Source organism: Lathyrus oleraceus, chromosome 6 (assembly GCF_024323335.1).
Source record: "Lathyrus oleraceus cultivar Zhongwan6 chromosome 6, CAAS_Psat_ZW6_1.0, whole genome shotgun sequence".
NCBI classification, from domain to species: Eukaryota; Viridiplantae; Streptophyta; class Magnoliopsida; order Fabales; family Fabaceae; genus Lathyrus; species Lathyrus oleraceus.
In genome coordinates, this window is record NC_066584.1 from 573,671 (window position 1) to 717,849 (window position 144,179).

Here is a 144,179-nt window from a genome sequence, read left to right on the forward strand (position 1 = left end):
CCACCAAATGGTCATTGATGCCTATTAGGAAGGTCTTCAAAGGGACATTTATTGTTGCTGGAGGTTACGATCGGACTGAAGGAAACCGCGCTATAGAATCTGGTGCTGCTGATTTGGTGGCTTATGGACGACTCTTTTTGGCAAATCCAGATCTCCCTAAAAGATTTGAGTTGAATGTGGATGAATACAACCACCCTGATCCAACCACATTTTATTCACACGACCCTGTGCTTGGATATACTGATTATCCATTTCTACAAAATACTCCTTGTACTTCTGTTTGAGACAGGCAAACGAGTTTAATTTAATAAAGCTACCAATGCTAATCTCTTGTTGTTGAGTATTTGTGCAAGGAACAAGTTTTAACCTATATTCTTGATTAGGTTAGATTGTTGGATTATTTGAGTGTTGTAACTCCGTTTTGGACGCTGACGGATGCGTTAGAATGATAACATAAAAGACTATTATGCTTGTACCATGTTATAGTAAATTATGAATGCTATGAATTATATTATGATGTATGTTATAAATTGTTAATGTGTTTCTTATGTGATGCATTTCATAACCTATGCATGAATTGTTGTTGCGTTGATTATAATATGACTAAAATTTATGAGTGAGGTAAACCTACGAGAATGCTAGGTAAATGACTCAGAAAGATATCTTAAGTCATGAAATGGTTTAGATAGTGATGCTTGGACTAATCGAACCGTGGTGTGTACAACGAACAAGCAATCACGGGAATGATACATTAACAAGCTTTGTATGAAACATGTGTGATTTATATAATGAGATTGGATCATGTTATGATGCCATGAGAATTGATATGATATCATGAGAATTTGTTGACATTTTTGGTGAGGAATCTTTGTTCCAAAAGTTATATTTTTGGTGAGGAACCTTTGTTCCAAAAGTCATATTTGTTGAGAACTAATCACGTATTCAGAATTATTTGTGAATGTGCACATACCATTTGAGAGGCTTATGTAAAACAGAAAATGGGGATGTGGCACCAATGTTTCGTGCCTTAATTGGGTTTGAGTCCCAACCATGACGAACATGGGGGGAAGGTGGACACCTAAGTGGGTTAGAGTCTCATACGGTGAAAGATACCCTAAGTGGGTTAGAGTCCCATACGGGTTACGATCGCTTGAACTCGAGATTAAGCCTCATAGAGGATCCGATATCCACCGTGAAAGTCGAATCATACGAGAATGCATGAGCCGAGTCTGGCTTAGACGTAGGCCCGTTCGGGGATTGATGTTTCGTGAATTCGAATTGTGATTTATTGAGTTATGTGAACTCAAGTGCCATGTTTCCATACATTGCGATTATCCCTTAGTTGCTCAAGTCCTAGTTACATTGTGTGAGTGATGCACAAGTAACAGAAGGTGAATAATTGAGTTAGAATTAGGTAGCAACTTTGTAGAGCCGAGTTGACCCATATGATAGGAGTCATTGGCGGAACTGAGGGGGACGTGGGAAGGCCACGACCACCCCTCAATTTTTTATTTATTTTTAATTCATATAAATTAAATTACTAAAACATCCTTATTTTAATTTAAAATTATTTTTTATTTTTTATTTTTCATTCAATGTTAGGTTAAAATACAGATAAGATAAAAAGCTCCTACATTTCCTTTCTTTCTCATATGGGTTTGCTACCGGCACCGGAATCGGAACAGATTAAAGTGATCGACATCTAACAGGTAAAAAACTTTATTCATTCTTCTTTTATAAAAGGTAACAAATTAAAGTGATTGCTTGATTTGTGTTTTTGAGATTTTTAGGTTCTTCTTTCTTGATGTGTTAAAATAATCTATATGAGGTTTATTAAGCCAATTCATAACACTGTAATTTACAAATATAGTTATACACTGTAATAAGGTTTATTTAATCATTGTTGCTGCTAATTTCTAATAGTGAAGTTACCGGTATTTGAAAACGGATTAAAGTTGATTAATTAAGTTTATTAATTTTTTTCTCTTTTAATTTTTATGTTCTCTAAATTGATTTTTGGATCTTATATGATATTATAGGAAGAGTAAAGATGAATAATAGGAAAATTGATTCTTTTTTCAAAAGGAAAGCATGTGAAACTGAAAGAGAAGAGAGAGATGAAGAAATTATAATCCCGACATCCGAATTTGAAACAGTTCTTGAGAATCCAACAATTGAAGAGCATCATGGTTTTGAAAATTCTTTGGAACGCGATCCTGGAAAGCGTCCTCCGATTTGGCAATATCCACCAAATCAAGTGGATGCAATACGAAGAGCTTATCTAAAATGGGATCCATATCAAATTCATTTAGAAAACTATCCTTTGTCCGGTAACGAGGATCATCCGAGAAGGTTTCAACATACTTGGTTTAGCATATTTCCATCATGGTTAGAATATTCACCATCTGAAGATGTCGCATATTGCTTACCATGTTACCTTTTTAGCAAAAAACTAAGTGGACGTCCCGGATCACTTGTCTTTATTTCTATGGGTTTTAGAAATTGGAAGAAAGTTAGGAATGGAAAACATTGTTCCTTTCTTAAACACATAGGGAAAGATCCTTGCTCACCACACAACAATGCAATGAAAGCTTGTCAAGACTTGTTGAATCAAGATGGTCATATTAGAAATGTTACTCAAGTGCAAAGTTCAAGTCAAAGAATGAATAATCGGTTACGACTCAAGACTTCAATTGACACTGTTCGTTGGTTAACACTACAAGCTTGTGCTTTTAGGGGTCACAACGAAAGTAGCAAATCAAGAAATCAAGGTAACTTTCTTGAGTTATTGAAACTTTTAGCATCCTACAATTATGAAGTTGCAAAAGTTGTGTTGGAAAATGCTCCACAAAATTGCAAGTATACTTCACATCAAATTCAAAAAGAGCTCTTGCAAATTCTTTCTAGTAGGATGAAAAAGAGTATTCGTGAGGAAATTGGTGATTCCAAATTTTGTATCGTTGTTGATGAAGCTCGTGATGAGTCAAAAAAGGAACAAATGGCTCTTGTATTAAGATTTGTTGATAAAGTTGGTTTAATACAAGAGAGATTTTTTGATGTGGCACATGTTAAAGACACCACATCTTTAACTCTTAAGGAAGCAATATGTGATATACTTTCTCAACATAACCTTGATGTTTCTAACATTCGTGGCCAAGGGTATGATGGTGCTAGAAATATGAGAGGAGAATGGAATGGTTTACAAGCCCTCTTTATGAAGGATTGTCCTTATGCATACTATGTTCATTGTTTTGCTCATCGACTGCAACTTGCATTAGTTACATCATCAAGAGAAGTCAAACCTGTTCATAATTTTTTTGAGAAACTGATCTTTGTTGTGAATGTTGTTTGTTCTTCTACAAAGTGTCATGATGAGTTACAAGCTGCCCAATTAGAAGAAATTGTTTATTTGTTAGAGATTGATGAGATTGTAACTGGTAAAGGTGCAAATCAAGTTGGTACATTAAAACGAGCTGGAGATACTCGTTGGGGATCACATTACGATTCAATTTATAGCTTGATAAACATGTATGAAGCAACTTGTTTAGTTTTAAAAAAAATTGCAAAAGATAGAGGGAGTTATGCTACACGTGGGGATGCAGATAGTTGTTACAATTACTTGAAGGCATTTGATTTTATATTTATTTTGCACTTGATGAAAGAAATCATGGGAATAACAGATATGCTTTGTCAAGCCTTACAAAAAAATAATCAAGATGTAGTTAATGCTATGAACTTGGTTCGTTCAACAAAACATCTTATTCAAGGTTTGAGAGAAAATGGTTGGGATATATTGTTTACTAAAATGGTATCTTTTTGTGAAAAACATGGTATTGAGATTCCCGATCTTAATGATGTTCATTCAACAACAAGATTTGGACGCTCCCGTCTTGAAGAGAATCAAGTCACAATTCAACATTACTTTAAAGTTGAAATCTTTTTCACTACCATCGACAAACAGTTACAAGAGTTGAATAGTAGATTCAGTGAGCAAACAATGAATTTGTTAACTCTTTCTTGTTCTTTATCTCCTAAGGATGGATATAAAGCTTTTAGCATTGATACTATTTGTTCTTTAGTTGAAAAATATTATCCTATGAATTTTAGTGATCAAGAGAAGAATAATTTGCAATTTCAACTCCAACATTTTCTATTTGTTGCTCGTCAAGCATCAAACTTGAATAATTTATCAACTATTCAAAAACTATGTTCATGTTTGGTTGCATCTGGACAGGCTGAAACTTACTTCTTGATTGATAAACTACTTCATCTTATCATGACTCTTCCCGCTTCTACGGCCACAACTAAGAGGTCTTTTTCAGCAATGAAAATTATTAAGACTAAGTTGAGAAACAAGATGGATGATGGGTTTCTTGGAGATAGCACGACAGTATATATTGAAAGGGAGATTAGTGTAAGCATTAGTTCAGAGTCAATTATTGACGATTTCAAGTCACTCGGAACGCGTAAAGCATTACTTTAAGGTAGTTTTAAGTCATGTAATTTAAATTTTTAGTAATTAACTTTGTATTTATTTTAACTTTAATGTTTTATTTAAAATACTATTTACATTTTATTTATAATCTTTATTTTACGTTAGCGGTCATCCCAAATTTTTTTATCTGACTCCGTCACTGGTGTAAGGTCATAGAGTGCTTTGTGTAGCTACCATGTCAAATACTTATCATAGTTTTATCGGAGAAATTTCCAAAATATTTAAATAAAAAATAATAATGATTAAATTGATTTTATGAATCATTTTAATCATAATTTGCTATGTGGTATAGTGGTGGGAAAATTTGTTATTGGCTAAAAGGTCACATGTTCAAACCTTTATGTGAATATTTTTGTATTTATTTATTAAATTAACAAAATAAATGGCCAAAAGTTGTGTCTTGTCAGAATCAAAGTTTGTTTTTCTTCACCAATTGGCATGGATTTCTCTATAAATAGAGATAATTTGTAGACTTGAATATACACGAAAATTATATGTTTCAAGTGTCAAAAATTATATCTAACTCTTTTTTTACTTTTCTAGTGCACGAGAACAAATAAGGGAACTTTTTTCCGTAAAATATCGTTGATCGATATGTTTAACGTGAATATGTGATTCATGTTAAAGTTTCCAAAGTATCTTGAAGGGGATTTGTCGGGTTACCCATTTTCATTTAATTTGCCTAAATTGGTGGAAAATCTAAAGCTTAGTATAAACACACACTTTGAAATTTATTTTGTGTAACTTTCATCATACCATTTTCATCTTCTTCTTGTTCATATTTTACACTAAACCCCCAATATAAGATCTAACAATCTTTAGGTTCAATTTTCGATTTCGATTTTGATCCATACTTTCTATAATTAATATTAAAGTATCCAACTTTAAAGAAGATGATAACAATTTTTAATGATGGTGAAAGATACATAATTAATTCATATAATTTTAAAATTATGGAATTTTAATTTATGATTTTTTGTGATTAATTTGTGGTTGAAACTTTGATGGAGAGATACACATACATCTTTGTTTATTCATACTCATGGTAAAAGGTACATAATTATTTTAAATAAATGTATCTTATATGATGTTCTAAATCTTTTTAAAATATGTTGAAAATAATATTCATTTATGATAAGTTTAACATATGCAATAAATTTATATATGCATGATTTGTAAATTATTCAAGTAAGTGAATTTGAATAATTAAGAATATATTTGGTTTATGGTGTATACTTTAATGTAAAATACATGTTAAGTATTATTCTTTGGTATAAGTAATTTATTTTAATTAATAATACATTATTTTTGGATAAAATTATTTGGTATAAAATTAAATAAATAAAAAATCATGAATTTGAACTAATGATGCATATATTGGTAACATAAATTGATGCAACTAAAATGTTAAAAATGGAAATGACATGTCTAAGTTGTATTTTAATTTGTGGAAGAATTTATTAAATTTAAAATGATTTATCTCATATTACATGTGTATTATAATATGAAAATATTATTTCTTATTCGTCTTGATATTAAAAGTAATTTTGGTATATTTTAGATTATTGTAATTTTTCAATTATTTATGGAGAAAAGTTATAGAAATATTAATGATGTGAATTCATTGTTTAATCTGTATTGTGATTTTTATTTGAATATACCATAGAATATTGTTAAATATAACACATGAATTTATCAAAGAATTTGTTATACATATGTTAGTTATGCAAGGAAATTGTTTATTTAAAAATAATAGAAACAAGTTGTATGTTGTTGTATTTATATGGAGCTTAAGAATTACATGTTTGAACTCACTTTATGATATAAATATTAGTCATGACAAATTTGTATGATCATGATTGTTGATTGCTATAAATGTTTAATGCATTAAGTATATCTTAAATATATTTCAATGGAAATAAAACTTCAAACTAAAAAGGTTAGCAAAAGAATAATTACATAAAATTTGTGTATATGATAAAATAATGACAAAATTGCCAAGATGATAGTATGTCAAAATTATCAAGAACATATATTTATTTTGTATATGATACTTGTATTAAATGACAAAAATGTCATTGATTAATGGTAGTTGGTAAATACTATCAAGAGAATATAAAGTTATCATATGCATGACTAGTTGAAAGATTGAATATTCAAAGATTATTAAAGATGAAAATCTTGCAATTATTTGACGAAAGAATTGACAAAGATATGATGTCTTTGGATATAATTAGAGACAATGAAGACATCATTAGGGATGTGAAACATGCTCATATCTAATTAATCATCGATAGTAGAAACTCAACTCACACTTGATTAACATTAAGTCTTGAGTTCAATGATGAAAGTACACTATTAGAGTGATTGAAGTATTTGACAATAGATACATCCCAAAGGGTAAAAGTACTTGGACCATAAAAATAAATATGGTAGGATGAGGTTTTCCTCTTAATAGACATATAGCATATATTTGCTGAAATGTATAATTATGGGTGCATTTCTGATATAATCTACCTATATGAGAATGAAGTGGTGCCGCTTCAAAGAGTTCAGAGGTTTGACTCTTAAATTCTCATGAAAAAGATATGAGATACAATGTCTTATTTAATGTGTCATATTGATAATTCAATCAATGATATCGAGATTTCATGTATGAGTTATGCGTGCTTATTCTAATGAATAATTGATTCTAAACTTATCTACCAATCTATTCAGGGATGAGTGAAAATTTAACTTACTAAGTATTGGTTCAAATCGTAAGATACCTTTATCTAAAACCATGAAATTTCATGAATAATGGATTTAGATATATTTTGAAAATAGTGGGAGATTGTTGGAGAAATATCCAAAATATTTCATTGAAAAATAATAATGATTAAATTGATTTTATGAATAATTTCAATCATAAGTTGCTATGTGGTGTAGTGGTTGAAATTTTTTAAATTGTCTCAGTAATTCAAAGGTTGCTTTTCTTCACCAATTGGCATGGATTTCTCTGTAAATAGAGATAATTTGTAGATCTGAATATATACGAAAATTACATGTTTCAAGTGTCAAAAATTATATCTAAGTCATTTTTTTCCAGTGCACGAGAATAAATAAGGGAACTTTATTCTGTAAAATATTGTTGATCGATATGTTTGAAGGAGTGTACCTTGATAGGAATTTCGACTTAGGTCTAATTTTGTAGTATTAGCATAATTAGATATTTTGGGTCTTGCTTGAGGAGCAAACAGGCCTAAAATCTATAAATAGGGAGTAACCTCTATCATTGTAATATAACACATATTTGCAGTTGCAGAAGAATAAAAATTTCAGTTTGAGGGCAGAGAGTTACTCTGCAAATTTTTTTATTCTTCTTCCTTATTCGAAAACCATAATCTCTCTTACTTTCCCAATTCAATTTTGTTTCTTTTAATTACCATTGTGCATTGAAATCTTACAATCAATGTTGATTGATTCACTCGAATAAAGAGTGAATAATAAGAGGAGTAATCAATCAGAAAGATTGATTCTTGCTCATCAAGATTCGTTTTGAAATTCTCTATAGGTTTTGGTGAATTTCTTGAAGGGAAATTGGTGAATTTCCAACAAAATACTTTCATATTAAGATTTACAAAGTATCCTGAAGGGGAATCGCGAGATTACCCATTTGCATTCAATTTGCCTGAATTGATGGGGAACCTAAAGTTTAGTATAAATACATGTTTTGCAATTTATTTTGTGCAACTTTCATCATACCATTATCATCATCTTCTTGTTCATGTTTTACATTAAATCTCCAACACAAGATCTAACAATCTTTAGGTTTATTATTTATAATTATTTATGGAGAAAATTTATAGGAATATTAATGATGTGAATTCATTGTTTACTTTGTATTGTGATTTTCATTTGGATATACCATAGAATATTAATGATTTTCATTTGAATTTATCACAAAAAATTTGTTACACATATGTTAGTTATGTAAGGAAATTGTTTATTTTAAAAGAATAGAAATAAGTTCTATGTTGTTGTATTTATTATGGAATTTTAATTAATGATTTTTTTGTGATTAATTTTTGGTTGGAACTTTGATGGAGAGATAAACATATATCTTTGTTTATTCATACCTATGGTAAAAGGTAGCGCTGGACAGAATAAAGAAACCCAGCCCAAACCGACCAAACCATGTGGCCCCTTAGACACCGGTTCGGGTGAGTCGGTTTTTCGGTTTGACGGTTTGAATAATCTTGGGTTCACATGGGTTAAACCGGTCGGTTTAGGTTTGAATTTATGGACCCGATGATATCCTAAACCGACCGGTTCAGTAGAAATTATGTTATAGACCATAAATTCCTAAATCAATCGGCCGGCCCAACCAAAACCAAGACTCTCTCTCAGTCTCAAATCTCAATTCATTAGTTCCACTTCTTCGTGAGATTCATACGCACAAACAACAACGTTACTCCGCTAGGGTTCATCATTCTCTCAGGTAATCGGTTGATTCTAGGGTTCATCCTTTCAATTTCCAGTTCGTGGTTTCATCGTTTAAGAACTAACTCTTTCTACCTTCCAATTTTTCGGTTGATGCTAGTTCGTGGTTTCATCGTTTAACGAAGAACCGTCGCCGTCCATTATTCAACCACAAATCACCACCGATGTAAGTTACTCCTTATCTTTCTTTCTCTCTTTCCCTCTCTTTCTCTCTGACTATGGTTGAAATGTTAAGTTTGGTTGAACTATTTCTGATGGGTTTGACTTTGTTTTGTTTTAACTCCGATTCTAAAACTGCTTCTTCAGATTGATTTTGTGAAGGTGTTGTCGGTAAATATTGTTCCTACTCAGCTCGCCGACAACTTCCGGAATAAGAAGCCTGAGGTTTTACTCTTGGCCGTTATAAACTTCATGTTATCTATAGCTACTAATAACTAGCTGCTCAAATAAAAAGTGATTTTTAAAGCTATAACTACTGCTATGAAGAATCATTAGTTACTGCTATGAAGAAATAATCATTTTCTTACACAAGTTTGAAATCACTTTTTTCAAGCATTAACAAATAGGCTCTTTATCATGCTAGTCTTGCATCTGACAGAAATAAGTTTAAGTTGTTATAGAGGAATATTTGTTTTTAGAATTAGTTATTTGTGATTGGGGCAAGTATTTTTGAACTACTGTTTTTGCAGCCTCATTGTTTCTGTTTTATTTTCTATTTATTTTGTACTTTCTTGATATTTCAATATGATTATAAAACTATTTCATTGTTCAGTTGTTTGGGTTGTGTAGCATTATTAGTTTTGAGTAAGCTAAGCTATACTTGATGGTTTGAGTTTTGTGGTATGGTTCACATTAGTTCTGGTTTTGTTTTGAATAGCTTTTATACTGATTATTATGGCTTGTTTGAATATTATGAGAATGGTTGGACATATCAAGATATTACGATGCTTAGGTGTTGGATCATAAGTCACACTTCATTTTAATAGTTGTTGCTTTTAATCCTAGGATTTAAACCTTTTAATTATAAATTTGAATTGAGGAATTCAATTTTTATATCTTCTCCGTTAGAGAATTCTTACTTCCCCCAATGTTGAAAACTTTGTTAGTTCATGTAAAGTTTATTATTCTCTTTTCTCATTTCATCTATTTGTATAGATATATAAATATAGATGATATACTTAAATTTTTACCTTAGTTGCATATTGAAATGTTTTTTTTGTCAATGTCTGAACCTCATCAGTCTTTTTGATTACGTTATCTAGTAATTTATATGCTGTTTCTGTCATCATATTTGGTTTATAGGGTGAAAGTATGTGCAAATCAGGCCTACACAGGCTGGGCCTGTTTAATTCTCGCGCTATATGTTTAACGTATGTTTAAACAACTTGTAGAGTTTCAAGTAGCTACTAGTGGAGCAGCTGCTCCTACACAGGCTGGGCCTGTTTAATTCTCGCCTAGGTATGAAAAATATAGTTCTGTTTTATGTCTTACATTGGTTTAACTATACTGATTTGATTTGATTTGCAGCTGTAAATTTTTGAATATTTTGGAGTCACTTTGTGATTCAATAAGACAAGCCTTTCTTTTTTGGAGTCATTTTTTGAAACTAAGGATGGAACCGTTTCAGTAGCTACTGCGTTTGCTGGTCATCAGGAAGGTAATGCCTCTGCATAATGTTCATGGATCATTTGTTATGTTTATTTATTTCAGATTGTTGTTATTTATGAGAATCATGTTTATTTATTTCAGATTGTTGTTATTTCATATTGCTGTTGTTATGAGAATCATGACTCAGAAACTTTTTGGGCAGACTTTTTGGGCAGCCACTGCTGCTAGTTTCATAACAATTCAGTGTTCGAAATGTTACATTTTTTTGGTATGCTTCTGTTTTAATCTCATTCGCTTATGTGCTATTTTTTAATCTGAAATATGACTGGTTTTTTTCACTCTTACAGACTTGGGGATTAACAAATCTATATTCATTAAGCCCAAGACATTTCACCTTACAGTACTAATGCTTAAGCTGTGGAATAAAGACAGAGTGGGGTATACTATACTATATGTTAGGTTTGATTATGATTATGATAATTGATTGGTTAAGCATCATTAATCTGTACCCTTAATCATCAATAATACAATTCAATTTTTTTTCCTGTTTTGGATTTGAATGAACTCTTACTCAACCATTTTTCTATATACTTTTTTTATGCATAATGTTGATGAGATTCAAATTTTTTTGTTTTGCAGGCATATCAAGAGGAGACTGAATAGCTCAAGCTTCTTGCTGAATGGAAGAGAAAGAAAGGTGGATTCAGAGCTACCATGTTTGTTTTTGGTGAGTACAAGACCATTGTTCTCAAAGTTTACCTACTGAAAAGAGGTTTCTATCAGTGGTAGCAAACCCTGTTAACCTTGTTTCTGTTATAGGAAACTTGGTGGCGGCTCAAGTTGCGACAGAAATCGGTTGGAGCGAGTTTGCGATTTCAATGTTTTCACTAGGAATGGTACATTATTTGCAGGCCAGGACTGTTCAAGAAAACTATAAAAAGGTTAAACATTACATGGTGGATCTACTCATTCCCTTTAACATTCCTTGGTCTAGCTTGTGCTGAATATGCTCATGAAGTGAAAACAAGCATGGCCTCTGGTTTAATGCTGCTGATATGTATTGTGTCTGTTTTGGTTTTTGTTTTTCTCATGCTAACTAATGTTGAATATGATAATGCTGAAGTTCTATCTAATTACACAGAAAGCTGCAATAAAGAAGATGGACATGAAAGCATCAAAAGAATTTTTTGCCGAGCTTAAGGTGTTAACGCATGTTCATCACTTGAACTTGGTAATAGCTTATGAAAAGAATTTGATTTGATTTTATCTTTTGTTATAGAAATTGTTATGCACTAGCTCTTATATATACGATTGTTGATTGATGATCATCTATAGGTAAGGTTGATTGGATATTGCATTGAAGGTTGATTGGATATTGCATTGCCGGAATGGACTTGTCTCTTACAATATTGAAAAATGCACACACTGCTAGAGAACTAAAATGCACGCCAAAATTGGACTATACTTTTGAATTAGTAACTCCTGCAACTGCACAGCCTTGGTTTTTCACAAGTCTCACCGATGTATTGGACGTTGATTCACATGTAATCTTTTCCATCGATCTTTTGTATTTACTTTAATCCACTTAATCTATTTTTCACACTTTTTTGGCCCCATTGCAATTTCCTGTATTATATACAGTATGAAAACAAAAGATTCAAAGCTCAAAACAAAACTTCCAATTACGAAAATAATTTCAAGCATCTTGCTTCTGCAAATAAACCTTTTCTGAGACCAGTATCAGACATAATAACATATCATCTCTCTTACTATTACTATCCATGCATAATTTGTTGCTCTACATCCCCATTCATCACAGAACTGTGATGATGAACCATATACCACCGTCCATTATGGAACTCAAAGACATTTGTTACATTGAACGGCCCTGTATCCATGTCAGCAAGATAGATATAATATGAGTAGAAATTTAGAATACAAATGTTAACAATGATTGTTCAATCCATTTCCGAAAAATGCAGCAATTTCATAAGTTTTAAGATATATTGTTTTATTTTTTTGTTCATAAGTAAACTAAAAGTTTAAAGACTAGTATAAAATTGTGCTATTTAAATCCTAGATAAAATCCACTTGTGTTGGGTTTATTTTGGAATGAGCTCAATTATTTTTAAAACCGAATAAACCGCATTATGAAACCGAACCGAACAAAACCGAAACCGAAAATAACCGAATTGCAAACCGGTCGGTTTTGGTTATGTTTTTTCCAACCGATGGTTAGGTCGGATTGGGAATTTGGGCCCGAAAACCGATCCAACCCAACCGATGTCCACCCCTAGTAAAAGGTACATAATTATTTTAAATAAATATATGTTACTTGATGTTCTAAATTTTTTTTAAATATGTTGAAAATAATAGTCATTTACGTTAAGTTTAATATGTGCAATAAATTTATATATGCATGATTTATAAATTATTCAAGTATTTAAATTTAAATGATTAAGAATATATTGGGTTTATGGTGTATACTTGAATGTAAATCAAATGTTAAATATTATTCTTTGGTATAAGTAATTTATTTTAATTAATACTATATTATTTATGGGTGAAATGATTTGGTATAAAATTAAATAAATAAAAAATCATGAATTTGAAGTAATGGTGCATATATTGGTAACATAAAATCATGTAAATAAAATATTAAAAATATCAATAACATGTTTAAGATGTATTTTAATTTGTGCAAGAATTTATTAAATTTAAAATGATTTATCTCATATTATATGTGTATTATAATATGAAAATATTATTTCTTGTTCGTCTTGATATTAAAAATAATTTTGGTAAATTTTAGATTATTGTAATTTTACAATTATTTATGGAGAAAAGTTATAGAAATATTAATGATGTGAATTCATTGTTTACTTTGTATTGTGATTTTTATTTGGATATACCATAGAATATTATTAAATATGAAACATGATTTTATCACAAAAAATTTGTTACACATATGTTAGTTATGCAAGGAAATTGTTTATTTTAAAAGAATAGAAATAAGTTTTATGTTGTTGTATTTATATGGAGTTTATGAATTACATGTTTGAACCCACTTCAATAAATAAATGTTAGTCATGACAAATTTGTATGATCATGATTGTTCGTTGCTATAAATGTTTAATGCATTAAATATATCTTAGATATATTTTAGTGGAAGTAAAAATTCAAACTAAAAAGGTTAGCAAAGGAATAATGACATAAAATTTGTGTATATGATAAAATGAATGACAAAAGCGTCATGGTGATAGTTTGTCAAAGCTATCAAGAACATATATTTATTTTGTATATGATACTTGTATTAAATGACAAAAATGCCATGGGTTGATGGTAGATGGTAAATACTATCAAGAGTATATAAAGTTATCATATGCATGACTAGTTGAAAGATTGAATATTCAAAGATTATTAAAGATGGAAAATCTTGTAATTCTTTGACGAAAGAATTGACAAAGATATGATGTCTTTGGATATAATTAAAGACAATGAAGACATCATTAGTGATGTGGAATATGCCATATTGAATTAATCATCGACAGTGAAAACTCAACTCACACTTGATTAACACTAAGTCTTGAGTTCAATGATGAAAGTACAATATTAGAGTGATTGAAGTACTTAAAAATAGATACATCCCAATGGGTAAAAGTACTTACACCATAAGAATAAATATGGTAGGATGGAGTTTTCCTCATAATAGACATATAACATTGGTTTGCTGGAATGCATAATTATGGGTGCATTTCTGATATAGTCTACCTATATAAAAATGAAGTGTTGCCGCTTCATAGAGTTCAGGGGTTTGACTCTTAAATTCTCATGAAAAAATATGAGATACAAGACCTTATTTAATGTGTCATATTCATAATTCGATCAATGATACCGAGATTTCACGTGTGAGTTATGCATGTTTGTTCTAATGAATAATTGGTTCAACGCTTGTCTACCAATCTATTCGGGGATGAGTGAAAACTTAACTTACTAAGTATTGGTTCAAATTGTAAGATACCTTTATCTGAAACCATAGAATTTCTTGAATAAAGAATTTAGATTTTTTTGAAAATGGTGGGGGTTGTTGCAAAAATTTCCAAAGTATTTAATAAAAAAATCAGAATGATTAAATTGATTTTATGAATCATTTCAATCATAAGTTTTTATGTGGTGTAGTGGTCGAAAATTTTAATATTGGATTTATTTGTTAAATTAACAAAACAAATGGCCAAAAGTTGTTTCTAGACTGAATCGAATCAGCAATTGGTATTAGATGGGGCACACATATTCAACTTGTTTACCACTAGACCATTGCAACTCTTTGGTATAAATATAAACGTAACATTATATATTGGTTCAAATATTTAGTAGTTCAAAGGTTGTTTTTCTTCACCAATTGACACAAATTTATCAATAAATAGAGATAATTTGTAGAAATGAATATGAAGGTGAGAAAAATATACACAAGAAGGGGGTTGAGTTATGTATAGGGAAATTTACTTATTTTTCTTAAACCTGTTTAGAATCTGAGATGTCAAGCTCAAATTTTGATCCAAGTAAGTGTCTGAATCAGATTAGAGTTTGACTTCCGAGTTTGTTGTACAGCGGAATATAAATCCAGAAGTAAATAAAGAGACACACAATATATCTTGGTTCCTTTTAAATCGAGAGTAGTTCATCCCCCTTATAGCACAAGAGATTTTCACTATAATTAATCAGATTACATGTAACAACCCGTATAATATATATCTAGAATAATATCATACAAGTGTTAAATTTTGGTACTGTCACAACATAAGTGCCTAATGGCATCAATATATATACATGTCCAAACTAAAAACATCAATGGAACATGTTATACAATAATGCCTAAACAATAAAATCTAAGAACTATGTGCAACATCTTCATTGCACACCACTCCACAGCGGAAGATCATAATGAACAACAACCCTTGAAACATCCATAACAGCTTCTCTTAGATTCAACCTGTAAAGAATTACCTGAAAAAAATAACAACAATGATGGGATGAGATAATAATCTCAGTGAGTTCTCCTATCCTATGGGTCCACTCGGCTCTACAGGGTATTCTAATCGATATTCAACTCATATCCAACTCAAGTCAACAAGGGAACGAAGACTTGAGCGATGGGGAACTATCTCGCAATTGTATGGCAACATGCATCTGAGTTCTCATAACTCAACAACGATCATTATTCAGATCACGAAACATCAATTCCCGAGCGGACTTACGTCTAAGCCAGGCCCGGTTCATTCATGCTCGTATGATTCGACTTTCGCGGTGGATATCGGGTCCTCTATGAGGCTTAATCCCCAGTTCAAGCGACCGTCACCCGTATGGGACTCTAACCCACCTAGGGTATCTTTCACCGTATGGGCCTCTAACCCACATAGGTGTCCACCTTTCCCCCATGTCCGCCATGGTTGGGGCTCAAACCCAATTGAGGCTCGAATCATTGGTCCCACATCCCAATGCTTACACGTCTAAGCATACCAATAGAGATGTGTACCATCACAGAAAACACACATTCTGAATACATGATCGGTTTCGCAAATCATTGGTTCCACGAACCATAACAAATTCATAAATCACAGGTGACTTCATTCACCATAATACACAAATAATAACATGGCATGTTCCATACAATGTGTCTCATTCTCAATCATGGCAACAATTCGTCCACGACCTCACATAAGCGTCGTACGAATGAATACCGTATTCTCATACATATATCACATATGTTCCATAACCTAGATCATATTTCTAAGTTATTAATCACATTATTCTCCTAGGTTTCCTCACTCATCTTTGTAAAGTTTTTAATCATATTACTTCACTTTCCACATAACAACAATATTTAATTTTCATCATGATAAAATTCATGGCATTTATAAATCACATAATATTTTATAACATGGAACAATAATAATAGCCATTTACGTTATCTTTCTAACGCATCCGGCCGTGTCCAAAACGGAGGTATAATACTCAATTAATTCATCAATCTATCTTAATCAAGATTTAGGTTAATATTTATTCATTGCATAAGCATTCAACAACTACCTCTCTAGCCTAGTGGTAAGGCATGTACAGTTTCAAGGAGGTCCTGGGTTGGAATCCCCTTGGTGACATATCCTTTTGTACAAACAGGAAATTAAATTATGTTTCAGTGTTAACCGGTTAACCACTCACGAATTTGCCCAGAAAGTAACTCCTTTCCTTAAATAACTCCTCTTTTATTTTCCTTTCCATATACCATTTTTACCTACTATTTTCACATAACTTGATTTTTCAACAACAACCAACATAATATCAACACATAGCATGGATAGGGCACAATTCACACAAACCCTAACCCCACAAATATAGATTATTTTCCCCCAATGCTAAAACTATCTAAGAACTCACCTAGTAGAAGAAGAAGATGAAGTTGGTGGTGATGAAGATGACATGATGGTGGTGGTGGCTCCTTCCTCTTCTTCCTCTTTTTCCTTTCCTCTTTCTTTCTCTTTCTCTTTTCCTCTTCTCTACTCTTCTCTTTCTTCTTTTCTTTCTTTCTGATAACTCTTTCTCTCTTTCTACCTACTCTTCTTATACTTTTCTTCTTCTTTCAATCTCTACCACACAATATATATATAATATATATAATATCAAGTAATAATAAAAATATCTCAATTGATATTTCATCTTCCAGCACCAATTGACAAATTATTAATGTTACCAAAAATGTCCTCTCTTGTACTTAGTAATATTGGTCTGTCTCTTATTAATAATTAATCCCTTTAGATTTCACTGGTTACTCTATTGGTCCCAATTGACAACATTTAGAGCACATAGGAACTCCAATTGTTACAAATGATAATAGATAATTTACATAGGAACTCAATTGATCTCAACTGACAACTAATTGAGCATTTAAGGGAATATGGGATATTACATTACAATTTGCTCAATCAAACTGGAAATAGACTTTTTTCTTAAACTTGTTCAGAACTTGAGATGTCAAGCTCAGATTCTGATCCAAGTAAGAGTCTGAATCAGATCAGAGTCTGACTTCAGAGTTTGTTGCACAGTGGAATATAAATGCATAATTAAATAAGAGACACACAATATATCCTGGTTCATTTTAAACCGAGAGTAGTCCAGTCCCATTGCAGCACACGATATGTTCACTATAATCAATCATATTACAATTTACTCAATCAAACTAGAAAGAGACTTCTGCTCAAGCCATCGAGAAAGATATTTCATTGCCTAAACAACCTGTTCAAGACTTCTTGCTCAATCCCACAGAAAGAGACTTCTGCTCAATCAAACCCTGAAATGGAGCTTTTGCTTTGCCCTCAAGCATGAGACTTTAATGCTCAATCTATCTAGAAATAGACGTTTTGCTCTGTCCGCAAGCATGAGACTTCAATGCTCAATCTATACAGAAAGAGATTTATTTGCTCAAGCACTCAACAAGTTACATTTTTTATCAAGCACTCAACAAGAGACTTCTTACATATTCTAAACAGCAGTTTAGGATAGTAATTACAAATGCACTTGATACTCTTACCAATGGTGCATAGTTACAACACAGATTCTGATATCTTTAAGATTTCTAATATTAACAATGATAAGAAATCTTAAGACCATATTATACAAGCTAACAAATATATAAGAGTGTTATTGCTTGTATCAGATCCTCTTTATTTTGTTTGGTTCTGTTGACGGCTTATTCAAAGACTTCCACAGTATTTGAACCTTGAGCATATTTAGAGTTTTCGACCAACGTCAACGAACCCACATTGATCAACTTGACAAATTATCTCCATCACCTTCTTCATATCCTTGAACTTCCTTTTATATGACTAGGAAAATAGTAGTTGGAGAATTTGACATAACGAGCAGGCTTGTTAAAGAAGTATGCTAAGAGAGTCATTGGAGATTAGCATTTGGTATGAAGCTTTTTCCATTGAATAATAGCAACGCTCTCAGTACCTTTCAAGGCACTAGATATCTATAAACAGGTAGAGCAGAGTGAAGATGTCATATCTTTATTTCTTGAGTCTTGCAAAATAAAACCCTAGTAAACTTTGTCTAGAAATCTGGGGCTTTGATAAGACAAGACTGCTTTGGTATAATGTACGGATCAGATGCTCTTTAGTCTTTCATAAGTTGAGTTGTTATCAGATGTTGGGTCGAGACCAGATCCTGAAGCCTTCAGATGCTGATGAACAACTACAAATTCTAATCAATTTGAATCTGAATCACTTCTTTATGGAATTGAGTCTTTTGGGGTGTTTGAAACCTTGATATAGTTTGACTTCAGAACCTTCACACTTGAACAACTATTAGCAAACCATATTGTTATTTAAATACATTATTATCATCACCTTTTAAGGGCATGAACAAAGTTTGTTCCAACAATATCCCTTTTTTTTATGATGACAAACAAATGTATTTAAGAATGATGATTGATGATTTAATTAACACAGTCCAACATCAGAGTCTGAGGTTTGTAATCTCTCCCTGAGTTAGACAGTCCATTAAGGTGAGGTTTGTAAGCTCCTCCTAAGTCTGATAGTTCATTAAGACGAGGATTGTAAGCTCCCTTAACTCCTTATCTATGTTAATTGAATCCTATAATTTTAATCAACAAATTCTAACATCAGGGTCTGAGGTTTGTAAGATCGCCCTGAGTTCGGCAGACCTTAGGTTGAGGTTTGTAAGCTCTTCCTTTAGTCTGACATTTTATTAATGTAAGGTTTGTAAGTTTTCCTTAAGTTCTATCTTTGTTAATAAAATTAGTCATTTAAGCTCAATAAGATAAATTACTCAAAAGTATAAATAACATAAAGCTTATAACCCAAAAGTTGTTTTGGCAGAAACGACTTTGTTCAAGTTTTGATGCTTTAATCTCTTCTTAAATACTTTATGCATTCTCTCCACATTTATCATTATCAAAAATATTTTAAAAGAAAGAGAAAAACAATACAATTGGAAGAAAAAAATAAGAGTTTAAATACACATAATTATGAAAGAGTTTAAAACACTAAAATATTTGAAACAATTTAAAGGATTAAAAACTTTTTTCAAAAGAAGAAGACAACTTAAAACAATTTAAATCTTTTCAAGAATCTGAAAGAAAAGACAATGAACTAAAGAAATTATTTACTTCTTATGGTAAATCACTATCGTCTCAGTTTTCAAGGAGTAATTATGATCCAGTATGGCATGCTTGATTGGCCTTGAAAAATGTTGGAACACAGGAATCATCAGTAAGGGTGTTGCAAAAATGAAATTAAAATGATACAAAAACATTAAAAGACCAATAACTATTACCTTTAGTAATGTGATATTGCCTGTGACTTGCTTCATCTTCCATTTATAATCCTCTGATAACTTCGAGTACAATTAAACCAAACAAGCGGTCCCCCGGTTATACTCATCGATCTACTCGAAGTCCTCGAAGTACTGTAGGTAGACAAAATATGTATAATTGGAACTCTTGTCCATAAAAACAGTAGTGCTAACAAAACATAGCAGGTACGCTCTCATTGCATACGCTCTATGGAGCCCCTCCTGTTCGCCATCGCCTCTAGTTGCCTTAGCTCTAAGAATCTCATTTATAAATACCTTTTTCAAGAATACAAACCTAGCATGGCATCATATAGACTTTTCGAACTCCCTCATGGCATCCTCTAGGTCAACTCCTAGATAGTCTACCATCATCTCGAGTGCCTTGTCTCTGCTAATCTTCCCATGATCTAGAAGTTTCCCCCTGATCGGAAGATGCAACAAACACGACACATTGTCGAGTGTGATAGACATCTCACCAAGCAGGAGATGAAATAACGAGGTCTCGGTGTGCCATCTCTCCACGAATTCATTAAGCATCATGTGGTTGACTGTAACATAACTTGTCATGTACAAGTCCTCCATCCCAGATAGGGACAAAGCATCTCGAAACCACTCCTCTTTCAACTGAGGCAAGCCAATAACCTTCTGCACATGGTTAATAAACTTCAACGGATCACAGTCCTGCAGAAAAATAAATATATGTCAGAAATTTGTAATATAATGAAAAAGTAATTTAAAAAGAATGAATTCAACTAACTTTACCTCTTTGTCCCAAATATGTCAACAGTATGGTCTAGGTACAGAGGTAGTCATTATAACACCCTAAATCCCTAAACTTATATATATAAAGGATTAGTCGATACTTAAGGTGTTATCAATGACAACCCTTCAACAAAACATAGACATTTTGAAAACATGCAGTGGAAAATTAAACAGCATACAACACATGTCATTGTATGTTCACCTTCACTTAGGGTATCATTGCAACGGAATCATATTAATCACGGTAATAAAACATATTAACTTCAAATTGGGTCTTATAGAGACTTAACTTTCACAAAATGATTCAAAATGAATTTCAATATCCAACTTTTAAAAAGTTTAAAACAACTCAACATAATAGTTATTAAACTTCAACGAAACAAGTAAGTCGACATCAAATATAATAAAGAAAACATTGTTAACCCCTAGTGTTACAGAATCAGATCATAGCGACTAAAAAAATATGATAACTAATGAAAATAACTCTAAGAGCTATTTCTCACTCACAATAGCAACTCTACTCCTGAGTATCTGCAAGATGTCCATGGTGTACAACATCAAAGCAAAGGGGGTGGGAATTCACAAGAATAATTTAACGGCATAAGCTGCAAGGTAGAATTCAAACATCTATACATTCAACAAAAATCACACAACATCATTCTCACACCCAATCCATCAGCATACTCAAAGGAATCACATATTCATCACTTAAATTGTGCAATGAAACTCGCAACCTCAACCAGACTCATATGCATGTGGTACCATATCATCATCAATTGGTTCACTCAGGAACTGGGTTCACCCTGCTCGAACCCTGAATCCACCCTGCTCGAATTTGGGACAAGTCACAAATCCATCATGTTTGTGTCACTTGCCTCTTTCATCAACAATAATGATATGATGAATGTGTGTCACAACACGTCAATGCGACTACAACATAATGTTTAAAATCCTCTCCCGATAATAAACAAAGCATGCATTGATCCAACGATAATAGTTCTCCTCCCAAACTATCATCCTACAACAACATACTAATAATTCAACAACATAATTCATGCCCCTACAATAACATATCATCATCACAGTTCGCGACAATTAACAAAGTGTTATCATCACGTGTGCACATACTCACCATTCATCAAATAATTCATAGATTCAATTAAAATCATGTTTAGTCGTTAAGGAATACCAAACATTATTTGTAGCTACAGGGCCTAACAGTACCCAAGACATCCACAAAAGTCAAAGAATTGAAATCTTCAACTTAATATCATCAAAACAAGCATTTACGCCAACTGCAGACTCATTACGGGTTACCCGTCACTGTCGTGGCGCTTGTCGCCGACCTTAACATTTCAGAACATCACCTATGTGATGAACGGCTTGGAAAACAAGCCTGGGTAGTGTGACGTGTTACCCGTCACCAATGTGACGCCCGTCAGCGCCCTAGAACCTCAAGAATCTGTCTTCTCTAATGGAGGGTTCAATGCAGAACTCCTAATTCTCAATCCAGGCATACAAAATCGATCCAAAACATTACACATGTGTTATATATTCATCAATAACAACTAATTTCATCAAATCAACATCTTTAATTCATGGTTTTCATAAAATCATATTATTTTCAAAATCTTTCAAAATAGCAATAATGGTGAATATATGTTAACTCATCAAAATAGAATGTATCATACATCATAACACACAAATTTCATCATCAATCATCATCACATACAACAATTCAATCATCAATAACAAAATTAGGTTAAAATCTCAATGCCCTATTAGAGGTTAATGATTCATCAATTTTACCCCTCGTGCATATACCTGTTATTGAGATAGTTCTCCCCCTTACCTGATTATCCTAGAAGCAGTGCAAAATTATGGTTTTTGATTCTATAATCCCTTTCAAGTTCTAAGCATTCTCTTGCACTTTCTCTAGCATACTCTCAATTCTCCAATTTTGGTTATACGTACTGATAAAAACTCCTTAGACTAGGTTATGCTTCTAATTTATATCATTAGGATAAATCTTATTATAATTTTAATTTTGATCCAAACTCTTATTCCCTTTTTACTCCTTTCTCTCTTCCATTCCTCATAAATCAGACTTTGACCCCAAACTTTCTATTTTCTATTAAATTAAATAAATTTAATAAAACTACTATTTTAATTATTAAACTAAACTCTTTAATCAAACTATTACTCTCCATACTCTCACCTCAATGTCACACACCCTTCCCACCCTTATTTATTTAATATTACTCAATAATCAAATAAATACACTAAGATCATAATAAATCAAATAACTTTGATAAATAAAAAACTAGGGTGTTACAGCAATGGCAACTCTATAGGGTCTCCTTTAAATGCATGAGGTTGCATTGGCTCATCATTCTCAGCAACCTGAGATGACTTTAGCTTAGCAGTCTCATCAGTCGGAGGTGGCACTGGGTCATTAGCATGAGGTCCTTCTGGTCCCTAGGATGACATTGGTGCATCAGGTACCACCGATTATTCGGGTATCTATGGTGTATGAATAAGTGATATTTGTCGCCTGCGGGAGGATGAAGGCGGTGATGCATCGGTTGGTGAAACTCATCTTCTATGGGAAGAAGAAGATGGGGAAACATGAGCCCTAGAAGTAGATGTCTTTGTATGGCTAGACTGAACAGGAGCCTCTAAAACCTGATTCTTCTCTCTCGGCATTGATACATGTTGTGCAATCCTCTTGTGCCTCAATTTATCGTCTCTATCAACCATAATGTCTATAAGTTAATCGAACAATCAATACAAGCAATCATACAATCAAGAAAAGCGCAAAAAAAACATACTGATAATTTACTTAGATGCATCCCCGAGTACTCTAGGAATCCAAAAGTTGAGAAATTTCGGAGATGCATCTCCGAAATTTTCTGCAACTCTTAAGGTCTGTCAATGGCAGTAAGTTAGATAACCAAACCACAAAAATAATGGTTTGATCACTATTTTTAACCATCAAACATGTTCTACATTATGTATAAACTATCATTCATGCAATTTCTACTCATTTATTACCTAAATCATCAACTTCTACACATTTATAAAAATTTATAATTATGTGATCTAACGAGCTTCCCAGTCTCATGCAATTGACACTAAAAGGAGCAGAATTCACTCAATTACCTGTATTAATTATTTGTAGGTTCATTATCATAAGTATATAATGAATAACAAACAGTGAACTATGTAACATTAATTATATGGTACAATTAAAAAATGGGCAATTATTGAAAATTAAATATTTTCGGGATTATTTTAAAAATGTGACATTATATAACGATAAAACTACTAAAATATGTTTAATTATACCCAAAAAACTACTAAAATATGCTACGTTAAATACAAATGTATTTCTGTCAAAAAAAATGAAAATGTATTAACCTTTTTTTCTATTAGAGGAAAAATGAAACTAAAAAAATATATATTAATTGGAACACACATAACGAATTAATCAGTATCAATCTGATTTTTATTTTACAATGAATTAGTTCTAGTTGGTCACTCGCAAATGGCTTGAATATAACTTACATGATTATCAAAACTTGTCCCAGGTATATAGTTGTTACAAAAATAGGACATTTGACCAACCTGGTTCTAACCACCATACAAGGGATAATTAGTGGTTATTATTTGTAAGTGTTACATGACACATAAGATTATTGCATTTTCTGTTAAACTTGTAGCTTAACCATATGCATTTTCCTTTTTGTAAATGCTTAACTCTTGAGCAGAGCTGGAGAAATGAAGAACTGTGATATTGTCTGCATAATGGGTTTTCCCTATAGTGAAAAACCCCCCAACCATTTCAGGGAACCTAACCCTTGATGACATAACCAGCTTATTGAACATTATAAAAAGCTCAATCCCCGAGAAAGAAGTTATCATTAAAACCATCAAGCAATTTATCTGCGCATCTCCATAAGACTCGGAGGCTCACAAGTCACAATTGCTCTCCTCTTCTGGAACCAGACGCTAGCCTCTTTAGGAATCGCGACTCAAGTCTTTTAGCCCATAGACTCTGGTCAGCTGACTCGCATATTGGAAACCCAATTATGGCACACCATCTTAAATTCAACAACCCTATTGCAACTTCATCTTCAGAATCGTCAAATAATTTAAATATGTGTGACTCAGAAGCCAAATCCTCATCAAGAATGAATTCGTCCACAAAACTTCTCCTCTCTTTGAGTATGTTGCCATCTTCAGACATCATACGCAAACTTAAAACCTGCAATGCTTCTATTGCTGTATTGTGAAAACTTGAGTTTACATATGCAGAGAAGACATAGTCACATGTTGTTGGATCAGGCTGAACTTTTTCTTGGTGCATAAACTCCACAATAAACTCAATTACATCGATCCTTCCCTAAGTCATGGAAAAAATTATATGAAAAACTTACTAGGATAGACATTCTAAATTTGCTTCATAAATAGAAGAAAGTTAATATGTGCGCAAATGGATTTTTCATTAGAAAAAGTACCCCCACTGTCAATACCAAGTCAAACATAAAATAGTTAACAATTGCAATTTCTTAGGAAAATACCAGATTAGACAGTTTTTTTATAGAACGGCCGGGCATTGTTACTAAACTCTTGGATGAATGAATGGTGCATGCCATTTTGAGTTATCCAAAAACCACTCTTTAAACACGGTAGACTTTGGCTGGCCTATATCAAACTTTTATGGCTGTATTGTAGCATTACACACTCCTGAACTATATACACAAATTTGAAAGGGTTTCCTTTCTTTCACCTTTTATCCCCCTCCTAAAAAAGTACTAGTATGAAAAAAGATGAAATACCTTGTAACATGCTTGGCGGAGAAACGTGTTAAACAGCAGTACATCAAATTGGATGCCATCCAATTTGATTCTTTCCAGAACATTCAGGGCTTCATTAAAATTCTCATCTTCCAACAAAATCTGATGTAAACAGGTTCAGTATAAAGTTGGATACAAAAAGTTCAAACAATAAATTTAGTAGATTTCATGGAAACATGAGAACAGTTATGACACAATATGGCAATATGCACAACTGACATTTTGCAACATTCAAAGCATGGATCAGTTATGACACAATTTGAAGGATAGCCCAAAGTCAGCAGCAAGGAGACACAGCCTTTAAAGCCAATGCTTTAGAGTTTAGACACCAACCATTAAATGAAACAATAGTAAGTTAATGAGTTCTTTACAAGCAGTTATGTTAGGAGGATGGGAAGTCAGTAGTTATGATTATGTATAAAACAACCCTTATCAGTTATCAGTAGTAGTTATGATTTCTTTATCTTGATAAGATTTGGTATAGTGAAATCCTTGTCTGTGGTAGCTTTATTTTTTATCCATTAGGATACATTTCTATCTGTAATCTTTTTTAAAAGGCAAGCTCGGATTGGAAGGAACAATCAGGATTTATTTCTCGGAAAAAGTTGAGTTTGAGAAAAGACTGTCAGAGATGAGTCTGCTTTTGCCTTCACCATAAGCCAAAAGAAAGATTCTGCCGCACCTAGACCTATGACTCAATCCCATGTGAGGAGGGTTCATAACACATTTAGTCGATTTTGTGTATTCCAACTCCATTCAGCTTTATCTCTAAAGTTATAACTTATAACATAAAATTCTTTAAATATCGGATGCTATGAGCATGAGGAATTTAACTCGGGAGGGAAAAAAACATATTACCATATTCTATTTATAAAAACCTCAAATTCTGCACAAATGGGGTAAATAATATGCAAATGATGTACCAGCATAAATATGCAATACTAAATGCATGAATTTGTCACTACAGGTAAGCTACTAGATTTGTAGAAGGGGATTAAGAAGTTCAAAAGTTATTATAAAATCTTAAATCTGCACTATTGACTCTCTTCATATAAATCAAGTAAACTGCAAAAAAACTGACAAACGCATGATAATTGAATGTACTATAAGAGGTTAAACGGGAAGAACCTTAATGAGAGCAGTATATGTACAAGCCACTGGACAAAACCCTTCCCGTATCATCGCTGAAATCAACAAAGAAGCAGATCTATAACTTCTTATGACGCTACAACAGTCAATCATTATATTGTATGTAGTGGAATCAGGGTGGCAGCCACACAACTTCATCTTCTTGAAAATTTGAATTGCCATGTGGCTCTATATATCAAGGGGAAAACGTTATATTCCAGACAGACATGCATAATAACATCATTTCACACAATAAGTCTCAATAGAGAAGTAATGATATACGAGCCACTTACTTCTTGGGCTTCAACAAGATAATGCAACACTATGTTGTACATATCTGTTCCCAATGAAGGATTACTATATATGAAAAGATTCTCTGCCACATGCAAATATTGGATCAGCTTTCTTATCATCCCCTCTTCTCCAAGGGATTTCAACTGAAAAGAAACCAAAGAACATAGCCAAGTGAGCTTTATGAGCACTCAAACATTCTATATTAGCATTTTAGTTGCCTCTCTCACTAGTGTGCTTTGACACAGCTGCGCGTTTGTGTAGTGTGTAGATGAAAATAAGCAATTAATTATCACCAACAGTGACAACAGCGACAACATTTTTTTTATACAGCATAAGGTTAGAAACATTGATCAAATGATGCACGTGATTGTGCTATACCAAAAAACCAAGTTTCCCAATCTTATTTTTCTTTTCTATCACCCATCCACGGAAATTTCTGTCAACCATTAATACAAAGCACTGCCGGTCCAACATTGATCAAATGATGCACGTGATTGTGCTCTAGCAAAAACCAAGTTATTAATTGTGTTGAATGGGGGGAAAGACTAGGCTCTCAAAATGAATAAATAAATAAACAGTTGTGGAACAGAGAGTAGTCTAACGAATCCACACTAGGGTAAAACATTTTTTCAAATCATTTGCATCCTGGAACATGTTATTGACTACTCAATTGGTACCCTCCTTTCAAGCACATATTTAAGTTCTTCATGGATTCTAGCAGAAGGAATTCCACATAAGATTGCATCATCCTTAAATAATGCACAAAAAATGGAAACATTACGGAACTTACTAAAACTTTCAATGAACGATGACTATGCAGAAAACCGTTATTTGCCATATCCCTTTCTATAGCATTTATTCTTTTGGCAGCATCCACCTGTGACGACATATTACTGTCTTCGTATGGGGCATTAACAATACCAAATAATGAAAACAGAAGCTCATATGTTCTCATATCAGGTAAAAGTTTTATTTTCCTCATCTTTGCAAACACACGCACAGCCCGCTCAGGTTGATTCTGCAAAAAAAATTAGATAAAAATATAAGCCAGTATAAGCACCGAAATACAAGAGGGGTTTTGGTAGAGATAGAGATAGTTCACTTTTAAATTCAGTTGCTCAGCCTAATAGGGGCTTTCGTATGCAGCCTATTGATGAAATGAATGAGAACTTAGCATGTCATTACAACAAATTCGAGCCAAACAAACAGTAACCAACATAATAGTAATAAACAGACATTCATTTGTTTGAGGGGTCCTAATTTATTATACTGCGCTAGAAAATTATCCAAAGTGCAGAAATTTATTGTAGAAATATGTATAGGAATACAATAGTTTGAGTTTCCTTGTTTCCTTTTTCTGTAACCTAATTGCTATTCTATTGTGCTTCACCTAGTACTACCAGATTCAATAATATAAGTAGTATCAGAAGACTCAAATATTTTAGGGTTTCTCTATGATCCTCTCTTGGCATGACATATCAAATATAGCTATTTTGATTCTTTAGGTAAAGTAATAAAAAGCAGGATTTTGTTTTGAAGTTTCATAATTGAGCTCACCAGTGCATCACATGATGCCAGCAAAGCATTATAAGGATGTGGATACAAGCAATCAGAAATCTGATTCAGCAAAGACTCGGCTAAGTCTAACTGTAGTTCTCTGCTGAAAGAAACTGAAAGTGTAGCTAGAGTTGAATCGTATAGCTTCAAATTCTCCTGCTGCATTTTTTTAAACTACAATAGAGAAGAAAATAGTATTAGTACAAGAAAAATACTCTATTAGAAAAAGGGGCATCAACAAATACAAGGTCGTAAATCTGTGTCACCGTATGTCTCAACCAAATTCCAATTCACTTGGTGTGGGGGTCTATTTTAATTAAAACTGAGTGGGTGGAATTTCTGGTGGAATCCCAACGGATAGCAGTCCACTCAAACAGTAAATTCAAAAAATAATAAAAGGTAGCAAAACCAAGTTAACACAACATTGTAATAGAACTCACCATTCTCATGGCATCCCCAAAACTTCTTTGAGAAACAACTGCTCTAATAATGCCGTCATATGTATGGCTGGATGGCTGCAAACCAAGATTTTGCATCTGAACAGAGAAGGGCCCTTCAATATGTTAGAATACAGAAATTTCATGTTGTTGTATATTAATGAAATTCCCTTATACTTCAACAAATGCATGAAATACACTTATACTGAAAAACATTAAGGAGAATATAATAAGCAACGGCTTCATTGATATTCATACATCATTTAGAATCAACCAACAGAAGCTTTCAATAATGAAAATCTTAGAGGTCTGATTTCTGAACATTTGAAATGTGATATAATGACAGTGTAGATGTAGAGAAACCTCTCTTGGTTACAATACTTAGACTATTGGAAGAGCAAATCATGAATTCTGCAGACCCAGTATAACACGGCATACAACAAATAACATTTAACAGCTTTGTCCAATGTCTACCTGTAATATAAGCTTCCAAGCAAGCATATAGTTTTTTTCTTTTGCACACCCATGTATTATATCATTAAAAGACCACCTAAGAACCTTCATAAGCAGTGAGTGATTTTGTCCATTCAGACCATTTATTTCAGTATTCTTAGCTTTTTCATCATCCATACAAATAAATTTCTGCTCCTTACTTGCAGAAATAGTGTCTGGTGAAAACAAACTAGGAGAGAGTATGCAAGAGTCATGTTGTTTGCTCTTCCTCAGGTCCAATATGGTTGAGCCTAGCCCGTCATTTGCAGGAACAGGGATGTCCAATCTAGTAGAATACAACTTCCCATAAACTGTTCTACCAATAGAAATGTTTCCCTTCATGGCTAATGCCACCAACTGTTGTAGTCTTCTATTGGCAGATTTTAGATCTCCCAACCTTGTAAATGACCAGATGAATTTACGCAGAGCAATGATACTCATACTATAAAGCTTAATATACTCCCGCCAAATTATATGGACCGCAGGCAAGTTTTTCTGTAAAACTGCAAGCTGAGAAACAGGGTAAGACAAATGATACTAGTCACATAAAAAGCATTAAAAAAAGACAACATATTCAAGCATAGAAACACATTATCACAAAATAGCTAATGCAATAAATTAATCGTGTGCTATTACTTGATTCCGTACCATTTAAGAGTCATAAAAATTGGCAATACAGAGTCTCATTTTCTGATTTCTTGTCTTAAATTCACTACAAGTAGACAAATGGATTGTTGGAATAAGAAGAAAAAATGAGATGGCAAAGATTGAAGTTGGCAATGCATAGTCTCATTCCCTTCTTCTCAATTTAAGACTAAGGAGAAAGGCAGAAAAACTGATGGGCGGTCCAGTCAGAGAATATAACAGTGATGTTTCCCCATCCTTCGAATAGATAATCATTTTATTTAATAAATTCCATGGTAATGAAAATTGGGTTTAAGAGCAAAGGAGGAAATAGCACATCCTGAAACTAGCACTCATAAGAACACGCATCTTGGTCCAGATCAAGTGCTTAGTAATTTCACATTGAATCGCATACTCAAACATGAAAGTTCTTTCAGAGACTTAATAAGGATCCGTTGGTTTTAGAATTTTTTTTATTGCTTTCAAAGTTTAGCTCAGAAAAAACAATGCAAACAAATTTTAATTTCACTTTCTCGTAGTCAGGTAGTTTTTGTAATTAAAATTGCAACAGTAAATAGAAACAAAAAAAATGAAAACCATAAAGACCCTAATCTGTTAAACATTAAATCGTCTAGGTATAAACAATAAGGATCTTGAGAAGTAATAATACTTTTTATATGCACACCTTCAGAAGTGCGGTATACGTAACTTCACTCTTTCCTATCATTTGCTTTTCCATCAAGTCCAAACATTTTCTTGCTTGAATTAAATTCTGGATTTTTGTGCAGGAGCTTAAAATACTATTGTACAGTGGAAGACCTGGATAGAAACGCCGATTTTCTCCAAGAAAATCCATGATACTAAAGGCCTGAAAAAAGTACAACAAGAAGACAAGAATAAAGTAAAACTCCCATAGCTGAAGTAAAGGTGTTCACTAATCACTGCCTCAGAAATATCGGTTTACATGCAATTCAATGCTACCACAAAAAATAGCAAAATGTGTAATAGTGTTTTCAGAAAAATCTACTAGTTTTTTTTCAAGGTATAATTTCCCTAAAAACATAATGGACCTATCCAATATCAACCATCCCTCAACCCTCCCCTTCTCTTCATTAAGAAAGCTAAAAGAAAAGAATGTAAAGGAACTATATGCTTAATTATACTATTACAGAAACGAGTAGTTTACCTCTCCCATGTAAGCCCCTTTACAAAGGGCCCGTGTCATAAGAGACGAGCTTGTGTTATTAATGTTAATGTCCTTTAACTCCATTAATCTCCAGATCTCCATAACAAACTGCATCAATTCAAAAGGAAAAATGAATGAAGTTCGCATGTGCAATAAAGTCTGCTGTAACTCAAGATCAAAGAATTACGAGAATAGCATTTATACTCATGCATAAAAGAAAAATTGAAATAATGTTGCATGCTTTCAAACCACACACAATGAGCATAGAGTTGCAGATTGTAACAGAGCAGTGTGGATATGTTTATGATCATAGTGGAGCTAGTAGATAACACATTGATAATTATCAACAAATACAATTCAGACGCCGGATAATCTACAAGAATTGTCAAGGTTCTAATTGAACAATTGCTAGAATGACCATTTCCTCCCAGAGGTTTCATAAATCCGTGCTCGAAACAAATTTTAACATATTAAATTTTGGTTACCGTCTCAATTGGCATACCATTGGATCAGGAGATTGTGCACAGTACTTAAAAATATCAACAAAATCATTGACGGATAATGAGTGGCTTCTGCGACCAAAATCTCGAAGTAAGTGGGAAGCCTTTTTTCTATCACCGGAGCGGAGTGCCTTGACAATTTGCAGTTGCATAGACGATCCTGCCACAGGTTCCATAAATCCAGGACCTGCAATATAATGTGCGTCATCATCCCCTATGTCAATAAGAATAATATGTAGAAACAAAATCATTGAAAAGATAAGAGTGTGCTCAATTACCTGTGGTTGAGGTGGTGTGGTTTCTATAAAACTTGATTTGAGGTTTCTGCAATGAAATGGAATAGAAGCGTTGGGAAAAGAAACAAGATGTAAAGAAAAAAGATAAGATAGATGAACATACATATTGGTAATGATGCCACTTTGATTTACAAGTGGAGATTGAACGCAGAGCAAGACTTGCTCTGAGTCCATGCTTATGCATACTTCCAGTTTCCCAGTGAAGACCGGACGGAGAACCTAGCAATAGCTGCAGATAATAAACAAACAAATAAATATCGAAAAGTCGAAGTGAAACATCACAGCATAGCTTATCAGAGTTAAAACTATCAGTTTTTTTATCAATTAACATTAACCCCAAACTCACAGAATGTACCGCAATTCACAATACCTTCAGTAGGAAGAAGGATTGGTTGCGGCGGCGTGCCGGCGTGCGTTACCGGATTGGCGAAGCAGAAACGAAAGCGATTGAGAAACAGAGAAAGGGCACGCGCGTGACGGGAAGTGGAGGTCTGGTACTACTTCAGCGGGTCATCCGACTGACAGGTTAAACCCGATCTATCCATTTACTCCGGTTTAACTGATAAACGGTTTTCAAAGCATGTTCGAACCTAAACCGGACCCGGTTCAATCGGACAACTCAAAGATTGTTATGGTTTTCTTAACGATATTTCGAAAATGAGTTTTCACTACGTGGCAAAATAGATGGATTGGATCGATATGGATTGGATAGTTAATGAATGGATCAAAATAATCCATTAGTCCATTAACAATCCATTAGTCCATTAACAATCCCCTAAAAGTTTTTTAAAAATATCAAATCCAATTCATCTATTAAGAATAAAATTCATTCAATCCATCTATTATCATATTTTTAATGGATGAATATCCATCCATCCGTTTTTTTTTCTTTGAAATTTTTTTATTCAAAAAAATCACTTATTCTTTTAAAAAATTTATTTTTTTCAAAAAGTTTTTTTATTTTTTTTAATAGATTAATATCAGTTTTTTTCGAGAAAAAATATTTTTTTTCAAAAAAAAATATATTTTTGTATTTTCGTAAAAAATAATTTAAAAATAATTTTTTTTTATTTTCGAAAAAAATAATTTTTTTATATTCGTAAAAAAATAATTTTTTTATATTCGTAAAAAAATAAAATTTTCAAAAATAAAATCAAATTTTGGTATTTTTCAAAAAAAATGATTTTTAAATTCTTGAAAAAAATCAATTTTTTGTATTTAAAAAAAAAACATTTTTTTTCGAAAAAAAAGATTGATTTTTTTTTCGAATTTTTTTTTTAATATTTGAAAAAATTTATTTTTTTAAAATTAGATAAAAAAATTCATTTGATCATTAAAATGTGTTGGATGGATTGGATCAATCCATGCTTATAAATGGATAGATTGGATCAATCCATTAACTTAATTTTTATGTAGTAGATGGATTGGATGGATTTTTTGATGGATGGATTGGATGAATTTTGTTTTAATGGATCCAATTGCCACCCCTAGTTTTCACAACATGACTTTTGACAATTTCACATCATTTATCATTTAAATAGGAGATTTCTTAATGCACTATATATGTATTTACACACCACACGAAAATATTAAAATATCTCTCAAATTCTGGAGATGCATATCCGAACACACCAACTTCTGATTAAACGTTAAAATATTCTGGAAATACATCTTCATAACAATTTAAAACGTTGAATCATGCATCATACTCAGAAGTCATTGTACAACTTTATTGTATCGGAGATGCATATCTGTTTATTTTACGGAGAATCTCTGTAATATATCAGAACAAAACTCTTCATGTTATGTTTTGTTTACGTGTATTCAGATGAAGATTTAAATCATACAAGCGATATGCAAAAAATGATGTACATAAGTCTAGATGGTCCAAAAATGCCATATATAAATAAAAGACCAACAAATGTAAAAAATAGTCGAGAACAACGATAAAGTAGCATGATGTCCAAATAAAATACAATTCATATTACTACTACTATATATCAATGCACTATTGTGTATGTCGGACTACATCGCTTATGTCTCCTCTGTCAACTTTGCCTCATCAGCCATCAACTCTCATATCCTCTAGCGATGTCTCTGATACATCCATACCTCATATGCCTTCGTTATAATGGCATCTAGGATCTGCCTCACATCAGACCCATTAGGGGAAGATACATTTGCCAATGCTTGCTTGCGCAATCTCTACAATACAACGACGTATAGGCAAGACATCCTCAACATGATCTAACTATGCTTGCTCCTCCCCTAGTATATCCTGATGCGCTTCCCTCAGCGAATCTCCTAGAGAAGCATGCACCATGTATGGATGTGAAACCTTGAAGAACCATCTGATATACCCTTCGACGTAGCTTTAGTCGCTCACGACTATGATATAAGTGTAGTCAAAGCAGGATGAGCATAGACAACATGATGTTTGAGAATGGTATGAGTGTAGTCAAACTGCCGCCTGATGCACTCGGGCAGATGAGGAACAGTGAGACACGATCTGCAGGCCAACCATTCAGAGTATAACATTATCTCGTCAAATGGTTGTGTTTCACGGTGATCGACATAGTTGTTGAAGTGTATGTCATCGGAAACCAAATGATCAAGATACACTCTTAAATACTCATTCACATGGTTCCCTCTAAGCGTGGGGAAAACAGTAGCATGCAGTATATCCTCAGTGTAACTCTCAACACTCACCCAATCGAAGATGTGCGGGAAGTGATGGAGGATCCAAGCCTAAAATGAAAAGTTTGGAACACACGAATTAACAATAATGGATTTACAAAGATGAAATGACAAATAAACATTAAAAGACCAATAAGTATTATCATCAGTTATGCGACAATGCATGTGACCTGTTTCATCTTCCATATACAACTATCTCTCAACTTCGAGTACAGTTAGACCAAACAAGCGGCCCCTCAATTGTACTCGTGGATCTCCTTGAAATCCTAGAAGTACCGTAGGTATACGACATTTGTATAAGTGGCACTCTTGTCCATAAAAACCATAGTGCCAACCAAATATAACAAGTATGTTCTTATAGTATGCGCTCTATAGAGCCCTACCTACTCGTCATCACTCATAGCCTGATGTGTTCTCTAGAGCTCTTCTATATATACGGGTTTTAGGTATTCAAATCTAGCATGAGCCCCCTAGTCATATCCAACTCCTCATTCACCTCCCATAGGTCAGCCCCCGGATAATCTAGCATCATATTGAGTTCCTTGTCTTTGATAATCCTCCCATGATCTAAGAGTCTCCCCTTGATCGAAAGATGTAACAAACACAAGATATCGTCGAATGTAATACACATCTCATCAAGCGGGGGATGAAATGACGAGGTCTCTGAGTGTTATCTCTCCATGAATACATTAAGCATCTCGTGGTTAACCATAGTATAATTGGTTATGCAGAAGTCCTTCAATCTAGATAAGGACAAAACTTCCTAAAACCAATCCTCATTTGACTGAGGCAAGACAATAATCTTTTGTCAGTGGTTAATAAACTTTTACGGATCACACTCCTAAAAAAAATAAAAAACAATGTTAGATATTTGTCAATTATAATTAATGTAAACAAAAAAGAATGAATACATCTAATGTTACCTCTTCGTCCCAAATATGTCTGACAGTATAGTCTGGGTTCAAAGGCAGTAATGACAAATATGAATGGCCTCTTCCAAATGTCTTAGGCTTAGTATTTATAGCAGTCTCACCCTCCGGAGATGGCACTGGATCAACAACATCAGCAATTGGAGGTGGCACGGACTCATAAGCATCTACAATAGGAGGTGACACTAGTGAATCGGGTACCTTAGGCGCCTGAATATGGGAAACCTGGCGCCTGCATGAGAATGGAAGGAATGATGCGTCATTAGGTGAATCTTGTCTCATACGGGAAGAAGAAGATTGAAAAGCATGAGGAGAAGCACAAGCCTCAGAAGTATATGGCTTTGCATGGCCAGAGGGACCAGGAGCCTTCGAAATATGCTGACTCTTCACCCGCTGCACTGATGCATGTTATGCAACTCTCTCGTGCCTCAGTTTATTGTGTATATCAGCCATTATGACTGTAAGTTAAAGTAAAACATATAATTAGTGCGGGAAAACAACACCACAAGCAAGAAAATAAAAATAATACTGAGAAAATTTCGGAGATGCATCTCCGAAATTTGGGAAACTAAAACATTGAGAAATTTTGGAGATGCATCTCCGGAATTTTTTGCAACTCAGCAGTTGCGTCAATGGTGTCAATGTACCCATGCAATCCCAAAAAAGATGCTTTAATTTCTACTCATTTACAAACACGTAATACACTATGTATAAATTATCATACATGCAATTTCTACTTATTTCTAACCTTAATCAACAATTTCCACTCATTTACACAAAAACTAAACAAACTTATCAAAAACTCAGAAAACTTACAAATTTCAACCTTCCTTCAGGGTTGGATGATGTTTCTGATGTTGATTGAAGTTTCCTTGAGCTTCGTTGATTGATGAGAAAAAATTTGAGAGAGTTGAATATGGTTTTGAGCAAAATGAGAAATGAAGAATGAGAAGGGTCTGACGCGATTTAACCTCCAAAATATTCCAGAGATGAATCTCCGAAATATTTTAACATCAAATGAGTCTTATGTGCGTCCAGAGATACATCTCCGGAATATGTGGGCAATTATGTATTTTCACGTGGTGGCTAAGAAACATATACAGTGCATTAAAAAATCTCTTTTAAATACGACGTTTTGTCTAGGGGTATACGTGAGTCGGTTTTTGTTGGGTTTAGCCAAACCCAATACCCAATCGATATAAAAAATTTCTGATTTTTATGAAATAAAATAGCCACATGTTACACTAATGGGTCGGTTTCGGCAAATCCACTCATTTTTTAGTTGAGTTGAGTTAGGTAGTAGGTTGCTCAGATAATTTTTCTGTTTTATTAATATTAAATGACTAAATGATGAGTCATCATATTATTTTTATAAAAATTACTCAATATTTTTATCTTCTTAAAAATATAGGTAATCTATTTTTACTATCTTTTAGCATCATAAAATAATAAACGACATCGTCAATTAATAAAAATTGTCATAAAATACTAGTAACAAACTAAAGTTGCATAATATAAAATTGTATTAGTATCAAAATAACTAAAGAGTGAAACATTTAATTAGTTAAAGTAATTGTTCACTAAAATAGTATGTTAAAATACTAAAATTAAGTTAATATTTGTCAAAATCATTAAAATTATAATAATAAATATTTGATTAGTGTGTCCGTGGTTTTTTTTTTGGGTATGGACTCGTTTTTACCCAAAACACAGTTTTTAATGGGTTTTTTTAGTTTTTAAAGTCATATTCACCTAATTATCCGACCCAACTCAACTTTTTTTATGGATTTTACCAAACTTTATGGGTTGACTCAACCCATGTACACCCTTAATTTTGACAAATTAACATCATGAGTTTTATTTCCATTATAACGCTCATACTTCATTCACTTTTGCGCTATACGAACTTAGACAAATTTCATCTCCTGCCTTCAAACTTCTTTTATTTACGAAACAATATTCATCCACTAAAACAAGCTTGGAAACATCATTTCTTCCATAAATGAAACTTAAATATTTATTTCATTAATGAATTTCGGAACTTCGTTATGTCTTCTCTGAATTGAACGAGGCATAAAAAGTATGGTTTCAACTTAGCAGCGTTATTTGTTGTTGTTGTGTTAGGTAAAATGTTATTATTTAATGATTTTATTTATTTATTTCGTTGTTGTTGTTGTTGTTTTTGTTGTTATTGTTTAACGATTTTATTTATTTATTTTGTTGTTCTTCTTCTTCGTTTCTTGCTCTTGTTGTTATTTTTGTTGTTCTTCTTCTTCTTTTTGTTGTTGTTGTTGTTGTTGCTATTATTTTTGTTTTTGTTGTTGTCCTTGTTTTTGTTATTGTTGTTGCTATTGTTCTTGTTAGTGTTCTTGTTGTTCTTAGTGTTCTTGTCGTTGTTATTATTCTTGTTGTTATTATTATTGTTCTTGTTGTTCTTGTTTGTTCTTGTGTTAAAAATATTTAATATTATACATTATGATGAAAGTTATCAATGTAGTTAGGCAAAACATGTTGCAAAAATAAAAAATGTTGATAGACATTTCACCAGGGGTATTTAAAACAACCGTTGTTATAGGTAACACGTTTTCCAGTTTTCTGCCGCAGACATTGGACTGTGGTTGTAAATAACTCACATACAATCACACCTTAACTAACAACGGTTGTTCATCGTTGTTTGTAACATCCTGGATTTTTATCCAAGATATTTCTTCAAAGTTTATTTATTAAAATTTTATAGTTTTTTTTTAAATAAAATATTTATAAAGTAGAATATTTACAATATTTTAAGAATAATAGTTAAAAAAATTATTTATTAAGTGTTAAAATAATTACTATAAAATAATAATAAAATAGTGTATCACAACTATTTATTTATTACATAAAATACTAAAAATTACAAAAATTATATATGTCCCCGTGCACGCTTCAAGAAACATATTCAATCATTCTTTTTTCATTCAGTACCTAAAATCTAATTGTAAAGAGTCAATTTCCTTTTCCATATTGAATCATACTCATCATAAGAAAATTGTCCTACAACAATAACAAAACTTCACCAATTCAAAATACAATTATTAATTCTTTTATCTAAAAGATGATTGTTGTATATATCATATGAAATGAAATGTGACCATAACAATTACATGAGACACAAATGATCCGGATAAACATTCAAATGAGAAAAATGACACACATGCTTCTGCCACAAAAGCTGAAAAACGTCAATATAAAACTCATTCCAATTGAAAAACTGTCACAAAAGCCGAAAGTCGTCAATATACTGCAAGAACACCAATACACACAGCAATAACTACAACACAATAATGGGTACGGTAATAACGTAGACACGTAAAACAAGAATGAAAACCCGTACAGAAATACCGATGATACATATTATAAGAACGAAGACTTTTACACTAAGAACGATAATATGATGACATGTACCACAAGTATCATGACACATAGAACTACACACTACAAGAACCGACAAGAGCGGTGTTGAACATTGATGAACATAAATATTAGAGTTGATGATGAACGAAAGAGAGAGACAAAGAAGATGAGCGACTGAAATAAACGATAATTTTTTTAAAGAGAGTATGAGAAGTTTTAAATTAATAAAATTTATATTTTAACGTTTATTTTTTAACGAAAACTTCATAAAATATAACAATAGGAATTATATGTGATGCTTGAAAAAAGAAGAAGTTGTTTTTGTTTTGATATAATTCATAGAAAGTTATTATAATTTCTTCTATATATTATTAACATTATTATTTATATAGAATAAGAAAAATAATTTAAAAACAATATACATAACATTAATTAAAAACACAATTGAAAAACAAATATATAAGGTGTGTTAAATTTGCTAAAAAATGAGGGACATGATAATTTCTTTTGCCCCACTGGGTGTTGTAGGAACTAATTATGGATCAGATCTTGAGAGTATACTCCTCTCACGATTTTAGCTTCAAATCTTGTTAAATGTAAATTATTAGAATTAGCAGGTTATTATTATGTACAACAGTCCCACATTAGCTTCCAATACTCTTTACTCTTGTATATATAAACAATTTGTATCTTATTATTGATCGATCAATGAAACAGTAATCTTTCTTCTTTCTTCTTCTTCTTGAATGCAACTGTTTTTCATCTTCTTCTCTTGTTGCATAACCAACTTCTTGGTGCATAACAACAAGCTCTTTCTCTCATTCATGATGAGTTTATGTACTGTTAATATGGTATCAGAGCTATCTCAGCTCTGGTAGCCATTGTTCTCCTTCTTCCTTTTCTTCTTCCTTCTTGTTTCTTTAACTCTGCAACAATGGCTGCTCAGAGTTTTACGGATTTCGCTACCAACTCTGCTAACCCTTACTACCTGCATCCGAACAAGAATCCGGCTCTTGTTCTCGTTTCTTCACCGCTCGATGACAAAAATTACCACACCTGGTCTCGCTCAATGCAAAATGCGTTGATCTCCAAAAATAAGGACAAATTCATCTACGACACTCTTCCAAAACCCTCTGTCTCAGACGTTCTCTATGCGTTGTGGATCCGTTGCAACACGGTGGTTCTTGCGTGGATACAACGTTCAATCTCTGCACCAATTGCGCGCTCAGTTCTATGGATTGACACAACTGCGAGCGTTTGGAAGAATCTGCAGATTCGAATTTCTCACAATGACATTTTCCGCATATCTGACATTCAAGAAGACCTCTACATGTTCCTCCAAGGTACCTTAGACGTATCCAACTATTTTACTCATTTGAAAGTTCTATGGGATGAATTGGAAACTTATCGTCCAATTCCATCTTGTTCATGTGCAATTCCCTGTTCTTATGATGCTTCAGAATCGATTCATTGATATAGGGATCAAGATTATGTAATTCGATTTCTTAAGGGTTTGAATGAGAAGTTTACTCATTCCAAGAGCCAAATTATGATGATGAATCCATTACCTGACATTGATAAAACCTTTTCTCTGGTAATTCAGCAAGAAAGAGAAATGAATCATGTTAACCTTGCAGTTATTCCAAGTGTTGGCAATAGTGAAGAGAGCATAGCCTTGAGTGTATCTCATGATGTTCAGCCAAACAAATTCAATTCATACAGAGGTAAATATCAGGGTACAGCTGGTTCAAGAGGCCAAAATCATGTCTGTACTCATTGTGGAAGAAATAACCACACCATTGATACTTGTTTCATCAAGCATGGGTATCCACTAGGATTCAAACACAAATCCAAAGGTAATGGCTTCAGTTCTCAGCAATCTGCAACAACTAATACTGCATCAGAGGTAACTGCATCAGGTTCAAGTTCCAACACTCCTCTTATGGCTTGACTCAAGAGCAATACAACAACATTTTGGCACTGCTTCAACATTCACAACCTGTTTCCACAGCCAATTAAGTGTCTACATCTCCTCTTGTGCTAAATTCCTTATCATCCAATGCCAATGGTAAGCCTCATTTCTTGTGGATCCTTGATACATGAGCTACATACCATATATCCTTTAATCTTTCAGCCTTTAATAGTTATCATAACATTGTTCCTATATCTGTCACTCTACCCAATGGTTCTCAATTGTCTGCTTCAATTTATGGTTATGTCAAACTTACACCATCTCTAACATTGCACAATGTTCTTTATATCCCTTCTTTCAATGTCAATCTTATCTCAGTAGCAAAATTGTCTCAAAGCAACAATTGTTTTGTTCAATTCAATGCTAACTCTTGCTCTATTATGCATAATCCTTCCATGGAAACGATTGGTATAGTTGATCTGCAAAATGGTTTATATGTCCTTCATTCCAATCTATCCCCTCCTTCCTGTAACCCTGTATCTACTGATGATGATATATGGCATATGAGGCTAGGCCATCCATCTCATAAAGGTTTACAAACCATAGCTAAGATTTTCCCTTTTGTTTCTTGTAATGACAATGTTTCCCCTTGTGATTCTTGTCACTTTGCCAAACAAAGAAAACTCCCATTTCCTGATAGTATTACTTGCACTAATGAGGTTTTTAACATTCTTCATGATGATTTATGGGGGCCCTTTTCTACTGTCTCTATGTTAGGCCACAAGTACTTTCTCACTCTAGTTGATGATCACTCTAGGTTCACATGGGTGATTTTCCTTAAAACCAAAGCTGAAACTAGAGATAGCTTTATGAACTTTGTAGCATGTGTTGAGAAACAATTTAATAAACATGTAAAATGCTTGAGATCTAATAATGGTGCAGAGTTTCTAGCCTTAAACAATTTCTTATTTGCTAAGGGCATTCTACATCAAAAATCCTGTGTTGAAACCCCTCAACAAAATGGAATTGTTGAGAGGAAACATCAACACATCCTTAATGTAGCTAGGGCCTTGCATTTCCAATCCAATGTGCCTTTAACCATGTGGAATTTTTGTGTGCAGCAAGCTATCCACATCATTAACAGACTCCCTACCCTTTTACTTAAACTAAAATGCCCATATGATATTCTATATCAGGAGCTTCCCTCCCTCATGCACCTTAAAGTGTTTGGCTGTTTATGCTATGTTACATCTCTTATGGCCCATAGAACCAAATTTGACCCTAGAGCACGCAAGGCTGTTTTCATAGGTTATAAAGAGGGCACTGAAGGCTACATCATGTATGACTTGACTCATCACAGTATTTTTGTCTCAAGACATGTGATATTTTATGAAAACACCTTTCCTTTCAAATCTCGAATTCATTCCCAAGATAGACAAAGCTCTGCTCCTAGTGACAGTACCAATCCTGCTTTTACTTTATGTGATGATACAGTCCATATTGTACCCTCAGACAATATCCTGCCTGAAATACAACCACCGGGCAATCACTCTCATGCATTGCAACCATCAGACAATCACCCTCCCGCACTGCAACCAACAGATAATACCCTACCTGCTCTGCAACCATCAAATAATATCTTGCCCAATTCAGGATCTCCTCATAATCTCCTCATTAATGATAATCCCAGTACAATCCCTCATGTCCAAAACTCTCCACCATCTCCCTTATCCATCAGTCCTATTCATCCTCATGTCAATCTTAATGATGATCATCCTTCTATAAGACACTCTACTAGAACCTCTAATCCTCCCTCATATCTTGCTGATTATCACTGTTTTTCTACTTCTGCCAATACTTCCTCTTCTAAAGTTAATTATCCTCTGTCTTCAGTTTTGCCCTACAACAATTGCTCCCCAGATTTCCATCATTTTTGTTGCTCGATTTCCTCAAATCATGAACCATCTAGTTTTCTACAGGCTAACAAATTTGAATGTTGGAAGCATGATATGAATGTTGAATTGCAGGCTCTTGATGATAACCATACTTGGACATTAGTGGATCTTCCACCTGGTAAGGTACCAATTGGATGCAAATGGGTCTATAAAGTGAAATACAAGGCAGATGGATCCATAGAAAGATATAAAGCAAGGCTTGTAGCAAAAGGTTATACACAGATGGAGGGAGTAGACTACTTTGATACCCTTTCTCTTGTGGCTAAGATAACCACAGTTCGAGTTCTTTTGGCTATAGCTTCTATCAAAGGTTGACACCTAGAGCAATTAGATGTTAATAATGCTTTTCTGCATGGAGATTTACATGAAGAAGTGTATATGACATTACCTCCTGGACTTGTCACTTCCAATCCCTCACAGGTCTGCAAACTTCATAAATCCCTATATGGTTTGAAGCAGGCTAGTAGGCAATGGTATGCTAAACTTTCTTCTTTTTTAATTTCTCTTGGCTATTCACAATCTCAAGCTGATTGCTCTTTGTATGTTAAATCCACCTCCACAAGTTTCACAACTTTACTAGTGTATGTGGATGACATAGTTCTAGCTGGTAATTCCCCTGATGAAATTAACTTTGTTAAGCATCTTTTGAACCAACAGTTTAGCATCAAAGACCTAGGTAAGCTGAGGTACTTTTTGGGTTTTAAGATTGCTAGGTCGACCAAGGGCATTTTCATGAACCAAAGGAAATACACTCTACATCTGCTTGAAGACACAGGATATTTGGCAGCCAAACCATCATCCATACCTTCCCAATCTAAAATTGTCTGCTTCAGTTGGCCAACCTCTTGCTGATCCATCATCCTACAGGAGACTCATTGGTCGCCTAATCTACCTTACTAACAGCAGGCCCGATATCTCTTATGCTGTACAACATTTGAGCCAATATATTGCAAAGCCTCTTACTCCTCATTACCAAGCTGCCACAAGAATATTAAGATACCTCAAGTCTGCACCTGCCAAGGGTATTTTCTTTTCTGCTGTTAGCTCCCTCAAACTCTATGGATTTGCAGATTCAGATTGGGCCAGATGTCCAGAAACCCGAAATTCCATCACATGCTTTTGTGTTATCTTTGGTTCCTCACTCATTTGCTGGAAATCTAAGAAACAAAACACCGTTTCCCGTTCTTCCACTGAAGCAGAATATAGAGCATTGGCCTATTTATCTTGTGAACTACAATGGCTGCAATTCCTCTTTCGTGATTTCCTCATTGAATTTCCTCAAGCTGCTGCTGTTTACTATGACAACAAATCCGCCGTGTATCTTGCCCACAATCCTACCTTTCATGAAAGGAGTAAACACATTGAGTTGGATTGCTATGTCATTAGATAAAAGATTGTGTCTAAACTCATTCACTTGATGCTTATCTCTACTAAAGAGCAACTGGCAGATGTGTTCACTAAACCTTTACATTCTCCACTTTTCACTTCTCTTATATCCAAGCTAGGCCTTTGTAGTATCCAAAGTCCACCTTGAGGGGGGATATTAGAATTAACAGCTTATTATTATGTACAGCAGTCCCACATTAGCTTCCAATACTCTTTACTCTTGTATATATAAACAATTTGTATCTTATTATTGATCAATCAATGAAACAATAATCTTTCTTCTTTCTTCTTCTTCTTGAATGCAACTATTTTTCATCTTCTTCTCTTGCTGCATAACCAACTTCTTGGTGCATAACAACAAACTCTTCCTCTCATTCATGATGAGTTTATGTACCGTTAATATAAATATTTCTTATATTAAATTATGTTAATATATAGAGGTTTTAAAGATGGACATTGAGATTGGTCCCTTGAGTTCTCTCCGATGGTAAGATTATATACTATTTTTTTTTTAAAAAATGGATCTGGACAAAAGAGGTGGCAAGGAACTCAACAAAAACATTATTTATTATCTTTCACTGAATCATTGAGATAATTTTTTTTTGTCTCAAATACGAATTATCACAAAAATCTCAAAAAGAATACAATCATATATTTTCATTAAACATATATATAAATATTAATAATATAAAAAAGAATACATAATAAAAATATATTATTTTGTCTAGTATATAAATTTTCATAAATATTAATATTATATATATAAAAGAATATTATAATAAAAATATATTATTTTGTCTAGTATATAATTTTTCATAAATATTAATATTATATATATATAAAAGAATACTATAATAAAAATATTATTTTGTCTAGTAATAAATATATCAAGCAAAATACAATTAAAAAAATTGCCAAAGATCCTGACTATTAAACATAGTAGAGTATTTTTCACATTGATATACCAAAAACTTCACACATTTAAGAATCTAGAATATACAATGCATTTTTCACAATCCAACTAACTGTTTATCTTCAAGAAATTAATAAAAATCATGACAATCTTCCGGACCTAAAACAAATAGTAATGAATAAGGTACATCAAATTTGAAGTTGATTGAAATAATAAATTGATAAAATATTATATCAATATAAAAAATATTAATAAAATATTATGGATAAAAATATGTTCATATTGATTAACAAAAGTATCCTATCTAATCTATATATACTCATGAGAGAGCATGTTTTTTTTTTAAAATAAAAAAAGATTGAGTTTTTTATAAATCGATTTAACTAAAAAAAGAGTATGCCTTAGATCATAAAAAAAACCTTTTAAATTTATCAGATCAATCTATTTGAATAACTTTTTTATTATTATTGTGTTAGGTTAGATTTATACATATTTTTTTTTTTGATTATTTTAAAAAACTTATGAAAATAAGATGAAAATATTTTATAAACAATGTTATATGTTATTTTCATAAGTTTTCTTAAATAAATAGTCTCACAAAAACTTATACTAAAAGATAAGTTAAAATAAATCGATAAAAAAAATTAGTCTAATTTGTCTTTTAATTTGTTATCCATTTAAATATTATTTAAATTATTTATTTATATATATTTAAAATAAATAAACTTTTATGTAAGCTAACAAACTAATCATATTTTCGAAAAAGTCCGAACTAAAAATAAGTCAATGAAAGACTACATAGCAAACTTAAGCTTCAATTTTTTTGACAGATAAAACTTAGATTTTTTAAAACCTAGTTCGATTAACCTAGTCATTCCTACGAGACATCTAGAATCAAATATATAAAATAATATAGGTTGAAAATTGTGTAATGAATATTATAAAAATTATAATATATTTTTAAAACAAATTTATATATTAATATTTTTTATAACAAAATTTGACAATTATATCTATATTCTTAAAAATAATCAATAAAGTTAAATTAAATTTTGAACTTATTTTAATTTAAAATCTTTAGATAGTAAATAAGAGATAATTTTTTTTAATTAATAAAAATAATTATGAATGGTTATTTCTAAAAGCTACGTTAACTCTTGTCTAAGATTTTTCCACAAAATTCAATAGTAGTATCTTTTTATAAGTGATGTCAATTAAAATCTATGTATTTGATAAAGACTCGAGGAAACACATATGATGAAATATTTTCATGAGAGGTATAAATTGTGTGACGAGTATGCATTGAAAGAAGGCAGTCAAAAGTGGGAAAGGGCAAGGCTAGAAGAGTCGCTTGGGAATAGAAAGACTTCACCATCCACCGCACGTATGTCCATTGTTATGACCACCGTCCATTGAACCACTTCAAATAAAAACACGCTTCTCACGTTTACTACTACCCAAAAAGAACTTTATACTGTTAAGTTAATTAATTAAATCATTATTGTTTAAAAAGATACTACAAATAATGAGGGGTGATATGTACTACAAATAACACAGTTAGCATCAGCACTACCACCACTTTGATACTCCTAACATAAAGTAGAGGAAGAAAACAGAGAAATGGAGCTACAACGTGGAAATTTGAATACTATAATCGACCCAAGAAGCGGGTTTTGCAGTTCCAATTCAGTCTTCTACAGCAAAAGAAAACCTCTCTCTCTTCCTCCAAACCACTCCTTAGATGCCACCACTTTCATCTCCTCCCGCGCTCATCACGGCAACATCGCCTTCATCGACGCCTCCACCGGCCGTCAATTCACCTACCAACAACTCTGGCGAGCTGTTGATTCCGTCACCTCCTCACTCTCCACCATGGGAATTCGAAAAGGCGACGTCATCCTCCTCTTATCTCCCAACTCCATCTACTTTCCCGTCGTCTGTCTCTCCGTCATGTCCCTCGGCGCCGTCATCACTACCACCAATCCCCTCAACACAACACGCGAAATCGCAAAGCAGATCGCAGACTCCAAACCCGTCCTCGCCTTCACAACCCCTCAACTCGTTTCCAAAATCACTGGAGCATCCCCCTCACTCCCAATTATTCTCATGGACACAGACGGCAACTCATCATCAACAAACACACTGGAGAAAATGATGGAGAAAGAACCGGAGTTGAGTAGAGTGAGTGAGCGAGTCAACCAGGACGACACGGCCACTCTACTTTACTCTTCCGGAACTACTGGACCCAGCAAAGGAGTAGTATCTTCCCACAAGAACCTGATAGCGATGGTTCAAATCGTAATGTCTAGGTTCAGTAAAGAAGAAGAGGATCGTGGAGAAACATTCATATGTACGGTTCCAATGTTTCATATATACGGTCTTGCGGTGTTTGCTACGGGGCTTCTCGCATTAGGTTCAACCATCGTTGTCCTCTCCAAGTTCGAGATGCATGACCTGCTTTCATCCATTGAGAAATTCAGAGCCTCGTTCTTACCGCTGGTGCCGCCCATACTGGTTGCTATGCTGAACAACGCAGATGCGATTAAGAGCAAGTACGATTTGAGTTCCCTTCATTCGGTGGTCTCCGGTGGGGCTCCTCTGAGTAAAGAGGTTACAGAAGGGTTTATTGAAAAGTACCCTAACGTACGGATCCTTCAGGGTTATGGTCTGACAGAATCTTCTGGAATTGGGGCTTCCACGGAATCTTTGGAAGAGAGCCGTAGGTACGGCACGGCTGGGCTTATTGCTTGTTTGACGGAGGCTATGATTGTTCATACGGAAACTGGTAAGCCGCTACCGGTTAATCAGACTGGTGAGCTTTGGCTCAGGGGTCCCACCATCATGAAAGGTTTGTCTTCTTTTTTATTCCTTTCCGTATTCGTTTTGTTTCGGCTTTAATTACTAATAAATTTCCATGTTTTTTTTATTTTATTAGGAAGATCACTTGAATGAATAAAAAATTAGATTTGCCAGATAAAACACCCCTCGGATGATCCACCCGTTTACATAACATCTGTAGTTTACTTTTGGAATTTAATGATTCTCAAATGCTTCACCCGACTAGATGTCTATCCAATATTTTCTAAAATAATTACTAATGAAAACTGCTTAGTAGTAACCATTTATTAAACGTGCGTGACTCTTTCAACCGGTTTATAATAACACTAAAGTTCATGAATGAATAAAGACTTACTATAATCGGTTGCTCCTATTAGACATAAGCACTTGGGTGAATAAAAGTTTAATGAGTGATGCTGTTTGGATGAACATGAAAGATATGGTTGGTGATGGCAGGTTATTTTAGCAACGAGGAGGCGACAACATCAACTATTAATCCAGAGGGTTGGTTAAGAACAGGGGATGTATGCTATATTGATAATGATGGATTCTTATTTGTGGTGGATCGTCTGAAAGAGCTTATCAAATACAAGGGATATCAGGTTATTGTTGATTGATGAATTCTATCTATCTAATGCAGTATAGTAGTATTCACATTTTGGCTACTGCAATGCCGCATATTTAACTTAGCACAAGATTAAGAGCATAAATATTGTTATTCTCATGAAAGGTATCTTGTTACAGGTCCCTCCAGCAGAACTAGAGGCGTTGTTGCTCACTCATCCTGCTATTTTAGATGCTGCTGTTATACCGTAAGTTTTTCATTTACATATCAATTATACTAGTATCTTAATTGTTAAAATCATGTTTTGAATGTTTATGAATATGAATATCAGGTATCCAGATAAAGAGGCTGGGCAATGTCCAATGGCATATGTGGTAAGGAAGTCGGGAAGTAACTTATCACAAACTCAAGTAATGGATTTTGTTGCGGAGCAGGTTTGTTTGTTTTAAACATTTCTCAACAAATTTTATTGGATGCTTGGATTTTGAGATTCAAAACTAAATTAAAAAATTAAATTGTTTGTTTTTATTTTTCTGTATTGTATAGGTGGCTCCATACAAAAGAATTCGAAAAGTGGCATTCATATCATCTGTACCCAAAAATCCATCTGGTAAAATTCTTCGGAAGGATCTCATCGCCCTTGCTACGTCTAAAATCTGAATGCTTTTTTGAGATTGTAAATCACAGTATAGGTTTCTACTGCATTTCGTTGATGGACGAATTCTTTCAACCATATGTGTTCTGTCATACGACTGTTTATTTTTAAATATCAGCAATATTGCTGAGTGCTTCTTAATCATATTGCAGAATAATAACGCTGAGTGGTTTTGGTTTCTATGAAAAATGATTATTTGAATAACAATACTTATATTGGGGCAATTATTGATATGAATTTGAGATATGATATTTTGTCATAAAAGTTGGAGATTGTGTATGGTCACCATATATAACTCATCAATTATGGTTGTTGATTTAATTGAAAAAGGGAATTAGAAAAGTAATGTAAAATAGAAATTATGGTAATGAAGAATTTGAAGTTTTCATTTAAGTGGAAATGTTGCATGGTGAAGTACACGAGTTTAGACCAGTGACTGGATGGATCTCTATAAAAACTTAATCGGATTCGGATGGTCTATTGACTCTAGAGCATGTTGAGTCCATGGGAGCACTTAAATTAATAGGCAAGGTGAAGACAATCTGAATCATGGGAGCACTTAAATTAATATAGGCAAGATGAAGAGAATCTCAAATCATGTAGCTAGTAGCGCGAGATCATGTGACTAGCACACGCGGCCCGCCTTTGAAACAAGAAAGAAGTTGAATTAACGAGTTATGTAATAAGTTATCGATACTTGTTATGGAATCGAACATTCAACGGATATAACTGAAGGTTCAGTAAACAGAACAAATGGGGAGTTGAATCGAATTTCAATTATGACAATTTTTCATGACCCAAAAACAATAACAACAAATGATAAAAGTGACAAGTTAATATAGTCCGCTCGCCATTAATGATTTTGTCTTCTCAACAACACTTAATCCAATAATCAAATTGATTATAATCTCAAAGACTATCTGTCAATGACTTCTCAAAGATTATGACTAAACTTATTCCTTTAAGAAATTACAACTCAAAGACTATCCGTCAATGATTTCTTGAGGCTTCTGGCTAAAACCTAGTCCCTCAAGGAATTTAACAACTGTCAAATGAAGTTAGGCGGAAAATATCCGAGCGCAAGGCACATTCAAATATATAACAAAGTCGCCATCAAACTTTATTTATTCCCGAAGGAAAGGAAAAACATCGATAAAACTCAGGGGGAAGAGAAATAGGTAAGTAAGTCGGTTATGCAATGGGAAGGTATTAACACCCCTCACATCCGTTGTACTCAACATGAACCGTTTTGATTGTTCTTTGCTCGAATGAGTGTTACTATTTGAAGGTTACTCGCAAAAGGGGAAAAATGATGGAATAATTAGAGTACTCTGTAAGGATTAGGGTCCTCATGCCTACGTATCCTTATATTGCAATAAGAAATTCAGAGCTCCGTAGTTCATAGAACTAATGATGGAAGATCAAAGAAGTTGTGATGAAAGTATGGTTTAAACCCATAGGATAGGTATGTCTGAACCAATGAAAAAAGTTGGCATAAAGCCAAAAATAAAAGGGTTTTTTGCCTATATAAGGACTTACAAAAAAAAGTGAAACAAAATAGGCCATTTGTCTATACAAGACAAACAAAAAGCTCTTGGTTCAAAGGCAGTCATTGATTATTGGCCCAAAAGGTATAGATAGAATCCAAAGAAATATTGTATTTGGTCCAAAGAGAAAGTATATCACTAGGGATGCATGATTTTATTGAAGGAAGATATTGAATGATGGATGATGAAAGATCTGGATGGTGAATGGAAGGAAATGGGAAAAAATATGCTCGCCAAAGATTCGAATCTTCGTGCCTACGTATTCTTATCGTGCAATGAGAAATTCAGAGCTCCGTAGTTCGTAGAACTAATAAGGAAAAGAAAGAAAGTTTTGACATAAATGATGAAAGGTATAGTTTATACCAAAAGATAATGGCATTGTTTGCATCCACATGGGAATTAAATCTGAACCGAAGAGTAAAGGTGGCATAATGGTAAAAAAGATAGGATTTTGTCTATAAAAGGACTTTCAAGAAAACAAAAGCAAATGTTTGTCTATACGAAACAAACAACTATTGGTTCAAACGTGGGCATTGGTTATTGTTGAAGCGGTAAAGCAACAAAGAAAAGTAGGTGTTTTGATTTTTATCGTCTCCACAGGTATTGGTACGACATCAACGCCGTTCAACAGTCTCTACGATTTTAAGCATGAGTTTGTAAGATTTAAATTTAAAGTTAAGCTATGTAAAATAGATGAATAAATAAATAAAGGTTCAGAGAGATATGAGAGCTTTACAAGATTGAATCTCATCCACCTATCGAACATGTTATTTATCAACCAGTTATGCACAATCTAAACACTTATCAATATCATCATGTATCGCTCACAACAGAGTTCATGTCTAAACTTCCGTCGAGAGTTCAACCGTAATGTGTAATTGACGATCTCTCAGCCTATCAAATAATACAGAGCATTAAGATTTGATACTCACGTGAATGTTAAATTGAAATCCATGTCTAGAGTTTAGCGTCTAACAAATGATTATCCTAGATCTAGATTCGAAGAGTATTACTTAATAACAGTCCAAATCAATTGATAAACAAGTAAACAAGGATAACATCGATATAGATTCGTGAATAGATTATACATAACACCATGAATAATAAAAATACATATTATAAAAGTGAACTTACATATAATTCCAACAAGAAAGGAATTTGAGAAAAGAATGAAGATGAATAAACATCCACTGCGATTTCCCAACGATATAGGTAAATCCAACTCCGGATCTTCAAGAAGCACCCTCACTTGTTGTTTTCTAAGTATATATCTCTCCTAACTAAAAAACGGTGGCTCCAAAATGTAATAAAATTCATAGCCCTATAAATATCAACATGAGATTCAATATATATAAGTCAGAATTTTCTTGTCTTTCCCAGCGAAAGTCACTTTATTGTCCATCTGTCACTCAGAAATGCATCAAACCGCCTTTGGAAAGTATCTACACTCGTCCGGCGACCAAGGTCTCACCTGGAGAACTCAAGTTCACCAAACCTCGCCCGACGACCAAGGCAAGTTACGCCCTTGGATTTCATCTTGTCTGTCTCACCCGAGCTCGCTAGGCGAGCTCGCTTCTTCCTTGCTACAACTCGTCTGGCGAGCATGCTTTATTTTCAATCAATTTTCTTTGCTCTACACTTAGCACACACATCAAGGATACCAAGGCCAAATTCAAAATATATAACATTCTATATAAAAATCAGAGAAATTAATTATTGAAATTGCAAATTAGAGCTGAAAAATGTCAAGTTTTATATGTACAAAAATAGACAAAATTTGCACTTGTCGAACGCTCCCCAACTTAAAAAAAAATTATCCTCAAACAATGATCAATCAAACCTAAAGAAACAAGAAATCATGATCAAGAAATCATGATCAAATATATTTTTATGGTGAAGAGATGGGAATGCATAAAGAATAATGAAGAACAAGACTAGGGGTAGCTTGGGATTAAATATACTTTTGTAATTAGGGTTAGGACTATTAGAGTTGACTTTGTTCAACTCGTTGACAAAAAAGTCAACAGTTGACCAAAATCAATTGTAGGTAAAAGTTTTATTTTTTGTAGGTTTTTGGATTTTGTACTTTTGTGATGTAAATGGATATTTAGAAATGAACCTTGAATGACTTTTGTAATGAAAAAAATGAATTTGAAAACCTTGGTCTTTAATGAAATTTCCTCCAAGCTTGATCTTAAATCTTGACTTTGAATCATAACTGTGAATAGGAATTTGCAATGCCCTTCTTGAATGAACTTTAAATAATAATGCTTTGGACCAAATAATCAATAAAACAAATAACCATGCAAGATTTCATAGTCAACATCAAACCTAAAGTTGACCCCTGCTTGACCAAAATCACACTTGATAATTGATTCTAAAGATCAATATAATGATGCAATCCATAGTGATCAAGGACAACCTTCCATGAATTAGGGTTCTACAATCAATCCCAAGATCAAGATGCAAACTACATGATCCACAAGTGTCAAGAACCAATAATTAGGGTTTCATAAGAATTGGTCCACAAAAAATGAGCCAAACACCATTATTTGAACCAAAATAGTCCATACATAGCATAAGCTTAACCCACTAGCTTTGTTCCTACATAGCAGGAACCTTTGAATCAATGTGCTTTATTTGAGAATGCAATTGTAAATGAATGATATAGATGAATGTGGAATGATTATACATATGAATCAAAGATCATGAGCCAGATGAAAGCAAAAGGAGAGGGAAAATTTTGGGGTATGACAAGAATGGGTCAATCCACTATGCTCCCCTTTAAGCGAAAGCTCTTTCATCCACATATTTGCACCACTGTTAATAAACACCCTTATCACGTCACATGCACTTTAACGAGACACGCCACCTGACCATCACACCATGTTTGGAAGACTTTAGATACAAGGAGTTGGTCCCTCGAACAAGGGTTTGATACTATTAGGAAGACTTTTGATACAAGGAGTGAGTCCCTTACTCAAACTAGGCTTTGATACCACTGTTGGTTAATCATGTGGGGGAAGCATCCACATTGAGTTAAAGACTCATCTAAAAGTTAAAGACTCACCTAAATAAGTGAGAGATACGCCACATACTCATCCAAAACCTTAAGGTGATATGCGTATGAGTCCTCTCACTTATAAAGTGCACAACCTCCACTTTTGAAAGCAATGTAGGACTTGCACAACTCACATTTGTTTCTCAATATCTTTCTCTCCCCCATCTCTGATAATATGAATTTAAAGCATTCATACTCTCTCACCTTCCTCTCCTCAACCATCAGACCTTCATCATTGTTAGTCTCAAGATCCTTTGTTGTTCTTCGTGGTCATTTTCCTAGTTACCATTTAGTGTGTCTCACCCTAAATTTTGACCATTTCTTCCCTAACCTAGACCACTAACACGTCCAGAACCGGTAAGTCATGTGGTCAATTCCAATGACTTAAAAAACCAAAGGAGAACCATTTTGACTTTTTCTTGATCCGTCTAGATTAACTGATAATTCTTAGAACCAGTTAGGGTAGTTCTAATTAAGTTAACTAAAGGTTATAGTATTAATAAATCAATTATATTTTGCTAATTTACGATTAGATTAATAAAATGTGGTTCAAGTTATGACTAATTAGATTAGGGATAGTTGCATTAAGATTATTTAGGATGCTATTTATTAATCACATTAACAATTGAAACAAATTAGTTTTTATTAGAATATTTGATTAATATCATTATGAGTAATTAGTTTTTCTTATTAACTCTTTAAATCTGTTTTTTTATATTAAATGGGCTAGTCAAGTCGGCTGACCAAAGCCCAGGTCCAACTGAGTCAGTACGAGACTCAGGTCCAATTTAGTTGGATCAAGTGACTCAAGTCCATCATCCCACTAGGTCACTCCCATGACCCGATCCAATCCTCAATCCCCTAATTCCCAATTTCGGTTCTCAGAAACCCTAATCACGCGCAGAGAGAAAACAAAAATGGATCAAAGCAAAATTAAAGGAAATATTAAAACTTTCCATTATCAAAACATGGATACATTTGAGAAACAAAATTACATACAAAAAATCAGACCAAACACATAACTGTTACATTTGTAGATCGAAAACCCTAAAAGAATTCAAATTAAATCCTTATTTCTAATCTGATTACATCAAATATTTCCTAAAAAATTGACTAATTAAAGCAAAACCTAATCCTAATGCTATAAATACCTAAGCTTAAAAACAGAAGGGGCAGGAAAATCAAGAACCAAAAAGAACAAATCCATATCTGTTGCGATTTGACCTAACCCTTTCACCGGAGCTCCAATTCCTGAACACTTAAGGTTTCTCATCTAAACCTCAAGTGCTTTAAGCTAAGTTGGGCACCATTTCCTGAAGAAAAAAAAAGGAGAAGAGATTAAAGGGAGATCGAAAAGAATCAAAGCAAGGAATTAAAGGAAGGATATGCAACTTAAGTTTGGTCACGACAGGGAAGGTAAATCCTTTAACTCAAGTGTACGGTTAGAATTTGGTGTAGGGATTGGTGTTGTGTTGTATGTTTTTCTGAGTTTCGAAGCATTGATTGAGGTTCAAGGTAGGCCGATCTATAAATCAACTAGGGTTTAGGGCCGATCTATAAATCAATCCTAGGGTTTTTGAGTTTGAGCTAGGGTTAGGGTTCATACGATGAACCCTAAGGTTCACCGATGAAGGGTTTCTAGGTAAGGGTTCATGTTGAACCCAGGTTTTGATGTGGGTTGAAGTTGGAGGATCACCTTCTAATGGTAAGGGTTCATTAGTAGAACCCTAAGGTTTTTTCTGGGTAGGATGAGTGGTTTAGGGTTCATAAAGGTTTGAGTGTTTCTGAAATTTTCAGATGAACACTTGAAGTTTCTAGTTGAACTTGAACCAAAAACTGGGTTATAGGGTAGTGTTTAGGGTGGTTCAGGGTGGCTCGGACGGTGGCTCGGAGGGGAGAGGGTAGAGAGAGGAGAGAGCAAAGTGAGAAAAATGGAGAGAGGTGAGGATTAGAGAGAGAGAAAGGGGAAGGAAATGGGAGTTTATGAAGGAAACTTCCTTAAATATCCTTCTATGTGGAGCACTAATCAATCACACGTGGCCTCTCGATAGCCACATGATCAACTGACTTTGACTAAATCCATGTGCACGTGTGTCCCTTACACCCTGGTTGACTCCACATCATGACATCCATATTGGTTACTTTGACTAAGTACACACATCCAAAAATCCTTGTAACATCTGCCTGGGTTCTTTTGGATCAATCCAACGTTGTTGGATGAGAGCCAATTGTTGACTCTCTCCATGGACCACCATTTTCCAGTGTGGGCTCCAAGCCAATGGGCCTCTCTCTAGTTGTTTCTTACACCCCTCCATTTGTAGGCCCATTAACAATACAACACAAAATACACCCATTGTCTATTTGACTTAATTCAATTAATTTATCTCTTTTTTTATTAAATAATTTTATAATTAATTTTTTATCATTAATATTTAATTGATAACCGATTAAATTAATTACCATAATTAATTTTAATGGTCAAGATTTTTATTTCATTTTTAATAATTACAAAAATACAAAAATATGCTTTGATAATTAGAGTTTTATTAGAATAATTCCACTATTAATTTTAGGATTATCATTTAAATATTATTAAAAGGAAAATTAGGGTTTAATCGAGGTTGTATTGATTTTTTTTTCTTTCATTATCTAATTATATGCTTAAAAGTTTCAAATAAAAATCAATTATGTATACAGTTATATCATTTAACTTAATTTCTAATTAAATTAATTATAATATTTTTGCAAACTGATCAATTAACCTAAAATAAATGCCACACATTCAAAATTTAAGTCCTCTTCCCTTGCACATTAAGACATTTTCAAAATCAATCATTTCTTCATCCCTGGTGCGTTGAGACTATTTTCAAAATTCTAAAAGCAACCAAACAACCAACATTTCCAAGACGAACTACGGTGCTCTGATCCTTCAACAAACTTGAAGGTACGTAGGCATATAGTTGTAACACTCTAGTGATTACGATAATCAAAATCTTTTTCTTTGTCTTTATGTATTAATCAAACTATTTTCTTTGAACAATAACATTTCCCTTGTAAATAAATAACTTAAGCAATAATAAATAGCATAAGTATAACATTCCCTTAGAAACATACACCAACCCTAGAATTAGAGGATGATCCCATTGAATACAATGGAGGTGATGGGTGTCTAATACATTCTCATTGCTTAACTGGCTCCCGAATCTTAGCCCCCCCTAACTTTTAGGTTTTATATTATTTCACTGCTCATTAGGATTGAATAAAATATGGTGGGGACTCTATAATTTTTTCAGCCGCGGCATAATGTTATCTCTTTCTACCCTGTAACCATAGCCTTGTATCTTGTAACCACTCAAATGTTGATTCCTTCTGCATGCTCGTATCTCAAATCGTCATATACTGAGGAAGAGTTAGTATAGAGGTATAGTTTGTAGCATTTTATTTGACTCACTTTTTAATTCGATCTTTCAAGTCATCTTCCTCGTTTGAATTTACTTGTTCTTCATACTTAAACCCTAGCAAATCATTAATTGCTCCTCTCTCAAATTGATTTGGATAAACTAAATAGGTCGTTGCTTATTATTATTTCAAAAGAATTCTATAAGTATTCCATTGACATGTTAAATTATGATAGTAAAAATAAAAACCATCAGTTGTTATAAACTACTGTGTCATTCCTTTGTCATATCTTGATTTAGCGTAATTGTTATACCAATTAAAGAGTTAATTAGATAAATAAAATTTTAATGCATTGAATTTATTGTACATACAAACCGAGAGACACAAACCCATTGCCTTCCATCACACGGCTCAACTTTCCCATTTTTTTTTATGGAATCCTATCCATTTTTTATTGGTCAAATGATACACTACAACAAACAAGACCTTAGACAGCGCTTTAAAGCGCTGTCTAAACCTCCGCTGCTAAAGGTTTAGACAGCGCTTTTTTAAATCTTAAAAGCGCTGTCTAAGCCCCCCTTAGACAGCGCTTTGGCCAAAAGCGCTTTATAAGACCCTCCTATTTTAATTTTTTTAGGTATACCTTAGACAGCGCTTTTTACAAAAGCGCTGTCTAAGGTATACGAAAATTTTTGAAGCTTTTGTTTTAAACCACATTTTTTCCAGGTTTATAAACCAGAATTTCTACCTGTTTTCAACCAGATTTTGACAGACAATTATCACATTTTATATATGCCATTTTGGCCTTTTTTCTACCAATTTTTGGCTAACAAATATATATATATATATACCAATTCAAACCAATTTTGCCTTAAATGTATCAAAATATATACAAATTTATGTACACATTTATAAGTCATTACATATACTACAAATGTACACATTAATTACACAAATTTATGAACAAACATTGAGCTCTATCATGAATTGACACCACTCCTCTTTGATTTCGTCCACTTGATCCTTTGTATTAACCAGTGGGACAAACAAATGTGAAATCCAATGGGTAGAAAAAGAGGATAACATATTTCTTCCCAATATATTCAGATAGTTTGACCTGAAAAGACATTGCTTTAGTCAAAGATATATAAATTACGAAAGAAAACACTTCACGGGCAACAGTCTGTCTACCTTGATAAACTCCTGATCGAAAACAGCTTCAGCTTCAAAATCCGGCGCTGAGTTCCCAACTAATGGTAATTCACCCTTTAAACAGAAACAAAGTTTATTAATTAACTAATTCAAAGATTAACCAAGAGAAAAACTATGCTCTGAGGCTTGTATTCTCAACTTCATTAATGATGCAACAAAAGTCAATACTTAGAAATTAATCACAAACAACACAAATGAATGAGATAATCAAGAAAATGCATTTCAATTTCGTGCTCATAAGCTTCAAGATGTAAGACTCATGAATGCCTAATTGTGCATCTGGTTTTAAATCATTCCAAGTGAGTGAATTGGTTATGGATAAAAGTGAGTTGAATGTAAAGTGATTTATGTTTGGATAATTTTATGCAAAACTGAGTTGACCAGTAAATTTCAATGTAAAAATCGCTTAAACTCAAAAGCTACAAATTCTAGCTTCAAGTAAAATCAATTTTAGAGGCATAATAAATTCTAAAGATTCTCCTTTAGGAGAACCAAAGTAGAATCATTCCAAAATCAATTCTACATCTCTACAATTGCTTTTAGATTTCCAAAAGTCAACCCAAGCCTACACTACACTATAATGGATACAAAAAAAATTGCATTTCAGTGCAACAATAACTATTACCAACTAATAAGCTCAACAATGCTGCAAACAGAAAATCAACCATAACCACACACATGAATCTGAACTGAAACCATAAATCATATTAACCAAAGATTCAAAATTTCAAACAAACAATAATAAAAGTAAAACAACAAATCAACAACTTCAACAGAAAACTTCGCATAACAACATTCCACAACTAAAAACTATTTGATTTTTATAGCGAATTGTACCGGTAGAAAAAGGGGTTAAAATGAGCAAAAAGGGAGTTAAAGAAGAAAACTAGTAGTTGTTAAGATTGAAGTAAAGAGAGGTTGTTAAAGAACTTACAGAAGCCCTAACGACGAAACTGCGGCGAGAGGAAGAGGAGCGGTTGAGGGAAGTGCGTAGTTTGGGGAGAGAATTGGGTGCATTGGGGATTGAGAGAGAAGAGAGGCGCGGAGAAGAGAATTTGGGAGAGAAGAGTGTGTCAGGGTTTGAAGATAGGAGAGAAGCTGAATTTGGAATAAAAGATGGTTAAGATTCATTTTAGTTTTTAATACATTTTTTCTAATTAGACCTTAGACAGCGCTTTTGTGGAAAGCGCTTTCTAAGGTATGCCTTAGACAGCGCTTTCCAAAAGCGCTTTCTAAACCCCCCTTAGACAGCGCTTTTGGTTTTAATTTTTTTTTTAATTTAAAGACTTTAGACAGCGCTTTATCAAAAGCGCTGACTAAGGTCTATATTTAAAAGCGCTTTCTAAAAGCGCTGTCTAAGGGGGGGTCTTAGACAGCGCTTTTAGAAAGCGCTGTCTAAGACCCCCCCCTTAGACAGCGCTTTCATTATTTTTTTGGAACATTTTCCGTGTTTTATTTTAATTTTAACCTTAGACAGCGCTTTCTTTTAAAAGCGCTGTCTAAGATGCGCTGTTAAAAGTCATTTTTGGCGTAGTGATATGACTTAGTCGTGCCTCGCTTAGTTAAGACATATTTTATGTAGCAAATACAAATTTGTATTGGTATATTTGTCAAGGGTCCGCAAGGGGCAACATGAAAGGGAAGCTCCACCACACCTCCCCCATATCACTTTCCTGATCGCCTATTATTCAGTTCGAGCGCTCATCATATTTCTCAGATCGGTCGTCTTCAAGGAGAAATGTGAAAATGACGTGTTCCAGTCCATAATAATCACATATATTTTCGAAGTCCCAAGCCCAACAACGATAAATGTGCTATTTATTTTAAACTCATCATGTAAAATCCATTAAAGGATTGTCATCTCTTTCTTGTACCGCCAAGAACTTTCTAGGAAAATCAAAATATTAAGTAATAACATGCATACAACCATACTCTCAAAGAATCGTGGCAGTTCTCATGGGAAGCAATGTAATTAACTTGTTTAGGCTAAATGGAGGGCACATCATAAAAATAAATAACCAAAAAAGAACAATGATGTAGATGATACCTCGGCGGAAGTGGGTGGTGATGCTTGTGGCGCTGACGAACTACTTTTGTATGCAAAAATAACTTCTTGTCATATAATCAATAATATAACCTTTTAGTGCATGTAGACTCCATAAATTTATGAATAAAGTAGTAAAAGTGTGTGCGCGCGCTTGACAACGACTTGGCTTCTGTAATACTTTAGCATTCCTACACTATTAATATAAACCCATATAAAAATGCATTATCATGCATTTTATTTTCCAACTATTAATTGTAGGCAGTAGCTTCCCATTGTCTTCATTATTTGCATCAAATATTCAAATGGGATCTTATTTCATATATTTTAAAAGTATATGTAACAATAATCTTTACAATGATACATACACATATTAAGGCATTAAATTAAACAATTTTGAATGGTAAAAAGTCATTGAATAGTGTAAGCATATAATATATAGATATATAGATTTTGTTTGGATTGGCTTATGAACAACTATTTTGAGGTAATTGTCTCATTGTTTGGGAAAGGCTTATGACTTTAGTTGTTTTTAGCTTATTTCAATATGCTCTTCAAGATAACTTACAAGTAATACAAACAGTTTAACCACGTTTATCTATAATTTAAGGGAATATATAACAATTCATCGGACCAATCACTTACTTTTGGGGAACAAAAACCTTGTATTAAGTGACAGAACAACAGTTAATGTTTACTACATGATATACAGTTTTTGAAGTCGGTTTTAGTGTCACTTGCAACTGCAGCAACGTACCAAAGTAGCAACCAAGTTGAGCTTCTTTTGACTCTAAAATACAGTTTTAAAAGTGAACATGAATTAAAACCTTGAAACATAAACCATAAATTATGATAGTTTCTAGAGCAATTGCAAAGCCTCACCACAAGGCTCGGGACGTAAAGTTTTATATTATACAATACATGTTTGATCACTTGGATGGATATCAGAGTCGATTGACTTACTGTTGGTGATGGAGTTCCAGCCCATGTTAATAGAAATAACTTCCTCATCAGCCTTCAAGCCGACCTTGATCAAGTCAAACTGCGAGGCACTGTACCTTTGGATGCTTTCAGTACTCTTTAAAAGATTCTCCATAGTGGTGTTATCATAAAGCTTGGCCATATGTTCCTGAATCCCAATGGCCTTGATTTTCAGCCACCACGGACTCCTCTCTGCATAGAATGCCCTGTAATGGTCGTCTGGGGAAGGCATCACTGTGCATTTGTAAGTGAATACAATGTTGAAATGAATCACTAAAAAAAGGGGGAATTATGGCGGTTTGAATAGGACGGTTTTAAAAACCGTCATTATGTCTAGTAAATTCCGTCGGTGGTTTGAAACGACGTAAATGATGCAAATTAACCGCCATTATTTATGAATTAAAAAATACACGTAATTAGAAAATCAACAAGCTCAAATTTTTTTCACTCTTTTGGTTTCCGGAATTTTTTTCCTCTTTTTTCCACTTTCCAAAAACGTTAAGCCCTAATTTCTATGTATATCATTCGTCCTTTCATTTTTCAAGTTCTGTCACTAAGCCTACCATCTCTCTCACTCTGGTATCGGCCTCCCATAGCCCAATCTTGAATGAAGAGAAGAGTTATTAATGACAGAAGAAAGCGAGTTTTTTTGTAACTTCTGTATTTCATTAGAGTACATCTTTGGTCTTTATACAGACTCAGAAACTTCAGCTATTCTAGGAATCAAAATAATTAGTAAATACTATTAATTGGCCACTATCTCTTGACCTTCCAACTACAACAGACTCTTAATCTCTCCATTATCTTATTAATAAAACTCATTAACTATAACATTAAAGTTTATTCAACAAAATTCCTCTATAAACTTAAATGTTTCTTCTATTCATCATTCCTATCAATTTCTTGCCTCTGTCGAAGATTTCTTTTGATAGTGGTTTTGTGAAAATGTCTGCTGCTTGGTCCTTACTTGCTACATGCTTCAATTCGACATTTCCTTCCTTCACGTGTTCTCGAATGAAGTGGAAGTGAACGTCAATGTGTTTGCTCCTTTTATGGTTTACTGGATTCTTTGCTAACTCAATTGCTGACCTGTTGACAACTTGTATTATTGTTGCACCTTTCTGTTCTAGCTCCATTTTACTCATCAATCTTCTGAGCCATATTGCATGACAAACGCACCATGATGCTGCTACATATTCTGCTTCACATGTTGAAAGTGTTACTATCGGCTGCTTTTTAGAAAGCCAAGTAAATGCAGTATTTCCCATGAAAAACACATATCCAGAAGTGCTTTTTCGATCGTCTATGTCTCCGCACCAATCACTGTCAGAGTAACCAACCAACTTGTATTTGTCTGAATTCGAGTAGAACATCCCAAGTGACACTGTTCCTTGGATGTACCTCAAAATTCGCTTCAATGCTTTCCAATGTGTGTAAACTAGCTCCTCCATGAATCGACTTACAATGCCTACACTTAATGAGATATCTGGTCTTGTACATGTGAGATAGCGAAGACTTTCTACCAGACTTCGATATTTTCCTGCTTCAACACGTTCTCCTCCATCAAATTTCGACAACTTTGTTCCTGGTTCCATTGGCGTCGAAGCCGGATTACAGCTTTCCATCTTATATCTTTTCAAGATTTCTTTTGCATATTTTTCTTGTGAGATGAAGATTCCTGTTTCTTCTTGTCGAACCTCCAGACCAAGAAAGAATCTCATCAGGCCTAAGTCTGTCATCTCGAATTCACGTGTCATTGTGCTTTTGAATTCTTCTATCATCTGATCATTACTGCCCAGAAAAATAAGATCATCGACATAGAGAGCAACAAGTAATACATTCCTTCCATTTTTCTTCACATAGAAGGCATGTTCGTACGGACATTGCTCGAACTCGTTCTCCTTGAAATATGTGTCGATACGTGTGTTCCATGCCCGTGGTGCTTGCTTAAGCCCATATAGCGCTTTCTTCAATTTCAGTACCTTCTTCTCTTCTCCAGCTTTCATGTACCCGAGTGGTTGTTCAACATAGACTTCTTCTTCGAGTACACCATTCAGAAAAGCTGTTTTGACATCCATTTGAAATATTGGCCATTTGAATTGAGCAACTTGAGATCTGAGTAATCGAATTGTCTCCATTCTTGCAACAGGTGCAAATACTTCGTCATAATCAACTCCTGCTTTCTGTTTGTATCCCTTCGCAACAAGTCTCGCTTTGTATCGTTCTATTTCTCCTTGAACGTTCATCTTTTTCTTGAATACCCACTTTACACCAATGGGTTGACTACCTTTTGGCAATTCAACTAGCTCCCAAGTGTTGTTGTGGTAAATCGCCCTCATCTCTTCGTCCATGGCACTTTTCCACTTCTTGTCTCGTACTGCTTCTTCAAAACTGATGTTTTCAGCATCTGCCAAGAGACATACAAGGTGCACTTCACTTGTCGAATCATACAGATCTTGCAAACTCCGCATTCTGGGTTGTGGAGGTTCATCTTTATTGTCAGAATCTTCAAGTTTTGTTGAAATGTTTGGTGGTACAGCGACAGATGATTCTTCAACTTCGACGATAGCTTCTGTCGAACTGTTCCAGTCCCACTTACTTGCTTCGTTTATTCGGACATCTCTACTCACTATCACCTTCTTTCTTATGGGATCAAATAACTTGTACCCTTTTGTTTTCTCATCATACCCAATGAATATGTATTTCTGACTTTTGTCTTCAAGTTTCGTTCTTCGTTAATCTGGTACGTGTGCATAAGCCATACTTCCAAATACTTTGAGATGAGAAACTGTTGGCTTCTGTCCACTCCACGCTTCTTATGGTGTTTGATCTTCTAACTTCGAATGTGGACATCGATTCTGAACATAAATGGCACATTGTACAACTTCTGCCCAAAATTCCTTTGGCATGTTCTTGCTTTTAAGCATTGAACGAACCATGTCAAGGACTGTTCGATTCTTCCTTTCAGCCACCCCATTTTGTTGAGGTGAGTATGCTGCAGTTAGAAATCTCCTTATACCCTGCTCTTCACAATACTTCATAAAGGCTGTCGAAGTATACTCACCACCTCTATCAGATCGAACTGCTTTAATGTGTCTGTCGGTTTCCTTCTCCACCATTACTTTGAACCTTTTGAACACCTCGAATGCTTCAGACTTTTCTTTCAAGAAATAAACCCATGTCTTCCGTGAGTAATCGTCGATAAAGGAAATAAAGTATCTTTTGCTACTGAAAGATTCTGGCGTGATTGGCCCACATATGTCGGCGTGAATCAAATCAAGGATATGCTTTGCTTGATATTCTGCCTTCTTTTTAAATGAAGTTCTTGTTTGTTTGCTAAGCACACATTCTTCACAGAACTTTCCTTCATAATCCATATCTGGTAGTCCATGCACCATGTTCTTTTTCGCCAACCTTTTTAAACCAGCATGATGTAGATGACCAAAGCGTAGATGCCATAGTGACACTTTGTCTTCTACATTTACTTGTAAACATTTTTCTCGAACGTTTATCAGATTCAATTTGTACATTCGATTTCTCTCCATTTCGACACGAGCAATCAGATGTCCCATGTTGTCCTTCAAATGCAATATCCGTTCTTTCATAAGTATCGAATAACCTTTTTCTGTAAGTTGTCCCAAACTCAAGATGTTGGTCTTAAGATTTGGTACATAATAAACATCTTGAATTGATCCAATCAACCCATCCTTCTGCAAGTAACGGATCGTTCCCTTGCCTTCGACCTTCACTTTCGATGCATCTCCGAAAGACACATTGCCATCTTCAATCTTTCTCATTTCTTTAAACAAGTGTTTGTGACCACACATATGGTTACTTGCTCCTGAGTCAAGATACCAAACGTTGTCATTTGTGTTGATCTCATTTTGAGACATCAAGAGAAAACCTTCATTTGCTTCAGCTTTCAAAGTTAGATTGGTTGTTTCTTCTACCTTCTTTTCGATTCGACAATCTTTTGCAAGATGTCCCACTTTATCACGGTTATAGCATTTGAATGAGTTGCAATCCTTAGCATAATGACCATACTTCCCACACTTGTAGCATTCAAAGTTGGAATGGTTCGACCAACCACCTCTTTGACCACGTCCTATGCCATGCCAATTTTGCTGGCTCGACTGTCCTCTCTCGAAGTTGCTGCCTCTACCACTTCGACCATTGTCACGTCCTCCACGACCACGTCCTCTTCCTCGAAAATTTTGAGAAAAGAGTACATTTTCGTCTTTGATTTGCTCCTTGGTTTGATTTGCGTCCTCTACTCCTTCTTCCTTCTTTTTCATCTTACGTTGTTCGTGTGCTTCGAGGGAACCAGCGAGCTCTTCGGCTGAGAGCTTCGAAAGGTCATTCGACTCTTCTATTGCGCACACAATATTCTCAAATTTATCTGTTAAAGATCTCAAAATCTTTTCAACAACTCGTGCATCAGTTACTGTTTCATCATTTTTGGTGAGTTGGTTCACCACCTTTTGTACACGCGTGATGTAGTCAGATACATTTTCTGACTCCTTCATTTGCATCCTCTCCAATTCGCCACGAAGAGTTTGGAGTCGAACTTGCTTTACTCGATATGCTCCTTTGAACACTTTCTCTAGCGTGTCCCACGCTTCTTTCGACGTAGTCGAACCGGCAATCTTTTCGAAGCCTGATTCATCAACAGCCCTAAACAGCATGTATAGTGCCGTTTTATCCTTCGATCGCGTCTCTTTCAACGCCTTATTTTGAGCTGACGTATATCCCACAATATCTGTTGGTTCTTCAAACCCATCTTTGGTCACCTCCCACGCGTCTAGAGATCCGAGAAGAGCTTTCATTTGGATACTCCAATTTTCGTAATTTAACTTCGTTAGCCGTGGCAACGGCATTTGATTCATCATGTTTGCCATTTGCTCTGATGCCAAATTGACAGAAGAAAGCGAGTTTTTTTGTAACTTCTGTATTTCATTAGAGTACATCCTTGGTCTTTATACAGACTCAGAAACTTCAGCTATTCTAGGAAACATAATAATTAGTAAATACTATTAATTGGCCACTATCTCTTGACCTTCCAACTATAACAGACTCTTAATCTTTCCACTATCTTATTAATAAAACTCATTAACTATAACATTAAAGTTTATTCAACAATTAGATCAGGAAAGAGGACCCCCTTATTCCATTAAGGATACTGAAATAGATGTTATGGTTTTTTCATATTCAGATCTGTTCAATTTTTGTTTTCTGTCTACATTTTTTTATTCATTTGATGCAGGTTTAAATTGATTTTGTTAATTTAGACATAATTTACAATGAATAATGGTTTTTGGAGAGTTTTTTTTTTCTTTTTTCAATAACAAAGATTGTAGGCACATTGGGTCCAAAATCTCAATATGTTTAAGCTATTTCTAGTTGCCTTAAAGATTACATTTTCGGGTACGTCTTTTTACCCTTTCTTAAATTGTGTGATGGATTTTTAATTGAGAATTGATGGAGGGTTATAGATTTTATGTGAATTCTTGTTGGACACGGTGGATTATTTTGACTTTTCATGGTGTGATCCTGAGTATCGCACAAAAAATTTGGCGAATTTGAAGACTACTTGCTATACATAGTGAATTTGAATAGAAAGTTATAGTTTTGTTGTTTTATGCCGATAGTCCTAAAAAAAGTGGCACTGCAGAGTTTATGGGAACATAATCTATTTCATGCAGAATTAACAGTTGAACAAGATTTTGATGTTGCTATAGCAGATGTGAACTTGTTTTTCAACTTGCTACACGTGTTAAATTTTCTTCTCAGGATTATGAGGTAAGTTTTGAAGTTGCATTATAGATTTACCACAAATATTTGAGTGTTTATAAGTGTATGCATGTGGAAGAAAAATAATATATTAATGATGATAAATTTCTTGTGTTATTGACTTATTACTATGTATTCAGAATGACATGATAATACCAACAATCAAATGTGTGTTCAATGTGTTGAAAGCATGTGAAATTCAAGTGTGTTGAATGTGTTGATATGATAATTAGGTATATGGGTCCACTGCATGACACACTTGTTTGGATTTAATGTACACATGTAAAAAAAATGGATTTTGAAATTAAATAAAGGTTTTTTCCATGGATTTAATTTTGTTGTGTTGATGGTGATGTATGTAGGGTTGTGATGTGTTTTGAAGGACTATTTTGATTGATTAAATAAGATTTTAAGTATTTAGGTGGACTTATAGATAATGAGATAGATGTTAATGTATTTAGGTTAGAAAATAGTCACTAATGCAATAAATATTGGAGCATTGTTATAGCTTCAAGTATAATTTATTAATGTGATGCTAAAAGGAAATGTAATTCATTATATGCATATATCATGATTAGGTCAGTCAGATGCTGTAGGCTGGGATATAGGTAGATCCTAATGTAAGACTTTCAATGTGTGTACCCTTCCAAAGTAATAAGAAAACTTATTATTTTCAACTGATTTTTCCATATAAGAGCCCCCTCTTATGACAAAGACAATGTATTTGCTGTTAAAGTTTATATAAGCGTTGAGTTTGTTTAGATAATTTTATATGTTAGAAATGATAATTTTCTATTGATAATAACAATCATTAATTGTGTCCATGATGCAAATTACTTTTCATGTTGTATTTATATCGATAGAAATGCTAAAATGACTATTCAATTATATGATTCTTTGCATATCGTATTCCTCTAATGTCATATTTTATAATGTGTGAATTGTGGCGTTTAGTGTGGCGGTTACTACGAAACTGCCATTTATTACTTAGCGGCAGCCAAATTTATGGTGTTAGATAAAAACGCTATTTTGTAAATTATGGCGGTTATAACTGCCGTACTCGTTCTTTCTTAACCGCCACAAATTCCAGTTTTTTTGTAGTGAGTTAAATAATGAATACAAATTCAAATCAGTGATCCACAAACAATTAATTACATATAAGATAGATTATAACTTATAACTGTTTATCAATATAAGTGTCTATACTATACCTTCATCAAGCACTATACTAACTTTCAAATCCTAAAAAAGTTTAGAAAGAGAAAAAATTTCAGCACCATCATGTCCATTAATTTCCTCATTAGGAGCAAAAGCTAGATAAATATTTGTTTTTGGTTGAAATCATCATCCTTTAAGCTTCCGATCAACTTTGATATACTGCATTCCAACACACTTCAGTGCGTAGCAAGTGCTAGTGAAAAATATTTAAATTTAAGATCAAACTTCATAAACTTTAAAAAACATTTAATTCACCTTGTCATATACTTGTGCAATGCTCAAATCAAGAGAAATGATATTACCAGCACCCAATAATTTCATTCCGCAATCATACTCAGGAAAACCTAACAAATAAAACGGATGGACATAACAACACATACAACTAATACCATATTAATCAGCACAAACATGAATCAAACAAACTACAATCAAGTAGTAGAAAAACCAGAAAATCAGCATAATACACCTAGCAGAAAATCAATAGCAAACCTACTTTGTCATGTCAATTCAACACAACCCCAAAAGAAAAAAGAGATGCAGATTTCAATAGATCTCCATCTTCTTCTTTGTTTGAAATAAAAACCACAATCCAAAAGATCTCCATCTTCTTCACTGCTTGAAATCGAAACACAACCCATAAACAAATCTACATGAAAGAATGACAAAGAGAGAAACACAACTCATAAACAGACTATACTCTTGAAAGGGGGTGACGAGTTTAGGGTTGAAGAGAAAAAGAAAATTGTGGAGAGAGAGAGAGATGAGTTTAGTTTGAGACAAGAAGAGAAAAACTATTTTGTGTTAGATATATTTATCAATCATTAATGAACACTTGGCATGAAGTTAAAAGTTTGAAACTTTTAGAAGGGTTAATCGGTCAAAACACTATTTTTTTTTTAAGAGTTGATAATAGATAAATAAAAATAAAGCTGAAGTATAATATTAAGGGGTGATCACGATTCACACATGGTACTATTACTACATATAACACCACCAATTTCATAAAACAATCACAGAAGAAGAAAACAGAGAAATGGAGATACAGGGTGATAATCTGAATAGTAGCATAGACCCCAGAAGTGGATTTTGCAGTTCCAATTCAATCTTCTACAGCAAGAGGAAACCTCTCTCCCTTCCTCCAAACCACTCCTTACATGCCACCACTTTTATTTCCTCCCGTGCCCATCACGGCAACATCGCCTTCATCGACGCCTCCACCGGCCGTCAATTCACCTACCAACAACTCTGGCGAGCTGTCGATTCTGTCACCTCCTCACTCTCCACCATGGGAATCAGAAAAGGTGATGTCATCCTCCTTCTCTCTCCCAACTCCATCTACTTCCCTATCGTGTGTCTCTCTGTCATGTCCCTCGGCGCCGTCATCACTACCACTAATCCTCTCAACACAACAAGCGAAATTGCAAAACAGATAGCCGATTCCAAACCTGTCCTCGCCTTCACAACCTCTCAACTCGTTTCCAAAATCACCGGAGCATCGCCCTCACTCCCAATTATTCTCATGGAAACCGAACGTAACTCATCATCAACAAACACACTGGAGAAAATGATGGAGAAAGAACCGGAGTTGAGTAGAGTGAGTGAGCGAGTCAACCAGGACGACACGGCCACTCTACTTTACTCTTCCGGAACTACTGGACCCAGCAAAGGAGTAGTATCTTCCCACAAGAACCTGATAGCGATGGTTCAAATAGTAATGTCTAGGTTCAGTAAAGAAGAAGAGGATCATGGAGAAACATTCATATGCACGGTTCCAATGTTTCATATATACGGTCTTGCGGTGTTCGCTACGGGGCTTCTGGCATTGGGTTCAACCATCGTTGTTCTCTCCAAGTTCGAGATGCATGACCTGCTTTCATCCATTGAGAAATTCAGATCCTCGTTCTTACCGCTGGTGCCGCCCATACTGGTTGCTATGCTGAACAACGCAGATGCGATTAATAGCAAGTACGATTTGAGTTCCCTTCACACGGTTCTCTCCGGTGGAGCTCCTCTGAGTAAACAAGTTACGGAAGGATTTATTGAAAAGTATCCTAATGTTAAGATCCTTCAGGGTTATGGTCTGACAGAATCCTCTGGAGTTGGGTCATCCACGGAATCTTTGGAAGAGAGTCGTAGGTACGGTACGGCTGGGCTAGTGTCTTCTTCGACGGAGGCTATGATTGTTGACACTGAAACTGGTCAACCGCTACCGGTTAACCGGACCGGTGAGCTTTGGCTTCGGGGTCCCACCATCATGAAAGGTTTGTTTCTTTACTCTTATTCTTTTTTTCCATTTTTTTAATTAAATTATTTCCATGTTTTTTATTCACTTCAATAAATAAATAAATAATTACATTTGACGGACAAAACATCCTTTTTTTTTTATGGATTCACATCAGTTTATATTTTAAAATGTTCAACACAAGGCTACTCTATTTTTTTTTATACTTGTAGTGGATGAAAATGACCACACATATTGTTTTGGAATTTATTACTGTATCTATGATGAAAAAATATCACTTATAAAAGTTATTTGCTCTAAAAATAAGTGTTCTTTAAATTTGAATTGTATTTTAGTTTTTATTTTTAATTAACAGTAATTCTAAATTAATTTGACGTACTTTTCATTATCCGAATAGCTAAATTTAATAAAAAAATATTCTCTCGTTGGTTTATCACTTTTTAGGAAGGAGGTACTGGAATATTTTTTTTGTCTTATCCTTGACTAGATTATCCAATATTTTTATTGAAAAATGCATAATAATAACTAACCATATGTGAAACGTGTATGACTAAAATAGTACAACTAGTAAATGAAAGAATAAAGGTTATGAATGAATAAAAAAGACTTTTGACTTGTGCGTGAATATCCAACACTTTCTATAACAGTTTATTAAAACAATTTATTGCATTATGTATGACATTTTTTGAACTTATTTTATAAATTCTCAAAATAACTTTTGAAAACAATTTATATCACATATAAAAATAATTTAAATTTATTTTATTTTTTATTTAAAAAATAGGTTATGCAAGACTTTTAAATTTTAATAAGTAGTTATGCTATCAGCTTTAAATAAGTTATTTATTCAAACTGCCCTTGTTACAATGGGCTGCTCATAAGGTTGAATGGATGAACATGAAAGATATGGTTGGTGATGGCATTGGCAGGTTATTTTAGCAATGAGGAGGCAACAACATCAACTATTAATCCAGAGGGTTGGTTAAGAACAGGAGATGTATGCTATATTGATAATGATGGATTCTTATTTGTGGTGGATCGCCTGAAAGAGCTCATCAAATACAAAGGATATCAGGTTATAATTAGATTCAACACTTTCACTCACATAGTTGTGTAGATAAGAGGAAGATAAATCAGTGTTGTATTGTTTTACAGGTACCTCCAGCAGAACTAGAGGCTTTGTTACTCACTCATCCTGCTATTTTAGATGCTGCTGTCATACCGTAAGGAACCCTTTCATTTACATATCAATTATACTATTATCTTTAAATCATGTTTTGTATGTATGCATATCAGATTACCAGATAAGGAAGTTGGACAGTATCCAATGGCATATGTGGTAAGGAAGCCTGGAACTAACATATCACATACTCAAGTTATGGATTTTGTTGCACACCAGGTTTGTTTGTTTGGAACAATTCTCAACCATTTTTATTACATCTTTGGATTTTGAGATTCAAAACTAAATTAAATTGTTTCTTTTTTAATATTCTGTACAGGTGGCTCCATATAAAAGAATTCGAAAAGTGGCTTTCATATCTTCCATACCTAAAAATGCATCTGGTAAAATTCTTCGGAAGGATCTCATCGCGCTTGCTACCTCTAAACTCTGAATGCTTTTGAGATTGTAAATGATAGATTTCTTTTGTATTTCGTTAAATGATGAATCCTTATCAATTTATCATATCACATAACTGTTTATTGGTAATACCAGCAATATTGTTGAGGGTTTTCTACTCTATTGCAGAGAATAAAAATGTTTTGTGGTTTTCATTTTTATGAAAATATATATATATTTTGGATAATGATGTCTTGCAAGAATTTTTTTAAGGCAATTTAAAGGTTTATGTATTTATTTTAGACTTAATTCTTTTTTTTTCCCCGTAACTTAATTGTTTTGCTTTGGTCCCTTAGATAAAAAAAACTTTACATTATGTTTTTCAATATATCAAACTAAAGTTTCTGATTTCTTGTTTATGATCGTCATTATTCACAATTTTAAGAAAAAGAATTATGGTAGTAGTGGCGCTACATCTGGTTTAACCTCAAGTCTTGCATTTACACCAGTACATGTTAGCTTCATCTATTATTGTTTCTGTAGCTTCATAAATAGGATTGGAGTTGTTTTTTTTTTGTGTAAAAAGGGTTATTGAAAACTAGTGATATTGTGATGTTTTAGTTTTTTAATTATGGATCTGGTTTCTACATTGATGTTATGATTTTCTCAGTCCAAGCCTGATGGTAATTTCTTCCTCTCACTTTTACTTTATGTAATTTGCACTGTTGATTCATAAATCTTTATTTTGGGTTTGGTTCAAAATCCTTTCTTTCTGAATTTTGTTTTATAATTTGTGTAAACCCTATGTTAACTTGTAAAATTTAAAACTCAATTGCATAGGGCACAGACTAAACAAATATTTTTCTTGTTTTTTTTTTTATTTTTATATTTGTTTATTTGTTTGAGTCTTTACTTTAAGAACTATTTTTTTTAACATTGGATAGTATTGAAATGTTTTATTATATGCTTTTGTTGTTTGATGTTGTTTTCTTTTTCCAATATAATTTTATGATATTATATGCTTTTGAGTTGTTTGATTACTGCTAATGGATTTCTTTGGATAAAAACTATAAAGGTTTGCTAGATAGGTGAATTCTACGATGATTGAAAATGATTTAGTTTTTTGTAATTCTACAATGATTGGAATTCATAGACACCAAATGAAGCAAGTCACCTTGTAGTGTTTCAGTAACTGATGTCTCTTCAATTTGAATGTTGGAGTTACTTGATCTCTTTATGTTAAAGGGAGATGGTTCGAGATAAATAGCTTTAAGCAGCTCAAATCCCCAGAGTTTCATTCACACACAGATTTAAAGTCACCAATAAAATTGTGATCTATTGCCGAATGTTCAAGAGTCTTTCTTTCATGGACCACCACAACCATCAAGAATGATTCAAAATTGTTTCCATACATCTAAGTTGACCAACTTAATTAACTGAACAGATTTAATGAGACTAACTTATAATATTTTTTAGATAAGTGATTAAAGTGAAACATTAAATTAAATTAAAGGATGTGCACAACTTAAAAAAAATTATCAAAAGATGAACGTTTTACAAGAATAATAAAAAACTAAATTATTAAAACCAGTTATGTATTATAATATTCATTTGCACAAACATCAAGTGACTGTAGTTTAGTGGTAAGGATTTCACGTTGTGGTCGTGGAGACCTAGGCTCCAATCCCAGTGATCACAATTTGATATTATTTTATATATTTTTTCAAATTCAACATAAACCCTAAAGCATAAATTCAATACTTTATATCTTTTTCCAAATTCAGTATAAAACAAAACGAAATCATTTAAGAGTTCCGTTGAATGCTTTCTTGAATGGAAAACTCGCTATTTGATTTCGATCTCACATAAAGTCAATTTCATACTTTCTCCATCACATCATTTCATTATTTTATGTGGTTTTCTTAATTTTTTTGCTAAATATGTATGACACCGATTGACATTACATATATCCATCATTTTGCTCTTCCCGTAGTGGTGAGCATGATAAGGATTAGTTTAATTTGATTCTAAATTACTTTATTTTAACAACATATAGTATTATTTTTCACTATGACTCATATTGTGGAAATTATTACGGGTATTATTGAGTATGACTCATATTGTGGAAATTATTATGGATAAATTATTGGGGATGTTGAGCCTTCAAGGGTATTATTTTAAACTGGGATCTAGTATTATATATTACTTCGGCCTGATTTATAAACAAAAAAGACAAATTTCACGCTTATTAAGAAATATAATTAAATGCATTTAATTTTCTTGATTTCATGTGAAAGAGATAACACAATTACTAGTATGCCCTCAATTAAATTGTCTTCCACTAACAAATTTAAGTAATTAATGCAGAGATACTTTTGGAATAAAGACATTAAATGTACATAAATTTCTTGACATTTGCTTATATTTAAGGACAAAAAAATTAGAAAATGTTTGCTTATAAATAAGGCCGGAGGGAGTATATTACATGTAACAATGTAACCCTAATGAATCATAATTATTAAACAAAAATTAAAGGAATTATAACTGCTCTATAGTCGTAGAGGTAGGCACCATTGACATAATTTCATTCATAAAGATCAATCGTGTTCATTGTCTTTTACTTTTGTTCGCTTTATTCTTTTTTATTGGTTGGTTTTCTAACATTTGGTTTAGATGACGGTTAACCATGTTGAGAAATTCAAAGTAGCAAACAAATAATTTCAAATTATGGCAAATGAGGATTAAGAATTTGTTAGTTCAACAAGGTTTACAAAAGGTGTTATGTGAGACGAAATTGAATGACATGGAGGATATTGATTAGGTAGAGATAAAGGATAATGTTGCATGATTGATTCACCTATATGTTTTAGACGAGGTAATGTATCATGTCATGGACCTGATGATGCCGAATCAAGTTTGGAGTAAATTGGAGAGTCGATATTGTCATACCCCAATTTTGTCCGGCCATTTGTGGTTTACCCATGAGATCTCTTTGTTTCAAAGGCCCATTTGCATAAGTGTGTTCATAATCTAAAATGTGGTTTGAATCTTTTTACATTACTAATCCAAAACCTATTTTTTTAATTAGTAAGTATTAAGAGTCATGTTATTATTTCTATGATCACTATTTACTAGTCCATTTACACATCCCAAATATTTATGCCAAGTTCTAAGTTCTTCATGGGTTCCCAAATTAAATTTGTATTTTTTAGAAACATGTATGTGTCGTTTTTAAATTAAAAGTTCCATATTTAGATTTTTGTGTTTAAAATAGAATTGTGTTGTTTTTTAAATTAAAAGTCCCATATTTAGATTTTTGTGTTTAAATTAGAATATGTGTTGTTTTTAAATTAAAAGTCCCATATTTAGATTTTTGTGTTTAAATTAGAATATGTGTTGTTTTTAAATTAAAAGTTTCATATTTAGATTTTTGTGTTTAAAATAGAATTGTGTTGTTTTTTTTAAATTAAAATTTCCATATTTAGATTTTTTGTGTTTAAATTAGAATATGTGTTGTTTTTTAAAATTAAAAGTTCCATATTTAGATTTTTGTGTTTAAATTAGAATATGTGTTGTTTTTTAAATTAAAATCACTATATTTGGTTTCTCTGTACTTAAGTTAAAAGTGTGTTGTTTTTAAAAGTTGAAATTGATTAGCATGAATAAATATTGAGTTAAGTTTTGAAAGCTTAAAAGGTTGAATACATAGTTATTAATGGCTATTAGATTTAATTCAATAAGTTACAGATAAGTCCAAATACACATTTTGTCTTTAAAAAAAACTAAACTAAATAATTACATTTTAACAAAGTGGAATTTGCTGCAAAACAGGTTCCTAATTCTAATGAACAAGACCAAGTAGCTAGGTTGAAAACCCCTTGGACTTGGGCGCGCCTCCAAGTTTGCTTCCTTACAGCCACCTTCCATTTCATCAAGTCATTTCAGAGTTGAAACCTGCAGAAGAAAAATAGTTTAAATAAAAAGCAATTTTTAAATGCGCTTAAGAAACTGAAAAAACAACTAAATAAATCATTCAGTTTAATTTTTACCCAAAAGGTTAACAGGAGTACTCAAAAAAAGCATTTTGAAAATAGCTTAAAACAGAACAAATCCACAGAAATTAAATCCCACATAATCTGGGATGGGAAAATCGAAAAAAAAGGAGTTTTTTAAGACTTCAAAATTCTTCATAAACAGGGGGAGGGGAGAAGTTAACAGGAGAACACGGTTACTCTGCAGAAAATGGACCAGACGAAACTCTGAAGGAAAACCCTTACCAAGAGCTCAGGTAACTGGATCACTCAAATTCATCATCAGAATCTTGAGTGCATTCCGAGCTAAACAGTGCCAACTCACAAGCATAGTGGTCTCTAGCTAACATACGAAAAGAAGGAGTGAACAGATCTCAAAAGAAGAGGGAAAAGATCCGGAAAAAAGATAAGGAGAAAAGAGGTGCTTACCTAAGGCCAGATTCCGTTTCACGAGTTCACCGGAAGCGTCATTTTCAGGTGAGGTTTAGTCCGTTTCTTTCATTTTGTTCATAAACTTTTTGTCGTAATGCATCAACTTCATTGACTAAGATCCATGAGTATATGTGCGCTAGCTGTTTTGCTTTGAGATAGACGTTGATGTTTCGGTTTGGTTTTATTTCTGTTTGAATTTGGTTAAGAGTTTGAGCAAGGTAGATTTTGGATTTAAACATGTGATAGAAGAATGATTGAAAATGTTTTCTTTTCTTCCGATTTGGGGAGGGGATGTGTTTGGCACATCAAACTGTAGATTCCGTTTCCTCCTAAGTTTAAGAGACATAAGAACATAAAAGAGGTAATGAAAAGCAGAGAGGGAGAAATGAATCGAATTTGATGTAGGAAAGGTAGCTTCTACTTTATGGTCATTATAACTAGTGTTTATTCTTTAGCGTGATGTTGTGTGTCGGAAGAAGGGATTGGTAAATGGACCGTTGGGTAACGTAATGAACCCTTATCCCTCTAGCTTCTCTTCTATTGGCATTGAAAACATGTGGTTGCTTTTAATTCTTTGTCTGTTGAAATGTGCTTACTCATGTTACTTTTAAGGAGATGAATCCCAATCGCTGGTAATTCGTACATCACACGGCTGGCCACATTAATTGGCACTAATAAGAATACCCCTTAGACACTTGTCCATTTCGGATTGGGAACCAATTTTACCCCTTTTCTTTCCCTTGCGTTTTTATTTTATCTATTTATTCTAATACATTTGGACCGTGCTTTTTTTTCTTAAAAGAGGGAGGTGTAATTTATTTTATTTTTTATCTTTGTTTTTATGTGTTTTAAATGTTTACAAGGTAATTTAGTAACCATAATCAATAATTTAATTAAATAAATTTTAATTAATTATCTTCATCAATTAGTATTAAACCCATTTTATTTTATTTATTATTGTTTATCTATTTTATTTTCCATTATTTTTTTTATATACATGTAAAATATATATAGAGAGAGAGAGAGAATTATTGTTATGAAATAATAATATTTATTTATTTCATTTTATTTATTCTACTTACTTAACTATTATTTTAATACTTTATTCGTTAATTTAAAATTAATCATTGATTTTATTCGTAGAATTCGTTTGAGTTATCATTTTAGTATACACTTGATTAAACCCACTCGTGCAATTTCCAGATTCGCATAAATCATGTTTTAAGTTATATTTTCATAATGACTTTCATCCCTTAACCACCCTAAGTGTTATATTAAACCATGATAAAAATCACACAATTTCAGTCGAGCCCGTTTTCAAAACACCTATGTAAGTCGATTGTTTGTAAAAGCATCGCTATCAACCTCACATGGCTTACTCTTGGGCCTTCTTACAATGAGATCTATTCGGTTTTAATTAATCGATTAGATGGATTATTCACTGAATAAATTCAATTCGTTCACGAGAATGCAAATTTTAAAACTTCGATCCGACATCAAATATTCCTTATAAAAGTTAAATTAAAATACTTAATCACATTTAAACAACACTTCATTTGAAAATGAAAAGGGGGATGGTTTTGAGTTTCCAATTCCTCTCCTCGATTATTTGAATACGAGTTTTCTTACTTGGTTAGTCAAATAGTCGTCATTTCTAATCCATTTAAGCACAAACAAATCAAATCCTTTTATAACAAGAAACTAAAAGGGAGATAACTTTGAGTCTTCAATTTTTTCTCCACGACTATTTGAATACAAGTTCTCTTACTTGGTTAGTCAAATAATTGTCGTTCCTTTACAAACTTCTGAACCCCTATTAAAATCAAATTATTTTCATGATAAGTTAAATGAAAAGGGAGATGACTTTGAGTTTTCAACCTCTCTCCCCAATTGTTTGAATACGAGTTCTCTTACTCGGTTAGTCGAACAATTGTCATTTTTCTGTAAATTAATAGATTAATCAAATCATTTCATAATTAACTATATGAAAAGGGAGATGGTTTTGAGTCTTCAATTCCTCTTCTCAAATGTTTGGATATGAGTTGTCTTACTCAGCCATTCGAGTACTTGTCATTCATTCTAAAATATGTCAACCATACGTAAACTTATTTTCATAACCACTCAGATGAAAAAGAAAACGGTCTAGAGTCTTCTACTCCCTTTCCCGATTATTAGGATAGAGTTGTCTTACTCGATTATCCGAGTATTCGTCATCTATTCAAAACACCTTAATTATTATCAAATCCTTTCTGTAATTAAGGATAAAAAAGAAAGCGGTCTAGAGTCTTCTATTCCATTTCCGACTGTTAGGATACGAGTTGTCTTACTCAACCATTCAAGTACTTGTCGTCTATTCTAAAAATACATCAACCATACGTAAACTTATTTTCATAACCACTCAGATGAAAAAGAAAGCGGTCTAGAGTCTTCTACTCCCTTTCCCTATTATTAGGATACGAGTTGTCTTACTCGATTATCCGAGTATTCGTCATCCGTTCAAAACACTTTAACTATTATCAAATCCTTTCTATAATTAAGGATGAAAAAGAAAGTGGTCTAGAGTCTTCTATTCCCTTTCCCGACTATTAGGATACGAGTTGTCTTACTCGACTATCCGAGTAATCATCATCCAACCAAAATGTCTCAACACATCAAATTTATCTGTCCTCGCCCTCATGCGATCGAAACCAGTTAAACAAAATATCCAACATATTAATCCAGCTTGTCACCCCCGTGTGACTGAAACTCTTTTCAGAAAGAACACTGTTAATCCTTTCTAATGCGCACAACAAACCAATGCTTAAGCCTCCGCCGAGAGTAAACAAGCCAATGTTTAGCCTTTAGGATACAATCCAAACAGTTGTTCATTAAAAAAAACACCAACCAATTGTAGTTCCCCGAACTACGAATGCTCTGATTTCCTTATTTAAGGATACGTAGGCAGGAGATTGTTGTATCTTCGTGAGCACACTAATAAAAAACCTCCCCTTTCCCTTTTTGAGGTTCTCATCCATTTCTATTTCTAATAATTTTATAACCTAAAGATAACAAACAAACATAAATTAACACTCGAAATGCACATTAGAACTAAAAGGTTCCTGTTGAGTACCACGGACGTAAGGGGTGCTAATACCTTCCCCTTACATAATCCACTCCCGAACCCGAATATGGTTGCAACGACCATTATTCCATTTTCTAAAGGTTTTATCAATATTTTCCTATTCCTTCATTGGGATAAATAAAGTTCGGTGGCGAATCTGTTCAAACGTAATTTTTTCCGCGACCATCGCGAGGAATCGTATTTTTCGAGATGCGACAGATGGCGACTCTGCTGGGGACTAGCTCCAAGCAAAAGAGAGTGAAGCCTAATTTAGTTGAATTGATGTATTGTGTGTTAATTTTGTTTATCTTTTTATTATTTATTATGTTATTATTATGTTGTCATAATTATTGTGCTTTATTGATTATGTCTTATTTGGGGTTCTATGGTTGGTGATACTTTGTGAGATAGGCTCTCCACCCGAGTCTGAGAAAAACCATAAGATTAAGTTGGTGGTTGCGTAGTGGGCGCCCACAAGGAGTCTTCCTTGTTGGGAAGAAACGAAGACCCCGCCTAGAGGAGATTCTCTTGAAATATTATTGCCCGACGAGTTTTCGTCACGACGATAGTATTCTCAAGTTGGATCAATGACTCTAGGAACCTTTTAACCCATTATATCTGGTGGTTATGTAGTATTTACCTGAAAAGTCTCAGACTTATTAGGTTAATACGAAATCCCCAATCAGATGAGATCCCTTGGGCGTATTACTACCTTACAGTAGTATTCCCAACCTCGATCTATGACTCTGAGAACCTTATTAGAATCGTAGACTCGAGAGTTGTGTAGTATGGGCCCACTAGGAGTTTTCCTCTTTGGGACCGTACGAAGGCCTCACCCAGCTGAAACTTTATTTGCGGATGTTATTTGCAGATGAGTTTTCATCATGACAATAACTTTCCTAGATATTGATTGATGACTTTGGGAACCTTTTAACTTTAGCATCCTCCCAAAAGGGTTTTGTTTAGTAACCAAGAATACCCGCTCTCACGACCTGTATATTAACCTACATGTGGCACGCATAATACCATTCATAGCATATCATTCATATTATTTTATTTCCAATGAATCTGAGTATCATGAGTTGCAGGAATTCAAGAAACATGGAGTCAAGCAAGAGAAACATTTACTCCTTTAAGTTCAAGGATCCCGATCTGAAGAATTTACGTAACTTGGTTTCTCAGATGCACCTTGTATACAGAATCAACTTTGGAAAGAATTATGGCAATTTGCTCAGCATCCTCAATCAACAAGTGGACCATACAGCCTTGATCACTTTAGCCCAATTTTATGACTTACCTTTAAGATGCTTCACATTCCAAGACTTCCAGCTAGCACCAACATTTGAAGAATTCGAGCGTCTTGTTAGGATTCCTATGAAGGACAAGTCACTATTTGAAGGGACAGATGAATCTTTGCCCCTCGAGGTCATTGCTAGTGCGCTTCACATGGATGAAAAGGAAGCAAAAGACAACTTAGAGACCAAAGGGAATACCAAAGGGTTTTCACTAAGTTTTCTTTTGGAAAGAGCTCATACCCTATTGAAGGCAGAAAGTTGGGATGCTTGTTACTCTGCTATTGCATTGGCTATCTATGGCATCGTCCTATTCCCGAATATGGATGGTTTCGTAGACATGACTGCCATTTGTGTTTTCCTTACTGGGAACCCAGTACCCACTTTGTTAGCCGATGTCTATTATCACATAAGTCATAGGTATACTAAGGAGAATGGATTAATTGCTTGTTGTGCTCCTTTATTGTATCAGTGGTTTCTAGAACATCTTCCGAAGACAGGTGCTTGGGTTGAACAGACAAATGTTAGTTGGCCTCAGAGATTAGGATCACTCTGATCTGAAGATCTCTCTTGGTACTCCAAAGAATATATCAACGTAGACATCATATTCAGTTATGTAAATTTCCCAAATCTACCGCTCATTGGAACTCAAGGATGTGTAAATGCTAATCCAGTTCTATCACTCAGACAACTTGGCTACCCAATGGAAGGCCCTCCAGAGGCGAATTCTTTGGAAGATTTCTTATTACTTGACTTTGGGGTTGAGAATCCTAGCTTATTCCAACGAATCAAAGAAGCTTGGAAGAATATCAATCGAAAAGGGAAAGCTAAGTTAGGGAGAGCAAATGGGATTACAAAAGAACCATATTTTCAGTGGGTAAAGGAAAGGGTGCAAATAATTAAAATTCCATTTGTCGTTCGAACACCTATACCTCTTCCTGAACCTAAGCTCACCCATGTCCCTATCGAAGAGATGGAGGAGCTCAAGACCACCATGGCAAAGCTAGAAAAAGAGAATGAAGAGCTGCAGATAAAACTCCAACAAACCATCAATGAGAAAAATAATATGAAGTGGGAGCTTGAGAGAAAAGAGGCACAACTTCAAGCCCACGTGGAAAAGTTCAACAAGGAGGAGCATAAGAGAAAGAAGATCAAAGTGGGATTAGAATAGGCTGATCATTATTTGGATACTCTTAAGGGTCAACTACGACAAGCTCAGAAAGAATGTCAAGACAATGAGCGTTGGTGGCATCTAGCCACAAAGGAGAACATGATAATAAGGGATACACTTGGGGCTCAAATAAAAGAACTCACCAATTCTGTTCGTCATGCAAAAGCTGAAGTTGATCAGGAGCGCCGACTCAAGAAAATAGCCACTGGAGCTTCTAGGGTGTCACCCATGGTATGGGAGGAGAAGTGTCGAGAAGTAAGAGATGCCAGGGAGTCTGTAAGCTATTGGAAGAACCAGCTAGAGTCATTATGCCAAGACAGCTCCATATGGTTGAAAGAGCGAGACTATGTGATTGAAGATTATGAATCCTTTAAGAAGACCATAGACTTCTTACAAGGGGACAAGGATAAGTTTCGTGCAAAACTCGATGGGCTAGTAGGATTCTGTAATTGGGCAGCTAAAGAGTTGCCATGGAGGTTGAGAAACGCAGTCGAAGAGTTGAAAGAAGATAGCACTCCTCCAGCCATAATCAATTTCATTCTGCTCTACAAAGGGTTGTTAAAGAGATTCAATGAGGAACTAGAAGAGCTTCAGGCCAGAAAGCCAGTTGTTTAATTTGCTTATGTCTTGTATTTTGTTTCTTTAAACAAATGTACTTTTGAACTATGACCTTTTTGGACCTCTATGTTATGTATTGGAATGAATGGCGTTTAAAAATTACTCCATTATTGCTATTATAAGTATTTTTTATTTCTTCGAATTACTAACAACTAATGAAGCTCGAATGACTCCCTGGAAATAAAATATGCATAACATTCGCATCTTCATTATGCATCACACTTCATGAAAATCAAAAACTTACCCAACCTCTTTACCCTTTATCCAGCCACATTGACTAATCAACACCGGTACGAGACGCGAAGCAAATACAAAATGACATTAGAACAAGTTAAGGCCAACCAGGTTACCATGAGGACAGACATCAATACGATCCAGGAGAAGATGGATCAGCTGTTGGAGACAATGCTTGCAATCGCTTAGAGAGAGAGGGGAGAGGAGGAAGAAGCTAGGGCAAGAAGGAATTATGGCGCACCAGGTTTGAATCCCCAAGACGAAAGTTATGTCCCCACCAAGAAGAGATTGGTTCAGATACCAGTAGGAGGCAAAGGAGATGGAGACCATGCAGAACCTTCTGATATGTCTACTCATCATGGATCCGAGATTGGAGATGACCAGTATGATGCATTCTATATGCCTGATCAACCAAAGCCTAAGGTACTTTCAGATCTTGCTGCAGATAGGCTTTGTGCCCTGTAAAAGAAAATCAAAGCCATAGAAGGAAACAACATCTTCGGTGCTTCTGCCATGAACATGCGTTTGGTATCAAATTTAGCCATCCCGGCTAAATTTAAAACCCCTGATTTCGAGAAATACAAAGGACAGACTTGTCCAAGAAGTCACTTGGTGATGTACTTCAGGAAAATGGCTGCTCATACCGAAAATGACAAACTACTGGTACACTGTTTCCAAGACAGTTTGAGTGGAGCATCTCTGAGATGGTATATGACTTTAGAACATGGGCGAATTCAAAGTTGGGAGGATTTGGCTGACGCATTTCTCCGTCAGTACAAATACAACTTAGATATGGCACCCGACCGAATGCAATTGCAAGGGATGGCTATGAAGGAGAGTGAGTCATTCAAAGAATACGCCCAACGGTGGAGAGAATTGGCTGCTCAGGTAGAGCCACCATTGTCTGAGAAGGAAATGACCGGGATATTTGTGGACACCTTAAAGGACCCATTCTTTGATCGATTAGTAAGCAGTGTCGCATCTGATTTCGCACATCTAGTTACAATTGGAGACCGCATAGAGAAGGGGTTGAGAGATGGAAAGATTACTGGAGCAGTGACAACACCTAGCGCACCAAAGAAATATTCTGGAGGCTTCCCAAGGAAAAGAGAAGGTGAAACAAACGCCATATCCAGGAACTATAAAGGGAAGCAACAAGCTTCATATGGTCAAGTCATCGCCGTGGTACCTATACCCTATCAACAACCAATGCAGCAACAACAAATCTATCAACCACAACATCATCATCAGCAAAATACCGCACCAACAAGACAGTTTAAGCCAAGACCTCCAAGAAGACAACTTGATCCTCTACCAGTACCTTATAGTCAGATATTCCCATATTTACAGAAGGAGGGCCTTCTAACATTGAGGGAGTTAAAACCAGCTGTTTTTCCATATCCACCTGGATACGACGCTAATGCCCATTGCGAATTTCACATGGGAGCACCTAGTCATACCTTGGAAAACTGTTTCGCATTTCAGAATCGAGTACAAGACTTGATCGAAGTCAGGGCCATTTCTTTCACTCCAAGACGCCTGAACGTGAACACCAACCCTATGCCGACGCATAAGGACGCTTCCGCCAGTGCCATTGAAGAAAGTGATCAAGGCAAATTGATCCGTAAGGTTGAAGAAGTTCAAACCCCTATCACCATGATAGGGGCACAATTGTTGAATAGTGGTCTGATTCCGGAAAAGCTGGTTGAGGAAGAGAACAATGAAGAGTTAAGGAGTTTTATACAACAAATGCTGGATCGAGGCGAGTTACAGATAACTTACCGTGTCAAGAACAAGTACCAGGAAGAGATAGCCATGGTAGATATCCCCTATGATGAGATCAAAGTATAAATACCTATAAGCCCGTTGGTGATAGAGTTCCTAACACAATTCGAATATAAAGATGAGAAGGCAGTCCCATGGATATATCAGCCTAGAGCTTTTAAGCAGGGGGCAGGAAGATAAACCTTTAATGATTAACGAACCAAACGTCACTTCAATTGTGGGGCCAGCAGGAATGACGCGTAGTGGCCAGGTATTCGCACCAAGAACTGCTGATACTTCTGAGAGAGCTAAAGGGAAGGAGGTTGTTGTCTAGATCCCCATCCCTAATCAGGGGATGCAAGACTTACACCTATCTTCTAAAGCTGCTGTCACTCGTGAGGAGGCTGAGTAGTTTTTGAGAATAATCAAGAATAGCGATTATAAGGTGGTAGACCAGCTAAACCAAACACCTTCCAAAATTTCCATGTTATCTCTCCTACTTAACTCAGAATCACACAGGAATTCGTTGTTGAAGGTATTGAGCGCCGCTCATATCACCAAGGACATAACAATAAAACAGTTTGATGATGTGATAGCCTGTGTGACTACTGGAAATTTCTTGGGTTTTAATGATGACGAACTACCGATTGAAGGAAAGAACCATAACAAGACTCTCCACATCTCTTTGAAGTGCATGGATACTATACTGTCAAGGGTGTTGGTAGACACATGTTCCTCATTGAACGTCATGCCAAAGATGACTTTGATAAAGCTGCCAGTAGCAGGGATAAGTATGAAGCCCAACACCCTAATCGTAAAGCATTTGATGGCTCAAGGCGAGCAGTGATAGGAGAGGTTGACTTACCAACCAAGATAGGTTCAACTATTTTTAATATCACATTCCAGGTCATGGATATACATCCTGGTTACAGTTGCTTACTCGGGAGACCCTGGATTCACTCCGCAGGTGATGTCACCTCTACTCTGCATCAAAAACTAAAATTCATCACAAATGACAAAATGATTGTGGTTGGAGGAGAAGAAGATATCTTGGTTAGTCACTTGACATCTTTCCGATATATCGAGGTGGATGGTGAAATCACTGAGACACCCTTCCAATCCTTGGAAGTAGTAAACATGATGGCCATTCAACAGACTTTGGAGGTCTCGAAATCCGGACCATCCATGGCCTCATGGCAAGGAGCTAAAGTTGTTATGGAAAGTGAAGATGCACAAGATTGGGGTAAGGTGGTGGAATTGAAAGAGAAACGAGACAAGTTTGGCTTGGGGTATGACCCATCATCACACAAAGTTGGTAACCAATCTAACAAAGAGAAGATTCCTTCTATGGAGAAAACGTTCACCAGCGCTGGCCACATCTTTGGCAAGCAGGTGACAATGATCAGTGAAGAAGACGGCAAGGAGGGGGTGTCCAGCTGGATGCGTCAAGCCGCACCTAATGAAGAACTAACCAAGTGGAAGGTTGTGGAAGTTCCCCAAATATTTCAAAAGTAATTTTATCATTTTTAGACACAACCCTGTGCTCTGCCCAAGGCACAGTGGCATGTTGTAGGGTCTCCTTTATCTTTTTCAAGAGTTTTTATCATTAATGAAATGACGTTTTGCATTCAAATTTTTGTTCCTTTTCTTTCGTTTCGATCTATTTTCGAAAATGGCAATCAATTTTTATGCACGCAGTTTCTAAATAAATTGCATAAATCATAACATGCAGAAACACCACCGAGACCATTGATAACGACACTGATATGGTCCAATATGACTTTGACTGTCCAATCTACCAAGCTGAAGACGAAGTGGGGGAAGATTGCGAACTCCCTGAAGAGTTGGCCAGATTACTCAGACAAGAAGAAAAGGTTATTCAACCACACCAGGAAGACGTTGAAGTTATCAATCTGGGAACAGAAGAAGATAAGAGAGAAGTAAGGGTAGGCGCAGCGCTTCAAGATACAGTGAAGACAAGACTGATATAGCTCCTCCACGAATATGACGACGTGTTTGCTTGGTCATACCAAGACATGCCCGGATTAGACACTGACATCGTGACCCACAAGCTTCCCCTTAAAGAAGAATTCCCTGCTGTCAAACAAAAGCTAAGAAGAACTCGACCAGATATGGCTCTCAAGATCAGAGAAGAGGTGAGAAAGCAGTTTGACGCTGGATTCCTGGAAGTCGCTAAATACCCACAATGGGTTGCCAACATTGTACCGGTGCCGAAGAAAGATGGAAAAGTCTGTATGTGCGTAGACTACCGAGACTTAAACAGAGCTAGTCCCAAAGATGATTTCCCATTACCTCACATTGATGTACTGGTGGATAACACAACTCAGTTCTCTGTGTTTTCCTTCATGGATGGTTTCTCAGGATACAACCAAATTAAGATGGATCCCGAAGACATGGAGAAGACCACGTTCATTACTCCTTGGGGCACCTTTTGTTACAAAGTAATGTCGTTTGGTTTAAAAAACGCTGGGGTAACATATCAAAGCGCCATGGTGACTCTCTTTCACGACATGTTTCATGAAGAGATCGAGGTGTATGTCGATGACATGATTGCCAAATCCCAGACAGAAGAAGAGCACACCACCAACTTGGAGAAACTATTCACACGTTTGAGGAAGTTTAGGTTGAGACTTAATCCTAATAAATGCACATTTGGGGTTCGATCTGGAAAGCTTTTAGGCTTTATTGTAAGCCAAAAGGGAATTTAAGTAGACCCTGACAAGGTTCGAGCCATTCAGAACATGCTTGCACCAAAGACTGAGAAAGAGGTTCGTGGTTTCTAGGGGAGACTAAATTACATCGCCAGGTTTATTTCTCACCTCACTGCAACATGCAAACCAATATTCAAGCTTCTGAGGAAGAATCAAGGTGTGGAGTGGAATGAGGACTGTCAGATAGCCTTTGACAAAATCAAAGAATACTTGCAAGAGCCACCGATTCTAATGCCCCCCACCGAAGGAAGACCTCTCATCATGTATCTAACCGTGCTCGATGAATCCATGGGTTGTGTATTGGGACAACAAGACGAGACTGGTAGGAAAGAGTATGCCATCTATTATCTGAGCAAGAAATTTAATGATTGTGAGACCAGATATTCATTACTCGAGAAGACTTGTTGTGCACTCACATGGGCTGCTAAGCGTCTTAGGCAGTATATGCTAACTCACACAACTTGGCTAGTATCTAAAATGGATCCCATCAAGTACATATTCGAGAAACCAGCTCTCACTGGGAGGATTGCTCGATGGCAGATGTTGTTGTCAGAATATGATATCCAATATGTTACACAAAAAGCAATCAAGGGAAGCATACTAGCAGACCATCTTGCTCACCAACCACTGGAGGATTACCAATCTTTGAAATTTGACTTTCTAGATGAGGACATCATGGCTGTTAAGGATGTTGAAGACTCCGAACTAGAGGAAAGCCTCGAGCCAAGAGCAGGTTGGATGCTCATGTTTGATGGTGCCTCAAATGCAATAGGTCATGGAATTGGGGCAGTGCTGATGTCTCCCAAGAATTTCCATCTACCATTCACCGCAAAGCTCTGTTTTACCTGCACAAATAACATGGCCGAGTATGAAGCTTGCATACTAGGGTTGGAAGAAGCTATTGAGTTGAAGATAAAGATACTAGAAGTATTCGGGGACTCCGCTCTAGTCATACATCAGATCAGAGGAGATTGGGAAACAAGACATGCTAACTTAATTCCATACCAGGATTATGTGCTGAAGTTACTCCCAAAGTTTGACGAAATCACTTTCTCTCATATTCCTCGAGAAGAATATCAGATGGCAGATGCCTTAGCAACTCTGGCCTCCATGTACAAATTAATATGGCCCAACCATCAGCCTCATACTGAGATTAGGCATTTTGACAAACCTGCTCATTGCCTGACAGCAGCAGAAGAGCCAGATGGTAAACCCTGGTTCTTTGATATCAAGCAATATCTGGAAAAGAGGGAGTATCCGGTAGAGGCTTCCAGCCTTGACAAAAGGACCCTCCGAAGATTGGCATCAAAGTTCCTCTTGAATGGAAAGGTATTATACAAGCAAAACTACGACATGGTTTTGTTAAGGTGTGTAGACAAACATGAAGCAGATCAACTTATGAGGGACATACACGAAGGATCTTTCGGTACGCACGCCAATGGGCATGCCATGGCCAAGAAAATTCTAAGGGCAGGTTACTACTGGTTGACGATGGAAACCGACTGTTATCATTACACCAGAACATGCCACAAATGCCAAATCTATGCTGACAAAATACATGTACCACCTACTCCGCTAAATGTCATAGCATCACCTTAGCCTTTCTCTATGTGGGGCATTGACATGATCGGAATGATAGAACCCAAAGCGTCAAATGGACACAGATTTATCTTGGTGCCCATAGATTATTTTACCAAATGGGTGGAAGCCGCGTCTTATGCGAATGTCACAAAGCACATGGTCGCTCGTTTCTTGAAAAATAACATCATATGTCGATATGGTATTCCCAACAAAATCATCACTGATAATGGGTCCAATCTCAACAACAAGACCATGGATGAGTTATGCGCAACATTCAAGATCGAGCACCACAACTCATCATCCTATCGACCTAAGATGAATGGGGTTGTTGAAGCTGCAAATAAAAATATCAAGAAAATCATCCAAAAGGTGGTTGTTACGTACAAGGATTGGCACAAGATGTTACCTTTTGCGTTACATGGCTATCGCACATCGATATGAACTTCAACAGGGGCAACTCCTTATTCCTTGGTATACGGCATGGAAGCAGTTCTCCCTATAGAAGTAGAGATCCCCTCGATGAGAGTTCTGATGGAAGCTAAGCTAGACAAGGCAGAATGGGTTCAATCAAGGTATGACGAGCTCAACCTTATTGAGGAGAAACGCTTGAAAGCGTTAGGTCACGGTCAACTCTATCAGAGGCGTCTTAAAAAGGCATTCGACAAGAAAGTTCGTCCCCGGGTGTTTCAAGAGGGAGATTTAGTACTGAAGAAAATCTTGCCCATTCACAAAGACTCTAGAGGGAAATGGACACCAAATTATGAAGGCCCATTTGTGGTGGTTAGAGCATTTTCCGGAGGCGCTCTAATTCTAGCAACTATGGACGGTGATGAGTTGCCGCTCCCCACCAATACTGATGGTGTTAAAAAGTATTTCGCCTAAAAAAGTGGAATAATAAAAGCCGCTAAATCGAAAACCTAAAAGGGCGATTTAGGCAAAAAAATGGCTATCCCAGTGGATCGAAAACCCGAAAGGGCGATCCAGGCCAAAATTAGGGATAAAAATAAAAGAATTTGACCCGCTGAGTTGAAAACCTGAAAGGGCGACTCAGGCAAAAATGGGTATCCCGGTGGATCGAAAACCTGAAAGGGCGGTCCAAACAAAAGTTAGGGATTAATTCCAAGGCAAAAAGTTGTACTTACAAACATCTGACATACCCTCGAAGACAAAGAATCGATCTACCTCACTTTTCAAAAGCAAAAGTGCTCGGGCTATCAAAGACATAAGAATCATAGCAGTGTGGAAACTCAATAAGAACTCAATTCTCATTGCCATTTTGTTTTCTATGCACAATAATTACCTCATTAAGGAATTGCGTCTTTATGTACAATCGCCCATTTAAGGGTCAAATCAATAAAAGAGAATTTTTCTCAACAAAGTGTGCCCAAATCATTTTTTATTTTATCTGTTTGTTTGCAAAGCACCTTTTATTTTAGATAAACATCACTTTTAAAAACTATTGGAGAAAACAAAATGCATGTTTGAATAAAGTGGTAAAATTGCTTTTGAAACAGTAAGCGGACAAATCCTTTAGTCCCCAAGATTCACTCTTGTCTTTCATAAAGGTGCATGACTGATTATAGACGGTTATGTTCCTTTCAAACTACTGATTCATACCTCTCATAAATGTACTCATGGTATAGCCAGACCGGGGCAAGGCTCCATCACATTTCCAACAGAAAGGTTGATAAATCATGGACGGAGTATCGCGTGTTGAAAAGTCTGAACCTTTCAATAACTCGGAACAACCCAAATATATTCCCCAAAACCACCTAGCAGGGGCATTAAAATTTGATCTCCATTGATCGCCCCAATGATAAAAAAATCCATATTGTTGGCATCATACCTCAAAGCGAAATGTCTTAACCGGGGCATATCCAATTACCCAGTTGCATTCCTGCATGCATCACAGGCATCATTTCATGCATAATTTCCTGCCAAACAAGGAAATTCAAAAAAAATAGTCATATCAATCATCAACATACTCATGCATAACACTCCCACAAAATGGGAATTTCAGCAAGATAAAAATCATTCGCATTCCTACATGCATGGCCAAATATCCCCAGCGAAATTGCATACTTGCATACATCCCATGTGTAACACCCCGAATTAAATAAGAGGATTATTTAAATTAAGTTAATAATATATTTAATAATTTAATTAAATAAATTGAATTATTGGATTATTATTATTATTATTATTTGGAATAATAATTATTTGGAAAATATATATAAGTTGGAATAAGGAAAAAGGGTTTCAATTGTTGGTAAAGAGTTTTCACGTGAAACAGAGAAGCGGTTGAAAAGTGAAAAGTGGAGAAAGGGCAAAGAGGAGGAGCAAGAGAGCAAAGGTTGAAGAATGGAAAAGCTTGAAGCTTAGAGATTGCCGGATTATCTCAGGTAAGGGGGGGTTTATCGTCGTTTACTGGGTATTATAGATTAACATGTCATGGGTAGTGATAAACCGTTGAAGTGACCCTAATTGGGATGTTGAATGCTGAAATATTGTGATGAATAAGTTGTATTAAAGCTGTAATTGAGTCCGTAATTGTGTGAGTCGCGTTCCCCCGAACGTATAGCTTTTTACGGAAATTGAATCGGAGGTCCGGAAGTCCTCCAACGGCGGAAAATGCGGAGAACTCTGCATTCTGCCTTGTGTTAGCGCAGGAACTGCTGTTTTGTCTGCGTTAACCGGTTAACCTAGGGCGTTAACCGGTTAACACTGTTATATTTTGTGAAAATGTGCTGTTTTGCCTGCGTTAACCGGTTAACCCAGGGCGTTAACCGGTTAACACTGTTGCGTTTTGCCAGAAAGTGTGTTTTGTCCTGCGTTAACCGGTTAACTCAGGGCGTTAACCGGTTAACACTGTTGGAAATTTGAAAAATTGATATTTTTAATATTGTGAACCTAATTGGTGATTGGCCTATTATAGTTAATTGTGATGAGTAATTTTGTTGGATTTATGTTATGAAGTGTTGATACAAGTATGTTGCTGAGTTGTTCCGTGTACGGAAAGTTGTTGAAAATACTGAGTTGTAGGCTTGGTGAGCTTGATTATAAGTTGATGTTGTTGAAAACATTGTTGTATTGCTATTATTATTATGTTGTCGACAGTTTAAAGTCGTGTGTGCCATGTACATTCATATGCATTAAGTCGGAGCTTTGCTCACACCACGTTGGCCTGGATTGGCAAATTTTAAGTTGAAAGTTGAAGGCTTATGCCTTGATGCCCAATAAAATGGCAATGATTTTAAGTTAGGAGTTTTACTCCGAATGGTACCACATGCATGACGAGTCGAGTCTCATTAGAGTTGCATTTCGTTGGCTTGTTGTATGGATATTTAATTTAATTGAGGAGTGGAATTGTGTTGTTATTGAGTATGATATTTGAGTTGATGTGCCGTTACTGAATGCATGATATGATTATGGTGATTAACGTGTAAATTTACTTAGCATTACATGATGATTTATAATGCTTATTATATCGATTGAGGAACTCACCCTTACAACTATTTTTCAGGTAACGAGCAGTGAGTGAGTAGAAGCTAGTGCTTGGAGTCTAGTGTGGTCTCCTTAGTGGGTCATGCTCTGATAGATGTAACATCGGGACGGGACGTTTTAATTGTTTTATTGTGGTTGTTGAACCTTTTTACCTGTAATATGTTATATGTTTTGAATGGTTAGTTGATTTCTATCCGCTGCGAATTATGCAAGTAAACGTTTATTTTGATTAAATGAAGAGCATGACAGTTATTATGGTGTGAAATGTTGTGTGACACCCTTGATTGCATATTTACTCTGATTGATATATGTTATTTTAATTATATACTTGGGGTATTTTAGAAGGGTGTTACATTAGTGGTATCAGAGCAGGTCGGTCTGTCCGGCCAGTTGTCCTGTCGTTACTGTCTAACAATTGTGTATTGTTACTAATCTAACTTTTAAGTTGTGTTGTATTGATAAGTTGAAATGGCTGGAAGGAATGACGCTGCAATGGCTGCCGCAATGCAAGCGATGGCACAAGCTGTGCAGAACTTGCCAAATGCTGGTGGTGATGCTGGATCACGTAGCTTGGCGACTTTTCAGAGAGAGAATCCGCCGGTGTTTAAAGGGAAGCATGATCCAGATGCAGCCTTGGGATGGTTGAAAGAGATTGAGAGAATCTTCCGTGTTATGGATTGCACTCCAGCTCAGAAGGTTCGGTATGGTACTCACATGCTAGCAGTCGAAGCTGATGACTGGTGGCTAGAGACTCACGAGAGGTTGACCGTGGCAGGTGAAGTCATTACTTGGGATGTATTCCGCAGGGAATTCATGAGAAAGTATTACCCGGAAGATGTCCGTGGTAAGAAGGAAATTGAGTTCCTTGAGCTGAAGCAAGGAAACATGTCTGTCACTGATTATGCTGCGAAATTTGTGGAGCTGTCCAAATTTTATCCTCATTACACTGGTGCTGGTGCTGAATTTTCAAAGTGCATCAAGTTTGAAAATGGACTGCGCTCTGAAATTAAGAAGGTTGTTGGGTATCAGAAGATACGCATTTTTACTGAATTGGTTGATAGCTGCAGGATATTTGAAGAAGACAATAATGCTCATTACAAGATTGTCAGTGACCGCAGGGGCAAGCAACATCAAAATCGTGGCAAGCCGTATGATGCCCCAGTGGGAAAAAGGAAACAAGGAGCTGCTCCGGCTCAGAGGACCAGTAGGGGAGGTGCTCCTGCTGGTATAGTTTGCTTCAAATGTGGTCAGGCTGGTCATAAGAGTAATGTATGCACTGCTGAAGTAAAGAGATGTTTTCGTTGTGGTAAGACTGGTCATGCAATAGCTGATTGCAAGCACAAGGAAATGATTTGTTTTAATTGTGGCGAAGAAGGGCATATTGGAAGTCAGTGTCCGAAGCCAAAGAAATCTCAAACGGGGAAGGTGTTCGCATTGACCGGAACTCAAACCTCCAGTGAGGACAGACTTATCCGAGGTACGTGTTATATTAATGGCTTTCCTCTTGTAGCTATTATTGACACAGGTGCGACTCATTCCTTTATATCTTTGGATTGTGCTGTGAAACTTAAGTTAGAGATATCTGAGATGTTTGGTAGTATGGTAATTAATACTCCTGCGAAGGGTTCAGTGACTACTACTTCGGTTTGTTTAAATTGTCCTTTGAGTATTTTTGGTAGAGACTTTGGGATGGACCTAGTGTGTCTCCCACTAGTGCAGATTGATGTTATTCTGGGTATGAACTGGTTGGTGTTCAACCGAGTTTCTATCAATTGTTTTGATAAGACGGTGGTCTTTCCTGAGATTGAGGAGGGAAAGAGTTTGTTTCTATCAGCAAGGCAAGTGAACAAGGAAGTAGCTGATGGGGCAGAGTTGTTTATGCTGTTAGCGACTTTGGAGGCTAAAGATAAACTGGTGAATTGCGATCTAGCTGTGGTGTGTGATTTTCCTGATGTGTTTCCGGAAGAGGTGAATGAATTACCGCCAGAGCGCGAAGTGGAGTTCTCGATTGATTTGGTGCCTGGTACTAGGCCGATATCGATGGCTCCGTACCGTATGTCTGCTGTTGAGTTAACTGAATTGAAGAGTCAGTTGGAAGATCTATTGGAGAAAAAATTTATTCGTCCGAGTGTGTCACCGTGGGGTGCACCAGTGCTATTGGTTAAGAAGAAAGAAGGTACTATGAGGTTGTGTGTGGACTACAGGCAACTGAATAAAGTGACGATCAAGAATCGGTATCCTTTGCCGAGGATTGATGATTTGATGGATCAGTTGGTTGGTGCAAGTGTGTTCAGCAAAATAGATTTGAGATCTGGGTATCATCAGATCCGTGTGAAAACCGAGGATATTCAGAAGACTGCTTTCAGAACAAGGTATGGACATTATGAGTATTCTGTAATGCCTTTTGGTGTGACTAATGCGCCTGGAGTATTTATGAAGTACATGAATAGGATTTTCCATCCGTACCTAGACAAGTTTGTTGTGGTGTTTATTGATGATATTTTGGTGTATTCGAAATCTGAAGAAGAGCATGCTGAACATTTGAGAGTGGTTTTGGGAGTTCTACGAGAAAAGAAGTTATTTGCTAAATTGTCCAAGTGTGAATTTTGGTTAGAAGAGGTTAGTTTTCTTGGTCATGTGATTTCAAGAGGTGGTGTTGCTGTTGATCCTTCTAAGATAGAAGCGGTATCTAAGTGGGAAGCTCCGAAGTCTGTTGCTGAGATTCGAAGTTTCCTTGGTTTGGCTGGTTATTATAGGAAGTTCATTGAGGGATTTTCTAAGTTGGCGTTGCCATTGACGATGTTGACTAGGAAGGGGCAAGCGTTTGTTTGGGACTCAAAATGTGAAGGAGGTTTCCAAGAGTTAAAGAGAAGGTTAACTACTGCTCCTATTCTAATATTACCGAGTTCGTCGGAATCATTTGAAGTTTACTGTGATGCTTCATTGTTGGGTTTGGGTGGCGTGTTGATGCAGAATAAACAGGTTATAGCTTATGCTTCAAGACAGCTGAGGGTTCATGAGAGGAACTACCCGACGCACGATTTAGAGTTGGCGGCTGTGGTGTTTGTTCTGAAGTTATGGAGGCATTACTTGTACGGGTCAAGATTTGAGGTTTTCAGTGACCATAAAAGTTTAAAGTATTTGTTTGATCAGAAAGAGCTGAATATGAGACAGAGAAGGTGGTTAGAGTTTCTGAAGGATTATGACTTTGGTTTGAATTACCATCCGGGTAAAGCAAACGTAGTGGCTGATGCATTGAGTCGGAAATCATTACATATGTATATGCTAATGGTTAAGGAATTGGATTTAATTGAGCAGTTTAAAGACTTGAGTTTGGTGTGTGAGAGTACTCACAATAGTGTTAAATTGGGAATGTTGAAGTTAACAAGTGGTATTCTGGATGAGATCAGAGAGGGTCAGAAATCCGATGTGCTTTTGGTTGATAAGTTGACTCTAGTGAATCAAGGTCAAGGTGGCGAATTCAGAGTTGATGAGAATGATGTTTTGAAATTTGGTAATCGGGTGTGTATTCCGGATGTTAGCGAACTTAAGAAGAGTATTCTTGAAGAAGGACATCGTAGTGGCCTGAGTATTCATCCTGGAGCTACGAAGATGTATCATGATTTGAAAAAGTTATTTTGGTGGCCGGGAATGAAAAGAGAAATTGCGAGTTTTGTTTATTCCTGTTTGACTTGTCAGAAGTCAAAGATTGAGCATCAGAAGCCGTCTGGGCTAATGCAACCGTTGGCTATTCCAGAGTGGAAGTGGGATAGTATCAGTATGGATTTTGTTTCTGGTTTACCGAGGACAAGTAAGAATTTTGAAGCTATTTGGGTGATTATTGACAGATTGACAAAATCGGCTCATTTCATTCCGATCAGAATGGATTATCCGTTAGAGAGATTAGTCGAGTTGTATATTGAGAAGATTGTAAGTTTGCATGGTATTCCGTCGAGTATTGTTTCGGACAGAGATCCTAGATTTACATCGAAGTTCTGGGAAGGTTTGCAGAGGGCTTTGGGGAACTAAGCTGAGATTGAGCTCTGCATATCACCCGCAGACTGATTGTCAGACTGAGAGGACGATTCAGTCACTAGAGGATCTGTTGAGGGCTTGTGTTTTGGAAAAGGGAGGTGCTTGGGATTGTTATTTACCTTTGATTGAGTTTGCCTACAACAATAGTTTTCATTCGAGTATTGGTATGGCACCGTTTGAAGCTTTGTATGGTAGGAGATGTCGGACACCGTTATGTTGGTATGAGTCCGGTGAGAGTGCTGTGGTTGGACCGGAGATTGTTCAACAAACTACGGAAAAGATTAAGATGATTCAGGAGAAGATGAGAATTGCTTAGAGTCGTCAGAAGAGTTATCATGACAAGAGGAGGAAGTCACTTGAGTTCCTAGAGGGAGATCACGTGTTTCTTCGTGTTACTCCGATAACTGGGGTTGGTCGAGCCTTGAAGTCAAAGAAGTTGACACCTCGATTTATTGGTCCTTATCAGATTTTGGAGAGGATAGGAGAGGTAGCCTATCGTATCGCTTTACCGCCGTCACTTGCGAATTTGCATGAGGTTTTTCATGTATCTCAGTTGAGGAGGTACATTCATGATCCGTCGCATGTGATCCAAGTAGATGATGTACAGGTGAGAGATAACCTGACTGTTGAAATATCGCCTATGAGGATTGAGGATCGAGAGTTGAAGCAGTTGCGGGGTAAAGAGATTGCCTTAGTGAAGGTAGCTTGGGGAGGACCAGCAGGTGGCAATGTGACTTGGGAACTGGAGAGTCAGATGAAAGAGTCTTATCCAGAGTTATTTGCTTGAGGTATGTTTTCGAGGACGAAAACTCTCTTAGTGGGGGAGAGTTGTAACACCCCGAATTAAATAAGAGGATTATTTAAATTAAGTTAATAATATATTTAATAATTTAATTAAATAAATTGAATTATTGGATTATTATTATTATTATTATTTGGAATAATAATTATTTGGAAAATATATATAAGTTGGAATAAGGAAAAAGGGTTTCAATTATTGGTAAAGAGTTTTCACGTGAAACAGAGAAGCGGTTGAAAAGTGAAAAGTGGAGAAAGGGCAAAGAGGAGGAGCAAGAGAGCAAAGGTTGAAGAACGGAAAAGCTTGAAGCTTAGAGATTGCCGGATTATCTCAGGTAAGGGGGGGTTTATCGTCGTTTACTGGGTATTATAGATTAACATGTCATGGGTAGTGATAAACCGTTGAAGTGACCCTAATTGGGATGTTGAATGCTGAAATATTGTGATGAATAAGTTGTATTAAAGCTGTAATTGAGTCCGTAATTGTGTGAGTCGCGTTCCCCCGAACGTATAGCTTTTTACGGAAATTGAATCGGAGGTCCGGAAGTCCTCCAACGGCGGAAAATGCGGAGAACTCTGCATTCTGCCTTGTGTTAGCGCAGGAACTGCTGTTTTGTCTGCGTTAACCGGTTAACCTAGGGCGTTAACCGGTTAACACTGTTATATTTTGTGAAAATGTGCTGTTTTGCCTGCGTTAACCGGTTAACCCAGGGCGTTAACCGGTTAACACTGTTGCGTTTTGCCAGAAAGTGTGTTTTGTCCTGCGTTAACCGGTTAACCCAGGGCGTTAACCGGTTAACACTGTTGGAAATTTGAAAATTTGATATTTTTAATGTTGTGAACCTAATTGGTGATTGGCCTATTATAGTTAATTGTGATGAGTAATTTTGTTGGATTTATGTTATGAAGTGTTGATACAAGTATGTTGCTGAGTTGTTCCGTGTACGGAAAGTTGTTGAAAATACTGAGTTGTAGGCTTGGTGAGCCAAAGTTGATTATAAGTTGATGTTGTTGAAAACATTGTTGTATTGCTATTATTATTATGTTGTCGACAGTTTAAAGTCGTGTGTGCCATGTACATTCATATGCATTAAGTCGGAGCTTTGCTCACACCACGTTGGCCTGGATTGGCAAATTTTAAGTTGAAAGTTGAAGGCTTATGCCTTGATGCCCAATAAAATGGCAATGATTTTAAGTTGGGAGTTTTACTCCGAATGGTACCACATGCATGACGAGTCGAGACTCATTAGAGTTGCATTTCATTGGCTTGTTGTATGGATATTTAATTTAATTGAGGAGTGGAATTGTGTTGTTATTGAGTATGATATTTGAGTTGATGTGCCGTTACTGAATGCATGATATGATTATGGTGATTAACGTGTAAATTTACTTAGCATTACATGATGATTTATAATGCTTATTATATCGATTGAGGAACTCACCCTTACAACTATTTTTCAGGTAACGAGCAGTGAGTGAGTAGAAGCTAGTGCTTGGAGTCTAGTGTGGTCTCCTTAGTGGGTCATGCTCTGATAGATGTAACATCGGGACGGGAAGTTTTAATTGTTTTATTGTGGTTGTTGAACCTTTTTACCTGTAATATGTTATATGTTTTGAATGGTTAGTTGATTTCTATCCGCTGCGAATTATGCAAGTAAACGTTTATTTTGATTAAATGAAGAGCATGACAGTTATTATGGTGTGAAATGTTGTGTGACACCCTTGATTGCATATTTACTCTGATTGATATGTGTTATTTTAATTATATACTTGGGGTATTTTAGAAGGGTGTTACACCATGCATCCTCACATGCATGGAATTCCCACCTAAAGTGGGGACATTATACAAAAAAAAACAAATATAAAATAACAGGATCCAAGGTCATTCGTATATGTCATGGACATTCCTCATTCCAAATTGAAGTTATTACCCTGCATATGCTCGTGGGATTACATCTCACAAAATCGTTTTTCAACCTTTTAATAATGATATTCCCAACATTTTTCTTTACAGTCATTGCTCCCCAAGCAGAGGTTACCCTAAAAAGTCTCTTATGAGCTTTTTCCCCTGCAGAGCATTTCTAGTAAATCTCCCTCAAAAGGAGTCTTTTCAAAAATTTCCCCAACAGACGAATATTTGAGATACTACTTTATTTATCTGAAGAATCTCATTCATCTGTTCGAGATACTGCTTCATTTATCTGAAGAATCTCACTTTTACTATTTGAGATACTGCTTCATTAATATGAAGAGTCTCATTTCAGATATTTTTTTTAGAGATACTGCTATAAGTATCCTCGGAAAGTCTTAGATTCAATTAAAGTATTTTTCCCTTTGCTGGAATATTTTAATTTTGTCATATAAGATACTGTTTCGACTCGATACAGAGAATCTCACTTTTACTGTTTGAGATACTGCTTCATCAATATGAAGAGTCTCATTTCAAATATTTTTTTAGAGATACTGCTCTAAGTATCCTCGGAAAGTCTTAGATTCAATTAAAGTATTTTTCCCTTTGCTGGAATATTTTAATTCTATCATATAAGATACTGTTTCGACTCGATACAGAGAATCTCACTTTTATTGTTTGAGATGCTGCTTCATCAATATGAAGAGTCTCATTTCAGATTTTTTAGAGATACTGCTCTAGTATCCCCGGAAAGTCTTAGATTCAATTAAGATATTTTTTTCCCTTGTTGGAACATCTTAATGCTATCATATAAGATGTTGTTTCGACTCGATATAGAGAATCTCATGTTTACTGTTTGAGACGCTGCTTCATCAATATGAAGAGTCTCATTTCAGATTTTTTTAGAGATACTGCTCTAATATACTCGGAGAGTCTTAGATTCAATTAAGATATTTTTTCCCTTGTTGGAACATCTTAATTCTATCATATAAGATGTTGTTTCGACTCGATACAGAGAATCTCATGTTTACTGTTTGAGACGCTGCTTCATCAATATGAAGAGTCTCATTTCAGATTTTTTTTAGAGATACTGCTCTAATATCCTCGGAAAGTCTTAGATTCAATTAAAGTATTTTTCCCTTGCTGGAATATTTTAATTCTATCATATAAGATCTTGCTTCGACTCGATACAGAGAATCTCACGTTTACTATTGAGATGCTGCTTCATCGATATGAAGAGTCTCATGCCAGATTTTCCTTATACTGCTCTAGCATCTTGAAAAAATCTTGAGTTTTAGCTAGGGATGTCATTCCATTGCTAACATATCTCGACTGTGACGTCCAAGATACTGTTCTGACGACTCCTAGAAAGTCTTGACTGTTCCATTTTACTGTGGGATGATGTCTTTTGCCATTTCTCACCGTATTTTCTTCCTGTATTTTCTTCCTTTCATTGCCTAGGACAAAATTTGGGTCTTCTTGTATTTAATTATCTCCCACCGCGAATGCGTAAAGACTGCTGTCATGATCACTTACCGGTTTGAGGTAATTAAATAGGGGCAACTGTCATACCCCAATTTTGTCCGGCCATTTGTGGTTTACCCATGAGATCTCTTTGTTTCGAAGGCCCATTTGCATAAGTGTGTTCATAATCTAAAATGTGGTTTGAATCTTTTTACATTACTAATCCAAAACCTACTTTTTTTATTAGTAAGTATTAAGAGTCATGTTATTATTTCTATGATCACTATTTACTAGTCCATTTACACATCCCAAATATTTATGCCAAGTTCTAAGTTCTTCATGGGTTCCCAAATTAAATTTGCATTTTTTAGAAACATGTATGTGTCGTTTTTAAATTAAAAGTTCCATATTTAGATTTTTGTGTTTAAAATAGAATTGTGTTGTTTTTTAAATTAAAAGTCCCATATTTAGATTTTTGTGTTTAAATTAGAATATGTGTTGTTTTTAAATTAAAAGTCCCATATTTAGATTTTTGTGTTTAAATTAGAATATGTGTTGTTTTTAAATTAAAAGTTTCATATTTAGATTTTTGTGTTTAAAATAGAATTGTGTTGTTTTTTTTAAATTAAAAGTTCCATATTTAGATTTTTTGTGTTTAAATTAGAATATGTGTTGTTTTTTAAAATTAAAAGTTCCATATTTAGATTTTTGTGTTTAAATTAGAATATGTGTTGTTTTTTAAATTAAAATCATTATATTTGGTTTCTCTGTACTTAAGTTAAAAGTGTGTTGTTTTTAAAAGTTGAAATTGATTAGCATGAATAAATATTGAGTTAAGTTTTGAAAGCTTAAAATGTTGAATACATAGTTATTAATGGCTATTAGATTTAATTCAATAAGTTAGAGATAAGTCCAAATACACATTTTGTCTTTAAAAAAAACTAAACTAAATAATTACATTTTAACAAAGTGGAATTTGCTGCAAAACAGGTTCCTAATTCTAATGAACAAGACCAAGTAGCTAGGTTGAAAACCCCTTGGACTTGGGCGCGCCTCCAAGTTTGCTTCCTTACAGCCACCTTCCATTTCATCAAGTCATTTCAGAGTTGAAACCTGCAGAAGAAAAATAGTTTAAATAAAAAGCACTTTTTAGAAGCGCTTAAGAAACTGAAAAAACAACTAAATAAATCATTCAGTTTAATTTTTACCCAAAAGGTTAACAGGAGTACTCAAAAAAAGCATTTTGAAAATAGCTTAAAACAGAACAAATCCACAGAAATTAAATCCCACATAATCTGGGATGGGAAAATCGAAAAAAGGAGTTTTTTAAGACTTCAAAATTCTTCATAAACAGGGGGAGGGGAGAAGTTAACAGGAGAACACGGTTACTCTGCCGAAAATGGACCAGACGAAACTCTGAAGGAAAACCCTTACCAAGAGCTCAGGTAACTGGATCACTCAAATTCATCATCAGAATCTTGAGTGCATTCCGAGCTAAACAGTGCCAACTCACAAGCATATTGGTCTCTAGCTAACATACGAAAAGAAGGAGTGAACAGATCTCAAAAGAAGAAGGAAAAGATCCGGAAAAAAGATAAGGAGAAAAGAGGTGCTTACCTAAGGCCAGATTCCGTTTCACGAGTTCACCAGAAGCGTCATTTTCAGGTGAGGTTTAGTCCGTTTCTTTCATTTTGTTCATAAACTTTCTGTCGTAATGCATCAACTTCATTGACTAAGATCCATGAGTATATGTGCGCTAGTTGTTTTGCTTTGAGATAGACGTTGATGTTTCGGTTTGGTTTTATTTCTGTTTGAATTTGGTTAAGAGTTTGAGCAAGGTAGATTTTGGATTTAAACATGTGATAGAAGAATGATTGAAAATGTTTTCTTTTCTTCCGATTTGGGGAGGGGATGTGTTTGGCACATCAAACTGTAGATTCCGTTTCCTCCTAAGTTTAAGAGACATAAGAACATAAAAGAGGTAATGAAAAGCAGAGAGGGAGAAATGAATCGAATTTGATGTAGGAAAGGTAGCTTCTACTTTATGGTCATTATAACTAGTGTTTATTCTTTAGCGTGATGTTGTGTGTCGGAAGAAGGGATTGGTAAATGGACCGTTGGGTAACGTAATGAACCCTTATCCCTCTAGCTTCTCTCCTATTGGCATTGAAAACATGTGGCTGCTTTTAATTCTTTGTCTGTTGAAATGTGCTTACTCGTGTTACTTTTAAGGAGATGAATCCCAATTGCTGGTAATTCGTACATCACACGGCTGGCCACATTAATTGGCACTAATAAGAATACCCCTTAGACACTTGTCCATTTCGGATTGGGAACCAATTTTACCCCTTTTCTTTCCCTTGCGTTTTTATTTTATCTATTTATTCTAATACATTTGGACCGTTCTTTTTTTTCTTAAAAGAGGGAGGTGTAATTTATTTTATTTTTTATCTTTGTTTTTATGTGTTTTAAATGTTTACAAGGTAATTTAGTAACCATAATCAATAATTTAATTAAATAAATTTTAATTAATTATCTTCATCAATTAGTATTAAACCCATTTTACTTTATTTATTATTGTTTATCTATTTTATTTTCCATTATTTTATTTATATACATGTAAAATATATATATATATATATATATATATATATATATATATATATATATATATAGAGAGAGAGAGAGAGAGAGAGAGAGAGAGAGAGAGAGAGAGAGAGAGAGAGAGAGAGAGAGAGAGAGAGAGAGAGAGAGAGAGAGAGAGAGAGAGAGAGAGAGAGAGAGAGAGAGAGAATTATTGTTATGAAATAATAATATTTATTTATTTCATTTTATTTATTCTATTTACTTAACTATTATTTTAGTACTTTATTCGTTAATTTAAAATTAATCATTGATTTAATTCGTAGAATTCGTTTGAGTTATCATTTTAGTATACACTTGATTAAACCCACTCGTGCAATTTCCAGATTCGCATAAATCATGTTTTAAGTTATATTTTCATAATGACTTTCATCCCTTAACCACCCTAAGTGTTATATTAAACCATGATAAAAATCACACAATTTCAGTCGAGCCCATTTTCAAAACACCTATGTAAGTCGATTGTTTGTAAAAGCATCGCTATCGACCTCACATGGCTTACTCTTGGGCCTTCTTACAATGAGACCTATTCGGTTTTAATTAATCGATTAGATGGATTATTCACTGAATAAATTCAATTCGTTCACGAGAATGCAAATTTTAAAACCTCGATCCGACATCGAATATTCCTTATAAAAGTTAAATTAAAATACTTAATCACATTTAAACAACACTTCATTTGAAAATGAAAAGGGGGATGGTTTTGAGTTTCCAACTCCTCTCCTCGATTATTTGAATATGAGTTTTCTTACTCGGTTAGTCAAATAGTCGTCATTTCTAATTCATTTAAGCACAAACAAATCAAATCCTTTTATAACAAGAAACTAAAAGGGAGATAACTTTGTGTCTTCAATTTTTTCTCCACGACTATTTGAATACAAGTTCTCTTACTTGGTTAGTCAAATAATTGTCGTTCCTTTACAAACTTCTGAACCCCTATTAAAATCAAATTATTTTCATGATGAGTTAAATGAAAAGGGAGATGACTTTGAGTTTTCAACCTCTCTCCCCAATTGTTTGAATGTGAGTTCTCTTACTCGGTCAGTCGAACAATTGTCATTTTTCTGTAAATTAATAGATTAATCAAATCATTTCATTATGAACTATATGAAAAGGGAGATGGTTTTGAGTCTTCAATTCCTCTTCTCAAATGTTTGGATATGAGTTGTCTTACTCAGCCATTCGAGTACTTGTCATTCATTCTAAAATACGTCAACCATACGTAAACTTATTTTCATAACCACTCAGATGAAAAAGAAAACGGTCTAGAGTCTTCTACCCCCTTTCCCGATTATTAGGATACGAGCTGTCTTACTCGATTATCCGAGTATTCGTCATCCATTCAAAACACCTTAATTATTATCAAATCCTTTCTATAATTAAGGATAAAAAAGAAAGCGGTATAGAGTTTTCTATTCCCTTTCCGACTGTTAGGATACGAGTTGTCTTACTCAGCCATTCAAGTACTTGTCGTCTATTCTAAAAATACATCAACCATACGTAAACTTATTTTCATAACCACTCAGATGAAAAAGAAAGCGGTCTAGAGTCTTCTACTCCCTTTCCCTATTATTAGGATACGAGTTGTCTTACTCGATTATCCGAGTATTCGTCATCCATTCAAAACACTTTAACTATTATCAAATCCTTTCTATAATTAAGGATGAAAAAGAAAGTGGTCTAGAGTCTTCTATTCCCTTTCCCGACTATTAGGATACGAGTTGTCTTACTCGACTATCCGAGTAATCATCATCCAACCAAAATGTCTCAACACATCAAATTTATCTGTCCTCGCCCTCATGCGATCGAAACCAGTTAAACAAAATATCCAACATATTAATCCAGCTTGTCACCCCGTGTGACTGAAACTCTTTTCAGAAAGAACACTATTAATCCTTTCTAATGCGCACAACAAACCAATGCTTAAGCCTCCGTCGAGAGTAGACAAGCCAACGTTTAGCCTTTAGGATGCAATCCAAACAGTTGTTCATTAAAAAAACACCAACCAATTGTAGTTCCCTGAACTACGAATGCTCTGATTTCCTTATTTAAGGATACGTAGGCAGAAGATTGTTGTGTCTTCGTGAGCACACTAATAAAAAACCTCCCCTTTCCCTTTTTGAGGTTCTCATCCATTTCTATTTCTAATAATTTTATAACCTAAAGATAACAAACAAACATAAATTAACACTCGAAACACACATTAGAACTAAAAGGTTCCCGTTGAGTACCACGGACGTAAGGGGTGCTAATACCTTCCCCTTACGTAATCCACTCCCGAACCCGAATATGGTTGCAACGACCATTATTCCATTTTCTAAAGGTTTTATCGATATTTTCCTATTCCTTCATTGGTATAAATAAAGTTCGGTGGCGACTCTGTTCAAACGTAATTTTTTCCGCGACCATCGCGAGGAATCGTATTTTTCGAGATGCGACAGATATATGTCGAAGATGTCGACAGATATATAATCTAAAGATGCATGAAGGATCAAATTGGAAACATGTTAATATACTCAACAATATAATTATCTCGGTGTACTCATTACCGGGTTCTTATGATCACTTGGTAACTACTCTTACCTACAGGAAAGACAATATCAGTTTTGATGTGATTACTGCTACACTTTTGTCCCCTTCTCAAGGGAGATACAGTATAGAGAAAGGAACTAAAGGAAACAATCTGTATGTGAAAGAAAGTCAAAATCGTGGGTGGAACAAGAGTAATGGACGCCCTGGAAATAAGAGGTCTTAATCCAAGAATCGAAAATCAGTTTAGTTTTATAGTTGCAAATAAATTAGCCATTGGAAGAGGGAATGTCCAAACAAAAAGAAGTACTCATCTAGTTCTGCAAATATGGTTCAAATCGATGATTCTAGCATTAAAGCAAATATATTGTGTGTTGCATCCAGCAAGTGCACAAATGTGTGGATTATTGTCTCTGGTTGTTCTCACTGCATGACGATATACCGAGAATGGTTCACTACATCCAGTTCGGGTAATTTTGAATTTGTTTATCTAGGTGATGATAAAGTATGTATTATCATTAAAATATGACAAATAAAAATTTCCATGGACGATGGTGACGTGTGAACATTGAACAATCTCAGAGATATTCCAGAATTGAGGAAGAACTTAATTTTCCTAGATACTCTATAGGAAAATGGTTTCTCCTACAAGTTTGATGGAGATATGGACATTACTAAGGTTAACAAAGGTTCATTTTTTGTGATAAGTGAAAGGAGGGTTGCGGGTAACATCTACAAACTATTTGGTAACCCTGTTGTTGGTGAAGTTGCACCAATTGAGTATGATAATTATGCACTCAAACTTTGTCATATGCGTCAGGGTCATCTTAGTGAGCATGGTCTAGTCCTAAGATGTCCATGAATTTTTGTTACCCAATTCGAGAGATAAAAGCGTAACTTTTCCAGGTTTGGTCTGAAGACTTCATAAGCTTCACAGCATAGCAAGCTTGGGCAATTGTTTTGAGCCGGATCAAGGCTCAAATATAAAATGTCAATTAGGCCCAATTCTTCCCAACTTATAAATATCCACTCTCTTATGCCAAAATAGGTATAATACTCATTTCTCTAACATTTCACTTCACTTTGAGTTTTCCTATAAATAATTTGAGTGTTTGAGTACTAACTATCATATACCCAAAAATTTGCCTATAAATAATTTGAGTGTTTGAGTACTGTAACACCTCAAAATTTGCCCTCCTCTCTTGGGACTAGCTTAGCATATTGCATTGCATTTTTTAGGACATTAGTCATTGCATGTTTGCATATCATGTGGCTACTTTGAGCAAGTCATCCTCCTAGGTCTTGATCAGAAGATAGAGAGGTTGAAAGATTCAAGCTGAGGGTTTCATTGAATGGATCACTAACCATCTGAGGGTTTGTGCTTCAAATTAGGGTTTCTTGATTCCTCAAGGGGGTTGAGATTTGTCTTGGTTGAAATGGTACATCATCATCATCATGGTTTTGTCATCACCAAGAGATTCATTATGCTTGATCAGATACCTTGGGATTAGGGTTTTGACCTCTGGTCAACCCTAATCATCTGAATTGTGCCAATCAGGGCTTGTCAAGGAGATAAGGTCTTCATTGAGATGAGAGATCATCATATGGTTTTAAGGATCTTGTGGAAGCTATGGTTTCATGTTTGAGCCATTTCATCAGGAGTTTGAGGCTCAAGTTCATCTATGCATGGCAAGTTCATCTATCAGTCAACAAAAGTCAACCACAGGTCAACTGTTGGATTTGGAGGTGGGAGAGGGTTAGAGACACTTCATTCATGTCCAAACAAGTTTCATTTGACATTTCAAACATCAACATTGAAGAAAATAAAGTCAGATGAAAACTTTCCAAAAATAGAAAGTAACTTGTAATTCAAAATTGCCAAAAATGGAAAGGTTTTCTCCTTAAAATTACATGTCCAAAAATGCTTCAAATGAAATTTTATCCAACATGAAAGTTGTAGATCTTGCTCTCACCTTTCCAAAAAGTCCAAGAACATGAATTTCTCATTTGTAGTTGGCAAGTTGTGATCAAGTCATTGTCCATGAAAGTTGGATTTCAAAAGTGCATAACTTTTGAACCAAATGGCCAAATCATGTGGTTCTTTTTGGAGCAATTTTCTTTTGATCCCCTCTATTCAATTCATGCATCACATTTCATTAATACTCATCACACAAAAAGTGCATTTTTCACTTGAACTTAATTTGAATTTGGAGGGAAAAAGGTGAGTTTGAAAAATAAGCATGGCATTCACTTAATTCCAATTGCCTTGGCCTTAAAATAGGTTTTCAAACTTGCTCCAAGTGAATTTGGTACTGTTACATTGGTTTTCACATGTGAGGGTGAATTGGCCAATTTGCAATTTAGCATAAAACTTGATTTTCACTTAAACACTTGCATTAACACTAAACATGATTAGCAACATGTTTAACAACACATATAAAAGCTAAATCATAACTGTTTCATTGCTAATCATAACAGAATTTGGAAATTGAGATCTAGATCCAAAAAACTCTTCACTTCTTCTCTCAACTTTTCTCCAAATTTCTTCACAAACCGTGCCAAGATCTTCATCAATTCTTCATCCATGTGCATTATTGAGGCTGTTGGAAGCAAGATCACAAGGTTTTCAAGCTGAATTTGGAACTGTTGAAGTGGAGGTCATCAATGGCAATTCGAGTTTTCAACAAGATCAAGCACAATTAACATCAAAGCCTTGCTTCATTCACTCATACAAGCGTCAAAAAACTTCTGTTTTGGCATTACAAGGCTTGATTCACACGATTTCACATCTGCCATCCAATTAAGGTCAGATTTCGACTTTAACAATTCATGAAATCAATGGATGCATCTTGTAGATCTTTCTTAGTAGAGTAAAGTGCACTTTAGATCGTTGAAATTCATGCTGAAATGAATGAGTTGTGTGGATTAGAAGTTTCATGCACCAAAATGTTTCCCTTCGTATCTCTTGATCCAGGAAGAATTAGGTCTAAATGATTTGAGATTTATGATGTACGTTGAACAAGGATTCCAATGATATAGGTCTTGTTAACTTCTGAAACAAAATGTTCTTGAGCCTAGGGTTTATGATGAACATGGATGAATGTGTGAAAATCTGTTTCCAGCACGCGTTAGATCTTTGCCATGACCTTTTTGCATGTTTTTGTTGTTTTTGTCCCATGCGTCCAATCACGTTGCGCCACCTCACTTAATGAAACTGTGTGTTTCATTAAGTGAGCGCCCAAATTCAAATCACGCGCGGGTTCGATACCGCCTTGAGACATTTTCATTTTGGTTTTGGCATTTAATTCAACTATGCTTCACATGTTCATGTCCACTCCATTCATGCATTTTTAATTTTCTTCACTCATTCAATAATTCATAACTTCTTGAATATTTGTCCAATTGAGATGAGATTTTTTGTTCCATGATCCTTGCCATGTCTACTACTTTATGGATATTTTTCCAGGATTTGTGCACGTGGGGAATTTGTTTTGGCTTAGGGAATGTTTACACATGTGTTTGCTTGTACATTGCTTGCTATTCTTGTTGTGAAATGATGATGCTTAATCCAAAATTCTTGAAATTTTGCATGTGTAAAATAGACATCTCAATGAACATTTTGGTATAGAGTTTGTGATTTTTGATTTCCTGGTTGATGAGATATGAGCTGTTGAATCTAGGTGTGACAATGTGTGTCACACCATTTCTTGTCCAACTTGTGGATTTTCATTACCATGCCATATGAACTCAAAATGACCTGATTTTTTGCATGTTGATTCTTCTGGATGTTAAGTATGAGTGTGAATTTTTGTGGATTTTTGAGTGCATTTCCAATTTGTTTGAGAATTTCCTTTCTGTTTGACCAATTGTGGACCTTTTGTGAGTCATGATCTTATTTGATTTGTGAAATTCTTGATGTTTATTGGATGGACCTGAAATTCTGCACATATATTCTAGACACATCGAAGTTTGCCATGGCTTTGATTTGGTTCATTTATCTTATGCCAACTCTGTTTTATGCTTGCTTGAAGTTGATGCATGATTTGGTGCCTTGTATGAGCTTGTTTGAACATGCTTTGACTTATGGATTTTGATTGACTTGCTTCCCTTGGTCCAAATGACTTGAAATTTGGTGTGTAGATCATGTTATGAATTCTGTTTAGCCATGAATCTTTTGGGGGTTTATTGAAATGTTTGTGAGTTGATTTGAATTGGATCTTTCTGTTTGGTCCTATGAAGTTCTAAATTGCATGCTTTGTACTCTTTGCCTCATGAAATGATATTGGTTGATGATATGAATGTGAGACCACTTGGATTTGTTTCTAATTTGATTGAACTTGATTTTTGATAATTTTCATGTTCTGTTTTGGTTATTTGCTCCCATTTTGACCCTAGGCCATGTCCTAGTGGTTAGTGCTTAATGTTTGAGCTTTGTTTCAGGTCAAAGAGCACAATTGCTTGTACTTGATGATGTGCACTCAATTGAAGTTGGTTTATTGCTTGTTTATGACTAACCTTGAGTTTGTTTTGTAGGTGGCTTCTAAGTCATTTTTGTTGAGCTTTGCTTGATGCATTGCTTGTGTACAGTTAACTGTTGACTTTTAGCTTGTCTGTTTGACTGTTTGAGCTGTGTACTGATTATGTTAGATTGATTTCAGGTACCTTAGTTGCTATAGTTCATTTTGAACTTGCTTTTGCTGTTGCTTGGTTGCTTAACCAATTGAGGTATAGCATCCCTAACTTCATGTAGTCTGGAAGACCTGGCCTGTTACTTGGCCAGGCACCTGTCTGAAGTCCTCCTTAAGAGGCAATGCTTGTGATTGTTTATCTTTGTCCCCAAGCAGGAAAAGACCTTGAATAAGGCAATTGGCAGATACAAGAGATATGCAATCCATCTCCTGCTACTCAGTTGAGTCATCCCTTTGCTCACACAACTGGTGTTGATGCATTGTGGATATTAACCCAAGATCTATGTTGAGTCAGTGTCATAAGTGTAGAAGGGTTCCCACTTTCTGAACCCACACTTCCTTTGTCTAAGGCTCTCCCTGGCCAGGGATAGGAGCTGTGGGGCACACCCCTCACTTCCTATTTCATATGCTTCACCCTAACTCTCAATGTTAGGGTTAAGAGCTAACATCACCTGATACAGTTGGCTTGCTTTTGCAGCCTAACCCTTGTGTGAGCCCACTTTGTCTGTATATAGTGTGTGCTAATTGTGTATGTTTGCTTTGTTTTGATTATGCTTGTATGCTTTGCTTTGCCTGTTTAGGATTAGCTTGCTGCATGTGCGAGTTAGATAGCAACCTTAACTTAGGGATGATATGCATGATAACCTCTAGGCTCGAGTCATAGTCTCCCTAGTTGTGTCTCCCTCTGTATCTGGTTAGGCTAGTCTTTCTCCCCTGTTTAGGGGAACTACGTTGCCCTGATCCTCATACCAGATGAGGTACGTAGGCAGGAGGTCACACGAGATCTCTCCGGGCACCCTTTTTCTTTTTTGCGTGTGTTTGCTTGACAATTGCTAGGCTCGAGTTCCCGACTCCTTAGTAACCTGTTGCTTGTTTCTTCTTGTGTGTGTTAGGAGACGGATGTAAGCCCAGCAATTGGCATTCCGTATCCTATTGTTGTGTGCTTGGAGTCCGATATAAGTCCATCAAGTGGCATTTGGTTTCCAGTGTGGGTTTGTTTGGTTCGGAGTCTGATGTAAGTCCAACGATTGGCATTCGGATTCCATGTTTGCCTGTTTGTATGCTTGTTTTGATGTCTCAGCGTCTGTACGTGTGTTTTGTTTCGGCGTGCGTGAGCCGAACTACGGTAGCTCTGATTCTCGTTCCAGACGAGATACGTAGGCATATGGTGCGATATCCTAGCGAGCCCGTTCCCCTCTTCTTCCACCTGTGTTGTTTGTGTGTGTGTGTGTGTGTGATGTTTGTTTTAGCAACCTTGTTCTATTTTTCTGAGCGTGGATCCCGTCGAGTACGACGGATGCGTAGGGGTGCTAATACCTTCCCTTCACATAACCGACTCCCGATCCCATTCTCTTTGGTCGCAAGACCATGTCTTTTCCAGGTTTACTTCGAGCGTTTCCTTTCCCTCTTTTGGGATAAATAACGCACGGTGGCGGCTCTGTGTTGTTTTGTTTCAGCCCGCCGGTTGTTTTTCGCGGATGCGACAAGTACTAACTATCATGGTATTCACTTATGCCTAAACCCTAGTTCCTGATCTTTGGTACTCACAAATCATGTGGTTTGCCGTATGAGCTTGAATTTGATCATGAAACCCTAATTTTGGGGACCACTTGATGGGATTTGATTATGGATCCTTTTGCTTATTTTGAGGTCTTTGGTTAGGTGGTTTGCATGTTGAAACCCTAATCATGGATCCTTGGCATTTGTGGACAATGGGGTTTGTCTATTGATCTTGTGATTGACCAGGGAACCCTAATTCATTAAAGTGTGGTTCTTGATCATTATGGTATGGATCATCAATCATCAAATTTTCTATTATTCTTGGGAATAATTCATTAAGTTGACCATTGGATTTACGTGTTTATTTGTTTGATGATCCATCTGGTCCAAAGCTTTATTTCATTCATGTTCTCATTCAATTTTTTTCGCGACCATCACGAAGGATTATATTTTTCGAGATGCGACAAAAGGGTTGAGACACTACTACGGAAAATACATATAATGATGGTTGCAAAACATATATAACGATGGTTGCGAAACACATATAACGATGGTTTCAAATCCGTTGTTAGGTAGTGTGTGATGGTACGCATGATGGTTTCCACAACGGGTGTGTGACTGTGGTTATAAGCTAAGTAATGCACTACCTATCACAACAGTTATATTAAACAACCTTTATGATATATATTAAAGTCATGCGTTTGAAACCCAACAACAACAACAATTTATTTGGAATATAATTAACATTTCACCACGGTTACAGAAGATAATCATTGTGAAAAGTACCATGAGTTTATTATAAAACATGTATAATGTGTTTTTCATTACACCTCACTAAACATATACAACCATTAAAATTGATGTAAATGATAACACTTTGAAAAATTAAATTATTCTTAAAATACAACTTAAACGAACCACTGTTTTTCAAATTGTATTCATAGCGTAATTCATCTTTTGTTTCTTAACACATAGTATTTGATTCAATTCCCCAAATTATTCAAAGCAACGATTTGTTCCTAGTTTATTTTGCAAAGCATTAATATGTTGATTAATTTTGAATCAACATCATCACTATCATCATAATTATTTTAACCAATGATGAAGATTATTATGAGGATAGCGATGGAGATGATACAATTTCTCAACAAATTTGATATTTTTCAATATAAATTAATAAAGAATCAACCGTTGCTTTGAAGAACCTGGAGCAATAAACCAAGTTCTACGTGTTAAAGAGCGATATAGATGAACTACGAGATGGATACAATTCGAAAAACATGTTTTATCTAAGTTGTATTTTAAATATAACTTAATTTTCAAATTATTATTTTTTAAATCACTTTAAATGAGTGCATGTTCAATGAAGGGTGGGTGAAATAAACAATCTAGATACATTATAATAAACTCAACAACAACATACATCAACAAAGCAGCAACAACGTACATTTTATTAAAAAGATTCGTGGGATGATCTGAAGTTGATCTACTTTGTGTTGCCATGAAGAAAAAGTACATGACAAATGAAGCTTCCAAAATTGCTTCATACTTCTTGTATTGTTTATCCATAGCAAAACAAACCATTTATTAACCACACCCATAGTATGAGTTATCTTGAACCAAATTTCGAAATACAAACAACTTTCAAAATGTTAACTTGTTTTGAAAACATAAACTAGAATTCACATTGTAATATAACAAGCAACAACAACCAACATTATATTGGTAACCCAAATATAAGTATAATATAACATAAATAAGCAGTGCACTGTAATATAACAAGCAATAACAACTAGCAGTACATTGCTAATCCAAAAATGAAGTAAATCACGCCATAATAAAAAGCAACATGTTAACATAAACTAGCAATACAATATAACATAACAAGCAACAACAACCACAACATACAAAAATTTGTCAACAACAACAATTCATGTAAACCATGATAAATGCCTTCAATCTTCATGCTTAGTTGAATTCGTTCACTTCTCAAGGTTTTCGTAGTTCTCAAGGTCTTCATTTGATTCAGAATCAGTTACATCCAAATTCATTAGGCCATTCATAATAACTTCTACCTTCTTCATCTTTTCAGGGTTAAGATTCTTGAAAAATATCTTCTTATAGCATGCTCCATCAGACGGTTCAACAACAATAATGTGATCATGTTAGATGCCCAAAAGTGCTTATTTGAGCGATCATATGTGGGCATCTTTCACTCTATTTCCTTGCTAAATTGTCAAAATCACCTTTGTTTTAGATGAAATGCATTACATTGATAAACAAGCTTGGTGCCTTTGATTTGTGTGTTATTGTGCAGGAAGAAGGCATGAAATAATTGAAATTTAAGACACAAGAAAGTTGGCAAAGGAACCAAAGAAAACAAGCATTCATCAGCATGCTCGCTAGGCGAAGGCTGTGGCGAAGCCTGCTCGCTAGGCGAGCGCCCAACGAAAAGCTCCAGTAAAATGTCAATAAATTCGCCAGGCGAGCTGATAGCGAAGGTGGTAGCGAGTTCGTTCAGTTTTGGTGAAAAGCGCAGCCAGCACTCACTCGCTAGGCGAAGCCTAGCGAGTCCCCAGCGAGCATTCCAGTAGCAAAACCTCTCAACCTCGCTGGGGCGAAGGTTGAAGCGTGTCCTTCGCTAGGCGAAGGTTTGTTCGCTAGGCGAACATGACAGTTTGAGTTAGTCTGTTTTCTCTGGGCGCAGGTGCCTTTGGTGCCACAATTAGACCCTCGCTAGGCGAGCCTTTCTGCTCGCCTAGCGAGCATGACAACCCAGTACTACTCTATAAGTAGCAGGTGCCACTTTTGAGCACCATACCTAGTTTTTACAGCATTTTTCCACTTTTGTACTTTCTTAGAGATATTTTCCAGCATTGTTCTTGGGAGCTTTTATGCCCTAGTTTTCATTTCTCTTCATCTTGTAACCATCTTTTACAAAAAGAAGGTGGATTCCCATCCAACATCGATTATCCGACTTGGATGTTGATCAACCTTCTTCTGAAACTTGCCGACCAAGCTACCATGAAAATGAGTAGCTAAGTCATCTATTTGTCAAGGTTAGATGTAGGTGATTACTAGCTTTGTGTATAAATGTAAGGATCATCATGTGTAAACTCTTTAATGGTAAATATATGATGAAAACTTTGTTTCTATTTAAAACTCTTTGTGTTGGTTTATGATCGAGAGATGTTTACCAACTCTTGACCTAGGTTTTCATCCAATCTTGTTTGTTAGCTAGAGATAGTAATGAATGATTTTGTTCACCATAAGGTTGAACCAAAAAGTTGTCATTTTGATAGATTGTGTTCGAGAGAAACAATGGATCAAAATGGGAAAACTCACCATGTGTGTTCGAGAGAAACATATTGGGAGGACCTTGTGAAATGATTTATCATCTAAAGGAGTTTATAAGAGTGTTGACCGAACAAATACATGCAAAGTGATCATCGAACCCTAACTTTGGCAATATTTCTCATTTATTCAAACCATAACTTTTACCGCAATTTATTACCTTTTTATGCAAGATAACGTGACAACCAACCAAAACCTTATTGTTACTTAAGCTAGAATTAATACAACCATCGAACGGCAGTGATATCTTACAATCCCTGTGGATACGATAACAAAAACCCGACACGTAAATTTACAACTAACAAAAATGGCGTCGTTGCCGGGGATTGTAAATTGATATTGTGAGCATCGCAATGGTTGTTTAAGTTTTAGCTTGTGAATTTTTGACTTGTGCTTGTAATCTGTTTGGTTTAGTGTGCAGCTTACGTTTTATGCGAGGGCAAATCCCTGTGGACGAACTTCTTTTTGATCCTGAGATCGAGAGAACCGCAAGGAGGATCATTAGCAAAACGAGACGTAGGAGGCAACAGGCTAGACAACGCCAAGAGCAAGGAGAAAGTTCTTCGACCACAAATCCACCACCATTCATACCAAACATGGAGCCACAACCACCACCACCTATTTCTACTCCATGCATCAATAGTCCAAGGAACACCGCTCAGTTTGCCAACCACACAGGAAGGCAAGCTGAGATGAAAACGGGAACTCTGAATTTATTATATGGAAGTCCATTCACCGGAATGGACCATGAAGACCCATTTGCTTTTCTCACAAAATTTTATGAGATAGCATTGGCTGCCGGAGTGGATCAGGCTCAGGAGCTTCCGTTGTTCAGACGATTATTTCCCCATGCTTTGCTCGGTAAAGCAAAGGATTGGTACCTAGATCAAACACCAGCCGTAATGACAGACTGGAACGTGTTAGAAGAGAAATTTATCGAAAGATTTTTCTCCCATAACCGATTCATGGAATCCAAGACGGCCATCTCGGTGTTTTCACAAGGAACCAGTGAATCATTAAATGAAGCGTGGGAAAGATTCAAGTCCATGCTTCGGAAATGTAAAGGGCATGGATTTGATGAATTGACTCAAATCCATATCTTCAAAAATGGACTTCAACCAAACTGCAAAACATTGTTGGATGCTACCTCGGGTGGCTCTTTATTGTCAAAAAGTGCCGAAGAAGCCACGAACATTATAAATCGAATGGCTTTGAATGATCTTCAGAGTCAAAGTCGAGGAAATTCTTTGAAGAAGGCGAGAGTGCTTGAGCTAGGGACGAATGATGCCATCCTTGCCCAAAACAAGCTCATCTCACAACAAGTGGAACTCTTAACGCAACAAATCAAAGAGTTAAGAGAACCGTCAAAAGCTAAACAAATAGCTTGTTGTGAACTTTGTAAAGGTGAACATGACACCGGATTTTGTCCACCTCCCGGTTTTGAGGAAGTAAACTACATGGCCAATCAACGGGACTATCAACCGAGACAACAACAACAACAACAACCTTATCAACCGGACCCTCAAAATCAACAACAATTCCAAGGGAACCAAGGGTTCCAACCTAGAAGCAACTATTATCATAACCAAGGTTATGGAGGTGGTTCTTCTAGCCGTCAAAACCCTCCCCAAAATCCGTATCAATCTCAACAACCGCCGGTCGTCAATTCTAAGTTAGAAGAGACATTGACGCAATTCATGCAAATGTCAATGGCCAATCAAAAGAGCAATGACGCGGCTATAAAAAATCTCGAGACTCAAGTTGGGCAACTTGCCAAGCAACTCGCAGAACAACAAACCGGTCCTTCCTTTTCGGCAAACACGCAAACAAATCCTAAGGAGCATTGTAAGGCGATCATGACGAGAAGTGGGAGGGAGTTGGGTAGTGAGACTAAAAAAAGAGTCGAGAGTGAACAAAGAGAGAAAGAGAAAGAAATTGAGGAGGAAATATTGGAGGAAAATGTTGATGGTGAAGTAGGAGAGTGGAGTGAGGGTGAAGAAGTTGAAAAGAATACAAATAATGGTGAAGGTGAAAAGAAAAAAGGTGTGGAGATTGAGAAAAATACAAGTGATGAGGTAATAGGGGAGGTAGTGAAAAAGCCTAGATGGAAGAGTACTAGAGTTGCAAAGGGAAAGGAGGTAGTGAGCGCTACTCCAATCCAAAATCTTCCTTATCCTCATGCCCCGTCCAAAAGGGAGAATGAACGGCATTACGCCCGGTTCATGGATATTTTTAAACAGTTGCAAATCAACATTCTGTTTGCCGAAGCCTTGGAGCAAATGCCCAAGTATGCCAAGTTCATGAAGGACATACTAACAAAAAAGCGGAGGTATACGGAACCGGAGACCATCGTCCTAGATGCGAGCTGTAGTGCCATTATTCAAAGGACGCTTCCTAAGAAAGAGGTTGATCCGGGAAGAGTTACATTGCCGGTTAAAATTGGTGACGTTTATGTCGGGAAAGGACTTATTGACTTGGGGTCAAGCATTAATCTTATACCTTTGTCAATTATCAAGAGACTTGGCAACATTGAGATTAAGTCCATCCGAATGACGTTGCAATTGGCAGATAAGTCGACGACCCATCCTCATGGCGTAGCCCAAGATGTTTTGGTGAAGGTCGACAAATTCTTTTTCCCGGTCGATTTTATTGTTATTGATATGGAGGAAGATGGTCATGCTCCGCTCATCTTGGGCCGACCGTTCATGAAGACCGCGCGAATGATGATAGATGTTGATGACGGTTTAATGAAGGTGAGAGTTCAAAATGAGGAAGTGACATTCGATCTATTCAAGGCAATGAAGCATTCAAAAGATAGAAATGATAGCTTCCGCATCGATGTGATCGAAGACGCTATTATGGAGGTTTCAAAGCATATTCATGAGATATCTCCTATGGAGTTAGCTCTTGACGACTCATTGGAGGTTTTCACTGTTGAAGAAGAGCTAGCTCTTGAGGAATGCTTAAAGGAACTTGATAGTTTAGACGACCTACAACCATGGGAAGTAGAGGAGGAAAACTTGAAAAAAGAGGTTATTGACGAAAAAGCGCCAATTGATTTGAAAGTGCTTCCCTCTACTTTGAAATATGTGTTCCTAGATGAGACCGAGGCAAAGCCGGTCATCATAAGCAACCTTTTGACAAATGAAGAAGAAGCCCGTCTAATCATTGTGCTAAAAACAAATCAAGAAGCCATGGGTTGGACTCTTTCCGATCTAAAAGGAATTAGTCCATCCTATTGTATGCACAAGATTTTGATGGAAGAGGATTTCAAGCCGGTAGCTCAACCACAACGCCGCTTAAATCCTACCATGAAGGAGGTTGTTCGAAAGGAAGTGGTAAAGCTATTGGATGCGGGAATGATTTACCCGATCTCGGATAGTCCATGGGTTAGTCCCGTGCACGTTGTTCCGAAGAAGGGGGGGATTACCGTGATCCGGAATGACAAGGACGAATTGATCCCCACTAAAGTTGCAACGGGGTGGAGAATGTGTATTGATTATAGACGGTTGAATACCGCGACTCGAAAGGACCATTTTCCACTCCCATTTATGGATCAAATGCTCGAAAGACTATCGGGCCAACAATACTATTGTTTTTTGGACGGCTACTCCGGGTACAACCAAATTGCGGTTGACCCGGCCGATCATGAGAAGACGGCTTTCACGTGTCTGTTTGGAGTGTTCGTATACCGAAAAATGCCCTTTGGGCTGTGCAATGCACCGGCGACCTTCCAACGATGTGTGCAAGCCATTTTTGCCGATCTGATAGAGAAAACAATGGAAGTCTTCATGGATGACTTCTCGGTATTTGGTGGGTCTTTTAGTCAATGCTTGGCGAACTTGAAGACGGTGTTGGAGAGATGTGTGAAGACCAATTTGGTGCTTAATTGGGAGAAGTGTTACTTCATGGTGACCGAGGGGATCGTGTTAGGCCACAAAGTCTCTAGAAGGGGGCTTGAAGTGGATAGAGCTAAGGTTGAAGTGATCGAAAAATTACCTCCTCCGGTGAATGTGAAGGGCATTCGTAGCTTTTTGGGGCACGCGGGGTTCTACCGGCGCTTTATCAAGGACTTCTCAAAGGTGGCTAAGCCTTTGAGCAATTTGCTCGCCAAGGACCAGGTATTTCTCTTCACCGAAGATTGTTTGCAAGCTTTTGAGGCTTTAAAAGAAAAATTGGTTACCGCTCCAATAATAGTCGCTCTCGATTGGAATGAAAATTTTGAACTAATGTGTGATGCGAGTGACTATGTTGTTGGAGCGGTACTTGGCCAAAGAAAAGACAAAACTTTTCATGCGATACATTATGCGAGTAAGGTTCTTAACGAGACTCAAATAAATTATGCCACAACGGAAAAAGAACTACTTGCAATAGTGTATGCGCTAGAAAAGTTTAGGTCTTATCTTATAGGGTCTAAAGTCGTTGTGTATACCGACCACGCGGCGATTAAATATCTGCTAACCAAACCGGATTCGAAGCAAAGGCTCATCCGTTGGATCCTCTTGTTACAAGAATTCGATGTAGAAATCAAAGACAAGAAGGGGTCGGAAAACTTGGTAGCGGATCATTTATCCCGCTTAGTGAATGTGGAGGTTACCGCATCTGAAAAGGAAATCCGGGAAGAATTTCCTGATGAAAAACTGTTTAAGGTTCAAGTTAGGTCGTGGTTTGCAGACTTTGCAAACCACAAGGCGAGTGGTTTTGTGCCTTCCGACCTAACTTCGAACCAAAAAAGGAAGTTCCTTTCGGATGCGAAGTATTATGTCTGGGATGACCCATACTTGTTTAAGTTAGGTAGTGATAACCTATTAAGGAGATGCGTGACTGGCGATGAAGCGCAGAGCATCCTTTGGCATTGTCACAACTCGCCTTACGGCGGGCATTATAATGGGGTTAGAACGGCCACTAAAATTCTTCAATCGGGATTTTATTGGCCCACTATTTTCAAAGACGCACATTCCCATGCGCAAAGTTGTGACAGTTGCCAAAGAAGCGGTGGGATAGGTAAGAGAGATGAAATGCCTCTCCAAAATATCCAAGAAGTGGAAGTATTTGATTGTTGGGGCATAGATTTCGTAGGACCTTTCCCACCCTCTTATGGGAACGAGTACATGCTTGTTGCTGTCGAATATGTCTCTAAGTGGGTTGAGGCGATTGCCTCACCTCGGGCGGATGCGAAAACGGTGATAAATTTTTTGAAGAAAAACATATTTTCCCGTTTCGGAACCCCCCGAGTGTTGATAAGTGACGGAGGGTCACACTTTTGTAATGCACCTTTGGAAACTATTTTAAAACATTACGGTGTATCGCATAGGGTGACGACTCCGTATCACCCACAAGCTAATGGGCAAGCTGAGGTCTCTAATCGTGAGATTAAGAGAATCCTCGAAAAAACCGTGTCTAATTCAAAAAAGGAGTGGTCCCAAAAATTGGACGAAGCATTATGGGCCTACCGTACGACCTTTAAAGCTCCAATTGGCCTAACTCCCTTTCAATTGGTATTTGGTAAAACTTGCCATTTGCCGGTTGAATTGGAGCACAAGGCCTTGTGGGCCCTAAAGTTTTTAAATTTTGAAAATGAGTTGGCCGGTGACAAAAGGAAAGTGCAACTACTTGAGTTGGAGGAGATGCGCAATGCCGCATACCACTCAAGTTGGTTGTACAAGGAAAAGGCAAAAAAGTATCACGACAAGAAGCTCCGTAACAAAGAATTTGTGCCCGGACAATTGGTCCTATTGTTCAACTCCCGATTGAAATTGTTTCCCGGGAAGTTGAAATCAAAATGGTCCGGGCCATTTCGGGTGAAAGATGTGAAGGAATACGGGGCTATTGTCATTGAAGACATAGACAAGAAAGATAGTTGGACCGTGAATGGCCAACGATTGAAAGTTTATCTCGGCGGTCATGTGGATCGCGAGAGTTGTGCTTTGCCGCTTGATGCTCCTCTGTGAGCATCGCACCGTCGAGCTTAGCCGACGTTAAACAAGCGCTAGTTGGGAGGCACCCCAACATTGTAAGTATTTACTGTTTTTGTGTTGTGTTGTGTGGGGTTTCTTTGTGCTTAAACCATGCTGTATGAACCTGAACTGCTGCCTTTGAAAAGGAAATTGCTGTCATGCTCGCTTGCTGTTCGCTAGGCGAGGCAGTAGCGAGCTGATTCGCTAGCACTTCGCTAGGCGAAGCAGCAGCGAGCGCTGCATGACAGCACTTATTTAAAAACTCAGCAGGGCACTCATTTTTGCCCTAACACAAATTTGCTGTTTTGCAACCCTGCTGCGAATTTTTTTTCAAGAGCTCTCCACAATCTCTCATTTGCATCTCTCTCACTAACACTCTCTTCCTTTTCGGTCGATTGCAAACTCTACTCACTTCACATTTCCAAATCCGTGTAACTAAGGTTTGCCCTACTACATTCTTTCTTTTTGTTTGAACTCTAAATTTCCAATTTGAATTGCAATTAGGATGAGTGGAGTATGGGAAACATTAGGTGTGCATGTGGTAATTGAGGTTTTGCAAATTGGGATTTTAGGTTTTAGAATTGGGGATTTTAGGTTTTGAATGCAGATATGTAATCCCCAATAGCATAGAACGGTTATTTACTTGATATATCATTAGGTTCTGATGTTGGAACCATTTGAGTATGGGTTTTGGGGGAGAATCTCTGAACATGCTGAAAAACCCCAAAACCCGTAAGGTTCGCTAGAACTCGCTAGGCGAACCTGGGGCGAGCGTTCGCTGCCACTTCGCTAGGCGAAGCAGCAGCGAGCATGTCAGTCTTTTGGATATTGCTTTGATGTCTAATCTGTTTGTTTGGTGTGTGTTGTTTCCTCTTATATTTTGCAGATGGAGTCAAGGTCTGGAGCGCCTAAGAAAAGAAAGGGAGCGACTACTTCCCGGACTGTGCCTATCCAGTTTGACCAAGATAAGTTTGTCGGCCCGAAGCAGGCCGCCAGATACATTTCTCTGGAGAAGCGGAAAATTCTTCCAGAGAAGCGATTCCTGATCAACCCACAGGGCACAAACAGAAATTTTGCCGGGTTGATTGACGCGAAGAAATGGGATCGGTTGATTAATCCCTTAGAGCATTACGACATAGCTACAGTGCGTGAATTTTATGCTAACGCACTGCCCGATGACGACGAGCCCTTTACTTGGGTATCTAAAGTGGCCGGGCGTCCAATTGCATTTGATCGGGATGCCATCAACCGAATCCTTGGGGAACCGCTCCAGCTGGGAGCTGAAGAGAGGGACACATACCATACAGATTTACGGCTTCACCGAGATGTTAAAGCCATTTCTGCCGCCCTGCTTTTACCAGGGAAATCTGTTAAGCTGAACCCATATGGGGTTCCAATGAGGTATCACAGGGAGGACATGACTCCCATGGCTCAACTGATACTGCTGTTGGTTCTGACCAACATACAGCCGAAGTCACACACCTCTACAGTGCCGATCCCAGTGGCACATTTGGTCCATTCTATCCTCACCAACGTCCAGATCGATGTGGCGAGGATCATCGCCAATGAGCTGAAGTCCATGATAGAGAGCGGGCTAAAGTCGGGGGCTCGTGTAAATTGTCCCCTAGCTTTCCCGTGCTTAATCATGAGTTTATGCATTCAGGCAAGGGTGAGACTTCCGTCTCGGGGTCAGGTAAGGATCCCGCCACCTATCGATGACCGGTATGTGGTCAAATATTGTAGAGCGAAGAATGCTAGAGGCAGTGCTGCTACAGAGAGTACCAGGGCTTCTGATGGTCCTGGTACTTCTACTCCTGGACTAGATCCCTACCTCCGAGCTGTGTGTGACTATAGTTTTGAATGGATGGTAGCATCCCAGAGAGCCATGATAGATATGCACGACTCTATGCAGCGGTTACAGCTGCAGGGAAGTGGTGCTCATGCTTTGATGACGCGTGAGCAGTTTCTGCTTAACGCCAACTGGCCTGTGGACAGGCCTGTTTATGGTGAGGGGTGGGCGCTGCTGCAGATGATGATGATGATGATGTTGATGATGAGGCTATCGGTTCTGATGCCGGTAGCGAGGAGGAGTCCTGAGCCCTTAGAGGGTTAAGTTTTTGTACTTTTCAGTTTTTATGTTTATTTCTATTTGTATTTTCGGATTTTGTATCTTGACTTTGGTGTTGTACTATTGGGGTGTTTTGTCCCCCATGAACAAATTTATATTTTCGGTTAATGTTATTTATTTCTGTTTTTAATTTTGTTTGTTTAATAAATTTTTGGGTGATTAAGTGGCAAACCTTCTAGATTGGTTGCTCCTCAAGAAGTACCCAATGAAGGTGCATCCGAGCTTGGATGGCAATGATAAGAATAAACAAGTGATTGAAGCTAAGGTACATGGTTACCTTCGGCTAGAATGTTATAATACATTAGGAACTTTACTCTTTTTGGTAAATTGAATATTGTCTTTTTGCAACATAATTGAATGAATGTTTCATCTAGAACTTAAAACCACAAATTGTGAGGAAACCTCCATTGTACATGTAAATGCTGGATTCTAATAAATTTTGTTGATTCATGTGATTCATGCTTTGTCTTTTATTATTGTGAAATTGTGGAAGCAATTAGAAATGATCAAGGCACTTGTTTTCTTTTGAGCACAACTACATCCAAAAACAACTTACCTGTGAGCAGAGAGAGTATTTGTTAACCCCTTTGAGCTTAAACAGTTGAATCTCGGCTTGAAATAAAGCGAGATCTTAAAAATCTTTTTTTTACAACCCGGAAAATCTTGATTATTGTTCTTTTGTCGTAAAAAGTTAAGAGCATTCACTTAGGGTGAGGAAGAAATAATTTGGGGAGAACGAAAAAGAATCGGTAAGTACCACAACTCTTGAAAAAGAAAAGAAAAAACCGAGCAAGCATAAAAAAAATATATGTGTATAGAAAATATAGAAAAGAAACATCTGTTTTGTATATTTGATGTGAAAGAAAAGAACAAAAATAGAAAGAATGAAAATGAATGCTTGCTTGGAAGAAAAATAGTGAAAAATAAAAATTGAGTTGTGGAATATGTGTTGTGAAGGTTTCAAATAAGAAACAAATGAAACAAAGTCGAGATGTGTGAATAATACTGTGAATGTCTCTTTTGCATCGGCACTTTCGTTTCAATGGCCTTAGAAATGACCCTTGTTTGTTAACCTAACCAAGCTTCAACCGAAAAGCCCTTAGTGATCTTTATGCTTCCACAGTACCATTTATAATTGTTAGACATTGTATGAATCTATTTGATTTCTTCATTGTTTGTTAGAGAGTGAGATTACTCCCGCGGTTGCAAACGCGTAAATTCTTCATTCCTTATTCGAAGAGGAGAGATAGGATGATTCATTCAGAATAGTATTGTTGTAGATAGATAAATATTTTGCATTGCTATTTAAGTTTTAGTTCTTGTGTATTATTTTATTCGAACCGTTGGAAACTTGTATTTGCGGATTTCGCTTGTGTTTGAGCCGTTTATCCAACTTCGGAGAAACCATTTTCTTAAAGCAAATCCTCTTGTCCTTCAAGAGGCATACTTTGCTTGAGGACAAGCAAGAATCTAGTTGGGGAGAGTTGTTAGATGCCCAAAAGTGCTTATTTGAGCGATCATATGTGGGCATCTTTCACTCTATTTCCTTGCTAAATTGTCAAAATCACCTTTGTTTTAGATGAAATGCATTACATTGATAAACAAGCTTGGTGCCTTTGATTTGTGTGTTATTGTGCAGGAAGAAGGCATGAAATAATTGAAATTTAAGACACAAGAAAGTTGGCAAAGGAACCAAAGAAAACAAGCATTCATCAGCATGCTCGCTAGGCGAAGGCTGTGGCGAAGCCTGCTCGCTAGGCGAGCGCCCAACGAAAAGCTCCAGTAAAATGTCAATAAATTCGCCAGGCGAGCTGATAGCGAAGGTGGTAGCGAGTTCGTTCAGTTTTGGTGAAAAGCGCAGCCAGTACTCACTCGCTAGGCGAAGCCTAGCGAGTCCCCAGCGAGCATTCCAGTAGCAAAACCTCTCAACCTCGCTGGGGCGAAGGTTGAAGCGTGTCCTTCGCTAGGCGAAGGTTTGTTCGCTAGACGAACATGACAGTTTGAGTTAGTCTGTTTTCTCTGGGCGCAGGTGCCTTTGGTGCCACAATTAGACCCTCGCTAGGCGAGCCTTTCTGCTCGCCTAGCGAGCATGACAGCCCAGTACTACTCTATAAGTAGCAGGTGCCACTTTTGAGCACCATACCTAGTTTTTACAGCATTTTTCCACTTTTGTACTTTCTTAGAGATATTTTCCAGCATTGTTCTTGGGAGCTTTTATGCCCTAGTTTTCATTTCTCTTCATCTTGTAACCATCTTTTACAAAAAGAAGGTGGATTCCCATCCAACATCGATTATCCGACTTGGATGTTGATCAACCTTCTTCCGAAACTTGCCGACCAAGCTACCATGAAAATGAGTAGCTAAGTCATCTATTTGTCAAGGTTAGATGTAGGTGATTACTAGCTTTGTGTGTAAATGTAAGGATCATCATGTGTAAACTCTTTAATGGTAAATATATGATGAAAACTTTGTTTCTATTTAAAACTCTTTGTGTTGGTTTATGATCGAGAGATGTTTACCAACTCTTGACCTAGGTTTTCATCCAATCTTGTTTGTTAGCTAGAGATAGTAATGAATGATTTTGTTCACCATAAGGTTGAACCAAAAAGTTGTCATTTTGATAGATTGTGTTCGAGAGAAACAATGGATCAAAATGGGAAAACTCACCATGTGTGTTCGAGAGAAACATATTGGGAGGACCTTGTGAAATGATTTATCATCTAAAGGAGTTTATAAGAGTGTTGACCGAACAAATACATGCAAAGTGATCATCGAACCCTAACTTTGGCAATATTTCTCATTTATTCAAACCATAACTTTTACCGCAATTTATTACCTTTTTATGCAAGATAACGTGACAACCAACCAAAACCTTATTGTTACTTAAGCTAGAATTAATACAACCATCGAACGGCAGTGATATCTTACAATCCCTGTGGATACGATAACAAAAACCCGACACGTAAATTTACAACTAACAGATCCATAACAGATTCAACTTTCTTGGCTTTGTTAAACCATAACTCTATCATATCAATAACCTCCTTTGTAACCTGAATCCAGCAGATAATTTGTTGCTTCCGCTATTCATGTTGAGAGAAGGATATGAAATAAGAATAAGAAGAAAACAACATAAAACAACATAAAAAAATATAAACTATCGAACAAGAAGAAAATCATGTGAAACATAAAAATAACATACACAAAAAAGAAAGAACAACGAAGAAGAAGAATACCTTTATGTATGAAGCGAGAGCTAATGGCGAAGAAGAAGAGAGAAAATGTGTGGTAGGATTTTGCTATGACAGATACGAAGATATTGTCAAGAAGTGATAGCTAATTCGCTTATATTATATATGAGTAAACAATTTCACCATGATTGTATTAAAAAAACGTGATGAAATATAATGACTTTCACAATGGTTCACATTAAAAACTATGGTGATATGTATTTTAGTTATAATTTATATATTATAATTATAAGGGTAACATTAATTGTAACGAAAAAATAGAAAATTGTTGGAGCTGAGATTCAAACTCTGTTACTCCATAAATTTATAATCATAGTTTATTAGTTTGACTATAGTGCATTGTATTTTCGTAAATATAAATAAACAAAGTGCGTCAAAAAATGAGGTATTACAACGGTTAACAGTCATACTGTTCTAGTTTAGTGTGACGAAAAGTCTATTTTATAGTAGTGAGATGTCCCATATATAACTTTTTGTATCGATATAATTTAATTGGACCCCAAGAGAGGATAATCAGTGTAAATCCAAACACCAGCGACAGGAGAGCTACATAACGAAGCCTTAACTTGCCTGTACGAGCCAAACACACTCACCCGAACTTGGTGACAAGTCTCCCTATCGAGCTCAGACCATCCAAGGTAACCTCACTTACCAAATAAACGTGGTTGATAACATGGGCATGTAGTGACTAATTAAAGATAATCAGTCAATGAAGGAGACCATTTTTTCCATGATTCTAGAAATAAAAAAGTCTTCTTTTGACCACCTCCTTGGTAGTGGAGTTAAGGCAAAGCCGCTCAACTAACTCTACAACACATGATAAAGAGAGCATTTGTAAATACGTATATCTTATGATTGAGGATGGGGGATCCACTTTCCCCAAAAGTGCATACATAGTTCGTCACCACTTTGCATGAGTTACCCTTTAGACTTTGTAAAAAAAACTAAATAAGGGAGACAACCCTATAAATACATGACTACTTTTATTGTACTTTTTTACAAATAGAATTGACATCCACTATGGAGTCAGTAAAACTGATATGGACCTCAAGCTCGATCCTATGTGATTATCTTTCACATCCTTTCCATACTCATTCTCTTGCTCCGCACAATCGCTAGTGATAAATATCATGACACTATTTGTAAGTGCATTATCGTTTTCTAATTGTTTCCCTTCTGAATGAAATAGTTTGGTTATGAATGACACACTGACACCAACAAACTTTGTTGTGTTTTCAATTTTATCTTTTTATTTTCGGTAAGCGTTTTGTTTTTGCTACACGTGCGACGTCCACTAAATGAGGATCTATGTTAACTTTTTCGTTACTCACTACGCCAAAAACTGGAATAGACAGCGCACCTTAGAGGGCGCTTTATTACAAAAGCGCACTCTAAAGTGAAGCGAAAAAATAAGGAGCGAACAACTGGAATAGACAACGCACTTTAGAGGGCGCTTTTGTAATAAAGCGCCCTCTAAGGTGAAGCGAAAAAATAAGGAGGAGATAGAGGGACAACAATACATGGCGCTTTTTAGAAAGCGCCCTCTAAGGTTACCCTTAGAGGGCACTTTTAAAAAAGCGCTCTATAAGTCCATGTGCATTTCCAGTTTATAAAGCGCTTTTGGAAAGCCTTAGAGAGCGCTTTCATAAGTGCCCTCTTAGGCCCCCTTTAGAGGGCGCTTTTTTTCCACAAGCGCCCTCTAAGGTCCCCTTTAGTAAACATTAAAATTATAACATACTGCGCGTTTTGTTATTTCACTCTTTGTTATTTTCGTTCTTTTTCACGTTAGGGTTCTCACTGCTACGATTTTCGCTACTTCTAAGGCGTTCTCCTTCCACCTCTGTTAGATCTACGACGTTTCCTCCTTCTATTAATTCGTTGTTAGCTGTTCGATTTTGACACCATAGGTATTTTTCTAATCTTCATATTACTTGGTTTCTCTTCTGACGTTCGCTATTGTTCATTTTTGGTTTCATTTTTCTTGGTTCATACATTTATTGAGTATTCTCAACAATAATTATTATGTTGCAATGCTAGCAATGGAGACTAGGCATTATGGGTTAAATTTCACCAACTGTTCCATTTGTTTCTCGATGTAGAAAAAGGAGGCAACAATATCTAAAACACCTTCTACCAATCAAAGGTACACTATGCAGCTTATGAGTGTATTTATTCTAGCATACATAGCGTAGCTAGTAACTTAAGAAGTTTAGGTATGGATGTTATTTGATAGAGTAAATTAGAGTCGACTATTCTTCTGTTAGCTTTCAGTTAGACCATTATACAATTCTACATATATATTTTCTAGTCAATGTTTATCTTTTGTAAAAACTATATGATGATATATAACTATGCTACAAATTAGTGCATACCACTAATGCTTAATGCATGGTTCATACATTCTCATGCTATTGAAGTCAGAGATATCTGAAAATGTTGAGAAACTAACTCAATAAACCAAAATTGTTTTGGTTTTGGGTTGTTGTTGGAGACATGAATGCCCTGCACAGAGACTAACTCAATAAAGCGAAATTGTTTTGTCTCATCCCATTTTTGGTTTCTCTTCTGAAATTATTTTTTGTTTATTCTAATTAGTAATGGATAATACATGGATGTCTTCCAATCGATTGTCGAGAGAGTACGAGAATGGGGTATCAGAATTCGTTAAGTTTGCTGTTGCGCACGCCGAAGACCCCAGTAGAATGATATGTCCTTGCTTGGGTTATTGTTATGGGAAACGGGTTGACGCAGTTCAGTTGACATCGCATCTAATGAGGCATGGAATTGATCGAAGTTATACATGTTGGAATTTGCATGGTGAGAAAAGTAACGAGAATGTTGAACCGGTGGATAGTACGACCTATGCCTCAAACTATAGTGGCGCAGATACATACGATTGTGATCGAGTTGAAGAGATTGCAGAAGCACTTGAAGGAGATCTTAAGGATTGTCCCGAAATGTTTGAGAGGTTGGTAAGTGATGCAGAGAAACCTTTGTATGATGGTTGCACTAAATTCACAAGATTGTCTGCGGTATTAAAGTTGTACAACTTAAAGGCGGGCAATGGATGGTCGGATAAAAGTTTCACAGAGTTATTAGCCCTTTTGAAAGATATGCTTCCTGAGGATAATGTTCTTCCCAATCGAACATATGAGACCAAAAAGATGTTGTGCTCTATTGGCATGAGCTATGATAAGATACATGCATGTCCAAACGATTGCGTTTTGTTTCAAAATGAGTATGCATCGTTAAATGAGTGTCCTAAATGCGGTGTCTCGCGATATAAGAGCAAGTTGTCTCCAGCAAAAGTCTTGTGGTATTTTCCTGTTATTCCGAGATTTAGACGCATGTTTCATAGTGAAACCGATTCAAGACACTTGACCTGGCATGCAGATGAAAGAATTATAGATGGAAAGTATCAACATCCGGCAGATTCACCACAGTGGTTGAAAATTGATAATGATTATCCTGAATTTGGAGAAGAATCAAGAAACCTTCGCTTGGCATTATCTACTGATGGAATGAACCCACACGGTATCCAGAGTATCTCACACAGTACATGGCCTGTGATTATTATGATTTATAACCTACCTCCATGGCTATGTATGAAGCGTAAGTACATGATGTTGTCTATGTTGATTTCTGGACCTAAACAACCAGAGAATGACATAGACGTGTACTTGAAGCCCTTAATCGAAGATTTAAAGATTTTGTGGGAGACCGGTGTGGAGGTTTATGATGGATATAGGAAAGAAAGTTTCAACTTGAGGGCGATGTTGTTTGGCACAATTAATGATTTTCCAGCATACGGAAATCTATCAGGGTATAGCATAAAAGGTCAATGTGCGTGTCCTATTTGTGAAGATAAAACAGATTGGAAGCGCTTGGAGTTTGGTCAGAAGAATGTCTTTCTCGGTCATCGGAGATTCTTAAATTCAAATCATCACTACCGTGGATGGAGAAAGGCGTTCAATGGAGAGACAGAACAAGGCAGAGCTCCACCTATATTGACGGGTGATCAAATTTTTGAAAAGGTGAAAGATTTGGATACTCAGTTTGGCAAGCCTTTTGCCCACACACTTGTCAAAAGTGTGTGGAAGAAGAGGTCAGTTTTTTTTGAATTGCCGTATTGGAAGTCCTTGTATGTGAGACATTTTCTTGATGTTATGCATATTGAAAAAAAATTATTTGAAAGTGTTATTGGCACGTTACTCAATATACAAGGAAAGTCTAAGGATGGCCTTAAGGCAAGAAAGGACTTGATAGCGATGGGAATAAGAACTGAATTAGGACCCTTGAAGAAAGAAAAACGAACATATCTACCGCCTGCTGCTTATACTCTATCTAGAAAGGAGAAAAAACATTGTGTAAGTTTCTAAGTGAAGTTAAAGTTCCAGAAGGGTACTCTTCAGATATTAGAAGACTTGTGTCTATGAAAGACCTCAAGTTAAAGAGTTTAAAGACCCATGATTGTCATGTTATAATGGAACATTTTCTCCCAATAGGTATACGTTCTATTCTTCCAGAAAAAGTAAGAAGCTCTATAACTAAGTTGTGTTCTTTCTTCAAGTCAATTTGCAGTAAGGTGATCGATCCTGCGATCTTACCAATGTTGCAAAAAGAAATCGATATTACTTTGTGTGAGCTTAAAATGTTTTTTCCTCCATCATTTTTTGACATAATGGTACATCTAGTTGTTCATCTTGTGAAAGAGACACAATTGTGTGGACCAGCTTATATGAGATGGATGTACCCTGTTGAACGTTATATGAAAATATTAAAAGGGTACGTGAAGAACCGAAGTCGACCAGAAGGTTGTATGGTTGAAAGATACATTGTTGAAGAAGCGATTGAGTTTTATACTGAATATTTGTCTAATGTTCAGTCAATCGGACTCCCCAAGTCTCAGCTTGTCGAAAAGAAAGAAGGAAAAAATCTAATTGGAAATAAAATCGTGGCAGTATCAAGGGTCGAACGGGATCAAGTGCATTTGTATGTTCTGCACAATGAGAATGAGGTTGAGCCGTATGTTGAAATTCACAAGGATGTTCTCCGAGGTTTAAATCCCAATAGAAATGAAAATTGGATAGTACGAGAGCACAATCGATGTTTTATACCTTGGTTTAAGGATCATATTTATTCAAAGTATTATTCAGATCCCGCTTCAATAACAAAAAGGTTGAGATGCTTAGCATATGGTCCAAGTTTCCATATTTTTTCTTATAGCGCATACGCGATTAATGGATACACATTTTATACCAAAGAACAAGATGATAAAAGTACTATGCAGAATAGTGGTGTCACCGTGGTAGCTGAAGCAATGCACATATCAAGTGTGAATGACTTAAACCCCAAATTTGCAAATCTGTCGTATTTTGGTGTTATCGAGCGCATTTGGGTGTTTGATTATGAGAAGTTTCAGATTCCTATATTTGGTTGCAAGTGGGTTGAAAATAATAACGGCATTCGAATGGATAAGTCAGGATTTTTGCAAGTGGATCTTAATAGGGTGGGATACAAAGATGAGTCTTTTATTCTAGTCTCTCAAGCTAGACAAGTGTTCTATGTCAATGATCCGAAAAGTACGAAATGGTCTATAGTTCTTTTTTCCAACAAAGTAATTGATGAAAACACTGGAGATCAAGGTGATATTGATGTTGAGATTGAATCGTTTACCAGAAATGATCAAGATGAGAATATTATATCAAATGATTCATATATTATAAATGATCATAATGAGGGTATTTGGATCAATCCAACCGTCCGTGTTGTTAAGAGACATGTAGAACATATTCCAACCAAGAAAAGAAAGAGAACTTAGTGAAAAAGGTACAGGTCAAATGATTTTAATTGTTTTCTTTATTACAGGTAAAATGGCTTTTATGATTTTAATTGTTTTTATATTTGTCATCTGATTTTAATTGTTTTCTTTATTACAGGTAAAATGGCTATTATGAAGTCAATCATTCGTGCAAAGGGCAAGGGATACTTGAAAGTATCAATTGATATTTGTTTAGATGGAGATGTTCCATTGTCGTCAAACCTCATTCGCGTAGATGATGATGTTGGATATTTGAAAGTATCCCTCTACGACAATGGAACATGTCCATCTAAACAAATATCAATTCTATCTTCAAAAGATAAGGGACCAAAAATATAAGGGGATTACGCAGCAAATCGAGTCAGTTGCATTAAAAAAAAGGTATAAACACAATTATATGATATTTATGCATAGAAAATGTTAATTCTTGATCTTATACTTCACCTAACTAATTTTATGATATTTTAGGTTCATGCTATTGATATTGAACAAAAAGAGGTTGTTGCTAAGAAGACTGCGGCTAGCAAAAAAAACATACATCTCAGAGATGCTTTTGCTACTTAGTTTTATTTTTTTTTAAGTTATGAATTGGTTGTATATTTAGAATCTTTAGAAGTTAAACGATTATATATCAGTGGATTGTTGTATATGTATGGATTGTTGTATATAAGGCTTGTTGAATGCAATGTGTGAAAAAGGGCTTCAAATTATACAGTTTTAGGTGTACTGCTTCAATATACAGGTTGTCTAAAATAAATAAAAAAATATAGCGTTTTTAAAAAAAAAAATTAAATAACCACCCACTTTAGAGGGCGCTTTCCAAAATAAGCGCCTTCTAAACCCTTTAAATTTCCACTTTAGAGGGCGTTTTCCAGTAAAAGCGCCATCTAAACCCTTAAAAGTTTCCACTTTAGAGGGCGCTTTTCAGTAAAAGCGCCCTCTAAACCCTTAAAAGTTTCCACTTTAGAGGGCGCTTTCTTTAAAAAGCGTCCTCTAAAGTGGCCCTTAAAGGGCTTAAAGAGCCACTTTAGAGAGCGCTTTCACCAGGAAAAAAAGCGCTGTCTCTACCTATGTCAGCGCCAGATTAGAGGGCGCTTTAAAGCGCTGTTATAGCCCAAAAAAAACACCCTCTGTTCCCTTATTTGGCGTAGTGACTATTAACCGTTCTTAAACCTAAACATACATAAACTATGATGGTGGAACACCTATATACGTTGGATTCTAATTTTTTTAAAAATTTTAATTCTAAAAGTTATGTGTGTGCACTATCGATCAATAGTTGTCAATATATGCCTAAAATTAAAAAAAATAATGATATCATGATCGTAGTATGAGATTAAAAAGAGATACATGTTGGTTTTAATAACTATGGTGCCATAATTAACGTCAACTTTATCAAAATGGATTCCAAAGATAGCTTATTTTGAGTGCTTGAATTCACCTATTAAAGTGGTAGTGTAATAAGCCTATTTTAAATTATTCAAAATTGTCATGATGGTTGCCGCATGGTTGTTCCTAAGTGACATATTCTTATTTTAATATGTGAGTATGCGCGCATTTGTGCATATGTACGTGTGCATGCGTTTGTGCATACACATGTGTATATGTGTGTTCGCGCATGTGTGAAAATAATAATTATACAAAAGTAATAACATTATATACAACTGTCATGAGCTTTAAATGTCATAACAAGAGCTTATATTTCTGAATTGTGAGATTAACCGATTTAAATACTAGTATCATATTTTTGGTGATGCTATTAATTAATTAGTACTATTGATTATTACCTAGCATATTATATGTATATAGGTTGTGTATAATAGAGTATTATGACAATCAAAACATATATTTATTCATGTACAACGCCTCAACGCAAACATGGATGAATTTTGTTATACAATACTATAATTGTTTATAATTACTAATGTAATATAATTCCTTTTGAATCCCAAGATTTTATGTTGGAATAAGCTTAATAGTTGTGTTTTAGTTTTTCATTAAAGAATACAAGATGGCAAATATAAATTTCATACAATATATTAATTTTATTAATGAGGATATCGAGTTGATCACATTGCAAAATTGTACTAGAATTTGGCGAAATCAAATAATATATGATTAAGCTATTATGCAAAAGGTTAAAACAATACGAATCACCCGCGAATGGATGAGATGTGTCAAATTGTTTCATGATTATCGCAATACAAGCAGGCTAGACTCGACTTGAAAGTAGTATAAGCACAAAAAGTCGCATTATCATTATAGCCCAACAGTGTAATATAAATGTTGAACTTGCACAGGAAGATCCTTATCGCCATACGAGAAAATGTAAATGCTGAATTTCTACGTGAAGATCCTTGACATCATACGAGGTAGTATAAATGTTGGACTTCTACATAAAGATCTTTGCCGCCCTACGGAATAGTAATATAAATATCAAGTTTCCGCGTGAAAATTCTTGCCGTCTTACAGGATAATATAAATGTTAGACCTCTACAAGAAGATCCCTTTCGCCCTATAGATAATATAAATGCTTGATTTACGTAAAAGATAATTGTCTATGGGGTAATTAAATGTCAGTCTTCTACCAGAAGATTCTCGTCACCATATGAAACTTAGTCGCTTGAGAAACTTTTCCAAGCAGGCATACTTAGGAAAATAAACAAGACATAAAAGTGAACAAATCGCCAAAAGATGTGAACATGTTCATTATAGGAGAAATCCCGAAGGGCATGGTTCAAATCACTTTTAATATTGTATTCTATTTAATTTATTTTTTAAATTTTCATTAATTAATTTATATGTTCCCATAAATTAAAAGAAATGGTTTTTTAATTAATTATTATATTAATAGAATGATTTATATATATATATATATATATATATATATAAGATTAATTACTATACACTGTCAGTGTAAAAAGATTTACACTGTCGATTCATCACCATCACCCGTCTACATTACTTTATAGATTCTTAAAATAAAAGTCAAACTTATCTTAATATCCAACGTCTAGGATTAAATGACAGTGTAAAATTCCTTTACACTGTCAATGTATTTCAATTAAATTCTCTCTCTCTCTCTCTCTCTCTCTCTCTCTCTCTCATCTCTATATATATATATATATATATATATATATATATATATATATATATATATATATATATATATATATATATATATATATATATATATATATATATATATATATATATATATATATAGAGAGAGAGAGAGAGAGAGAGAGAGAGAGAGAGAGAGAGAGAGAGAGAGAGAGAGAGAGAGAGAGAGAGAGAGATTAATTATTATACACTGTGGGTGTAAAAACTTTTACACGGTCAATATATCACAATCATCCGTTTGTGTTACTTTATATGTGATTATAATAAAACTTAAACTTCTCTAACAAATCAATTGTTGTAATTAACTGACAGTGTAAAATATTTTTACACTGTCATTGCATTTCAATTAAATTTACATATATATATATATATATATATATATATATATATATATATATATATATATATATATATATATATATATATATATATATATATATATAATTTATAATATAAATTTTAACTAAAATGAAGAAAAATGTCAAGAAAGAAAAATGATAACCCAAATGAATAGGGGAAATCCTTCATGACATATACAACATCCGATCATCTATTGATTGAATGCTATTATTTTAATAAAATATAAAAATGTGTCGATTAGGGAATTAACTTTTAGAATGTGACATTTTGAAAATTATTTTGGTCTTTTTGGCATTGAGGTAAAAAACTCAAGCTTTACAGTGTCTATAAAAGAGTAATGTAATTACCTTTGGAATGTTTCTTCCTCTTTTCTTTTTATTTTGTTATAAAAGATAGCCTTAAGGCCCATGAGAGACAAGAGAAACAAAATACTAATACACTATAAAAAGTGTAGGAAAAAGGCCCAAAATATATCATCAAATATCACGACCTTAAAATCATCCGACGTGAGATTAGGAAGATTCGTTAGCTCATTATTATTAATAGTAATACTATACTTAACTATTTAATATGTACAATAGTTTTTTTCTGTCAAATGTGGTTGAACTTGATGTAGGTTGAGAAATTATGGTTATTTCCCACTTTTATATATATATATATATATATATATATATATATATATATATATATATATATATATATATATATATATATATATATATATTTCTTGCTAAACTTGTTTAATTTTTTGAAACATTGCCCATATCTTCACAATAATAACATCACTCTGACCAATTAATAACCCATTAACCAACTTCCCGTAGAGTCCCTTAACAAACCTCTGCATCCGGTTATAGACATAGTACTCTTATATGGACCATGGCAACTTAGATTAATCCAATTGCTTTTTGGACGAGTCCATTGAATATGCTAAATCGATGCTTTCGATAATCTCCATTATTCTCCACACGGTTAACATTCTCTAGCTCATTTACCAATTGAATGATTTTTCAATTGGGTGACTCAGTATCTAAAAGCCTTCTCTAAAACTGAGTGAGATGTTTCACGTAGTTCACCATAATTTTAGTAACTAGCTTATAAATCACATTGCAAAGGGCAATAGGCCAAAAATATGAGTGAGAAATTTAGGTTGACCAATCTCCAGAATAAGCACAAGCAATGTATTATTAGTTGAACCAACCAAGGAAGGGTCATTTCAAGCCCTACTGTGAAATTAATCTACAGAAGGCGTTATAATGTCCCAATATTTATGGTAAAAAAAAGTCAAGATACCGTTTTGCATATGGTTTTGTATGGGCTCTTATCAAGTAGAGCATTCTTGATATCCATTATGAATGGAGTAATTTTCAAGCTAACCTGATGGTCCTCTAAATAATAATGATAAAAGAAAAGGAAACAATATGGTCTCGAATCTTCTAATTCTCATGAAATATCTGAGTAAAATGCCTTATTGCCATATCTTTCATATTCTTCGGGTCACATTACCAATTTATATTTTCATCTTTAAGAGCCATGCTTTTATTATTTCTCTTACGCGCAATAGTCTTTGAGTGGTGATATTTAGTATTCATATTCCCATATGTAATCTACTTACCTTTCAACTTCTGAAAACAAAGACATTCTTTTTGATACAAGGTCTTAGTTAGTTGCTCATAAGGACAACACTTTGAATCCCTAATATAACTACTATAACCATAATGCAAACTATTTTGAATGCAACTCAACCTGGGTAGGATCTATTTCTTACACTTAAAGATGTTTCCAAAGATGTCATTGTTCCACTCTTAAATAAGAATAATCATACAATTCAACAACGATACTAATTCTCCCATGATAAGTCCATTTTTCTATCATCGAAGGCCCAATGTTATCATGCATAAACCAAGTGGCTTCAAATCTAAATGGACTATTGAGAGAATTTATTGTCTTTCCATGCGATATAACAATGATAATATGATGTTCAAATTGGATACGAGACAAAACTCTAGTAAACCCTTCTGAAAAGTTGAGTTTCCACTCTATAATACATATGACTCAATCAAGATTTTTGAAAACAAGGTCTCTTCCTTCCTACTTAGGTCCTTTCCATGTGAACTTATATCCCACAATGTTCACATATATTCACCCTATATGCATTGATCTTTTTTTTCTTCTTCTTAACATTCATGAATAGAAAGATCTTCAAATTTGTTTATGATAATATTACTAATCGAGGACTAAAAAATTAAATAAAAGAAGATAAATCTTCATAATCATATATTTGCCTTTTACCCTTAGAAGATATGGGTTCCAAGGAGGTAAGATGGTCTTTATTGCCATTACTAGGGTTGGACTCGACTTTGAAGTTTTTGGTAGAAATAGAAAATCCGGCTTGATTTTTATTATTCGTATGGGTGAGGAAAAACCAATACTATGTCTATTTGATTTGACCTATAGGCCAAAAAAAGCTTTTGAGCTTTATATATTTCGGGCAAAGTAGTATTTTGATGACTCATAGAGGGAACCTTTAAAACACAATTATGTTTTGTATGACCTTTTTTAGTCATAATTTGTTGAATTGTGCCGAGATATCATTAAACATGTTAGACAACATAAGATCTTGCACACCATTAACATTTAATTTAATAATTATCTGCAAAGATTTCTTTGACTTAGTAGCATTTAAAACTTTGGTAGACGGCATAATATTACCCCCTTTTAATTCAATGCCATAATTATGTGTATCGTTAGCATTTAAGGCTTTGCTAATGAGACCAAAAGTGTTAGCGTTATGTCCCTTGACAGTTTCGGTTGCAGACGCGTGTGTGATACTGCATGTGTATTTTCCAGCGCGTCAGGGGTAGGGTGAGCAGATGATTTTGCGTGTGTGTTTTACTCGTAGCTTCATAATTCATGTATGGATCATGATGTGATGTTTTTCGATTTGATCATTCTAGTTGACATGAATTTTACTTTGAATATTCGATTGTCTGTTACAGTTACGACTCAAGTCTTCATTATGATCAACAACAAGTGCAATTGATATGGATTTGCATACTTCCCAATTTTTTTCAACCATCGGAAGGGTGAGGTCCACTTCTACGCAAACTCCGTCAAATCTTCCATGTTCTATTTTCATCGTATTATTATATACTTTGATTGGTTGATCAACTGCCGATGCCATACAAGTAAGAAGCTTTCATCATAGTAAATTATATTTTAACATGAGAATCTTATCTGAACGATAATTTTGACCACCTTAACATTTGGTGAGGTAAATTATGATGTCTCACAAAATACTCCGAAATAATGATCAAATAACATCCACCTTAACTCTTTATAGTGACGATATAAAAACTTTTATCATTATCTATAATTCGATTCCTCCTTGCCGCTTCCATACTCTAGAATCTGATACATTGTCCATCCATGAAGTGCACATATCCTAAAAGAAAAAACAATCCAGATGAATCTTGGACAAAAGTCTATTATCATTTTCAAATTCTATACAAACATGGTTTTTTTGGCAATCACATCCTCTCCTTTCACGTGCAAAAACAACTAGCTTAGATCCAACCAATTAATGACGAAACCATTTTTTTTAGGAGATTGTATTTTGAGAATATCCGAGAATAGTGTTTCCTTATACGACAAAGATGATAAATTGAGGTTAATGTTTAATAACGAGTAAATAAAAAAATGGGCGAGGTGTGAGAAAGAATGTGCGGGAGGGTAGGTAGAAATTAAGTTTTTGGGCTGTATTTTTGTTCCAGACGTTATGCCCTAACTAAAAAAAAAGAAGAAAACGAAGACTTTTTTAATTTGTAAATTGAGAATAACATAAAATTGAAAGGTGGAAATCATCCTCCATCCCCTGTTACTGATTCCCGAAAGATCATTGCTTGTGAAGGTGAACTTTCATTTCTAGAATCTTCTCAAACCCGCAGATCTTATTTTCAACTTCTTCTTCTTCTTCTTCTTCCACCGACCTAGGTATTTTTCATCTTTTCTTTTCCTATCTGATTATCGACGCATTCATCTATTTCATATTTGATTTTACATTTCAATTCTGTTGCACTTGTTTTTGCTACAATAATCACAGGCTTTACTTGTCTTGTATTCAACACCATGGAGGGTCAATCTTCGAATGAAGGCTCCACTTCCACCAATGTTTCACCACACTCTTCTGATTCAACTGTTGAGCTCAATATCAAAACTTTAGATTCCCGCAACTACACTTTTCAACTTCAAAAAAATGTGATTATAAACCCTACTATACCCTCTTCCTTCCATTCATTACATTATTCCTCTATTATCTCATCTTTTTTATTATTTCAGATGCCCGTTTCCTTGTTCAAACAAAAAATTGCTGATCAAATTGGTCTACCCGTTCATCAGCAGCGCCTCATATTTAGAGGAAAAGTCTTGAAGGATGAACATCTTCTTTCTGACTATCGTATCCTTCAATTTCTGCATCATTACTTATTACTTTGCTTTTTAAATATGTGGATTTCTAGGTCTAACACAGTGCCTTGGCTTCAACTAGAATTTCATGTTTCATTCAACAGCTTCTTGTTTGTTTGGATCATACTATCATGCTAATCCTTATCCATTCTTAGATGTTGAGAATGGGCATACATTGCATTTAGTTGAAAGACAGCCAAATCCGCCGCAGACTTCTGCTTCGGATTCTGTTGAGACAACTAATACAAACAGTAGCCGAGGTATAACTTAAGCCATTCGTGCTCCCCTTTCATAGATTAAGCTGTCTTGTGCTAAATGCTGATGGTAAAATTTATCATTTCAAAGGAAACGATGCTGGATCAGGAGCTCCTCGTAACCGTGTTGGCCAAATTTCACACAGCGTGGTTCTTGGGACTTTTAATGTGGGGGAACAGGTTGAAGGCACTGCGCAAGACCTTACTAGGGTTTGTTTATGCATTCTGTGCATCTTATCTTGAGTATCGAATACTTATGCTTCTATTAAGTTTTTTTAACTTTTTCATATAGGTGTTGCTGATAATGTTTTGCTTTGGTTTTGCATAACAAACATTATTTATTGCTGTATTATGATTTCAGGTTATTGGGGCAGTTTTGAATTCTATTGCCAATGGGGGCCAGAGCACAATTAATCTTCCTAATTCCACTCAACATACTTCAGTCAGTATTATTTTTTAGTTGAAAAAAATATGAATTACTGTTGTTTGTGTGATTTACTGGGTTATAGCATGCACGTGTTCCTTATACATTAATAATTTACCACTCTGAATTAAATTCAGTCAACTATTTATCTGTAATTAGATTATCCATAAAAGTGAATGGTAATTGTTGTTAAAATTCGGGTGGGAGGGGTAGCTCAACTGGCCTGTAACAGTTTAGTTAAGGGTTAAAAGGAGTTGGTGATCTATGGCTCAAGTCCTGGCAAGGGTACAAATATATACCAACAATTTCCCTTTCAAAAAAAAATTGTTGTTAAGATTCCTTCGACATGTCCTTTCAATTTCATCTGCTTAGATCATGAAGCAATCAGATCAGCTGTTGCTGTAACTATTTCAGCTGGTTTTATTTCTTCGTGTAAAACATTTTCATCTATTGTCCTTATACTGCTATATGTCGGGTATCCTATAAATGATTATTATTTATCTATTTTGGCACCTTTTCCCCCCTTTTGGTAAAATAATAAAACATGATTTTTCCTTATGATTTTTATAATGACATGGTCAATTCCTTTTCTTTGCCATCAATGTTATTAAATAGCGGCGCCATGGCCGCTATGGCGGTTTTTGGGCTCGCCGATATTGCGGGTCTTTCTGCCATAATCCGCTATAATGGTGCCGCAAAGCGGCCGGTATGGCGGGATTTTGGCTCTCCACCACGGACTGCCATCCACCATCGACAGCACTGTTTGCCATCATTAGTTTAATTTTGAAATAGATTCAGTGCAGCCAAAAGAGTTGTTCTCTTGTGTTGCTAAATGCTGTTTTGCTACATGTGTACTACGATATATGTCATTTGAACTTAGTGGGTGTGCACCTAAACTGGGGTTGAATCTATCTTGTTAGGCTCCACCGGGGAATGAAACTGAAGGAAATCAAAACCTAGCCGGAAATCAGGCACCGTCTGGACAGACATTTCCTGGTTTGGCATTCCAACCTATGCCTCATGTTGTTCAGATTCCTACTGTCGCAGGAGCAATACCCATTCCTTCTTTCAATGCAGTAGGAATATAGCCTCTCTTCTCCATATCCTCTTAATTTTTAATTCTTCAAATTTAATCCATTTTCATACCATTTAACTCCATCTCTCTCACGCATCATTTCAGCCAATTCCTGATTCACTGAACACTTTGTCTGAGTTCATAAATCGCATGGAACAGATACTTTCACAAAACGGTAATGGTGTTGAAATTGTTGCCTTTCTATCTAGAATCGTGAAGGCACTGAACTGAAATATTTAAATTTGATTTTGCAGGTTATGGGCCAAATATATCTTCAACTAACTCTGGAGATCAACGGGTAGAATTGGCTTCCAATACACAAGGGTTGCCAACACTTGAAGCATTGACCACTGTATTGCATCGTGCAGAACAGTTGCTTGGTGGTCAAGCTGTTTCTGCGCTATCTGTAATTAACTTATCCTAATATATATGAACATTTTTTCACTTTTTGCAATTATTGAATATTTGTTGTTGCAGCATAAATTTTATTGGAAACTTGCAAGAAGACTGTGTATTTATAAAAGGGATGGGTGAAACTTGCCTAGAATAATCCCATTATATGTTCACATTTTGGACAAAACTAAATTGTCTCAACATTTTAACCAGTGGTACCATAAATCATGAATGTGTGTTATATATGTGCGCTTGGGTGTGTGTTGGGAGGAAATAAAAGTCTCCATAATGATTGGTACTTTGAGCATGCTTTGATGGTAAAACTTTTGTGTATATGAACTGAAAGTAATTGAGTCTTCCTTTTCTATGCTCTTTATCTCCAATGAACTCTCTGTATCTAACTAAACCTTTGCATTATGTATGGAAATTTACTACTTTTAGTTTTAGTAATAATGGACTTCGATGGACCAAGATAACACCTGCACTTGTATTCTTAATATCAGTTGATTAATTGAGGAACCACCACCCATATGCACCACATTCTGTTGTGACAGTTAATGAGAACATATCTGAAGGATGTATTTTTTGAATACCCTCTTGTTGGTTAAAGTTCTAGTCTTCTGTATCCTGCCATCCATCTCAGATATATGTGTTGGTGCAATGATACATGAATCTGATAGTATCCGAGTCTAAAACAAAAGTGCTTCTATTTATTTAAACACAAAAATGTTGTCATATGAAGTACATTTTATTTGTATGGATCTGTTAATGTCAAATAGTCAGTATTTTCATCCTTTATTTTATCTGATTTTGTTTTACTTGTAATTTGTGACTAGCATATTGCAGGACGCATGGAGCGAGAGGGAACTTCTGCTGATCTAGGTGTAAGAGGTCAAATACAGTCTGAGTCAGTACAGATAGGAATTGCTATGCAGCATTTGGGTGCACTTCTACTTGAACTAGGCCGAACTATGTTAACACTGCGAATGGGACGATCTTCTGTATGTTTTCATTATTTTCATTTGTGATTTGGTTTGCTTTCTTTTGCCAAAATACTGTTCATGATCATATTCAAATTTCAGGCAGAATCTGTTGTTAATTCTGGACCAGCAGTTTATATTTCTCCATCAGGACCAAATCCTATAATGGCGCAGGTTTGTCAGTTT

The 144,179-nt window shown here is 35.4% G+C and overlaps 7 protein-coding genes and 2 long non-coding RNA genes across 12 annotated transcripts in view; 6 read left to right on the plus strand and 3 right to left on the minus strand.

The window, feature by feature from the left end:
- The window catches only part of LOC127098046 (putative 12-oxophytodienoate reductase 11), a 1,671-nt gene extending 1,150 nt beyond the window's left edge, over positions 1–521 (plus strand). The window contains exon 4 of the mRNA XM_051036547.1: positions 1–521. This exon is cut by the window's left edge and continues 504 nt beyond it. Coding sequence (XP_050892504.1) covers positions 1–284 — 284 coding nt within the window. The 3' untranslated portion in view covers positions 285–521.
- Positions 522–8,624: 8,103 nt separating this feature from the next.
- Positions 8,625–9,753, plus strand: LOC127093536 (uncharacterized). The gene is made up of 3 exons (XR_007792563.1): positions 8,625–8,975; positions 9,078–9,143; positions 9,284–9,753. It is a non-coding gene; the product is annotated as an uncharacterized LOC127093536 (long non-coding RNA).
- A 2,189-nt stretch (positions 9,754–11,942) lies between these two features.
- On the minus strand, positions 11,943–12,875 carry LOC127097800 (uncharacterized). The gene is made up of 2 exons (XR_007793197.1): positions 12,309–12,875; positions 11,943–12,211 (listed from the first exon to the last, which is right to left on the minus strand). It is a non-coding gene; the product is annotated as an uncharacterized LOC127097800 (long non-coding RNA).
- Positions 12,876–24,159: 11,284 nt separating this feature from the next.
- Positions 24,160–32,673, minus strand: LOC127092065 (pentatricopeptide repeat-containing protein At1g76280). The gene is made up of 14 exons (XM_051030846.1): positions 32,460–32,673; positions 32,193–32,318; positions 32,072–32,117; positions 31,796–31,980; positions 31,294–31,401; positions 30,793–30,975; positions 29,466–29,993; positions 28,995–29,090; positions 28,555–28,728; positions 27,788–28,015; positions 26,997–27,140; positions 26,704–26,892; positions 25,558–25,677; positions 24,160–25,121 (listed from the first exon to the last, which is right to left on the minus strand). Exons 2-14 carry the CDS (start codon positions 32,271–32,273, stop codon positions 24,696–24,698), a joined length of 2,508 nt encoding a protein of 835 aa, XP_050886803.1. The 5' UTR covers positions 32,274–32,318; positions 32,460–32,673; the 3' UTR covers positions 24,160–24,695.
- A 14,107-nt stretch (positions 32,674–46,780) lies between these two features.
- On the plus strand, positions 46,781–49,539 carry LOC127091569 (probable CoA ligase CCL5). The gene is made up of 5 exons (XM_051030239.1): positions 46,781–48,122; positions 48,569–48,714; positions 48,857–48,924; positions 49,009–49,111; positions 49,224–49,539. Exons 1-5 carry the CDS (start codon positions 46,895–46,897, stop codon positions 49,335–49,337), a joined length of 1,659 nt encoding a protein of 552 aa, XP_050886196.1. The 5' UTR covers positions 46,781–46,894; the 3' UTR covers positions 49,338–49,539.
- A 12,903-nt stretch (positions 49,540–62,442) lies between these two features.
- On the minus strand, positions 62,443–63,201 carry LOC127091299 (secreted RxLR effector protein 161-like). The gene has a single exon (XM_051029909.1). The coding sequence runs from the start codon at positions 63,199–63,201 to the stop codon at positions 62,443–62,445; it is 759 nt and encodes a 252-aa protein (XP_050885866.1).
- Positions 63,202–69,544: 6,343 nt separating this feature from the next.
- LOC127091570 (probable CoA ligase CCL5) lies at positions 69,545–72,624 on the plus strand. Its single transcript, XM_051030240.1, has 5 exons — positions 69,545–70,845; positions 71,756–71,901; positions 71,982–72,049; positions 72,123–72,225; positions 72,326–72,624. The coding sequence occupies exons 1-5, from the start codon at positions 69,618–69,620 to the stop codon at positions 72,437–72,439; spliced, it is 1,659 nt and encodes a 552-aa protein (XP_050886197.1). The 5' UTR covers positions 69,545–69,617; the 3' UTR covers positions 72,440–72,624.
- Positions 72,625–81,048: 8,424 nt separating this feature from the next.
- Positions 81,049–81,795, plus strand: LOC127091300 (uncharacterized). The gene has a single exon (XM_051029910.1). It carries the CDS (start codon positions 81,049–81,051, stop codon positions 81,793–81,795), a length of 747 nt encoding a protein of 248 aa, XP_050885867.1.
- Positions 81,796–140,187: 58,392 nt separating this feature from the next.
- Positions 140,188–144,179, plus strand: part of LOC127098434 (ubiquitin-like domain-containing protein CIP73) — a 10,900-nt gene continuing 6,908 nt past the window's right edge. For 2 of the 4 annotated variants that reach the window (XM_051037031.1, XM_051037033.1), the window contains exons 1-11: positions 140,188–140,396; positions 140,506–140,660; positions 140,742–140,859; positions 141,023–141,127; positions 141,213–141,331; positions 141,483–141,563; positions 142,466–142,621; positions 142,726–142,795; positions 142,875–143,026; positions 143,850–144,014; positions 144,096–144,167. In XM_051037031.1, coding sequence (XP_050892988.1) covers positions 140,532–140,660; positions 140,742–140,859; positions 141,023–141,127; positions 141,213–141,331; positions 141,483–141,563; positions 142,466–142,621; positions 142,726–142,795; positions 142,875–143,026; positions 143,850–144,014; positions 144,096–144,167 — 1,167 coding nt within the window. In that variant the 5' untranslated portion in view covers positions 140,188–140,396; positions 140,506–140,531. The remainder of the gene's footprint in view (positions 140,397–140,505; positions 140,661–140,741; positions 140,860–141,022; positions 141,128–141,212; positions 141,332–141,482; positions 141,564–142,465; positions 142,622–142,725; positions 142,796–142,874; positions 143,027–143,849; positions 144,015–144,095; positions 144,168–144,179) is intronic. The other 2 variants (XM_051037032.1, XM_051037030.1) reach the window with 2 other exon arrangements.

Bases quoted from the DNA above. Each gene is read 5' to 3' on its own strand.
- LOC127091570 (XM_051030240.1), top strand. From the start codon at position 69,618: ATGGAGATACAGGGTGATAATCTGAATAGTAGCATAGACCCCAGAAGT. The intron at 72,050-72,122 runs GTAAGGAACCCT...TATGCATATCAG, and splicing joins TTAGATGCTGCTGTCATACC to ATTACCAGATAAGGAAGTTG. The intron at 72,226-72,325 runs GTTTGTTTGTTT...TATTCTGTACAG, and splicing joins TGGATTTTGTTGCACACCAG to GTGGCTCCATATAAAAGAAT.
- LOC127091569 (XM_051030239.1), top strand. From the start codon at position 46,895: ATGGAGCTACAACGTGGAAATTTGAATACTATAATCGACCCAAGAAGC. The intron at 48,715-48,856 runs GTTATTGTTGAT...ATCTTGTTACAG, and splicing joins TCAAATACAAGGGATATCAG to GTCCCTCCAGCAGAACTAGA. The intron at 49,112-49,223 runs GTTTGTTTGTTT...TGTATTGTATAG, and splicing joins TGGATTTTGTTGCGGAGCAG to GTGGCTCCATACAAAAGAAT.
- LOC127091299 (XM_051029909.1), bottom strand. From the start codon at position 63,201: ATGGAAAGCTGTAATCCGGCTTCGACGCCAATGGAACCAGGAACAAAG.
- LOC127092065 (XM_051030846.1), bottom strand. From the start codon at position 32,273: ATGCATAAGCATGGACTCAGAGCAAGTCTTGCTCTGCGTTCAATCTCC. The intron at 32,118-32,192 runs GTATGTTCATCT...ATTTCATTGCAG, and splicing joins AGTGGCATCATTACCAATAT to AAACCTCAAATCAAGTTTTA. The intron at 29,994-30,792 runs GTGTGCATATAA...CCTGTTTCTCAG, and splicing joins CGTATACCGCACTTCTGAAG to CTTGCAGTTTTACAGAAAAA.
- LOC127091300 (XM_051029910.1), top strand. From the start codon at position 81,049: ATGGAGTCAAGCAAGAGAAACATTTACTCCTTTAAGTTCAAGGATCCC.